Raw genomic sequence first — 144,179 nt, forward strand, 5'->3', positions numbered from 1 at the left:
ATTGTTTGTAAAAAAAAAAAAAGTTTATGAGTTTGAACATCAAATATCTTGTCTTTGTAGTGCATTCAATTGAATATGGGTTGAAAAGGATTTGCAAATCATTGTATTCCGTTTATATTTACATCAAACACAATTTCCCAACTCATATGGAAATGGGGTTTGTAAATATGATTGGATGTTGTTTCTGTACGTTAATGTTCATGTACCGGTACGTTATTTATCGTCCCAGTCAATGTGCCTTTGTTTTGATTAAATATCGTCTTATTTTCACCTGCGCCGACCTAAAAAAAAAAAGCCAAAACTCAAATAAAATGAACAGCTTCCAGCCCAGGGGGGCACGGCTGACTGCCCAAAGTCAAACTCAGGGAGACAGAAAATCAGAAGTCATCAATCATTCATGTGTTTTGTTGTTCCTATAGATCACGACTCTTGTACAGTCAAATGTCTTCTATAGAGGAGAGGCTGTCTGCTGTTTGTAGGAATCTGCTACAAAAACACATTAAAGATCAGCCTTTATATCAAGGTTCTCCAACCTTTTTTCCACCAGGGACCGGTTTAATGTATGCAATATTTTCACAGACCGGCTTTCTACATGTGGCAGATAAAAACAGCAAAAAAATGAGCATGAAAAATTTGCCTTTGGCTACAAACATTTTATATGTCCATTAATATGCATTGTCACATGTACTATAACAAATTAGTTGTAATATACATCTTCTAACAAGCCTATTGGTGTGTTTAGTAGGACAGGCAAAGTTAAGTTAGAGAAAATGCGATATTTTATAAATTAATTATTGTTTCTGTTCGGCTCGGTAGTTGGTCACCACTGCTTTAAAAGACAGGCGTGCATTGCTGTTTTTAGGAATCTACCACGAAAATACTAGTTGATGACAGCGTTTGTGTTTTTACAGTATATCCTTAAAAACGACAGTCAAAGATGCTCTATCTAGTAAGGGCCCTTTTTCTCTTTTTAAGGAGCTACTTCAAAAACTTTGGTCAAAGAGCCCATATGACAGGAGGCCTCTGCTGTTTCTAAAGACTGACCAGAACGCAAGACAAAGATCCATATACAGTACAGGCCAAAAGTTTGGACACACTTTCTCCTCATTCAATGCGTTTTCTTTATTTCCATGACTATTTACATTGCAGATTGTCACTGAAGGCATCAAAACCATGAATGAACACATGTGGAGTTATATATATACTTAACAAAAAACGGTGAAATACCTGAAAACATGTTTATATTCTAGTGTCTTCAAAATAGCCACCCTTTGCTCTGACTACTGCTTTGCACACTCTTGGCATTCTCTCAATGAGCTCCACGCACACCTGTGAAGTGAAAACCATTTCAGGTGACTACTTCTTGAAGCTCATCGAGAGAATGCCAAGAATGTTTGAAATAACTAGAATATAAAACATGTTTCAGTTATTTCACCTTTTTTTGTGAAGTACTCATATAACTCCACATGTGTTCATTCATAGTTTTGATGCCTTCAGTGACAATCTACAATGTAAACAGTCATGAAAATAAAGAAAACGCATTGGATGAGAAGGTGTCTCCAAACTTATGGCCTGTACTGTATTAAAAAAAACCTGTCCGGTGCTTTTAAGAATCTATTGCGAAAAACATTATAAAGTTCATCTTTATGAGAGAATCACGCCGCTGTTTCTAAGCACCTACTGCGGGAACACCAGTCCAAGGTATTTTATATGACAGGAGCGCTTTGCTGTTTTTCGGAATCTACCTCAAAAACATCTTAAAGATCATCTTTATGAGAGAAGCACTCTGCTGTTTTAAGCACCACTCGCAGAAACTTCCGTTACAGGTCTTTTATTCGACAGGAGCACTTGGCAGTTTTTAGGAATGGACCGCACAAACGCTAGTTAAAGATCTTCACTGACAGTAGCTGTTGTGTTTTTGTTGTGTCCTTCAAAACGACAGTCAAAGATGCTCTATATCAGGGATTCTCAAACGGTGGTACGTGGGCTCCATCAAAAAAATCCCTTGATGGAAGTAAGGTGTTTTATTTTCCTATGTTCAAACATTACTGTTCAAATTGTGTGTAATGTTACAGTGGTCAAAAACAATCTATAAACTTGTTAAATAAAACAGCTGCATTGTTTTAAATGAATACTTCGGCCTTCTGCGCTACTGTATTTTAATGTCGGTTATTATGGTGATACTCGGAGAGCCAAGTTTTTTCTGGGGTGGCACTCGGTGGAAAAAAGTTTAAGAACCACTGCGTTATATGAAAAGAGCCCTCTGCTGTTTTTAAGGACCTATTTAAAAACACAACAAAGAGCCTATAGCTAGGGTCGGCAACCCAAAATGTTGAAAGCGCCATATTGGACCAAAAGTTTTAAAAAAAAAATCTGTCTGGAGCCGCAAAAAATGTAAAAGCCTTATTATATAAGTGTTAAAATGAAGGCAACACATGATGTAAGTGTCTATATTAGCTATATTAGACTACTATCAAAATGACTATGTGTCGCAGGTTGATGCAAATATTTGTTGACAGAAATGTTGAAATGTAATATTTATTCTACACATTTTTACGTTGGAAAACATTACTAAAACGGAGGCTTTTCAGAGGGTGTGATAACTCCTGGAAATGACTGGCTTAGAACGGCCAAAGGTAAAGAAAGATGTCTGTTCAAGTTGAAGGAAACGAAAGCTACACATAAAATTACCTCAAATATACTTCAAATACGCGGCTTAATGATGCATTATGTGCATACAGCTATCATAAATAGCATGTTTAATAATTGGTGAAGTAAGTTATATTTCATATGGTGAGATAAGTAAGATTATCTTGAAAATGAATGGATGGATGAGATAAATTCAGACTGTTTATCATGGTTCTTCTTTTTTGTACTTTGTAAACACTTTAAGTTTGGAGAGTTTCTTGAAGTGGATCATATTAGTACGTTGTTTGATTTCTTTGCTTAATCAATTCCATAATTTAATTCCACATACTGATATACTGAAGGTTTTAAGTGTTGTACGTGCGTACAAATGTTTTATATTACATTTTTCTCTAAGATTATATTTCTCTTCTTTTGTTGAGAAGAATTGTTGTATATTCTTGGGTAGCAGGTTATAGTTTGCTTTGTGTAAAATTTTAGCTGTTTGCAAATTTACTATGTCATGGAATTTCAGTATTTTTGTTCTCTATATCCAACATTATGTATTATTCTAACTTATCTTTTTTGAAACACCGTTAATGAATGAAGTGTACTTTTGTAGAAAGCCTATAGGAATGGAGTCCTCTGCTGTTTTTAACGACTGACTGTTTTGCTGTAGTCCCTTGTTTCAGTGTACATACACTATATTGCCAAAAGTATTTGGCCACCCATCCAAATGATGAGAATCAGGTGTCCTAATCACTTTGCCCGGCCACATGTGTATAAAATCAAGCACTTAGGCATGGAGACTGTTTCTACAAACATTTGTGAAAGAATGGACCGCTCTCAGGAGCTCAGTGATTTCCAGCGTGGAACTGTCATAGGATGCCACCTGTGCAACAAATCCAGTCGTGAAACTTCCTCGCTCCTAAATATTCCAAAATCAACTGTCGGTTTTATTATAAGAAAATGGAAGAGTTTGGGAACAACAGCAACTCAGCCACCAAGTGGTAGGCCACGTAAACTGACAGAGTGTGGTCAGCGGATGCTGAAGCGCATAGTGCAAAGAGGTCGCTGACTTTCTGCAGTCAGTTGCTACAGAGCTCCAAACTTCATGTGACCTTCCAATTAGCCCACGTACAGTACGCAGAGAGCTTCATGGAATGGGTTTCCATGGCCGAACAGCTGTGTCTAAGCCATACATCACCAAGTCCAATGCAAAGCGTTGGATGCAGTGGTGTAAGGCAGTGGTCCCCAACCTTTTTGTAACTGCGGACTGGTCAACGCTTGAAAAATTGTCCCACGGACCGGGGGTGCTATTTTTTATTTATTTTTTGTCATAAAGAAATACAATCATGCGTGCTTACGGACTGTATCCCTGCAGACTGTATTGATTTATATTGATATATAATGTAGGAACCAGAAATATTAATAACAGAAAGAAACAACCCTTTCGTGCTGTGAATGAGTGTAAATGGGGGAGGGAGGTTTTTTGGGTTGGTGCACTAATTGTAAGTGTATCTTGTGTTTTTTATGTTGATTTGATAAAAATAAAAAATAAAAATAAAATTTTTTTTTTTTAATTTCTTGTGCGGGCTCGGTACCAATCGATCCACGGACCGATACTGGGCCGTGGCCCGGTGGTTGGGGACCACTAGTGTAAAGCACATCGTCACTGGATTCTAGAGCAGTGGAGACACCTTCTCTGGAGTGATGAGTCACGCTTTTCCATCTGGCAATCTGATGGACAAGTCTGGGTTTGGAGGTTGCCAGGAGAACGCTACATTTCGGACTGCATTGTGCCGAGTGTGAAATTTGGTGGAGGAGGAATTGTGGTGTGGGGTTGTTTTTTAGGAGTTGGGCTTGGCCCCTTAGTTCCAGTGAAAGGAACTTTAAATGCTCCAGGGTACCAAAACATTTTGGACAATTCCATGCTCCCTGCCTTGTGGGAACAGTTTGAGGATGGCCCCTTCCTCTTCCAACATGACTGTGCACCAGTGCCCAAAGCATAGTCAATAAAGACATGGATGACAGAGTCTGGTGTGGATTAACTTGACTGGCCTGCACAGAGTCCTGACCTGAACCCGATAGAACACCTTTGGGATGAATTAGAACGGAGACTGAGAGCTAGGCCTTCTCAACCCACATGAGTGTGTGACCTCACCAATGCGCTTTTGGAAGAATGGTGGAAAATTCCTATAAACACACTCCGCAACCTTGTGGACAGCCTTCCCAGAAGAGTTGAAGCTGTAATAGCTGCAAAAGGTGGAACGACATCATATTGAACCCTATGGGTTAGGAATGGAATAGCACTTCAAGTTCATATGTGAGTCAAGGCAGGTGGCCAAATACTTTTGGCAATATAGTGTATGTATGAAGTGTGTAGAGAGAGAGGGAGAAAAGAGAGCGAGGGAAAGAGAGCGAGGGCGATAGGGGGAGAGATAGGGAGAGGGAGAGCATCACCAGAACCGAAGACAAGCGAAGGAGGCACGAAGCATGTCTCCGGATTTCAGGTAAGTTTCGCCGCTTTAAAAAGCCATTAAAACGACATTTAAACACATCAAATGTACATATATGCCTTTAATAACACACCAGGCACGAGTGTATTTCGTTCTGTCGCGATACATGTCACGTTTTATTTCGTCACTCGATGTGGTTAAATGTCGCTTGTTACATGGCGGAAATGAAGCGAACACAAACATCCACGTTGTGCTCCTTCCACTTATGTCCTTTGTTGGATTCATTTGCGGGTGCGTGGGGAATAGCACTGTCCACAGTGCTGGAATCCAGGTTGCGTTACATTCAATGGGCGAGCACCCGGCGCCTTTAACATTTAAATAGGAAGCTCCGGGTTTAGTGCCTTGCTCAAAAACACCCGTATGTCACTCCTCCGAGGACTCCTAACGTCTTTACTTTTTACTGGTTGCGTCATCGATAAGTTGAAAGGACCCAAATAAAATGAATATACCATTCTGTACTACTTCAGTTATCAAACTGGATAACTTATGTTAAATGATAACATTAATGTGTTTTTGTGTTTTTTAGCAGGCATCATTTTGGAGTACAGTCTTCATATTTTGTGGACAAGCAATAAAGAATATGGATGCATTATTGTTTGATAAATATTTATGATCAAGGCGTCTTAAAACTACCAGTATATAATATAGTACAGTGTTTTTTAACCACTGTGCCACGGCACACAGATACAGTCTGGTGTGCCGTGGGAGATGATGTAGTTTCACCTATTTGGGTTAAAAATATTTTTTGCAAACCAGTAATTATAATCCGCAAATAATGTGCCGTTGTTGAGTGTCTGTGCTGTCTAGAGCTCGGCAGAGTAACCGTGTAATACTCTCCCATATCGGTAGGTGGCAGCACGTAGCTAATTGCTTTGTATTTGTCGGGAACGACAACGATGGTTTGCAGGTAAAAAGGTATCTAACGCTTAAGCAAAAAAATAAACAAAAGGCGAGTGCCGCTAAGAAAAGGCATTGAAGCTTAGGGATGGCTATGCAAAACGAAGCTCAAATTGAACTGGCAGCAAAGTAAACAAAACCAGAATGCTGGACGACAGCAAAGACTTACAGCGTGTGGAGCAGACGGCGTCCACAAAGTACATCCGTACATGACATCACAATCAACACCCAAATAGTAGCGCAAGACAAGAACTAAAACACTACACACAGGAAAACACCAAAAAACTCAAAATAAGTCACGGCGTGAAGTGACAGGTCGTGACAGTACACCTACTTTGAGACAAGAGCTATATTGATGCATGCTTGGATATGGTTTGAATTCATATCCAACAATTGCGAGAGCGACTTTTTACTGCTGAGTTTTTTCAATGAAAAAAATGTGCCTTGGCTCAGAAAAGGTTGAAAAACACTGATATAGTAAATACTAAACAAGCATAAAGAAAAAAAGGTCAAGCATTTTTAGCTTTTTCCTGGCAAACTACATTTTAAAAACTATTTCAGATAAATGTTTAATATTGACAAGAAAACATGAACTAAACCAGTGGTGTCAAAGTCAAGGGGGCCAGATCTTGAATAAAAATAAAACTTGAATATACAGTAGATCACTGCTTCTTTTTGGGGGTTACGTTTCAAGACCCCCGCTTGAATGGCAAATAAAAAAAACGGAAATAACGGACACCCATAAAAACCACTTCCAGTAGCTCGCCAAAGATTGAAAGAATATTTGCTGAAACTCTCAGTATTTTTAAATTGAGACAGGATGCCTCTATTAAATGACAAATTACCACAAAATATAATGACAATAACCGCACTGCTTCCTAAATAAACAATTTAAAGGGGAACTGCAATTTTTTAGGGTAATTTTGCCTACATACATCACAATCCTTATGAGAGACAAGAAGAAAAATGTCTTTTTAATGCAGCGGTGTCAAATTTGAGGACCGCAGGCCAAATCCGAATTAATTATCTATGGCCCCCGGGATGATATTTGATAAGTATTAGAACCAGCCCACAGGCCACAACTGGTGTTTTGCACTCACCAATACTCCATTAGTGTTGGCGCTAGCAATTTTCAAAATGGGGTCCTAGGGACCCCATCAAGTCATAAAAATGGAGTCCCACAGTAACTTTTTGGGGTCCCACTTTTTTGTAACCGTTTTGCAACCAAATGATAAATGTATGCATTATCCTGTTATATCTCACATTCTATATTGTGTTTTGGAAAAAGGTTGTCATAAACATCACTTAATTCATTAAAAAAAATAATACAAAAGAAAACACATTTTTATGCATATGTAAATGTATTCAGTTATAAACATTCATTCACTTTCTTCTTTTTGTGGACCCCAGGAAGACTAGTGGGTTGTTGTGGCAACTAGCTAATGGGGATCCTTAATAAAAATCAAATCTCAAAATCAAATCTTTCTTTCATGGATCTAAACTTTACAGCTGCCGGTAATTTTTTCTATATTTTTATTGTAATATTTTCAGAATGTGTTTGCTCTATTTTTGACCAAAGTAAGACGAAGAAAATAATTTGAAGTTGTCTTTATTTTTTTGTTTTAATGCCATGATTTTAATAGTCCGGCCCGCGTGTGTGCATATTTTCTTCCATGCGGCCCATGAGCTAAAATAAGTTTGACACCCCTGAACTAAACAAATTGGTTGGCTGAGGCCTGCCAGGTGGGATGAGCTACAATACACACTATTGTTCACTGTTTTCTTTTTGCATTTATTTATTACTGTTATGACCAGAAATGCTGCGCAGGTTAATTTGAGACCACTGTAGATCTACAGAAATTGCTGATAATATTCTAATAATAGGCGTCAGAGTCCAAATCTGGACCAGAGGCCACCTACTGAGACCCTGAGTTGCATATATCCCTGTAGCTTAAATGACATATCTAATTGGGTTGTGTTCTACTTCTTGTAGTTGCGAGTGCACGTGGCCCAGGTGTGGGGCTCACAGGTCTCTGGGATAAACGTGCACGTGACAGCAGCTGGTATGCTCGCACACTTGGCTCGTCTTGGCCGACGTGGCTCCACAACCAGGCAGGCGTAAAGATGGCTTCATTCGGCTTGCTCCTGCTCCCCGCCCTGCTTTCCAGCCTCCTGGTGCTCTCCCGCGGCATCGGCATCCACGAGCGCGCCGCCGTCCCGCGCGCTGTGTCCCGCTCCGTGGCACGGATGGACGGAGACGTGATCATCGGCGCGCTCTTCTCGGTGCACCACCAGCCGTCGGCGGAGAAAGTGGCGGAGAGGAAGTGCGGCGATGTCCGTGAGCAGTACGGCATCCAGCGAGTAGAGGCCATGTTTCATACATTGGACCGCATCAATTCAGATCAGAACCTGCTCCCCAACATCAGCCTAGGTTGTGAGATTCGGGACTCCTGCTGGCACTCCTCCGTGGCCCTGGAGCAGAGCATCGAGTTTATCCGGGACTCCCTCATCTCCATCAGAGACGACAAGGACGGCTCCAAATGGTGCGTTGACGGCACACACTCCAACCAGCCGCCGCCGACCAAGAAGCCCATCGCCGGAGTGATTGGACCCGGGTCTAGCTCTGTGGCCATCCAGGTGCAGAACCTGCTACAGCTCTTCAACATCCCGCAGATCGCTTACTCCGCCACTAGCATCGACCTGAGCGACAAGACTCTGTTCAAGTACTTCCTGAGGGTCGTGCCCTCTGACACGTTGCAGGCCCGAGCCATATTGGACATTGTCCAGCGCTACAACTGGACCTACGTGTCTGCCGTGCACACTGAAGGTAAGATTTAGAAGGCAACTAAGCAGTCTTTTTAAAAGTGTAAAACATGATTTATTATTACTATTCTATGATGGCGAAGTACACCGAACGGTCAAAAAAGGATATTGATTAACATTAAAAAAAGACAATATGAATAGTTTTTTTTTACAATTGACTTTATACAGCATTTCAATTAAAACCCTCTAAATTCAAGCCACTTTTCCCTAATAATAGGATCACATTCCTTCTAGAGACCAAACAACACTACTTGAGTAAGCGTTTTAGTTATCATGGTGATGGATAAACTTCCCCTTCCAGAAGAAAAATATGTCTTGTGGGGTTGCCCTTTGCCTCCACTGACTGAGAGAGGAGAGGGGGTGTTGGAATGAAAGAATGAGACATAAACTGATTGCATTACAAATAGTGTTCAATATGTCACAAGATTGAAGTCGTGTTTGGGGGAAAAATTAGAATATTATGAGTCGGAAAATACAAGAAAATCGTTATGCAAAAAAAGTTGGACTGTTAAGAGCAAAAACATTAAGGAAAAGTCTAAAACAGTAGGAATCCTTTTTAAGTCTTCAAAACACCGTTGTAGCGATGCTGTTGTTTTTGGTGACTGATAAAGTTTGATGTGTTGTTGCGCGGTGTTTTTTCTCCTGTTTGCAGAACATTAGGTGCGAAAAGCATGCAAAATGTCACAATGAAGAAGTCCTTAACCGTAGGGATGATGTTTGATAAGAAATGATCGAGTTCGAGCCCATTATCGAATCCTCTTATCGAACCGATTCCTTATCGATTCTCTTATCGAATCCAGATAGGTTGTTGTATATGGAAAAAACAAAAACAAAAGTTCACTTTTATTTTATAAGAAAAAAATACAATAAATAAATATTGAATGTTGTTACCCCCCTAAAAAAATAAAATAAAATAAATAAATATTGACTGTTGTTACCCAAAGTATATTAAGTGGGATTTTTCAGAAAAACAAATATATACAGTAACACAAAAACAACCTGTCTCTGTGATCACTATAGGTGTATAAATAATACTATAGTGTTGAATAAAATCAGTCCCTTGGACACAAAACTGAAAATAATACAGCTCTCCAAAAAGTGCACTTTTGCTGCTATTGGAACATCCTTCTGGGGTCTATCAGTGTGGCCTCCTCCAGGAATGACTGCACGTCCTTGTCCTGGAGGGAAAATGAGGGACAGACACAGCATAGAATTAGGGGGGAAATTATCTGAATGTGAAGACCAGGGTGTCTGTTATTAAGTCTTTAGCATTAGTATGTGGAATTAAATGATGGAATGGATTAAGTAATGAAGTTAAAAATTGTACTGATATGATCCAGTATAAGAGGTTGTTCAAATTAATAGTGCTTACAAAGTACAAAGAAGAATTATGAGAAATACTTTCAACCTTATTGGAAATAAGATATTCTTCATCTCAGTATATTAATAATGACTGAATTAATTAATTACATATTACAAAACGGTTGTATATACTAATTCACAGATGTTATTTTATTCTAAAAAGGTCAGTAAATGATGTATATATTTGTAAACGCTCTGAAGTGGGAAAGAGGTAGGATTAAATAAGCTTTACTTCTTCCTATTCCTTTTTGAACATGATGTAATGATATGAAGCTGTGATGTGTTATGCTGTAAGTGTGTTCATGTACGAAATGAACTAAAGAAAGAAAAAAAGCACTAGTTTATTAGACAGACCTGCAAACTCTGGAGTGGTGTAGGCTACAAGATAAGGTTAACGCTATCAGACACATACAAAAAGGCTAACATTAACGTTACTGTTAGCCACTGACTATGCTTAGGTAACGTTAGTCTAGCTAACATTACTGCAGTCCTGGTTGACATAAGAGGTAACCTTATTTTAGCCTAAAGGCTACAAGTGAGCAGATATGGAAGTTAACCGGCAACAGTTAACATTAGTTACTCACCAGCACTCTCACTGGAATTGGCGCTGCAGCTTGAAGTAGAGGAAGAGCGGCTTGCTTCGTCATATCTGTCGCTGCTTCTCCACGACACCCTTCTCGAACGTTCAGGTTTTGTACGTCCTGAACATGTTTCATCATGCTTGTTGTGCTTCCCCCCTTACATGAGAGCGAAGCCTGGCAATAATTGCAGATAGCCGTCTCCTTGTCGTATTTTTTTGTAAAATGAAGCCATGCCTTGAGGCGTTTTTTCCGGCTGCTTCTTATTTTTTTTAATTTTTTGTTAAACCTTTATTTATAAATTTCAATTACAAACAGACGAGAAACAAAAACAGTATAGAACAGTACAAAAACAGTACAAAACAGCGCCAGGGGGTTGTAAATTCAAAGTAACTAAAATAGAATACAAAAAAGTATATATATAATAAACCTTGTTGCTGCTTCCGTATCTGCCGCCTAATGACTGAGCTACGTCATTTTCTGGGACGTGCCACAGGATTCGTTCCCAGGGATTCGAATAAAGAACCAACTCTTTTTCTTTACTAAAGTGGCCTCAACAACGGGAACCGGTTCTCAAAAAGGGATTTGAGTCCATGAAATCGTTTCTTTTCTTATCGAACAACCGGGAGAACCGGTTTCGAACGTCATCCCTACTTAACGGTTGGCGCAATTTTTGTTTACAATGAGTTTACAAGTTTACATCACGAGTAGGAGTAAAGGAGCGCTTGATTTGCACAGTAGGCCTACAAGTGATCTCATTTATATAATAGTATGTATTTTTTTCCCAATCGGTTATCGGAGCTATTTTTTAACGTTATCGGACTTATCAGTATATGATGTAATAATTTCTCATATCAGCATGATAATTATTTGTCCAATATTATCATTCACCCCTATTAATACCACAAATTAGACATGCAGACTTGTTTTTTTTTTCCTTTTAAAAATCTATATATTGTATTGGCTTTGACCCCAGAGCAATAAAGTGTTATTCTTTGAGAAAACATGACAGAGAGATTAAGAGTGTGACATCTAAGGCACCTCACAATTCAATTTGATTACAATTCAGGGTGCTACGATGCCATGCAATTTCACAATTATCAACGCATACTTTTCCCCATCCAGGATTTCTTTTGAATACCAATTATTTGTCAGACAAAACCGATGCAACACATAAAGCTTATCTACTAAACGTGTGCAAAGTAGATTGCATCTGTTAAGTGAGCAGAAAAATCAATCAATCAATCAATCAATGTTTATTTATATAGCCCTAAATCACAAGTGTTTCAAAGGGCTGCACAAGCCACAACGACATCCGCGGTACAGAGCCCTCATAAGGGCAAGGAATAACTCACAACCCCAATGGGACGTCGATGTGAATGACTATGAGAAACCTTGGAGAGGACCGCATATGTGGGTGACCCCTCCCCTCTAGGGGAGACCGGATACAATGGACGTCGAGTGGGTCTGACATAATATCGTGAAAGTCCAGTCCATAGTAGATCTAACAAAATAGTGAGAGTCCAGTCCATAGTAGGGCCAGCAGGAGACCATCTCGAGCGGAGACGGGTCAGCAGCGCAGAGATGTCCCCAACCAATGCACACCCCGGGTCCCGACTCTGGACAGCCAGTACTTCATCCATGGCCACCGGACCTGTGTGCCCACCCTCCACAAGGGAGAGGGGGGCAGAGGAGAAAATAAAATAAACGGCAGATCAACTGGTCTGAAAAGGGGGCCTATTTAAAGGCTAGAGTATACAAATGAGTTTTAAGATGGGACTTAAATGCTTCTACTGAGGTAGCATCTCTAACTGTTACCGGGAGGGCATTCCATAGTACTGGAGCCCGAATAAAAAACGCTCTTTAACCCGCAGACTTTTTTTGGGCCCTGGGAATCACTAATAAGCCGTAGTTCTTTGAACGCAGATTTCTTGCCGGGACATATGGTACAATACAATCGGCAAGATAGGATGGAGCTAGACCGTGTAGTATTTTATACGTAAGTAGTAAAACCTTAAAGTCACATCTTAAGTGCACAGGAAGCCACTGCAGGTGAGCCAGTATAGGCCTAATATGATCAAACTTTCTTGTTCTTGTCAAAAGTCTAGCAGCCGCATTTTGTACCAACTGTAATCTCTTAATGCTAGACATAGGGAGACCCGAAAATAATACGTTACAGTAATCGAGACGAGACGTAACGAACGCATGAATAATGATCTCAGCGTCGCTAGTGGACAAAATGGAACGAATTTTAACGATATTACGGAGATGAAAGAAGGCCGTTTTAGTAACACTCTTAATGTGTGACTCAAACGAGAGAATTGGGTCAAAGATAATACCCAGATTCTTTACCGAGTCGCCTTGTGTAATTGTTTGGTTGTCAAATGTTAAGGTGGTATTATTAAATACATGTCGGTGTCTAGCAGGACCGATAATCAGCATTTCCGTTTTCTTGGCGTTGAGTTGCAAAAAGTTAGCGGACATCCATTGTTTAATTTTATTAAAACACGCCTCCAGCTGACTGCAATCCGACGTGTTGGTCAGCTTTAGGGGCATGTATAGTTGGGTGTCATCAGCATAACAGTGAAAGCTAACACCGTATTTGCGTATGATGTCGCCTAGCGGCAGCATGTATATACTAAGCAGTGCAGGGCCAAGAACCGAACCCTGGGAAACTCCACACGTTACCTTAACATAGTCCGATGTCACATTGTATTGGGAGACGCACTGCATCCTGTCAGTAAGATAAGAGTTCAACCAAGACAAGGCTAAGTCTGACATACTAATACGTGTTTTGATACGTTCTAATAAAATATTATCGAAAGCAGCGCTAAGATCAAGAAGCAGCAACATAGATGACGCATTAGAATCCATCGTTAGCAATATATCATTTGTCATTTTTGCGAGGGCTGTCTCCGTAGAGTGATTTGCTCTGAAACCAGATTGAAAAGGTTCACAGAGATTGTTAGACACTAAGTGTTCATTTAGCTGCTGTGCAACAATCTTTTCGAGGATTTTCGAAATAAACGGAAGGTAGGACACCGGCCGGTAGTTTACCATGAGGTCAGGATCGAGCTTAGGTCTTTTGAGCAGAGGATGAATAACAACTTTTTTGAATGCTAGGGGAACAGTGCCAGAGGAAAGTGATAAGTATATAATATTTAGCACTGATGGACCTAATAATACAAAAAGTTCCTTGATAAGTTTTCCAGGAAGTGGGTCTAGTAAACATGTTGTTTACACGCCTTAACAATTCCTCTAATGTTATTGTGTGTCTGTGTTATTAGAACCCAGTTGTAGCTGGCATGCGTTATCTTTAATCTCCTTTCTAATTAGTTAAATTTTCTTATTAAAGAAATTCATAAAGTCATCTGCCGAGTGGGTGGAGCTACTGGGAGGAGTCCCTTGTTGGGTTAGGGATGCTACTGTACTAAACAAAAATTTAAGATCGTTTTTGTTGAGGCGGATGAGATTTGAGTAATATTTAGCTTTAGCTAAGGTAAGCATAAATAAATGATAAATGGGTTATACTTGTATAGCGCTTTTCTACCTTCAAGGTACTCAAAGCGCTTTTGACAGTATTTCCACATTCACCCATTCACACACACATTCACACACTGATGGCGGGAGCTGCCATGCAAGGCGCTACCAGCAGCCATCAGGAGCAAGGGTGAAGTGTCTTGCCCAAGGACACAACGGACGTGACTAGGATGGTAGAAGGTGGGGATTGAACCCCAGTAACCAGCAACCCTCCGATTGCTGGCACGGCCACTCTACCAACTTCGCCACGCATGTGTTTATAAGTTATTAAACTATCATTCCATGCTTGATGGAAAACCTAAAGTTGAGTCGCGCGCCATTTGCGTTCCAGCTTTTTACATGATAATTTATGAGCTCTAGTTTCTTCTGTAAACCATGGGGTATGCCTTTTAGGGGCCCTTTTTAGCTTTAGCGGCGCTATACTATCAATGGTTTTGTGCAGGGCGTCGGTAAAGTTGTTAGTGAGGTTATCAATAGAGCCCACATAATTTGGAAATGGTGCCATTTAGGGGTGTGGGAAAAATGTATTCGAATTTGAATCGCGATTCTCACGTTGTACGATTCAGAATCAATTCTCATTTTTAAAAAATCAATATTTAAAATTTTTATTTATTTATTTATTTATTTATTTATATTTTTATTTTTTTAAATTAATCAATCCAACAAAACAATACACAACAATACCATAACAATGCAATCCAATTCCAAAACCAAACCCGCAGAGCAATTGAGAGGAGACACAAACACGACACAGAACAAACCAAAAGTAGTGAAACAAAAATGAATATTATCAACAACAGTATCAATATTAGTTACGATTTCATCATAGCAGTGATTAAAAATCCCTCATTGACATTATCATTAGACATTTATAAAAATAAAAATAAAAAGAACAATAGTGAGTGTCACAGTGGCTTACAGTTGCATCGCATCTCATAAGCTTGACAACACACTGTGTCCAATATTTTCACAAAGATAAAATAAGTCATATTTTTGGTTCATTTAATAGTTAAAACAAATTTACTTTATTGCAATCAGTTGATAAAACATTGTCCTTTACAATTATAAAAGCTTTTTACAAAAATCTACTACTCTGCTTGCATGTCACCAGACTGGGGTAGATCCTGCTGAAATCCTATGTATTGAATGAGTAAAGAATCGTTTTTAATCGGAAAATATCGTTTTTGAATCGAGAATCGCGTTGAATCGAAAAAAAAAAAATCGATTTTGAATCGAATCGTGACCCCAAGAATCAATATTGAATCGAATCGTGGGACACCGAAAGATTCACAGCCCTAGTGCCATTACCGAAGGCAGTAGGCCAGCAAGAGTCATCGTTGTGGTAGCAATAATGTTGCGGCTGATATAGAAGTTATTATTATTATTATTAGCTTGTTGACAATGAGTCAGAACTTCGAATTTTATAAGGTAATGATCGGACATTACTTTAGTATACGGGAGTATCATAACTTTGGAGGTGGTGACGCTCCTGACCAGCACTAGATCTATCGTATTATCGTTGCGATGCGTGGGTTCATTTATTATTTGTGTAAGACTACAGCTATCAATTATAGTCTGGAGCGCCACACACGGAGGGTCCGATGGGGTATTCATATGGATATTAAAGTCCCCCATTATGATTATATTGTCGGCGTGCGTCACTAGTTCAGCAACAAACTCTGAGAATTCACTGATAAAGTCCGAATAGGGCCCTGGGGGGCGGTAGATAACGGCCAGGTAGAGAGGCAGCGGTGTCATAGACCTCATAGTAAGCACCTCAAACGATTTATATTTATTATTTAGGTTAGGGGTAAGGTTAAAGTTTTTATTGTATATTAGTGCGACCCCCCCCCAACCCCTTTTAAGGGGATGGGAAATATACGCATTCGTATAGCAAGGAGAAGATGCCTCATTCAGCGCAAAAAAATCGTCTGGTTTGAGCCAGGTTTCGCTGAGACCAATGACGTTAAGATTGTTGTCTCTAATGACCTCATTAACTAATAACGTTTTGGAAGGCAATGATCTTATGTTTAAAAAGCCTGAGGAGTTTCTGTTGAAATTATCCGTAGTAGCAATATTAATAATGTTGCGTTTATTATGCGTAGTGCACTTTAAATAATTTCGACCATATCTAGGAATTGATATGACGGGAATTTTCAGATTGTTTGCTTGGTGCTGCGATAAACTTAACGCATCATCATTTGCCACCTCAGTAGAATGCATTTCTACCTCTGACAGTCACTACAGAAAAAACATTATGTGAGTTGTGTATTATTCTAAGAGAATTGCTATGTGTGCAGGGATTATGCAGCCTGGCGCTGGCTAGTTCTATCTTAACTTACTCCTCACCCGGACTAGCAGACTCTGTAATTGCCTGTGACCGGGTTTGCTCTAGTGTAGTTAGTCAAGTGTGACTCAAACAGAAATCTATGTTTCTATACAGGATGGTTAGGGTGAAGGCCGTCTCTCATTAGCAAGCCTGGTTTGCCCCAGAATGAGGGCCAATTATCAATAAACGTTAGTCCCTGTTGTCTACAGGTAGATAGACAGCCACTCGTTAAGCGAGACTAATCTGCTATATCTCTCATCATTGCCTCTCGCAGGCAGGGGGCCAGAGACAATTACTCGATGCCTGGACATCTTTTTAGCGAGATCACAAGTCCTGGCTATGTTTTTCTTTGTAATCTCTGACTGTCTCATCCTAGTGTCATTGGAGCCAACGTATACAACTATGTTCGCATAACTAGTGGTGCGATTAGCCTGTTGTACGTGTTTACTAGGCCTGTTGCAAGTTAGCTCCCTAAGATTATCTTCAATATCAGGTGCTCTGGCTCTGGGAATACACTTAATTGTGGCTGGTTTGCTAAGCTTTATGTTTCGGGTGATGGAGTCCCCTATGACTAAGGTGTGGTGCCCGGTAGACTGGGGTGTAGGACTAGCTAAAGGGCTAAATCTATTATGCGTCTCAACCGGTTCACCGTATCTTATAGACCGCTTAGGACTGCTATAAACTGGGCAAAAAAGGTGTGCAATCTAGTTTGTGTCTGCCGTTATTAATATGCGAAATATGTGCTGATCATCAAAACGCCCACAATACTGAGAGGAGAAGATGCAAATATCATTATTTAGCACATGATATGTGATTCATCAACACTCATCACCGTTGCGCGCACTATTCCACGTTTATTTAGCACATGTGGTAAGGACGTGTAAACTGACAGTTCCACACACGGCTGCAGGACCAGTGCTTGCGTTGCACAAACACACGATGAGAAGACAAAAATCCTCTGTCCTACTTGTATGTGTGTCAACATTTAGGACTTACAGAAATAAAAAAATATTAGACATATCGTCTATTCAGCAACATAATTTTATAGCTGCGCAAGGCAAGGCAATTTTATTTTTAGAGCACAATTCGTACACAAGGCAAATCAAAGAGCTTTTCAGAAAGTTAAAAGAAGGAAAAATAATTAAAATTTAAATGAAAAATACAATCATCATGAAAACAATCATAATTAATTAAAATCAATCAAATGTTATAAATAAAATACTTTCAGGTGTCATATGCACAAATAACTAAAAGGGTTTTCAGCCTGGATTTGAACATTGCCAACGTTGAGGCCTGCCTCACATCTTCAGGAAGACCACCGGGTATTCCAGATTTTAGGAGCACAACACTGAAACCAAGATTCATCTAGTTTGGTCCTGACTCTGGGCGCAGGCAGAAGACCACTCCCTGAGGTTCTCAGAGCTCAAGATGGTTCATATGGCTCTAACTTGTCAGATATGTACTTTGGCACAGGACCATGAAAAGACTTGTACACAAGGAGAACTGTTTTAAAGTCTATTCTCTGAGCAACAGGAAGCCAGTGCAATGACCTAAGCATTGGACTAATATGGTTCTAGGACTCGAGCAGCAGCATTCTGGATGTACTGCAGCTGCTTTACAGCTTGTCCAGTTAAAGGACTTAAAGTGCTGATTTAAACAAGTTCAATTGATGCATTTTTAGTAGTTTTTTTGTTCGGTTTGTTCACAGATATATATTATTCAAATATTTCTTATATGATAAAAACTTCTTTAAGTATGTATTTTTTTTGCGTCTTAAGCAATGTAAATGCAGTCTCTCTCCAATGAGCACACCCTTGGCGGTAAAAAAAAAAAAGTGGTTTCAATAGCACATGCAAAATCCTAATTTCAATAAGAATGTCTGCACCACTTTATAATTGCACAAGCAGTATTATTAAATCACACTCACCACGCCCGCTAATAGTACATGCTATTTTAAAGATTGCACACGGTGTTGAGCGCGTAGTATTTGGATCTTAGTAAATCAGGCCAAGAGTGCCTTTAAAAATAATTATTATTTTAACCAAAATTCTCTGCTGTTTTCATAGATTTTGTTATTAGCAAGTTTACTCCAAAACAAATTACTCAGAATAATAAAGACTTCCCAACCATATCATTTAAAAATAACAAATTTAACTAAAATCGTCAGGTTTTTACACATCGCAAGCGTCAGTTTTTTTTTTGTTCTGTGTAAAGAAAAACAATCCTACAGTATTACATAGAGTAAAAGGTGAGAATTTTACCAATGAATGTCACCCTGAAATTTCCACATTAGCCACTTCTGCTATTTTACTGTTATATTGTACATTATTTTAGGATTCAAAATGTTTAATATTATTGTTCATATTTAAAATATGTTAAATATTCTGAAATATCAAGACTGTCTGTACATACAGTAATTGCATTGACCCTCCTTTAAGTTCGATGCCTGTCATAGAACATTGGGCTGGCTCACTGTCTACTTTGGCAAATTGCTCATTTGTTCAGCCTAACAGCCAATAGTGTAATTACTGTGAGGTGAATTGTGTCCACAGCTTGTCATTACCGTGTGTGTGTGAAACACACATTTTGACACCAACACACACATGCAGGTGTGACATCTTTCACATCGGCAATACATCTTTGCTGCCTCTAGTTAGTCAAGTGTACCCAGTGAGATCTGTTTCTAATATTTTGGTTGCCAGTTTCAACATACATCTAGGAAAGTGTCAGTCTTACTAGATCTGTTAATTTATCTATGTTCACGCAATTAATTACATTTCGGCATTATGGGCATCAGTAAAAACAAAGTCTTCCTGAGTCTTCCACTTTTAAGAGAAATAATATAAAAGCAATCGTCGTCATGGCAACAGCCCTGGCTGTGAAACCGCATAAACCAGGCTAATGTGCCCGCCAGCAGCCTGACTCAGACCTGGGTCAAATAATTGGATGTAAATATTTGCATCTACCATTGGGGGGAATTAAATGAGACAATTAAAACACACTGCACGGGCTCTTTAGGCAAATTCTTTCATCGTTGTTCTTCACTACCTGCAGGCAGAACCACACTGTGCTACAAATGCATTTTTCTTTACGGATTTACTGATGACACGCACATAGAGGCACGTTAACGGCTGATTGGATATGTGTGTGGTGTAATCCAGCACTACAAGCTTTATGGACAATCTAGCTAGCCTTTGACACATTAGGCAAGCAGGCCATGCTGGATGTGAAAGATTTAGAGGAAAATCAGCTTTGGGGGCGCTCTTGATTGGGATAACAGACAAGGAGAACTCGTGCAGCCCTTCTTGTCTTTGATTGCAATCAGTTGCCAGGCATTATCAGGGATCAGTTAGGGCTTCAACAACTGTTGGGCGAGCTTGGGTGTGCATGTGCATTGAGCCAACACATCAATCAATCACTTTACCTTTCAGTAGATTTCCAAGTTGTTTCCACTTAAGCAGCATACACATTTGTATGCTGACATCAATTAATGTTTGTTAAGACAGTCTAAAACAGAAAGGAAATAGTTATTCATATTACATGATTGCAGTGTTTTCCACACATTCATTTATTTGTGGCGGCCCGCCACGAAAGAATTACGTCCGCCACAAACAATTTTTTAAAAAACAAAAACAAAAAATTTTTTTTTTTTTTTTTTGGTCCTGTCCAGCTTCTCAGGCAAATCATATAGTTGATGTAGATGCCCATATAGGCTGTTCAGATTTACTTTACAAAAGAGAAGTGTAGGATACTTCTCTTGTTGCCTTATTTGTATTTGACCACTACTGTTTTCTGTTTATTTGTTACTGACTGTGGCAGGACACCTCTGCCTCTGTTTCACTTCATGTTGCTGGTAAATAATATGGTTGTAGTAGTAGGCTAAAGTTAAATTATTTAGTATGCACTAATTAAAGGGGAAGAGCTTTAAGAGACATTTTAGCTTTTGTATTTTATAAGATATATTTTTTGTAAGAACCACAATTAATAAATATATTTCAGTGAATAACTTATTGTTCAAATCTGTATATAAATATGTACATAAAGTGTTGTAATTATATTGTAAAATGGATGGATGGATGGATGGATGGACGTTTAAAACAAAAATGTTATTATTAATTAGTAAGTATACATTTTTTTAGCCTTTTTAGAGAAAATCATATCATTGTAGTAAATTATGCAAATTACTCGATGATGTCATGATGACCACGCCCATAGCCACGCCCAAAGGCACGCCCCCACCGCCACAGGTATCTTGGCAGTTTATGGGAAACACTGGATTGTGATTAAGGCTGAAACGACGCGTCGACGTAGTCGACGTCATCGACGTCATCGGTTACGTAAATACGTCGATGCCGTTTTTGTGCGTCGATGCGTCGCATATTTACGTCACACTACCGTAATGGCGAAGCGCAAAGCAGACGATCAAATCAGATGATGCGAGCGGTGCGAGCGAGGGGGAAAAAGCACGCCAAAAGTCGTCAAAAGTGTGGGAGTATTTCAGTAAACGGCCTAATAATGTTGTTGTATGCACACTGTGTCGAGCGGAAATGGCCTATCATAGCAGCACAACGGCTATGAACGAACATTTGAAAAGAAAACCATCAACCATCAACTAGTCAATCGTCCGCGTGAGCATACGTTGTCATCATTACACAAAAACATGAATGTGTCATTTGTATCTGCTAGGGGTGTAACGGTACGTGTTTTGTATTGAACCGTTTCGGTACGGGGGTGTACCGAACGAGTTTCTAAGCTAAAGCTAACTTTAGCTGCTAAAGTCTTAACAAGCTGCTTTGCTCCTTCTGCCTCTGTCTCAGCACGCAGCATTGTCCCACCACACAACCATCTGATTGGTACACACAAAGCATTATCAGCCAATCAGCAGTGCGTATTCAGAGCGCATGTAGCCAGCGCTTCAGCGTCGAGCAGATAGGTGTTTAGCAGGTGAGCATCAGGCAGCGGACTCTCCCCAAATGATAATAAACAAACACCTCCCAGACAACTACTAGTAACATCACTATGAGCCCGTTGACCTTCTAGAAACTTAAACTGCAGCTCAGCTCACTCGCAGTCCTGGCTTGAGGTGAAGGCTAATTACCTCTCAGTTCCAGCCACATCGACCCCTTCTGAGCACCTATTTTCAGCTGCTGGGAATATTGTAAACAAGAAAAGAACCAGAGCATGTAGACATGCTAACCTTTCTTCATTACAACTGTTAGACACTCACTGGAATGAGTAGAATTGGTTATTGTGTACTGTGTTGGACTGGATGTTTATTTTGCACATTTTAAAAGCAATACTTAATGTTTACAGTGCTCCAGAATATTTAGATTGGCACTTTTTTGTATTGGATGTTTATCTTTATTTTTGCACATTTTAGCAAATAAACAATACTTTCACTTTTGTTGAAATGTTTACACTGTTGTTACAGAATATTTCGTTTTGCACTTTTTTGTATTGGATGTTTATCTTTATTTTTGCACATTTTAAAGCAAAATAAGCAATACTTTTACTTTTGAAATGCTTATACTATTGCAGAATATTAAGATTTGCACTGGATGCTGACTTTTATATTTGCACATTAAAAAGCAAATAAGCTACATTTAATTTTGTTAAATGTTAAAAGTTTTAAATGTTTACATTGTTACAGAATATTTAGTCATGTTGTTGTCAATGTTGACTGAGTGGCCATACTTCTTTTTTTTTGTAAATAAAAGCCATGCCTTTTGAAAAAACTGGCCTACATTTATTTTTTCATCTTCATTTTGAATAAAAAAATAATCGGTAAAAGGACAAATAATCTATAGATTAATCGAAAAAAATAATCTATAGATTAACTGATTAATCGAAAAAATAATCTATAGATTAATCGATAGAAAAATAATCGTTAGCTGCAGCCTTAATTGTGATATATCTTTCTTGTAACATTATTTCTTATAACCCTTTCCCGTCCCCCCTCTATAATATCTAACATTGTTGCAGGCCAATAAAACCTTAATTAGGGCTAAAAATGTGCCCTGGTTAGACTTTGGACACCCCTGGTCTTTAGTGATCCCTTGTTTATCGCTGTTAATTGGTTCTTAACATGACCGTTATGAATTAATTTCTGCTAAGTGAGAATCAACGATTAGAATCAAATATTTTCATAGCAAGAGCATGCAACCTTGTGAACATTATGATAGCAATCTAGAGATGAAATAACATCATTTTAATCACCTTTACACTCTGTGGAGGTATCCCCCCTCCGGGTTCTTCGGACCACCAAGTACTGACATGACAGCTCCTTTTCAGGGTTTTAGACACTGTTTTATTTTTCAATAATGTCTCTTTGTTGTGCTTTTCAGCAAGTCTTTTTCTGTTCGTCTGTCTCGCTCGTGCTCCACCTCCAACTCCCTTCTCCTCCCCGGCTGTTGCCTTTTAACAGAGCGACAGGTGATTAGGTAAGCAAGCCCAGGTGGGACATCTACGCACCTGTCGCCGATCTCAAAGCCGGTCCTGGCACACCCCGCTTCGCTGCAGGTCCACAGGCCACGGCCCCCTCCACACACTCTTTTAATCCAATATACTAATGCTGCCTGAAGCTGAGCTATTCATTGGCCACGATACTGAAAAGCGTGCTGCCTGGTTTGGTCTCATGTAGTGGCCAATATTAATGTTAATGTTATTAATTTATATTTTTAGTTTATTTAGCCATTTTTATGCTTGAAAATGCTGAATTTAGGACCAAAAAAATGCAGGAATATGCTTTAAAACTATTAATATTCTCCCAAAGAAATCCACAATGTAGCAAGGAATGGTATGGGGAAATTATTGTTTATTTTTTAAATACTCATAATTTTTATTTCATAATGTTTTTTTCACATAGACCGCTTCATTTTAAGAATTTTAAACACTTTGATTTGCAAAAACAGCCAAAAGAATCACAAAAAAACTGTTTCTGAACTCCTTGTTTCCATGCCTGTGTCGTTTTGAGCAGAGTTCTGTGACGATATAAAGTACTGTACCGCAACTTTCATACTGTAGCTGGAATCATGTTCATCCTCTTTAGACAACACAGTAATTGTGACCAAATCAACACAGCCTCTGTTAGTTGCAGCTAAGTAATGCACTCTTTTTTTCCTCAAGACTCAACTTCTTTAAACAGCACAATAATTGTGACGCGATCAACTGGTTTCAGTCAAGTAAGGGACTCCGTTTTGCCTCGAGACTCAAGAATGCTATTTTTAAAACTTTAGTTTGTTGATTGTCATCCTCGACAGCACACTCTTCTTTCAAGCCCACATAAACAACATTACCCGGTCTGCTTACTTTCCTCTACGAAACATTAATCGTCTTCGCCCATCCCTTACCCCACATATTGCTGCCATACTAGTCCATAGCCTGGTCACCTCTCGCCTGGACTACTGCAACTCTCTCCTGTTTGGTCTCCCTCACAAGTCACTTCACAAACTTCAGCTTTTCCAGAACTCTGCAGCCCGGATAATCACCAGAACCCCTTCAATCCAGCACATCACCCCTGTTCTGCAGCAACTCCACTGGCTACCCATCAAACATCGTATCCACTTTAAAATAATTCTCCTCACTTTCAAAGCCATCCATAACCTCTCTCCGTCATATCTCTCTGACCTGCTCCATGTCGCCACGCCCTCACGTTCCCTAAGATCTTCTTCATCCATCCATCTCACTGTCCCCTTATTTAAACTGTCCACCATGGGTGCCCGAGCTTTCAGCCGCTCTGCCCCACATCTTTGGAACTCTTTACCACCAGACCTTCTTAACTTAGACTCAATATCCCTCTTCAAATCAAGACTCAAAACACACCTATTCCTGACTGCTTATTCATTGTAATCATCTTATCTTCTCTATCTTTGTTGTTGTTGTTTTTATTCAATTTGATTTTATTGTTTTGATTTTGTACGGTGTCCTTGAGTGCCTAGAAAGGCGCCTTATAAGTAAAATGTATTATTATTATTATAGGCTCCCGCCCCAAAGCCAACCTTTTTTTTATCCTTTTTTTAATTTTCTGATCTCCTGTTTCGATGCTAGTATCGATTGCACAATTGCTTAAAGACGCAATCAATCAATAATCAATTCAATTAACTGCGTGTAAACTCATACTTTCCCTTGTCTCCCACAGGGAACTATGGCGAGAGTGGGATGGAGGCCTTTAAGGAGCTGGCCTCTCAGGAGGGCTTATGCATCGCCCACTCGGACAAGATCTACAGCAACGCTGGCGAGAAGCAGTTTGATCGCCTTTTGAGGAAGCTCCGCGAGCGCCTGCCCAAAGCCCGCGTGGTGGTGTGCTTCTGCGAAGGCATGACCGTCCGCGGGCTCCTCATGGCCATGCGGCGACTGGAGGTGTACGGGGAGTTCCTCCTGATCGGCAGGTACACTCAATTCCTTTTAATCCATCATTAAGGATCTACGGATGGTAGTAGATTGGATAACAAGCTGTTGAATGCCCCTGTGTTCCTGATGTGCAAGTCTCCAAGGCAACACAGATACCATAGAAATGGAAAGAAATGTTCTCCGGTGATGAATAATTACTGTTTTCATCCAGAGTACAAAAATACCTAAAGTCCATTCTCTCCTCATTTTTATTGTTAGTCCTGTTACTGCAAGAAGGAAGCATGCACACGTTTGCCTGGAAGACTTACAGTTCATTCTTGATGTAGAAGACTTTAATTGCAACATGACACTAAGTGAGACTTATTTATTTGTAGATAGAATTTAGAAAATAGAAATACAGCGGTACCTTGGTTTTTGTTAGGAACCTGTTCCAAAATGTCAGAGGAAAACTGAATCGCGCAAAAACAAAAGCAATTTTTCCTGAAAGAAATAATACATTTTTTCCAAACATGGAAACATATACATTTTGCAGGACTCTTTGTAAAGAAGACGGCAATGAGTGGAGAGGAGAGTGCTACATGGACGCTACCTTTGTACTTCGCTACATTGTCTTTCATGAATTCTCCCTGTCTTTATCATAATGCTGGCAACTTTCTTCAGCCCCAAAGTGGTTATTTTGCAGACACACACAGACTAAGTCACCAACACGTGGGATTCTTTGTTTATGCTTTTGATTCTGCTAAAGCAGGGGTGTCAAAGTCATTTTAGCTCAGGGGCTGCATGGAGGAAAATCTATTCCCAAGTGGGCCGGAATGGTAAAATCATGGCATGATAACTGAAAAATAAAGACAACTTTAGGTTGTTTTCTTTGTTTTACTTTGGCCAAAAATAGAACAAGCACATTATGAAAATGTACAAATCACAAATAATCCTCAGGACAAAACACTTCAAATTTGCTGAAAGTTCTGAGGGAATTGGTGCAGTTTCAAAAACACAATTAGCTTAGACTTCGTATCTACAAAGGATTAAACTTTAAATCACAGTCTTTCTGGGATTGAACAAAAAAACAACATGTAAACTCTTTTAGGTATCAAATACCTCCTTTGTCATGTCCACCTATCAATCCAGAACTAACTCAACAAACCGTAAGAAACGGAGTTAAAAACTATTCAAAAGGGTTAAGTTCACTTTTCTCGTGTTTGACAGAGACATTTTGGGGCAAATGACGATGTGTTCGAAGCAGAAGACATAAAACGGCAGGTTTTAAGGTTCATGTGGGTCGAGAAGGATGAGCCACAGTCACCCTTTACTGTGTACCTCTTGCTTGCTTTGACCGTTTCCTTTCCTAACAGAATTGCTATAATGACATCCAGTGGACACATTTAGAACAGCAGTTTCTTTTGTTAAAAAAAAAAGCAGCTAATTTTTATACTTGACAAACTCATCACGCAGGCCGGATAAAACCTGTTCAGGCCCGCGGGCCGTGCGTTTGACACCCCTGTGCTAAAGGATCTACTGGCAAAAGGACTAGTTTCTTATGTGCAATGTTTGGCTGGACGATAACTGAGACCCCATACGAAAACCGGGGCAATATGATGGCGAACATTTTTGTCGAAAACCAAATCATATGTAATGTGGGGCAAACAAAAACCGGGATACCACTGTACACCCAAACTGGGTTTTAATGCATTACTTTTTCTATAAGTTTTTCTTCTCGAAAATGCTCTCATTGTACCAAACAAAAAAAATGTTTCATGTTGAAATGGTTATTTTTTTGTAAACAACCTTAAATCAACCAATATTTTCAATATTGCCATGTTCATCAGGGCTGAGGCAGCAGCAATGAGCCATGGGAGGAGTGGGTATAGACTCTTCGCTAATAGGCAACTAACTGGTTGGACATGTGGTCGACTTAGGCTTGTTGCATTGTGTTTAAATATTAATTGTTCAGTATATTAAAGGAGGAGTGACACTTATCAGTGTTTCCCATAAACTGGCAAGATACCTGTGGCGGTGGGGGCGTGGCTATGGGCGTGGTCACCATGACATCATCGAGTAATTTGCATAATTTACTACTATGATATGATTTTCTCTAAAAAGGCTAAAAAAATGTATATTTACTAATTAATAATAACAGTTTTGTTTTAAACGTCCATCCATCCATCCATCCATTTTACAATATAATTACAACACTTTATGTACATATTTATATACAGATTTGAAGAATAAGTTATTCACTGAAATATATTTATTAATTGTGGTTCTTACAAAAAATATATCTTATTAAAATATAAAAGCTAAAATGTCTCTTAAAGCTCTGCCCCTTTAATTAGTGCATACTAAATAATTTAACTTTAGCCTACTACTACAACCATATTATTTACCAGCAACATAAAGTGAAACAGAGGCAGAGGTGTCCTGCCACAGTCAGTAACAAATAAACAGAAAACAGTAGTGGTGGTAGATAGACACAAAGCTTCATCAAACATCTGATCCACTGAACAAAGAGCTCCAAAAATCTTGATCCTACACTTCTCTTTTGTAAAGTAAATCTGAACAGCCGATATGGGCATCTACATCAACTATATGATTTGCCTGAGAAGCTTAACAGGACACAAAAAAAACCACAAAAAAAATAATAAAATATTTTTGTTTTTTTGTTTTTGTTGCGGCCTTAATTCTTTCGTGGCGGGCCGCCACAAATAAATGAATGTGTGGGAAACACTGCTTATACAATTTCAGTTAATACTGTACTGCTATAGTATCGACTGGCTTTTTTTTTTATCACACATTTGCTGACCTTTTTACTTGAACAGGTCCACAGTGAGGATAGAAAATAGAAGCGCCTTTATGTTGTGTGTTTTATATTTAATTCATTCCCGCATGTTCAAGTTGCTGGCGGGGGAAGGCACTCATTCTTCTCAGATGCGAAGTATAACTTTTAAATTATCCATTATGAAGACACTCTGGAGTTGTACATTCTTTCCTTTGCTCTTACATCCATAGGTGCTGGGAAAGTAGGTCTATCTGGTTTAGCTTTTTGTGGATGGAAGTCTCCACGCTTCTGGGTCATAGAGAAAGAGAGAGACAAAATGTATGGTACATTCTCTGCAGCATCCAAATAATTGTTTATTGTTGGACGGCTTGGTTATATCTCTGGAGCTTTTGTCAGCAGTAACAGTGGTAATGAAGCAGATACAGAATTATTGCTGATACGAGAAATGAAAATGATTTGGGATGAACATCCTAAAGCAGGCTGCAGGTGAAACAATGGTATGATAAGTGTTTGGAGAGCTTTTGTTTTGGCCGCTGGGCACTAGGCTGTTCTTCAGACGAGGGCCAGGTGTGCCAGGCGCTCGACCCACTTCGTCTGTGACCTGCAGACTCCACTCTGCACCAACGCTTTGCATCAACTCCGCATCAGTGAGTGTCTGTGGGATGTCACTTTAAGTTTTTGGCCATTCTGTAATCCTTCATTCAGAGACTGTCATGCAAAATACATTCCTAATAACAAAAACATCCATGTAAAAACTACTGAAACAAAAACAGTCAAGGCAGAGGTAAACATTTTCATGCTTTCCAATCAAATCAATAGACCACATCATTTCCCCCCCAAGATGAAAATTGTCTCCTATATTTTGGTTAATGAAGTATGGCTGTCATCACAGCAAACATGATATGTATCCCTGTTTTGCTGCTTTGCCTATCAAAAAAATGTCATCACAGTGATGGATTTCAAACAACACAGGGAAACAATGTGTGCATGTGAGATGTCTCTGTCTCGGGTTCCTCTTGGACCACCAGGGAAGGCACAACACTCTCGGATGTGGTTTTTACAATTGTTTTAATTCTTTTCTCACACCAGTCTCTCTTGGCTTTTCAGCTCTTCTTTCGCACAATGTCTCTCCTTTGGCTTTTCAGCCCTCTCCTCCTGTGCTCGCTCCTGCTTTCCAGCTCCGTTCCCCCCTCATGGTCTCTGACGCTGGTGATTAGATAACTCGTTCCAGCTGAGCCATCCACTCACCTGTCTGCTGCTTCATGGCCGGCCCCCGCACACCACCCCGCCCGCAGGGAACGCGCGAACCACGCCCCTCTCCACATGCCTCCACCGCCAAATTTAGGCCGGGCAGTCGTCCGGCCGCGCCCACTCCCCCCCCCACCGCGGGGCGAGAGAGGAAGTCCGCCACGGCCATCTGTGCGCCCGGCCTGTGGACCATCCGGAAGTTGTAGGGCTGTAATGCCAGATACCACCGGGTGATCCGCGCGTTGGCGTCCTTCATGCGGTGGAGCCACTGGAGCGGTTTGTGGTCCGAGCAGAGACTGAAGGCACGCCCCAACAGGTAGTAGCGGAGGGCCCCGACCGCCCACCGGATGGCAAGGCACTCCCTCTCCACCGTGCTGTACCTTGCCTCCCGGTTCGAGAGTTTCCGGCTGATGTACAGCACGGGGCGGTCGACGCCCCCCACCTGCTGAGACAGCACTGCCCCCAGTCCCCGGCCCGACGCGTCCGCCTGCAGACAGAAAGGGATGTCAAAATTAGGCATGTGCAGCACCGGCTCCTCGCAGAGTGCTGTTTTTACCTTCTCAAAACCCCGCTGGCACTGCTTCGTCCACTGGACCAGTTCTGGAGCACCCTTTCGGGTGAGGTCAGTCAGCGGGCCGGTCCAGTCCGCGAACCGGGGAATGAACCGGCGGTAATAGCCCGCCAGTCCCAAAAACTGCCTCACCTCTTTTTTTGTCTTGGGGGGTGGACAGGCCGCGATCGCCGCTGTTTTGTCCACTTGCGGCCGCACCTGTCCCCCTCCCAAGTGGTACCCCAGATACTGTACCTCCCTCCGGCCAACCGCACACTTTGCCGGGTTGGCGGTGAGCCCCGCCCGCCTCAGGGACTCGAGCACCGCCCCCACCCGCCGCATGTGTTGTTCCCAGCTGCTACTCTGGATGATGACATCATCCAGGTAGGCAGCCGCGTATGCAGCGTGGGGTCGTAGCACGCGGTCCATGAGACGCTGGAACGTGGCGGGCGCACCGAACAAGCCAAACAGAAGTGTCACAAATTGGTACAAACCGTCCGGAGTTGAAAAGGCCGTTTTTTCTCGGGACTCTGGTGACAAGGGAATCTGCCAGTAGCCCTTGGTCAAATCCAGTGTCGTGAAAAAATTAGCAGTGCCCAGCCGATCCAGGAGCTCGTCGACCCGAGGCATTGGGTACGCGTCAAACCGTGATTGTTCATTCACCCTGCGGTAATCCACACAGAACCGCACAGTCCCATCCTTCTTCCCAACCAGAACAATAGGACTGCACCACGCGCTGTGGGATTCTTCTATCACCCCCAACTCAAGCCTGGTTTTTAATTCCTCCCGAACTATTTTGCGCTTGTGTTCGGGAAGCCGATGTGGCCGAGACCGCACCGTAACCCCCGGGCTAGTCTCAATATGATGGCGGATGAGACTCGTGCGACCGGGCCGCGAGGAGAACACATCAGAGTAGCGCCGCTGTAACTCAGCAACCTCCGCTCTCTGTGCCAATGTGAGCTGGTCATCACAGGACAGCTGAGGGGCCGGGCCAGAGCGCGGGATCTCCGGCCCCAACTCCTCCTCTTCCCTCACCACTGTCACCATGGAAACAGGCTCCGCCTCTCCCCATGCCTTCAGCAGGTTCAGATGGTAGATCTGAGTGTCTCCGCGTCGGTCCGAGCGCCGAACCTCATAATCGACATCACCCACTTGCCGTGCGACCTCAAAGGACCCCTGCCACTTTGCAGGTAATTTGGAGCTTGAGGTTGGAAGCAATACAAGCACTTTTTCTCCCGGTGTGAATTTGCGTAGTTGGGTCCCCCTGTTATACGTGCGCCGCTGACGCTCTTGGGCACGGAGCAAATTCTCACGTGACAAGTGCCCCACCTTGTGGAGTTTTGCTCGCATGTCCATGACGTACTGAATTTCATTTTTGTTGGAGCTTGGACCCTCCTCCCATCTTTCTTTAATGACGTCCAGCACTCCGCGAGGCCTCCGGCCGTACAATAACTCGAAAGGTGCAAAACCAACTGAGGCCTGGGGTACCTCCCGCATCGCAAACATTAAGGGGTCCAACCATTTATCCCAATTCTGTTTGTCCTCGTGCATAAATTTACGGATCATTGTTTTCAGCGTTTTGTTTAATCTCTCCACCAGCCCATCCGTTTGTGGATGATACACGCTGGTGCGGATCGCTTTAATTCCCAGTAAACCGTAAAGTTCCTTTATCGTGCGCAACATAAAGGATGTGCCCTGGTCAGTCAGAATCTCTTTCGGGATTCCAACTCGGGAGATGACCTGAAACAGTGCTTGCGCAACACTCTTGGCATAGATAGAGCGCAAGGGCACTGCTTCGGGATAGCGCGTTGCGTAATCCACCAGGACTAACACAAAGCGGTATCCCCGTGTGCTCGGGTGAAATGGTCCGATGAGGTCCATCCCAATTCTCTCGAACGGGACCTCCATGAGCGGTAATGGGCGCAAGGGCGCCTTTGGGGTGGCCGCCGGGTTCACCAGCTGGCAGTCCGGGCAGACGTGCGCCGTTGGTGCGCGGCCTGGCCAATAGAATCGGACCATGACCCGATTGAGTGTTTTCTCATACCCTAAGTGGCCAGCCATAGGATTAAAATGCGCCGCCTGAAAAACCATTTCCCGGCGGCGTTTTGGCACCAACAACTGGGTGTGTTCCTCCCCGGTTTGCGTGTCACGGCCCACTCGGTATAATCTATCCCGAATAATTGAAAAATGGGGGAAAATGGGCGCACCAGCTGACCGTCAATATAATCCACCTGGTCCCAAGCCTCGCGCAAGGTTTCATCACGGGACTGCTCGAGGGGAAAATCCTCAGTAGGTTGCCACCGGGGGGCCGGGGGGGCCTCACGCGAAGCCTCCGCCGGTTCCCGCTCGGCCGTACCGGATGAAGCCGTGTCGCCGCTGACAACTGCGCGGATACTCCCCTCTCCTACTGTCCGTGAACGCACCCCCACGCATTGTGTCACCAAATGGTTGAATCCCGGCCAATTCGTCCCTAGAATTACGGGGTGCGTAAGGTGCCTGCTTACGGCAACCTTGACATTATGCTTTTGATTATTATATAACATTTCCACTGGCACCATAGGGTACTCGTGCACATCCCCATGAATACACCTAATTTTCCCCGTGTCGCCTGCCTTAACGCCCCGGGTCGAACCAGGTTTTGGTGGATCATGGTCTGTTTGCAGCCCGAATCCACCATCGCCCGATATGTACCCCCTTGTACCCTTACCGGGACACAGTACGTCCCCCCGATCGGGGGCGGGTGCTGGAGGCCCGACAACCCGCATCACCTGCCCCAACCCAATTATGGAGCACTCCCGGCGCACGTGCCCGGGCCGTCCGCACCTCCAGCACACCGGCCCTGGTGTTTGAGGTGCCATCTGCGAGGGAAGCCCTTTCTCCGCAGCGCCGGTACCCTGGAATTCACAAATCGGAAAGATATTATACCCCCGTGTGTCCCCCCTTGTGTGTCTCTGGGTCCGTGTGTATGGGTGTTCTTTTTGCATGCCCGCTGGGGGAACCTGTTTGCGGGCTATGGGTGGCTCCGCCGGGCGTGGTCGCCGCTCCAGAGGCGCCCCCTCCACCCCCCCCATAGCGGGGCGAGTCGCCGGCGGGGTGATGGGGTGGGCCCCTCGGCCGTCTTGGTTTCCGCCTCCCGCTGGACCGCCAGGTGTTCCTCCGCCAATTTCACCGCTGCTTTGACGTCCGGGGGGCTGTGGTACCTTACCCACGCGGAGGTCCTGGCCGGGATGGCCTCCACAAACCGCTCCAGGACGATGGCCTCCAGCATTTTTTTATCCAACCCGTTAGGCTGGAGCCAACGGGTTGCTGCGTCTCTCAGTTGGAATGCCAGCACGAATGGCCGGTCCACTGGTCCCAACTTCATGGCCCGGAACTTTCGCCGATGGTCTTCGGGGCTGCTGCCGACCCGGTCCAGTATGGCGTGGCGCAAGTTTGAATACTGCATGTGAGCGGCCGCCGGGAGACTCAACGCCGCCCGCTGCGCCTCCCCCACCAGGAGCGGCAGCAGCTTCGCGCTCCATTCCTCCTCCGGCCACTTGCATGATGTCGCCGTGGCCTCGAAGACATCGAGGAATGTCTGGGGGTCCTCCCCCTCCACCATGCGCTTCATGGAGGACATCCCTCCCGCCGCCTCTGCTCTGTCCATTAGCGCCTGCAGCACCTGTGTCTGCTGCCGGCTTGCCGTCGACACTTCAGCCAGCACTTGGCCCAGTGCCTCCAGCGGGGATGTTGTCGACATACCTTCTGTGGTCCGCCTTGTTGGGTGCCACTGTGAGATGTCTCTGTCTCGGGTTCCTCTTGGACCACCAGGGAAGGCACAACACTCTCGGATGTGGTTTTTACAATTGTTTTAATTCTTTTCTCACACCAGTCTCTCTTGGCTTTTCAGCTCTTCTTTCGCACAATGTCTCTCCTTTGGCTTTTCAGCCCTCTCCTCCTGTGCTCGCTCCTGCTTTCCAGCTCCGCTCCCCCCTCATGGTCTCTGACGCTGCTAATAAAGGAACAGGTGATTAGATAACTCGTTCCAGCTGAGCCATCCACTCACCTGTCTGCTGCTTCATGGCCGGCCCCCGCACACACCCCTCCCGCAGGGAACGCGCGAACCACGCCCCTCTCCACAGTGCAACACTGATGCTGAATGATGGCTGAATTCAGTGGCTACGGCTATTTCAAAATTGGGAGCAACACGCAAACATATATCTCCAGGGAGATAGACGCTTTTATTGGAAACGTTCCATTACAACATATCATGTCTAGGATTTTTCCCTACTGTTGCACATCTTAGAGCTAAGCATATCTACAAACTTGCTTTTTAAACCAGAATTTGCATTGTTAAAATACCTGGAAATGCTTGCATCAGATATGATACAATCACCAATAAATCTTTAAATGTGGATACAAACATATGTGTCATTGTTATTAGAATACTATCTCTATCCACAACTGCATTATAGCACATTGAAAGCTTTGCGCTCTTGAATTCCTGTAGCCAGGGAGATACAGCATGTTTATTCATCTGCACGCTAATTTGCCCAGTGCACGCCAAAGTGTGTGGGGTGTTGTTACCAATAGCTTCATAAAAAAATAACCTGACAACAATGCAAGCACGCTGAAAAGGAACCTTTTATACCTCCACAAACATCCATTTGGTTGGGTGTATAGAAGTGAAGATGATTGATGTTGTATGGGCCTATTCTGAATTAGTTTCTTTTAATGAGCTGTGGCGGGATCAGTTTTCCATATTTATCCAATAGGGTTTTGGAAGTGTGTTGGCCAAAATCTAAGTTTGACGTTGTAATTTAGACAATTAAGAAGTCATTTTAGGGCAGCACGGTGGCAGAGGGGTTAGTGCGTCTGCCTCACAATACGAAGGTCCTGAGTAGTTGTGAGTTCAATCACGGCCTTGGGATCTTTCTGTGTGGAGTTTGCATGTTCTCCCCGTGACTGCGTGGGTTCCCTCCGGGTACTCCGGCTTTCTCCCACCTCCAAAGACATGCACCTGGGGATAGGTTGATTGGCAACACTAAATTGGCCCTAGTGTGTGAATGTGAGTGTAAATGTTGTATGTCTATCTGTGTTGGCCCTGCGATGAGGTGGCGACTTGTCCAGGGTGTACCCCGCCTTCCGCCCGATTGTAGCTGAGATAGGCTCCAGCGCCCCCCGCGACCCCGAAGGGAATAAGCGGTAGAAAATGGATGGATGGAAGAAGTCATTTTATAAAGCCTGACTGGTAACACAGCATTTTGTGTGTCTGTAGCTTGAATGCTAATGAGCTGTGTTTGTCTACGCCTGTCTCCAACCGAGTGATTTGTGTCCAAGAAGTGCTATTGGGCACTTTATCCACTTTTTACATACAATATCAGCAACAGCGTCTTATGCAGTGGACTAACGTAGTTCTGACAAACTAAATAGGTCCAAGACAAAAATCCACTGCAGAGGATGCTGGTTCTCAGGATATACACTGTAACTCTGCACTAAACCAAGGAAATAGACGCCATACATCCCAGACAACACCGTAACATTGAGGAGTAGGACAGGAGGAACTAAACATGAGCAACTTTAGCATAGCTAAGTGAGCTACAGTGCTAACATTACACTCATATTTAACAACATTATGCAAGGTTAGCATTCCCTGTGGTGTAATGGTGTACCTTTCATGGCACAGAGCATGATAGAAGGGTATCTGGCATAAAAAGTAAGCCAAAACCATTCATGCCATAACTCGCTGTAGTGACATAACAGAAAAAGATAATGCCAGGTTAGTGTTGTCCCGATACCAATATTTTGGTACCGGTACCAAAATGTATTTCGGTACTTTTGTAAATAAAGGGGACCACAAAAATGTCATTATTGGCTTTATTTTAACAAAAAATCTTACTGTACATTAAACATATGTTTCTTATTGCAAGTTTGTCCTTAAATAAAATAGTGAACAAACAAGACAACTTGTCTTTTATTAGTGAGTAAGCAAACAAAGGCTCCTAATATAGCTGCTGAAATATGCAGTAACATATTGTCATTTATCATTCTATTATTTTGTCAAAATTATTAAGGACAAGTGGTAGAAAATGAATTATTAATCTACCACTAATTAACATTTACTGTTAATATCTGCTTACTTTCTCTCTTAACATGTTCTATCTACACTTCTGTTAAAATGTAATAATCACGTATTCTTCTGTTTGATACTTTATATTAGTTTTGGATGACACCACAAATTTGGGTATCAATCCGATGCCAAGTCGTTACAGGATCAGACATTGGCCATATTCAAAGTCCTCATTTGTCCAAGGACATATTTCCTGAGTTTATAAACATAATATAGAGTAAAAAAAAAACGAAATAGGATTTTGTGCACGGTGGCAGAGGGGTTAGTGCGTCTGCCTCACAATACGAAGGTCCTGAGTTGTCGTGAGTTCAATCCCGGCCTCGGGATCTTTCTGTGTGGAGTTTGCATGTCTTCCCCGTGACTGCGTGGGTTCCCTCCGGGTACTCCGGCTTCCTCCCACCTCCAAAAACATGCACCTGGGGATAGGTTGATTGGCAACACTAAATTGGCCCGAGTGTGTGAATGTGAGTGTGAATGTTGTCTGTATCTGTGTTGGCCCTGCGATGAGGTGGCGACTTGTCCAGGGTGTACCCCGCCTTCCGCCCGATTGTAGCTGAGATAGGCTCCAGCGCCCCCGCGACCCCGAAGGGAAAAAGCGTTAGAAAATGGATGGATGGATTTTGTGATGCTAAAAAATATCGATGTAATCATAGTAGTATCGACTAGATACCTCCTGTACTTGGTATCATTACAGTAGATGTTAGGTGTAGATCCACCAATGGCGTTTGTTTATATTGTAGCGTCCCGGAAGAGTTGGTGCTGCAGAGAATTCTGGGAATTTGGTTTGTAGTGATTATGTTGTGTTGCGGTGCAAATATTCTCCCAAAATGTGTTTGTCATTGTTGTTTAGTATGGTTTCACTATATGGCACATGTTTATGACAGTGTTGGCGTTGTTCATACGGCCACCCTTAGTGTGACATGTATGGCTGTTGAGTAAGTATGCGCTGTATTGACTTGTATGTAGTGTGTTCAATGGTAAGATGTTTGTGCTTGATGGTTAATTAGTTGACTAAGTTATATCTCGTCTTGACTTTGTTAGCTATAGACCGTTTTATGATACCAACGTTGTGATTATGTCCTACAGGGTTGATGCTTGACATCAATGTACTATATTTGTCACCATGGAGACTAGGATTAGTGATCTAGAAATAGTTACACTGCTGGCTGCGGACATACATTAGCTGCTAGCTAGCTAGCCATGTCTTAAAGCACCTCTTCTTGAGGGTGTTTCAGTTTTATATCTTCACCTTTGTCTTTAGTTATTAAGCTAAAATTCATCCGCTCACCCTTTTCGGTCTACGCTTGTAAGTACTCCGTGATTGTGCACTGCCGACATGCTCGTCTGCACGACACGCCGTGACGACGACAACGGGTGGGAGACCGGTACATTTTAGAAGCGGTGTAGTACCGAATATGATTCATTAGTATCGCGGTACTATACTATTATCGGTATACCGTACAACTCTATGCCAGGTATTAATTTGAGATGTGTAGTAAAGCCTGTTTTGTTTTGTTTTTGTATTTTTCCAAAGCTGCCCCTCCATGAAGTGGTGGGTGCATACACAGCGTGGGTTATTTATCTGTGTTCCAGTTTGGGTCTCCACTGTGAGTTTAGGCAACCTTGTCTTAAGGTGTCCTCATAGCTACCAGAAGGTGCATGAACAACAAAACTATCATGTGACGTAATATCTGAGCTTGGATATCTGTTTTAAAAAAAAAAAAATCCAACAAATATCCCAGTGTGCTGCTAATGTGTGATGTACTCGTCCTCCTGCATACATTGGCTATTTTAAATTTTCATTTCCACCTACTCAATTAGCTCAGGACATTGGCAAGCGATACAAGCCTTTCTCTCTCTCTCTCTCTCTCTCACTCTCTCTCTCTCTCTCTCTCTCTCTCTCTCTCTCTCTCTCTCTCTCTCTCTCTCTCTCTCTCTCTCTCTCTCTCTCTCTCCTCTAGTTGTTGCACCTCCAAGAAAATGGATAAGCATCTACTATGCCGTATTTTGTTATCATTGCTCTTTCCTGCTTTGTACCTCCAGCGCCTGCTCCTCAAGGCTTTCTCCTGAGTGGCAGTGTGGACTGAACCCATTCGCCTACCCGCTAGCCTTTCCCCCTCTGCCTCAAATGCTGCTTGAAGGCTGTTATTACTAAACATAATTTGCATAAGCTGCTTTTCCGCATGTAACACTAATTTCTCTCCCTGTCTTGTGAGCAAACGTGCAACCTGTATCGCATTTCTAGCGGTTCCTCTTCTTGTTGTTGACAAAAGAATGTGGATTCTGTACCTTTTGTAGAGGTTTGACACTGCACACCATTGGCAGGGCATAAGTGCCATTTTAGACTACACTCTGGGGTGCGACAGAAGCTGTGAACCCATATTGTGTGCTGCATGTATTTGGCTGTCCTATTTCATTTCCTCTAAAGGAGGAGCACTCGCGTTTTACTCCTGAGCTTGAATAAATGAAAGGTTGAGGGACGTTGTAGCATGACTCATTTAGCTGCCTCTTTCGCTGCCATCTCCTAGGCTTTCATCTCCTCGCCCATCTCAGGAAGCAGCGCGCATAGGATGTGGAATTGTGCCCATTGACTTTGTGGAAGCAATTTGGCAAATAGCAGAGCATGTGCAAATACAGACTTTATCTCCTTGCAATTACACCAAAATAGATCCTTCCCAGGCCTTGGTGCTTGCCATGAACATGCTGCTTTAAAACATCTACAAATTGATGGTACCTGTTTAGATAGCAACATGAAATCAATCTGAGATCATAAATACAAAATGTTCGGCCTTTACTGAGCTAGTATATCAGAACTGGCTCTCTCAACTGCTCTCAGCCGAAATACATTTTTAGTGAAGTCTAGTTTTAGACATTTCACTTATATATCTGCTAGGCCAGGGGTCGGCAACCCGCGGCTCCGGAGCCGCATGCGGCTCTTTGACCACTCTGATGCGGCTCAGCTGCATACTTGCCGACCCTCCAGGTTTTCCAACGACCCCCCGATTTTCCCAGGAGACATCCTCTCCTAGAAATCTCCCAGGGTAAATATTATCCTATTTTCACTCTAATTACTTAATCAAGGGCGTGCCCTAATGGCACTGCATTAATTGTCCTCTATAGCATTTACAAACAGCGTGCCAGCCCGGCCACATGTTATATGTTGCTTTTACTTGCACACGTAGGCGACAGCAAGGCGTACTTGTTCAACAGCCACACAGCGTGCACTAACGGTGACCGTGTAAGTTAAAGTTAAAACGTTATCTTTAACACTGTTACGTTACAAATATGCGCCACACTGTGAACCCACGCCAAAAAAGAATGACAAAAACATTTCTGGAGAACATCCGCACCGTAACACAACACAACAAATACCCAGAATCCCATGCAGCCCTAACTCTTCCGGTCTACATTATACACCCCCGCTACCACCAAACCCCCCCACACATCAACCCCCCCCCCCCCCCCCCCTCTCCGTGCGTCGGCTGAGCGGAACAGTTAGTGCTGCATGGGATTCTGGGTATTTGTTGTGTTGTGTTTATGTTGTGTTACAGTGCAGATGTTCTCCAGAAATGTGTTTGTCATTCTTTTTTGGTGTGGGTTCAAAGTGTGGTGCATATTTGTAACGTAACAGTGTTAAAGTTGTTTTTGTACGACTACCGTCAGTGTAAGCTGTGTGGCTGTTGAACAAGTATGCCTTGCTGGCACTTACGTGTTTAAGCAAAAGCTACATTCAACATGTGGCCAAGCAGGTACGCTGTTTGGGCAGGCTGTAGAGGGCGCTAAAAGCAGTGCCAACACGTCCTGAAATTTGTGAGTCTCTCGGAAAATTGAGAGGATTGGCAAGAAAGACGCTATCAAGCGCCATTCAATTAAAAGCCGCGGGCCGCACTAACATTAAATTTCCTTATTAAGATGCGTGCCGGTGCGTGTGTCAGAGACCCCTGGTTAACATAGCGCAAAGCAATTTAAGCTTTGTATGCGGTGTTTTTCATTTTAAATTTTAAAAATTTTTTTGTGGCTCCCATTGTTTTCTTTCATTTGTGAAACTTTCCAAAATGGCTCTTTGAGTGGTAAAGGTTGCCGACCCCTGTGCTAGGCGAAGCATGATGTAGTCTTTAGTGCAGAAATACATGGACTTTTTCTTACTTTTGTTTTGTTGACTTACATGGATGCAGTTTTTACATGCCTTCTCAGTGATTTAAAGGGGAAATGCACTTTGGGGGAATTTTGAACATCATTGATAATCCCTATGAAGGATAAGAACACATGTTAAAACATTTTTTTAATGCACTTTAAAGGCCTACTGAAATGATTTTTTTTTATTTAAACGGGGGTAGCAGATCCATTCTATGTGTCATACTTGATCATTTCGCGATATTGCCATATTTTTGATGAAAGGATTTAGTAGAGAACAACGACGATAAAGGTCGCAACTTTTGGTCGCTGATAAAAAAAAGCCTTGCCTGTACCGGAAGTAGTGTGACGTCACCAGAGGAAGGACTCCTCATATTCTACCATTGTTTTCAATGGAGCGAGAGAGATTCGGACCGAGAAAGCGACGGTTACCCCATTAATTTGAGCGAGGATGAAAGATTTGTGGATGAGGAAAGTGAGAGTGAAGGACTAGAGAGGCAGTGCAGGACGTATCTTTTTTTGCTCTGACAGTAACTTAGGTACAAGGGTTCATTGGATTCCACACTTTCTCCTTTTTCTATTGTGGATCACGGATTTGTATTTTAAACCACCTCGGATACTATATCCTCTTGAAAATGAGAGTCGAGAACGCGAAATAGACATTCACAGTGACTTTTATCTCCACGACAATACATCGGCGGAGCTCTTTAGCTACGAGCTAACGTGATAGCATCGGGCTCTAATGCAGATAGAAACAAAATAAATAAATCCCTGACTGGAAGGATAGACAGAAGATCAACAATACTATTAAACCATGGACATGCAACTACACGGTTAATAATTCTCAGCCTGACAAAGCTTAACAATGCTGTTGCTAATGACGCCATTGAAGCTAACTTCACAACCGGACCTCACAGAGCTATGATAAAAACATTTGCGCTCCACCTACGCCAGCCAGCCCTCATCTGCTCATCAACACCCGTGCTCACCTGCGTTCCAGTGATCGACGGCGCGACGAAGGACTTCACCCGATCATCCGTGCGGTTGGCGGCCAGCGTCGGCTAGCGCGTCTGCTATCCAAGTAAGTCCTCCTGGTTGTGTTGCTACAGCCAGCCGCTAATACACCGATCCCACCTACAACTTTCTTCTTTGCAGTCTCCATTGTTCATTAAACAAATTGCAAAAGATTTACCAACGCAGATGTCCAGAATACTGTGGAATTTTGAAATGAAAACAGAGATTTTTTGTATTGGATTCAATGGGGTACCAATACTTCCGTTTATCTATTGACGTCACGCGCATACGTCATCATATATAGACGTTTTCAACCGGAAGTTTAGCGGGAAATTTAAAATTGCACTTTATAAGTTAACCCGGCCGTATTGGCATGTGTTGCAATTTTAAGATTTCATCATTGATATATAAACTATCAGACTGCGTGGTCGGTAGTAGTGGGTTTCAGTAGGCCTTTAATTAGTTAATTACGACCCCGAAAGGGATAAGCGGTAGAAAATGGATGAATGGACAGCATATACAGTACACGGTGGCTAAATATGCAGATAATGGGAGCCCTACTGCTCAACAATACTTCATATACATCTTGCGACCTGAATATTACCAAGTGTATTATAAGCGCTAACACAGACAAACCATTTTTAGCAGCGTCGTGATCACAGAGGGCTAACTCGCCTTTGCTGCTATATTGACATATTTTGCCCGTGATCTGCTGCATCGCCCGTGAGTTGGTAAAAGTAAATTCTCCATTCAAAATCATGCCTCTCACTCTGATATTTTTGATCGCTTTGATTTTATCGAGTGGTGTTGGTTGTCTGGGGGCATTGCAGCCGCTGTTTCTGCTGCTGTTTGTTTGTAGTGTGGGCGCCCGTGGCTGCTGGGTCCGGTGCGGGGGGTGGCTGATGTTGTGACTTGTGGCAGCGCGTGCACATGGTGGTTGTCGGGGCTGGCGAACGTTTATTGTCGTGTTGGTTGGCTTGTCGGGTGTCGGCCCGGGCCTGCCCTTGCGCTCTGCCGCGCCGTCCTTCACGGCCAGTGTCGTGCCGTCGTCTGGGGTCGAGCTTGTTGGGGGTTGTCCCTGGGGCTGGACCTGTGGGTGGGGGTATGAGGTGATGGGCTGGTTCCCGTTGGACGGTGGGTGCCGTGGCTAGATTGCTGCCCCGCTGGCCTGTGTATGGATTTGTTGGTTTGTATATATATGTGTGTGTGTACGTGTATGTAAGTAGGTATGTAAACATGTAATTGTCATGTTTGGCCTTAGTTTGGGCTTGCAATATTTGTGAAATGTCTATTTTAGTGGCTTTGTTTTTCTTGTGCAGTCTCTATATCCTGATATTTCATTGTATTTCAGTAGTTGAACTGCCCTTATTTTGTGCATTTTTGGTCCTCCTGAGAACCAGCGTCCTTTGAAGTGGACAATGTTTTTTTTTAGTCTTTTTCTTTTGTCAGGGTAATACATTTTGTAAAAACAATAGCCCTGTTATGCAGAACACAAATGTCTGAATACTGTACTGCTTTTCACAAAGCAGTACAGTTCAGTTCAGGTCGCAGCACTGTTTATAGACAAGCTAAACCACAGCGTGTGACCACGGTGATCAAATAAAAACGATTTTGGTATTAAAATATGCAAATAAATATGTATCGTACCAAACTGATTGGGAGAAGCGGGGCTTTTGAGTTATGTGCTCTGCCTCGCTCCACTCTCCTGACACATTACCCCGTCGTTCAGCTTTCATTTTTATCACTCTGCCGACTGCTACATTAGTCATGACCATGAAGAACCGACAAGACTGCGAGAAAAAAGAAAGAGGGTGTGTGTCGGATACTAAAGATAAGATGGAAACTGCCATTTTCTTCACGTCGTCCTTCCTCTTCAAGCAATAAACATGTAAGTGTTGTGAAACACATCCTATCAGGCTTTATTTCCTCTTCATAAGGAGGAGGACATTCACTACACTGTTTGTCGCCATGGAGATTTTGTTTGGGCTCATGGCAGAGTTGGTTCTTGACGGCGGATATGTCACTCAATCTGTCAGTATGGCCACAAAAATATGGAAGACGTGTGGGAAAACAACAACAAAGACTGTAATTATAAGATAAGGACATGCTGTTTGCCTTGGCAGTCTCTTGGAAGGGCAGAATTTACATGATCCAAATTGGGGGAAATGTGTGCTTGGGGTGTACAATAGGCTGGATGTGAATATGTATGACACATTTCTTATGTTAATTGATAATGGCAAGGAGATCTCTTTCTCTGTGCAATTGATGCCTAGTATTAAAATAGTACAGTACTGTAGTACTGTATTCCTGTATTCTGCTGGTATAAATATACGGTATTTATGGAAATATACTTTTATGACACTGGATCATTTAGTGTGTAATCAAATCCACCCAATTAGTTTTTAGTTACTAGCACTCGTCATTATTGACATCATACGCAAATACGGTGTTAGCTTTCACTGTTATGCTGATGACACCCAACTCTACATTCCCCTAAAGCTGACCAACACGTCGGATTGTCGTCAGCTAGAGGCGTGTCTTAATGAAATTAAACAATGGATGTCCGCTAACGTTTTGCAACTCAACGCTAAGAAAACGGAAATGCTGATTATCGGTCCTGCTAGACACAGACAGCTATTTATTAATACCACCTTAACATTTGACAACCAAACAATTACACAAGGCGACTCGGTAAAGAATCTGGGTATTATCTTCGACCCAACTCTCTCGTTTGAGTCACACATCAAGAGTGTTACTAAAACGGCCTTCATTCATCTCCGTAATATCGCTAAAATTCACTAAAATTGAGGTGGGGGGCGGGGTTGAGGTGGGCGGGGTTTGGTGGTAGCGGGGGTGTATATTGTAGCGTCCCGGCAGAGTTAGTGCTGCAAGGGATTCTGGGTATTTGTTCTGTTGTGTTCATGTTGTGTTACGGTGCGGATGTTCTCCCGAAATGTGTTTGTCATTCTTGTTTGGTGTGGGTTCACAGTGTGGCACACATTTGTAACAGTATTAAAGTTGTTCAGGTTCGGTGGCCACGGATGAAGCGCTGGCTGTCCAAAGTCGGGACCCCGGGTGGACCGCTCGTCTGTGCATCGGTTGGGGACGTCTCTGCGCTGCTGACCTGTCTCCGCTCGGGATGGTCTCCTGCTGGCCCCACTATGGACTGGACTCTCACTATTATGTTAGATCCACTATGGACTGGACTCTCACAATATTATGCTAGATCCACTCGACGTCCATTGCACCGGTGGCCCTGGGGGGGGGTTCCACATCTGCGGTCCTCTCCAAGGTTTCTCAGTGTCCCATTGGGTTGAGTTTTTCCTTGCCCTGATGTGGGATTTGAACCGAGGATGTCGTTGTGGCTTGTGCAGCCCTTTGAGACACTTGTGATTTAGGGCTATATAAATAAACATTGATTGATTGATTGATTAGTGTGTCCTGTTTGTTTTTCACCTGTCTATTCACATACACATACAGTAATGATTGTGCTGACAACTTCTTGTAACTCCATAAAACTGGTGGCCTTCAAAAAATCAGACCAGTTGAGAATTTGGTTCAAAACTTGGCAGACACTGTTTTTGCAGCATATTCCTAAAAACTGCAGAAAACTCATAGGAAAACATTAACTCATGTTTTTACCATAGGTTCTTTCAGACTGCTCTTTGGCGAGTGCTTCTGCAGTAGGTTCGGAAAAAAAGGCAGAGAGCTCTTGTCATATAAAGTGATGGTTTTCAAACTTTTGTTTTTACCAAGTACCACCTCAGAAAACACCTGGCTCTCCAAGTACCACCATAATGACAAGCATTAAAATACAGTAGCGTAGCAGGCATAAGTATTTATTAAAAACAAGAGAGAGATTTTATTCAACAAGTAGATGTACTATTTTGGGCCACTGTAACATTACACAGTTTGAACAGTAACACTGTGTTTGAATATGGGAAAATACAACACTGTAGATTACTCCTGTCATGTGGAGAATCTTTGACTAGCATTTCTCTAGTAGGTTCTTAAAAAACAGCAGCACATTTAGGTTATAGAATAGAATAGAATAGAAAGTACTTTATTGATCCCTGGGGGAAATTCAGCACCACAGTTCGCTCACAATAGACAAGAATAATAATAAATAATATAATATATATAACATATTATATATATAATATATAAATAATATAAATATATTCAACATATCCTCTACATTTAAGTGCAGTCAAGGAACATATGCATTATACAGTCTGATGGCTGTCGGTATGAAGGACCTCCTGTGTCGTTCTGTGTTGCATTTTGGGAGTCTGAGCCTTCCACTGAACGTGCTCATTCTCTCCAAAAGGTCCGAGTGTAGTGGGTGGGAGGTGTTGTCCATAATGGCTAGGAGCTTTGCTAGACTTCTCCTCTCTGACACCACCGCCAGAGAGTCTAGCTCCACTCCCACCACGTTACTGGCCTTCTCTTCCAGCTTGTCCAGTCTGTTTGCGTCCCTCCCGCTGCCCCAGCAGGCCACGGCGTACAAGAAGGCGCCCGCCACCACCGACTCGTAGAACATCTTCAACATCTTTGTACAGACGTTGAAGGATCCTAGTCTCCTGAAGAAGTAGAGGCGGCTCTGTCCCTTCTTGTAGAGTGCCTCAGCGTGTTTTGACCCGTTCAGCTTGTTGTCAATGTGTGCTCCCAGGTATTTATAATCCTCAACCATGTCCACATCGACCCCCCTGATGGAAACAGGGGTCGCCGGAGTACTCCTCCTCCTTCCCAGGTCCACAACCAGCTCTTTGGTCTTCATCACATTAAGCTGGAGGTGGTTCTTTCCACACCATGTGACAAAGTCCTCCACCAGTGCCCTGTACTCCTCATCATCACCATCTTCAATACACCCCACTATCGTAGAGTTATCAGAAAACTTCTGAAGGTGGCAGGACTCTGAGTGATAGTGGAAATCGGTGGTGTAGATGGTGAAGAGGAAGGGGGAGAGGACTGTGCCCTGCGGGGCCCCGGTGTTGCTGACCAGTCTGTCAGACACACAGTCCTGCAGTCGCACGTACTGTGGTCCGTCAGTCAGGTAATCAACAACCCAGTACACCAAGGGGGCCTCCACCTGCATCGTCTATATTATATTACGTATAATATAGACGTTATATTGTTGTATTATAACAATATATTATATTGTTATATTGAGGATATTAAACTCATGTTTTTGCCGTAGATTTCTAAAAACAGCGGAGCGCTCCTGTCATACAGAGGATCTTTGCCTAGTGTTTTTGTGGTTGATTCTTGAAAACAGCACAGCGCTCCTGTCATATAGAGGATCTTTGCCTAGTTTTTTTCAGGAAGTTCTGAAAAACAGCAGGCGCTTGTGGATATTCAACTCGTGTTTTTGTAGTAGATTACCTAAACAAACAGCACAGCGCTCTTGCTTAGGGCTGGCCGAGTATATGATATAGTATCATTGTTCGCAATTAATTTCAGTTTGATCATAGTGATCAGCTGTTAGCATATTTCCTCAATCAAACATGGCGGAAATGTTTGTTAGGAGTTAGCACAGTAGTAAACAGTAGGGAAGCAACAACGCTTGGTACATTCCTGCACGGAACAATCCACCTTTATTGACCATGATCCTGTGGTGTGTGTGTGTGTGTCTGTATGTGTGTGCTAGTCACGAGGTAATTAATGTTCAACCAGCATTGTGCCTCTTCCCTTCACACAGCTGGAAGTGCAGCCCAGAAGAACAAAATAAAGGAATATGGCTAACACTGCCATAGACATTGAAACACAACATATAAAAGGAGCAGCAACTTCAGTGTTAGTCTCCTGGACTGCTTGAGTTCACCTTTGTGGTGTGTAGTAATCCTGCCCTGAGTGCGGACTCGCAGGCAGGCTCACACAGACTGGGAGAATAAACACACCTATTTTAATCAGGATTATCTGAATATTTTTTAATCAGACCTTTTTGTGAATGTGTTTGCAAAGATTCAACTCCTCGGATATGACATGTACTAAATAACTTTTTGTTCAAATAATTTTTGAATTTGTGGATATAAACATTTTAGTTCCTGAAATATTCATTAAACTTGTTTTAATGTGTTGATACATATTATTTTACAGTACCTCAAATCCAAACTGCACTTCAATGTATCTTCATTCAATATAACTTACAGTATTTGAGTTAAAAAAAACCTCCATAAGCTGGGTCGCCGTTTACCATTTGCCAAACAAGTAATTTAAGAATACAAATAACAATTTATTAGGGCTGTTTATTAAATGTTAACTTGAAATAAAAGTATTGTAGTACATAGTACACCCCTGATACTTTGTTTACTGCAGAATGTTTGTTTGTGATAACAAGCAAAATAACAAAATAACTTTAAGAGGAAAAAAAGTTGTTATCCCCCAAAACGTACTGTAAAAGAAGCAAACCTGTGGCCCTAAAACTAAGGTATAGACTGTAGTGTGGGTTACCTGTAAGGTTGCACCTCTAGTAAACACAATCATAGATATGAACAAAGTTATTACACATTACATTACATTATTAATTGTATCCACTTGACATCCCCTGCACCGGTCACCCAGGTTTCTCGTTGTTACCGTTGGGTTGATTTTTTTTCTTGCCCTGATGTGGGATCTGAGCCGAGGATGTTGTTGTGGCTTGTGCAGCCCTTTGAGACATTTGTGATAAAGGGCTATATAAGTAAACATTGATTGATTAATTGGGCAAAATGACATTTGTCAGCTGTTAGCATATATTACCTTGCTCAAACATGGCGGGAATGTCTGTTACAAAATACTGCACTTATAAACAGCAGGGATGCAACAGGACTCTGTATAATCCTGCATGGGTAAACTGACTTTGACAAAAAAAAAAGTGATATTAATCGTGATCGAATGATTTGAAACAAATAATTTTGATAATTTTTTTTGCTATATATAAGATATTTGACTATTGTTTAGTTAAATAATGTTGGCTTCCAGTTATTGATTTAAATCCATTTTGGATGTATTGTATATTACTATTTTCCTTGAGCACTCACACTATCCTGACATGACTTTCTGGTGGTCTGCAAAAGAAAATAAATCTCCAAAAAGTTTTTCCATTAGCGAACCTGAACTTTTATCTTAACTCTCACATACAGCAATTAGTGATTCTGCTCCCTCCACTCTTCCCTTTCCTCTTTTTAAAGTCACTCTTCCCATTTGTCCTTCAGGGGAAAGAGTGCATATGATTAAATATCTGCCTTTCCAATTAATTCATGGCCTTATAAATATACAAATGATGGGCAATCCAACTGAAAGGAGATGGCCCGCAAAGGCGACTCTTACCGTTGTCAGGCTATCTGCTGTCACGATCACATCCATGCTCTTCTCTAAATGAGGAAATCATGTCAATATTAAAACCTAGCTTTTTAAGAATAACATGTATGTCTGCTGACTGGCTTTAATAAATCATACTGTATCACAGTGCTCCCTTGATTATTGTGGGGGTTACGTTCGGGACCTCCAACTCCTCTTGGGGACGCTATTTATTTCATAATGTATAGAATTATTGTATGCATTTAAAGGCCTACTGAAACCTACTACTACCGACCACGCAGTGTGATAGTTTATATATCAATGATGAAATCTTAACATTGCAACACATGCCAATACGGCCGGGTTAACTTATAAAGTGCAATTTTAAATTTCCCGCAAAACTTCCGGTTGAAAACGTCTATGTATGATGACGTATGAGCGTGACGTCAATTGTTGAAACGGAAGTATTCGGACACCATTGTATCCAATACAAAAAGCTCTGTTTTCATCGCAAAATTCCACAGTATTCTGGACATCTGTGTTGGTGAATCTTTTGCAATTTGTTTAATGAACAATGAAGACTGCAAAGAAGAAAGCTGTAGGTGGGATCGGTGTATTAGCGGCTGGCTGCAGCAACACAACCAGGAGGACTTTGACTTGGATAGCACACGCGCTATCCGACGCTAGCCGCCGACCGCATCGATGATCGGGTGAAGTCCTTCGTCGCTCCGTCGATCGCTGGAACGCAGGTGAGCACGGGTGTTGATGAGCAGATGAGGGCTGGCGTAGGTAGACAGCTAATGTTTTTAGCATAGCTCTGTGAGGTCCCGTAGCTAAGTTAGCTTCAATGGCGTCGTTAGCAACAGCATTGTTAAGCTTCGCCAGGCTGGAAAGCATTAACCGTGTAGTTACAGGTCCATGGTTTAATAGTATTGTTGATTTTCTGTCTATCCTTCCAGTCAGGGGTTTATTTCTTTTGTTTCTATCTGCAGTTAAGCCCGATGCTATCACGTTAGCTCCGTAGCTAAAGTGCTTCGCCGATGTATTGTCGTGGAGATAAAAGTCACTGTGAATGTCCATTTCGCGTTCTCGACTCTCATTTTCAAGAGGATGTAGTATCCGAGGTGGTTTAAAATACAAATCCGTGATCCACAATAGAAAAAGGAGAAAGTGTGGAATCCAATGAGCCCTTGTACCTAAGTTACGGTCAGAGCGAAAAAAGATACGTCCTGCACTGCACTCTAGTCTTTCACTCTTACGTACCTCATCCACAAATCTTTGATCCTCGCTCAAATTAATGGGGTAATCGTCGCTTTCTCGGTCCGAATCGCTCTCGCTGCTGGTGTAAACAATGGGGAAATGTGAGGAGCCTTTCAACCTGCGACGTCACGCTACTTCCGGTACAGGCAAAACAAAATTCATTTCAGTAGGCCTTTAATGTCTTTGTAAGCCATCCACATACACTTATAAACACTTGCAATGCTCTTAAAACAATTCATACACTTGATAACTGACATGAAACTTTAACAGGTATGTAAGTATGTTTTGCGCCGTATTTTTGGGACTTTAAGCAAACTATTTTTATCCATGCTTTGAACCCTGTACTTTATATAGTCCATCCATCTTCCTCCGCTTATCCGAGGTCGGGTCGCGGGGGCAGCAGCCTAAGCAGGGAAGCCCAGACTTCCCTCTCCCCAGCCACTTCGTCCAGCTCTTCCCGGGGGATCCAGAGGCGTTCCCAGGCCAGCCGGGAGACATAGTCTTCCCAACGTGTCCTGGGTCTTCCTCGTGGCCTCTTACCGGTCGCACGTGCCCTAAACACCTCCCTAGGGAGGCGTTCGGGTGGCATCCTGACCAGATGCCCGAACCACCTCATCTGGCTCCTCTCGATGTGGAGAAGCAGTGGCTTTACTTTGAGCTCCTCTCGGATGACAGAGCTTCTCACCCTATCTCTAAGGGAGAGACCCGCCACCCGGCGGAGGAAACTCATTTCGGCCGCTTGTACCCGTGATCTTGTCCTTTCGGTCATAACCCAAAGCTCATGACCATAGGTGAGGATGGGAACGTAGATCGACCGGTAGATTGAGAGCTTTGCCTCAGCTCAGCTCCTTCTTCACCACAACAGACCGATACAGCGTCCGCATTACTGAAGATGCCACACCGATCCACCTGTCGATCTCACGATCCACTCTTCCCTCACTCGTGAACATACTTGAACTCCTCCACTTGGGGCAAGATCTCCTCCCCAACCCGGAGATGGCACTCCACCCTTTTCCGGGCGAGAACCATGGACTCGGACTTGGAGGTGCTGATTCTCATCCCAGTCGCTTCACACTCAGCTGCGAACCGATCCAGTGAGAGCTGAAGATCCTGGCCAGATGAAGCCATCAGGACCACATCATCTGCAAAAAGCAGAGACCTAATCCTGCAGCCACCAAACCGGATCCCCTCAACGCCTTGACTGCGCCTAGAAATTCTGTCCATAAAAGTTATGAACAGAATCGGTGACAAAGGGCAGCCTTGGCGGAGTCCAACCCTCACTGGAAACGTGTCCGACTTACTGCCGGCAATGCGGACCAAGCTCTGACACTGATCATACAGGGAGCGGACCGCCACAATCAGACAGTCCGACACCCCATACTCTCTGAGCACTCCCCACAGGACTTCCCGAGGGACACGGTCGAATGCCTTCTCCAAGTCCACAAAACACATGTAGACTGGTTGGGCAAACTCCCATGCACCCTCAAGGACCCTGCCGAGAGTATAGAGCTGGTCCACAGTTCCACGACCAGGACGAAAACCACACTGTTCCTCCTGAATCCGAGGTTCGACTAACCGGCGTAGCCTCCTCTCCAGCACACCTGAATAGACCTTACCGGGAAGGCTGAGGAGTGTGAGCCCACGATAGTTAGAACACACCCTCCGGTTCCCCTTCTTAAAGAGAAGAACCACCACCCCGGTCTGCCAATCCAGAGGTACCGCCCCCGATGTCCACGCGATGCTGCAGAGTCTTGTCAACCAAGACAGCCCCACAGCATCCAGAGCCTTAAGGAACTCCGGGCGGGTCTCATCCACCCCCGGGGCCTTGCCACCGAGGAGATTTTTAACTACCTCAGCAACTTCAGCCCCAGAAATAGGAGAGCCCACCACAGATTCCCCAGGCACTGCTTCCTCATAGGAAGACATGTTGGTGGGATTGAGGAGGTCTTCGAAGTATTCCCTCCACCGATCCACAACATCCGCAGTCGAGGTCAGCAGAACACCATCCTCACCAAGAACACCATCCTCACCATACACGGTGTTGATAGTCCGACACCCCATACTCTCTGAGCACTCCCCACAGGACTTCCCGAGGGACACGGTCGAATGCCTTCTCCAAGTCCACAAAACACATGTAGACTGGTTGGGCAAACTCCCATGCACCCTCAAGGACCCTGCCGAGAGTATAGAGCTGGTCCACAGTTCCACGACCAGGACGAAAACCACACTGTTCCTCCTGAATCCGAGGTTCGACTAACCGGCGTAGCCTCCTCTCCAGCGCACCTGAATAGACCTTACCGGGAAGGCTGAGGAGTGTGAGCCCACGATAGTTAGAACACACCCTCCGGTTCCCCTTCTTAAAGAGAAGAACCACCACCCCGGTCTGCCAATCCAGAGGTACCGCCCCCGATGTCCACGCGATGCTGCAGAGTCTTGTCAACCAAGACAGCCCCACAGCATCCAGAGCCTTAAGGAACTCCGGGCGGATCTCATCCACCCCCGGGGCCTTGCCACCGAGGAGATTTTTAACTAGCTCAGCAACTTCAGCCCCAGAAATAGGAGAGCCCACCACAGATTCCCCAGGCACTGCTTCCTCATAGGAAGACATGTTGGTGGGATTGAGGAGGTCTTCGAAGTATTCCCTCCACCGATCCACAACATCCGCTGTCGAGGTCAGCAGAACACCATCCTCACCAAGAACACCATCCTCACCATACACGGTGTTGATAGTGCACTGCTTCCCCTTCCTGAGGCGGCGGATGGTGGTCCAGAATCGCTTCGAAGCCGTCCGGAAGTCGTTTTCCATGGCTTCCCCGAACTCCTCCCATGTCCAAGTTTTTGCCTCCGCGACCGCTGAAGCCGCACACCGCTTGGCCTGTCGGTACCTGTCCGCTGCCTCAGGAGTCCTATGAGCCAAAAGAACCCGATAGGACTCCTTCTTCAGCTTGACGGCATCCCTCACCGCCGGTGTCCACCAACGGGTTCTAGGATTTCCGCCACGACAGGCACCAACTACCTTGCGGCCACAGCTCCAATCAGCCGCCTCGACAATAGAGGTGCGGAACATGGTCCACTCGGACCATGGACTATGGAAATACAAGAACCGAGACTCAGATTTCCCTCGCCTGGACGCGGGTCACTGGGGCCCCCCTCTGGAGCCAGGCCCGGAGTTGGGGCACGACGGCGAGCGCCTGGTGGCCGGGCCTGTCCCCATGGGGCCCGGCCGGGCACAGCCCGAAGAGGCAACGTGGGTTCCCCCTCCAATAGGCTCACCACCCATAGCAGGGGCCATAGAGGTCGGGTGCAATGTGAGCTGGGCGGCAGCCGAAGGCAGGGCACTTGGTGGTCCGATCCTCGGCTACAGAAGCTAGCTGTTGGGACGTGGAACGTCACCTCGCTGGGGGGGAAGGAGCCTGAGCTAGTGCGCGAGGTGGAGAAGTTCCGGCTAGATACAGTCGGACTCACTTCGACGCACAGCAAGGGCTCCGGAACCAGTTCTCTCGAGAGGGGATGGACTCTCTTGCACTCTGGCGTTGCCGGCAGTGAGAGGCGACGGGCTGGGGTGGCAATTCTTGTTGCCCCCCGGCTCAGAACCTGCATGTTGGAGTTCAACCCGGTGGACGAGAGGGTAGCTTCCCTCCGCCTTCGGGTGGGGGGACGGGTCCTGACTGTTGTTTGCGCTTACGCGCCAAACAGCAGCTCAGAGTACCCACCCTTTTTGGATTCACTCGAGGGAGTACTTGAGGGTGCTCCCCCGGGTGATTCCCTCGTTCTACTGGGGGACTTCAACGCTCATATTGGCAACGACAGTGAAACCTGGAGAGGCGTGATTGGTAAGAATGGCCGCCCGGATCTGAACCCGAGTGGTGTTTTGTTATTTGACTTTTGTGCCCGTCACGGATTGTCCATAACGAACACCATGTTCAAGCATAAGGGTGTCCATATGTGCACTTGGCACCAGGACACCCTGGGCCGCAGTTCCATGATCGACTTTGTAGTTGTGTCATCGGATTTGCGGCCTCATGTTTTGGACACTCGGGTAAAGAGAGGGGCGGAGCTTTCTACCGATCACCACCTGGTGGTGAGTTGGCTGCGATGGTGGGGGAGGATGCCGGACAGACCTGGCAGGCCCAAACGCATTGTGAGGGTTTGCTGGGAACGTCTGGCAGAGTCTCCTGTCAGAGAGAGTTTCAATTCCCACCTCCGGAAGAACTTTGAACATGTCACGGGGGAGGTGCTGGACATTGAGTACTTTATATAGTGCTGCAGCTAATTTGTAAATGTTTCCGGATTCACAAGCTTCACACATCGGCATTAAATTTAGCCTTGTCACATCAGACCAATTAAATTGGACCAATGAAACAGTCCACTTAAATCAAACACAATCATTTAGTCAGCCATTTGGCCCGTTACAGACTCACCCTCGTCATGACGAAGACACGACGAAATGAACACAAAGAAGCCTCGTATCCGAAGCTGATTGACTCGGCAATGAAAAGAAGAAACAGCTGCCGCACAGAACGGAAAACCACTACCACCAACGGGCCCCAAAAAGCCGGATTGCCAGGCGCCACAAAAAGACGGCACAGGCCTAGAGGCAACCTGCCTCAAGACAAAAGTGAAAGTGAAAATGAGGCAGAGAAAACACAGAACGTAGTAGCCCCGAGTCACCTCAACCCTGACACCGAAAAAATTGCCGGATCAGGCCTGCGAAGAGATTTTACCCGGCCCGCAAGATGAGTTTTTGCTTAGTGTAAATGTGAACTGACATTTTTGAATGAAAGAAACTGCTGTTCGTCCAGTGGACGTTGCAATACCAATTCTTTGTAACCCCTACAGCGAGAGCGTGCATGACTTCAGAGGGGGCGGAGCTATGTGCCGTGTTAAGCTCGAGTCAAAACTTCTGTGTTTGGACACCACGTATTTACGCTGGTTCATTAGTGAGAGTATACAATATGTGGATTGTTACGTTCATGCCTTGATTTTTAAATATGTTTTTGGTAATGTAATTTGTGACATTTATGCCCCAAATGTTTTTCCGATAATCTGTACATTTCGTGTTGTACTTATGACTGCTTGGGGACACATTTTCTCGGTGCACAAAAATATGCTGAAATGTATCCCCTTCTAACTTCATCTGTGAAATAATGAAATTAGTCCAAGTTCAAAAGTTTTGTTGAAGATGATGCTACATATGTACAGAGTAAACCACATGATCAGTTGAGGGAAATGTGTCAATTACAATAATAACATCCTGTAATTTCATTTTGATATTATTCATTTAATATTCTGATAGATTAAAACAAATACCACCAATGGGAGCATTTTAAAACTCTGCCAGACTCTATTCCACCTATTTTGCTGATTATTACATCATTTATTCAGAAAGTACAAATAACGTACCATGAATAACGGTATTTGTAAATTTTTTTGAATGTGCTCGGCCTATTTTTGTACAAAGAAAAAATCTGAAGATGTCTTTATTTTTAAGTTATCATGCCATGATTTTACCAGTCCAGCTCATTTGGGAATAGATTTTCCTACATGTGGCCCCTGAGCTAAAATGAGTTTGACACCCCTGGTGTATTCACTCTTTGGAAAGAAATAAGACAATTCGAATTTTGGTAGCACTGGGCCGGCATAATCGAGGAAACGCTATCTTGAAATTTGCCACAAAAACCTTTTAGAAGCTTTTCGTGACATTTACACTTGTAAAAATGCTTCTATACATATCATTAAACAAAATCTCCAGTTTCATTGCACAATAGATCCGATTTTGCATTTTTCAGAGCTATGTTGTACTCGCACTTAGTTAGCCATACGTTTACTGGAATCCTACAGCATAAAAAGTTCACACAAGCTTCAATTACCCGTACATTACTGTGACTTATTCTGAATCAGCGTTAATGTATCGTGGTCCAGAGGGAGCGTTTTCGCTGAGAATAGATGATCTTTGGGCTCCTAAGAGGCAGGAATGACCTGACATTCCATTAATGGCCGACATGCATCATGTACTCCAGAGCTTTTTACTTGACCCCTTTACCGATCCTTGATGGAATACATGGTCGTATTTTGTCAAGCACTCTTTTCTCATGTCACATACAAGACTTTGTTGGACTCAACCACCACATTCTAATAAATAACCAAGGAAGAATATCCGTTTTTTACTACGGATCAATTGATCTTCTCCAGGGCTTCTTGGGAAAGAGTGATAAGGACCATTAAAGTGTCACTGTAATGGTACTCGGGTCTCTATAGCATATGTAGCTCCATATCTATCATTGTAGTGCATCCCATACCACCCATTTCTGTATTTTGGGCCAAAGAAGAATGTAAACAGAATATTTGGTACTGTGGAGATTTTTCTCTAATCTAGTTAAACAGTGCTCCACAGGTGTTATTATCGGGCCCCCTGATAAGGTACTGTGACGCTGTAGAGCTGTTGAGGTATCAGGAAATTAGATTTCATCCCACAATAGGCCCATCCGCTCCCTTCGGTGGACCAAAAGATATGATGAGCTGAGTCGGGAGTTTTTGTGATCCTGAGAGAGAAGACAGGATGTCATTTTGCCTCGGAACATTCGCATGTCTCCAGTGCGTTGTGAATTATTTGTGCAAGCTTAGACTTATTTTCTTCCACTTACTCTCATGTGCCTTTAAAGTACCAATAGAGTAGAAAAACAAGGTGCCTGTATATTAAAGCTACTACAATATCAGATTTATGATCCAAAAGACTTCCAAAGTTTGGGAATAAATAGACATGATCAAAATAGTATCAATCTCCCGGAAATTTTGTGTGTTAATGAGGAAGCCAGTCACGTGATCCGTGACGTAGCGTTAGGAACCACAGATTCCTTCCCCATCAACAACAATGTGAATTAAGCAGAGTTTGCGAGAGCTAGTGTAACAACAATTACTTTGGGAAAATTTATGATCCAGAAACTTAAATTTATGAGCCCGAACACAAAGAGGATTAGCAATAAGTTTCGGAAGCTAAACGGATGCAGCTTTATTGAAACACTATAGCATCAGCATCATTGCTAGGTGCTAAACATTCAAACTAACCATAATAAACTTACTGTAAATTTACCACTCTCGCTGGGATGCCGACCAACAGGACGCTCACATAATCCGGTTCGGATGAAGAATCAATCACAGTCCTCACGGAGGGTTAAAAAAAAGTTGCCGCAACTATATATTTTTTTGCCATCTCGGGGGATGTCAAAGTCGACCAGCCTGTCGGTCCATTGTCACTTGTGTCTAATACCAGATGATAGATGCATTAATTATAATCTAGAATTAACTTTTACCAAGTTTGAGAAAAGGAAAAGCAGCCGTCGTTAGTTTGTCTGCAATAGCAGCATAAGATAGCATTAGCTCACTGCTATCAATGCGCCGCTAAATTAGTCTGTCTGCGTAAGCGCTTATAATACCAATATCACTCATATTTGGTTAATTTTCAGGTCACGACATATAAATGGAATATTTTTGGCGGTTACTAGATGTTTTTAGAGGGTATAACGAGCGTGATAGATGACCTTCCATCTGTTGAATCAATTGTTGGCTATTTATTTACAATTTGAAATACATAAAAACAGCCCAGCACGTGTTCTTTTCTTACATGAGAATTGTGAATGATAAACAGCACATCTCCTTCCAATTTTTACTACTACGGAAATTGGCAAAGATATTCAGAAGCGGAATATTCAAAATGGCCAACGTAATTTGTGGCATTTTGTGATGTTTACAAGGTATCACATACTTTATGAAGCATGAATTATAATCTAACACATATAGATTGACTTTGTTTTTACTCATCCTTCCCCAGCATCAATATTTCCCCACCTTTCATGGGGCGCCTGTTCTGTAACGCTGTAAAATGTTTGTTTGTCTCATCTTGAACGCGTTTGTGCTGAAAACAAAATTTCATTGTACTTGTGCAATGACAATAAAGATCCATCTATACTTTCCATCCATCCATTTTCTACCGCTTATTCCCTTCGGGATTGCGGGGGGCGCTAGAGCCTATCTCAGCTACAAGTTTGGGATCTGCTGTCTCCTCTCTGAGCTGCCACTTTACCGTGGTAGAGGAGTTTGCCCCCCTCTGGAGCCAGGCCCGGAGTTGGGGCACGATGGCGAGCGCTTGGTGGCCGGGCCTGTCCCCATGCGGGCACAGCCCGAAGAGGCAACGTGGGTCCCCCTTCCAATGGGCTCACCACTCATGGGAGGGGCCATAGAGGTCGGGTGCATTGTGAGCTGGGCGGAAGCCGAAGGCAGGGCACTGGGCGGTCTGATCCTCGGCTACATAAGCTAGCTCTTGGGACGTGGAACGTCACCTCGCTGGGGGGGAAGGAGCCTGAGCTAGTGCGCGAGGTAGAGAAGTTCCGGCTGGATATAGTCGGACTCACCTCGACGCAAAGCAAGGGCTCTGGAACCAGTTGTCTCGAGAGGGGCTGGACTCTCTTCCACACTGGCGTTGCACGCAGTGAGGGGCGACGAGTTGGGGTAGCAATTCTTGTTGTCCCCCCAGCTCAAAGCCTGCATGTTGGAGTTCAACCCAGTGGACGAGAGTAGCCTCCCTCCGCCTTCGGGTGGGGGCACGGGTCCTGACTGTTGTTTGTGCTTACGCACCAAACAGCAGTTCAGAGTACCCTCCCTTTTTGGATACACTCGAGGGAGTACTGGAAAGTGCTCCCCCGGGTGATTCCCTTGTCCTACTGGGGGACTTCAACGCTCATGTTGGCAACGACAGTGAAACCTGGAGAGGCGTGATTGGGAAGAATGGCCGCCCAGATCTGAACCCGAGTGGTGTTTTGTTATTGGACTTTTGTGCTCGTCACATATTGTCCATAACAAACACCATGTTCAAACATAAGGGTGTCCATATGTGCACTTGGCACCAGGATACCCTAGGCCGCAGTTCCATGATCGACTTTGTAGTTGTGCCGTCGGATTTGCAGCCTCATGTTTTGGACTCTCGGGTGAAGAGAGGGGCGGAGCTTTCTACCGATCACCACCTGGTGGTGAGTTGGCTGCGATGGTGGGGGAGGATGCTGGACAGACCTGGCAGGCCCAAACGCATTGTAAGGGTCTGCTGGGAACGTCTGGCAGAGTCTCCTGTCAGAGAGAGTTTCAATTCCCACCTCCGGAAGAACTTTGAACATGTCACGAGGGAGGTGCTGGACATTGAGTCCGAGTGGACCATGTTCTGCACCTCTATTGTCGAGGCGGCTGATTGGAGCTGTGGCCGCAAGGTAGTTGGTGCTTGTCGTGGCGGTAATCCTAGAACCCGTTGGTGGACACCGGCGGTGAGGGATGCCGTCAAGCTGAAGAAGGAGTCCTATCGGGTTCTTTTGGCTCATAGGACTACGGAGGCAGCGAACAGGTACCGACAGGCCAAGCGGTGTGCAGCTTCAGCGGTCGCAGAGGCGAAAACTCGGACATGGGAGGAGTTCAGGGAAGCCATGGAAAACGACTTCCGGACGGCTTCGAAACGATTCTGGACCACCATCCGCTGCCTCAGGAAGGGGAAGCAGTGCACTATCAACACCGTGTATGGTGCGGATGGTGTTCTGCTGTCCTCGACTGCGGATGTTGTGGATCGGTGGAAGGAATACTTCAAAGACCTTCTCAATCCCACCAACCCGTCTTCCTATGAGGAAGCTGTGCCTGGGGAATCTGTGGTGGGCTCTCCTATTTCTGGGGCTGAGGTTGCTGAGGTAGTTAAAAAGCTCCTCGGTGGCAAGGCCCCGGGGGTGGATGAGATCCGCCCGGAGTTCCTTAAGGCTCTGGGTGCTGTGGGGCTGTCTTGGTTAACAAGACCCTGCAGCATCGCGTGGACATTGGGGGCGGTACCTCTGGATTGGCAGATTGGGGTGGTGGTTCCTCTCTTTAAGAAGGGGAACCGGAGGGTGTGTTCCAACTATCGTGGGATCACACTCCTCAGCCTTCCCGGTAAGGTTTATTCAGGTGTACTGGAGAGGAGGCTGTCCATTTAAGTAATAATGTACAGCATTGCATTTAGGATTGTATAATTAATTGTGTTGAATCCTATTCAATTCTCGTGAAATCTGTCTTCTACTAAAGTGAAATATTTTGGCATAATAAGGTGTCAGGTAAATGTTGTACACAGTGTTTCTTTTAAATAAGTCATTTAAAAGAAAAAAAGAAAAAATAATTTTTCCAGTGGCCCCCAAAATATGAAAGTTTCTACTGGTTATTTAACTTGTTTTGCACGTTCGAAAATAAACTATACCATTACACTGCGTTACATTTTGTATCTTACACCCCAATCTTGATTAGCACTTGTAACACACTTGTCATTGACATTAATTCGACTTGTTTATACATTACCCCAGCTTACAGTTTTATGTGTATTCGTGCAGGGGTCGGCAACCCAAAAAGTTGAAAGAGCCATATTGGACCAAAAACACAAAAAACAAATCTGTCTGGAGCCGCAAAAAATTAAAAGCCATATATAAGTCTTAAAATGAAGGCAACACATGAGTTAAGCGTCTATATTAGCTATAATAGCCTACTATCAAAATGGCTGTGTCGCAGGCTAAAGAAAATCTTCGTTGACAGAAATGTTGAAATTTTAAATTTATTTTACACATTTTTACAACATTAGAAACCATTAGTAAATCAGAGGCTACTTAGAAGGTGAGATAAGTCCTGGAAATTACTGGCTTTTAATGGCCAAAGGTTGTGTGTCCAAGTTAAAGTAAACAGCTTCTTTTAATACATTTATCACAATCTTTGGCAAGCTAGGTAACGTTTGCTGTGGTCTGGAACAACACACATACAACTATCTGAAACGTAGCTAATATTACATACAGATAATGTGTCATGAGACATGCAAAACTAAACTATATACAAAGAGGATAAAAGTAAAGGAAATTAAATGAGCTCAAATATACCTACAAATGAGGCATAATGATGCAATCTGTACATACAGCTAGCCTAAATAGCATGTTAGCATTGATTAGCTTGCAGTCATGCACTGACCAAATATGCCTGATTAGCTCTCAAACAAGTCAATAACATCAACAGAGCGCACCTTTGTGCATTCACGCACAGCATGAAACGTGGTGGACAAAATGAGACAAAGAAGGAGTGGAAGATTTTACATGTAAACAAACAGTTGAGTCACAGTCCACACTACGGTGAGTTCAAGAACCGCTGAAATTAGCAGGACAAACGATGTTCACCAAATACTCATATTAAACAGTGGGTTTTCTAACAATTGGGAAGGTTTGTGTCATGTTTGTCCTCAAACAAAAACCATACTAAAACAAAAAAAATATTTTCCCCCATCTTTTTCCATTTTCAATCCTTTTTTAAAAATGCTCCAGGGAGCCACTAGGACAGCGCTAAAGAGCCGCATGCGTCTCGAGAGCCGCGGGTTGCTGACCCCCGTATTAGTGTAACGGATACCACTTAGTGTAGCTGTGCGATAGTACGTTACGTTAACCTTACTCCCCAATGCCTTAAAAGCCGCACTGGACAGTGGGTTGACAGCTTGGGTTTTTAGCCTACTGGCTAGCGTTGCTTAACTGTCATTGTGGCCGGGGGATCGAGCCTGGGCAGGGTACAGGGCTGGATCGCGGGTTACATACATTTGTATTATTATATTATTAAAGTATTGAAGCATATTTAGTAGAATGTGTCTTGCAGCATGAGGACATTTGATGTTTTTATCCCCCAATGGAGTTTGTTTTTGTGCTGACCGCTCCTTTTTTGCCAGATAAAATGACTGTGTTGGTGACATCAGGTCCCATTCTTTTGCTAATTGTGGTTAAGTCCGTAGACTCTTTCCAAGTGGGCGTTTGAGCATGTACGGCACTTTCAGATGTGTGGTTACTTTGAAGGAGATAACAGGAAAGGAACAGCATCAGGGAGAAGCAGTGCAAGGTGTAATCCATCACACACAAGTTATATATTGTCTTCCCCACACACTTGCTCCTTTCTCTTTGACTGACACTAATTGTAGCCAGAAAGGTCAGAGACTCTGACCTCCACATGTCCTTATCCATCACGCTGAACATCTCCTATGTGTGTGAGGTAATTGCTTCCTCAGTGAGTCATGCCTAATTGGTGTGTCTCTGTCAATGGTGCAGGTATTAAGTTATGAGCCAAAAGCCTAATTTGAGGAGTGAGCAACAATCCCCAAAAGGGCTCAGAGCGGTTCTGTGTATCTCTGAATTTATTTGCCCGTGTCCTGTTTGCTGGTGTTTTCAATTTATCTTGTGGCCGCCAGCAGACTGTATGTCCAAATGAGCTTGTTAGCCTGCAAAGACAAGCTGGATTGATTGTGCGAAGCCTACGGTTGTTGAGATAATCCGCCAAGAGGACAATTTACACAAAATAACGGCTATATGTATGTGATAGAACCATCCCACTTGTATCCATTGAATTATATTGCTTTTACTTAATGCATTGTCTTTATTTTAAGATCATCCATCCATCCACCCATCATTCTTTCATGCATCCAGCACGGTCAAGGAGAGTTGGAGCTGTTGTCTATCCCAGGTACCACTCCCTTGGTAGAAGATCTTTGGTTCAGGTTAAAAAAAATGACCCTCCCTCTCGATCTGATGTCAACATTTTGACCCCTCTAATAGCTCAATGTCTCCGTCTGTTTTCCCGGCACTGCAGTGATGGATGGGCCGACCGTTACGAAGTGGTGGAGGGCTACGAGCAGGAAGCCAAGGGAGGAATCACCATGAAGCTGCAGTCCGAAGTGGTCAAGTCCTTCGACGATTACTACCTGAAGCTGCGTCTGGACACCAACCTTAGGAATCCTTGGTTCTCAGAGTTCTGGCAGTACCGCTTCCAGTGCCGTCTGCCTGGTCATCCTCAGGAGAACAAAAACTACAAGAAAGTCTGCGCCGGTGAGTGAAGACTGAGAACCTATCAAGCTCCTTTTAGGGGAACTAGACTGTTTCAGAAAAGTAAGCCTCCTCCTTTCATAGACTATACAGAATACCCAAGTTCATTTTCTCGAGTATTGTCGAGTATTGGTTAGTATTACCGTTTTAAATTAAAATGATCGAAAAACAGAGATTGATAACTGCACTTTGATAAACTCACGGACTGACTGCCGCCAGGTGGCTGGCTTAAATACTAACATGAAAACAAGAGACGATAATGTATTTTCCGATTGCCCTATTAAGTAACGACATACCCCAATCCAAACTTATATAAACACATTGCTGTCTGAACAACTAAGATATTAAATTGTGCATATTGATCCTACAGGCTGTGTGTGAGGATTAGGAGACAGAGGTGTTTTTACAGTGTGTTTAAAAACCGCTGAACGGAGTAGGATACAAAGCCCGTCAGAAATAATAAAGAAGAATAACAGATTTAAATAAATCTTAAAGGAATAAATAAATCTTAAAGTGCTACGGTACTAACCAACATTTAAAACAATACAAACAAAGACTAAAACACTATCAATGAAGCATAAGAAACACAAAACATGCAAATGAGTGTTTTTGTTTAATAGTGTGTCTATTAATTTTTTATTTTTTTTTTAAATAACTTGGTCAAAACATTTCAGTGTGTGTATAAGTACTTTTTGAGCACATTCAGCAGTTCAGCGATAAAGTTAACCGTAAAAATGTTGGTCATAATAACCGTGATATGACATTTTTATATTGTTAAACCCCTAGTCCTTGTGAAGATAAACTTTAATACAAATGTGTGTTGAAATGTGAGGGGTGTACTCACTTTTGTGAGATAGGTAGTAAGTATTGTTTTCCAGAGAACTTGATCTCACGAATACCTTATTTTTGTTTTCCTTCCTTCTCTTGCTCCCAAAAGGTGACCATGGTAAATTTAATTCCATCATACAATAATCAAGTTTGGTACAGTAGTACCCTTATTAACCTAGTCTTGCTTATCATTTCATTCTTTCTTTTAATTCCCAATTAGACCTTCAAGGTGGTAAGTGATTTTTTTCCAAGCCAGCTGTCTTCACACTTGTTCTCAAAAATGCACCAAGCAGGAGTTTGACTGATGCTTTGGTACAAACATATTTTTTTAATTGTTAAATCTGACTTGGTTTGTTTATAAATATTAAGACTGCATCAGTTAGACACTGTGAGATTAAGAATTGCACTAAAGCTTTTCTCACCTTACACTGTTTGAGCACACGCACCACTGAAAAACTTCACTAAGATTGCACCTTTTGTTTTCTGCAGCGAATGTGCATGCAGGTTTCTAAAACCTCTAAGGTCGAACACAATCCCTTCTGTGATGCTGGTCCACATCCAAACCATTGCCAGCCTAAACTTTAAACAATGTTTTAATTAACATTTTAACAGCAATGCAAGCTAACCATTTAAAATATAATCTGCTAAATTAGAAACTTGCTTAAAGTTTAAATTTTTTAAACCAATATATATCAAGAACCCCATGCTAGCTTACCATTACCATTTGTGGTTTACCAGAACAAAAACATTTTTCAAATGTATATATTTTTCACAATTACTAATCATATTACATACAAATTGTTTGTTGGCCTGAGTTAAAAGGGCTGGTTTAGACTGTCACTCGTGGTTTTTTCATACACAAGTGTATGCCCAGAGCACGTGTACATACATGAAAGCAGTCCCAGAGAAGCAATTAACATTTTGCCGTCATGTCGTTGTTACGATAGGCCCGCTATAAAGTCAATCCCAGCCGAGTCATACCAAAGACTATAAAAATGGGACTCATAACCTCCCTGCTTGGCACTCAGCAACAAAGGGTTGGAGTTGGGGGTTAAATCACCAAAATGATTCCCGGGCGCGGCGCCGCTGCTGCCCACTGCTCCCCAAGGGGATGGGACAAATGCAGAGGACAAAATTGGTACTTTAATCTTTAATCTAATAATAGCTGGCGTTAGTAGCTAAACTTTGCAAAATTGCTATCATTAGCTGACAACAAGCATGTTACATAACTAATACGTGTGTGTATGTTACAATTTGGAGGAGATATTAAGAAGTTACAATGCAAAATAAAATGTGTAACATTTTTAAATGTCACAACAACAAGTGCAACATGTTATTCACGGCATTTGTGGTTCCCTCGTAGTCGTTTGTAAGCAAAAGCTAAAAAATCTTAGCATACGAGGGCCATTTTGATATTTTCTAAAAATGTGAATTCAGCATAAATATACTAAGATGCTGTATGTTAAACAGCCTGCATATCAACTTTGTATCAATGGAGGCAAAACCTGTTATTATTATTTAATATTAATAGTGTTATCATCAAAGTCCTGGCACTCACAGCTTTCTTTGACCCCATGGTGGCTTATTTCAATTATAAAAATAACAGATCCCGACTCACCGACGGATGGAATTCTTTGTTTGGGCATCTGGTTCTGCGGAATAATACGCAGCCCGTTGGACTAATTTGTTATACACCATAACCAAGACAATATACAAAAACTGGCAAGATACTGGCAATAAATGTCATCAATATGAATGATAAAAAAGTGAGGCATACAAAAAACAAGGTACTGCTGTTTTATTTTTTTAGAATATAATTACCAACAATTGTTATGTTTTAATAATGTAATGTAAAATATGTAAATAGTGGCTAATATTATGTATGTTCTCCTTATTTTTGTGCTCTACTAGTAACACCCCCTTTTGAGACAGTTTGTTATTTTGGAGTGGTTGTAAACTACACCAGGGGTTCTTAAACTTTTTGACCTCAGGCCCAACTATTCTACTACAGAGGGGCCGGGGCCCACTCAAATATTTACACTGAATTAGTAATCTTACTCATGATTTTAATCATATTCAATAGTTATCTTTAACCTACTTACAACCTTGTCAAATGATTAATGTGTTAATCACAAATATTATTTGTTTAACACAAAAACCTTAGGGTTAGGTCAGGCTGATTAGAAAAATAAGTACTAACCAAATATACTGCAAAAGAAGATACTCATAAATAACTCCTGAAAAATGAATTTACATACAGTTATATTGTGCTAAAAATAAATGAACTAAATTATAAAAGGAATATGTTTCTTAAATAAACTGTCAGTAAAAGTAAAGTGCAAATGAAAATACATCTTCACCACTTTAGTCATAATTTTTGCACTTAAGAAACTTCTCTATGACTTTAATTCCAGACTTATTTTGTTTGTTTGAGATTGTCATCATTGCTACAGGTGGTGGAATAGTGTATTACAACCACAGCTGAGAAACAGATATTTTTGGCAGCCCTCTACAGGGCACTCACAGGGCCCTGTGGTTAAGAAACACTGAACTAGACCACTAAAAAACGTCAAAAAGCAAAGAAATAAGTAAATCCTTTGACGCTAAACTTTTGGTTGATTGAGTTATTCGACTTTAGAGGTTCCGGTGTTTTTGTTGGTAATAAAATAAACCAATCCGAAATGTTACCGCACAAATGATTCTCTTTGCCTATACTTTCGTCCCCAATCAGGAAATGAGAGTCTGCACGAAAACTACATACAGGACAGCAAGATGGGCTTTGTCATCAACGCCATCTACGCCATGGCCCACGGCCTCCATGACATGCACAGTGAGCTTTGTCCCAGCCAGACGGGACTCTGCGAGGCCATGGACCCAATCGACGGCAGCAAGCTTCTCGACTACCTGCTTAAGACGTCCTTCAGAGGCGTCTCGGGGGAGGATATCTACTTTGACAAAAACGGAGACACCCCTGGAAGGTAGGAAGGAAGGTTTTACATCAATTGTGACTTTACGCTCCTCTCCTGTCCGCACACGTGTGCAGCGGTCGTGAGCCTGGAAGGCTGTAATTAGTTTGGACTGGAACAGATTCAGCGGATTGTCCACAGAGGGAGACGGCTTTCATCTCTCCTCAGTCCGACAGACAGCGTTTGACAGTCAAAATGCTCCGGCGTGTCATTCCTCTTGTCAGCTTCAGCATTTTAGCTGAAATGAGCCCACGTCATGCTACTGGCATGCCTCCGTGGCACAATGCTCACGGGAGCTGCAGGGGTCTCTTTAAGTGGCTCTAGATAAGAAAGGTGTATTGCTATGGTGTGGAATTTGTTATCAATAAATTACCTGTCTTTCATGGCTGCCTCTAACATACTCTCCTTCCTCCCGACTTCTAGGTATGACATCATGAATCTACAGAATGTGGATGACGCCCGCTATGACTACATCAATGTAGGCTCCTGGCATGAGGGCATCCTAAACATGGATGACAGCAAGCTGTGGATGAACAGCAGCGACATGGTGCGATCCGTCTGCAGCGACCCCTGTTCCAAAGGACAAATAAAGGTATACATTATTTCACTTAACTCTCCCAGCAAAGGCTGAATAAAGCCCACAATCTGAAAAATCAATAGCCATTAATGCTGCTGGATTTGCAGTGCCACCCTGGGAATTGTCTTGAAAATGCCACTTTTAACCACCAATGTACACCCCGTGTCCTAGCTGATATTATTTCCACTGCTTGAACGTGATGTGCCACTTTCGTTCTTTTTGGTATTTATCCAAAGCATCCTTGGCTGGTACTTTGACTCTTATACTTTATCTTGGAATAATGCTACACAAATGTATGATAAATAGTACAAGAATGCACTTTTGGTTGGTCCCAGAATCTGATTTACTGTACAGTATTCCCTCAAATATTACTCACAGAGACACTAATTCATCACGGAATGTGTCATTGAACCTCAATAATAGAGCTAATCGATTCCGGAATCACCTAGGTTATGAGCCGAATCTTCAAACTAAATCAGAAAGCATCAGTTTATGATTGGTTCATTGACTCGAGTCAGCACCGTAAATGCAGGCGGTGCCACGAGATGGTGGTATTTATTTTTACTATGAGTAATACTCAAGATGGATGTTAATAGGTTAATTAAACCATATACAGTGGTACTGGTACCTCGTGATATGATGTAACTTTGTAACGATTCTATTTTCAATGACCTTTTTGCCAATCCTTTGCACCGTTTTTTGTACGCCATCTGGGTTATCGTACGGGCAAACATCGCGCGTAACTACTTGGTCTTGCATCATTCCACAGAATCAAGTGCCCAAACAAAGAATCCCAGGCTTTGGAAACTCAGTCTCAGTCTCTGTTTTTTTATTTATTTAATACCACTGCAAAATGAGCCACCAAGGGGCCCAAGAAAGTGGCATTAGCCAGTACTTTGATAAAAAGGTTGAGAAACGCTATTTAAAGGAGCCATATTTATTTTATTTTTTTTATTATTATTTTACTTTTGTGGCTGTGTGTAGAAGTGGCTTGTGGCTTGTTGCATCAGGTCTGCTCTTTTAATGTCTTTAATGTCCTTTGTGTTCTTTGAAGGTTATGTGTGCTGTGGCTATGGGGCCCAGGCTTAGACAGAATTTTTTTTTCACAACCCCCCCAGCGTTTACCTGTTTCTCACCTTTTTTGTAAGGGGCGCCGGAAGTTGGCAGACCCGCACACGCACCACTGAAAAACTTCACTAAGATTGCACCTTTTGTTTTCTGCAGCGAATGTGCATGCAGGTTTCTAAAACCTCTAAGGTCGAACACAATCCCTTCTGTGATGCTGGTCCACATCCAAACCATTGCCAGCCTAAACTTTAAACAATGTTTTAATTAACATTTTAACAGCAATGCTAGCTAACCATTTAAAATATAATCTGCTAAATTAGAAACTTGCTTAAAGTTTACATTTTTTAAACCAATATACATCAAGAACCCCATGCTAGCTTACCATTACCATTTGTGGTTTACCAGAACAAAAACATTTTTCAAATGTATATATTTTTCACAATTACTAATCATATTACATACAAATTGTTTGTTGGCCTGAGTTAAAAGGGCTGGTTTAGACTGTCACTCGTGGTTTTTTCATACACAAGTGTATGCCCGGAGCACGTGTACATACATGAAAGCAGTCCCAGAGAAGCAATTAACATTTTGCCGTCATGTCGTTGTTACGATAGGCCCGCTATAAAGTCAATCCCAGCCGAGTCATACCAAAGACTATAAAAATGGGACCCATAACCTCCCTGCTTGGCACTCAGCAACAAAGGGTTGGAGTTGGGGGTTAAATCACCAAAATGATTCCCGGGCGCGCCGCCGCTGCTGCCCACTGCTCCCCAAGGGGATGGGACAAATGCAGAGGACAAAATTGGTACTTTAATCTTTAATCTTTAATCTAATAATAGCTGGCGTTAGTAGCTAAACTTTGCAAAATTGCTATCATTAGCTGACAACAAGCATGTTACATAACTAATACGTGTGTGTATGTTACAATTTGGAGGAGATATTAAGAAGTTACAATGCAAAATAACTGTCAGCGATCCTGTTCTGTCTCCCTGTAATGTTTGTCAGCTCTTGAATGCTGAAAATCTTAATTTCCCCTCGGGGATTATTAAAGTATTTTTGATTCTGATTCTGATTCTGATATGTAATAATTTCATGTCAAGTTATCATTAAATGGCCCTGATGTGGGCATTATAAATGCAAAAGGTATTAATAAATCATGTTCTTTTCGAATACTTCTATAACTGATAACAGTAGTTCAGCCGGGAAATGCTAATTTCGAAATTTGATTTACTGCCCCGAAATGTTATGGTTTTAATTTCGATGTCCCGCCCTCTACCGTTTGACCAATTAGAAAGTCAGTGAGTGTGTTACATCCAGGTTGCCAGTTACGCACCGTCATCTTCGTCTAGCTACTGACACTGGTAAAGCTACTAAACATCAGGCATGTGATTTTTCCATCTAAAGTCGGAATTCCGTCTTTTTTAATCTCGGGGGAAAAAAAAAAATTATCTCCCGTTTTTCCGTTTTTTTTCCGACCCTAAATCAAGATTCGAGACGTAGTTTATATTACGCCGTAGTTGATTGGTCGATATGTTCCTTGTGACCAATCAGGACATCTGTTTTGAATGATGACGTTAATAACGGCATCATTCATAATGGTTACTACGGCCATTTTCCATATGCGAACAATGTCGGTTCTCGAGAGAAAGGACGCTTTACGAGTAAAAGAAATTGATAAACATGTCAAAAATAAGTTTCGATGGGACTGGATGGAAAGGGAAATCACTGATACTGTTGGGAAGAAGGAAGTTACGACTTTGTTCGGTGATTTTATTCGGAAAATCGATCGTCCCGGAAAGGTTTTGTACACGTGGTGTCATGATAATATTGACTATGGATCACGAAGTTTCAAGGCTTTGGAAGTACATGCGAAACGCCAAAAACATATGAAACAACTTGAAGCAAGGAAAACTAACTTTTCACTAGCTGGTACTTTTGGATGTCAACCGAAAGTGAGCAAACCTTACGGACTTCATCTTTTGTTTACATCGAGAGGAAAGATCCACCCACTTCAGTTGCAGACAGGGTTGTTAATAATGAGGTAAGCTAAAAAATACTTGCTTGCGAAATATGCATGTTTGTTTTAAATATTAACCAATTATTGCTTAGCGAAATATAAATGTTTTTTTTCTAAAAATAAAAAGCCACGTGAAAATATATTATGAAATTACCAAAATTCAAAGAGTCGCATTATTGATTCCAGTTAACAATTTATTTGAAATAAATTTGCATATAATACTATTTTGTAATATTAAGTTCTTATGTAGTCTGTTGAAACTATTGTCAGTGGTGTAACAATCTTGAAGGTAAATATTTTCACACTTGTTTCATGCAATATGTCAGTGTCCTCACATTATTATTATTTCCTATTTTCAAATATGAGCAAACAATACTAAACATGTTTAATTATTTTCATAAATGTATATCCTATTTTGGCGAAAAGAATGAAATGTTAACATTACATGAACTGAAGTAATGTGGTAATACTGTAAATAAACTGTAGATAATAACACTGATCAATGTGACACCTGTGGATGTGAAATGAACACAAGATGTAAATATTAGTGACTAAATACTGTTGGGACTGAACCATATACAGTGATTCATTAGGATAATTGGGTTATGTATGTTCTATTAATGATGTTTTCATGTCTTTAAACACTAAAATATTTTCTTCAAATGGTGCTGTCTTTGTTAATTTTAGCATGTTAAATTGGTGAAAAACCAGGAGCTTCGGGGGGCGTTGCCCCCCTTGTCCCCCCACCTGGACCTGGCTGGGGGCATTCGTCCCCCAGACCCCCGGAAATGTTTTCAGTCTTTTTCATTGTGGTCAAATCACATGCCTGAAACATGTCAGACATTGTTCAATCTACAAGGCGTCGTTACGATTGTCAACTTATTCATGACAAAGCCAGTAACAAAACCAGGATTTGTATGGGGGATGCCTTTGAAAGATGGAAATGATTGAAGGCGGAAAATATTTTTTCATCTGACGCCAAACTTACAAATTTCTTCCTTGAAAGGTAAGTAAGGCATTTACGTTTTCTTATTACTTCTAATAAATGGAAATGGACATTTCGTATGTAAACTATATTGTTCAATACAGTCTATGATCTTGTCTAACGAAGCTAGTATGTTTGTGCAATAAATGCTTAGCATGCTAGCCTGATCAATGACACATCGACATTTCGGCTAATGGGGGAAATATATGCCCGTTAGCTTGTATGTCGATGTGTAATTGAACTGACAGGGCAAAATATGTTTTCGACAAATAAAACCAATGTGGATATGGGTAGTGTCAGTGCCTATTTCCTTCTCAGTACGCTGATGAAATGGGTTCCAACATTAGCACGGCTATCATGGCAATGTGAATTTGGAGAGAGCCAAATCACATGATAAAATAATTCCTCATTAGTATTTGTATATTGTGGAATACATGTACCAAGTTAAATGGCAATCTGAAACGTTTGAAACCGTAGCCTGTAGGCATACCTTGGTAAAATATCTCCTCTTTAGTTTTGGGCTTGCATTAGGCTGCTAAGCATGCTCTACTTACTTTTTACCAGTATAACCATTGCTAGTGTTGGTTGTAGTTCGTTTTAGTCTTTGTTTTCTGATAGAGCTGACAGTAACCATATGATTGCCATTTGTTGTGATATTGTATGCAGGCATGAAGTAATTCTTCTTAAAAAATAGCCTAATTTCTGTGTAAAATGTGTTGGTTAGAGATGTGTTATTGACAAAACGCTTGTCTTTTTAGCTGTTATAGTCCCAGCACCTCAACCCCTAGTAAGAGGCAGTGGAAGTTTGAAGTACCCTGGAGTAGCCCAGTCGATCGAGCTGGATTCGGCTGCGTATCTGGCTACCTCAGTCAGGGAGGGGGCAGGGGGACTACATAATTTTGACTGTCATTGCAGTTCCATTTCTGGCCACATTTTTACATATGCTGGGAAATAACTCGTAGCAAAGTACTAAGGAGGCATCTGCGGGGCTCTTCCTTCTCTCCTTCTCCCTCTCTACTCATCTTTAAAATAGCAGTAAAAGCGATGTTAAATGTACACTTATCCGTTTCATTTGTCATTTATATACATTTCAACATTTCAACTATAATTTTTCTCTATAAAAGGATATTAGTGTTTATATTTTTGGTTGTCTGGAACGGATTAATTGGGTTTGCGTTGTTTATCAGAAAAAATGTTTTCGTTTTATTTTGTCTGATCTTGTGGAACGATTACATAAGAAAACAGAGTCATGGTACTGCAACCTATATTCTATTGTAATGTACTGTACAAATTTGTCGTGGATAAATTCTACAAAATATATCATTTATCACGAAAATGCATTAGTGCAATTTACAGTCTCACGTTGCTACTCTCTGCAGTTGAGTAAATATATGTGTGGCGGAGTGCAGCGAAAATAATTTTTGGAGGAAATGCCCAGATTTTCTTCACCTAATGCTGATTGTTTGCAGTCAAGCTTTACGCTAAGTTGCCCTGAGGGAGGATGCATCCTTTCCTCCGGCTGCCCCACCCTTCCTCACTTTCTTTCCTGACCCACTTATCACCCAGCTTTACATGTCACAGCGCCGCTAACAGCCTCTGCGGGTGCAGAATGTAAAAAGCTGCCGCTCTTGTTCTATAAACATGCTGTATGGGGACGGAGGGGGTTTGGCGAAACCTCGTCAACTTGATGAATTAGCCTGCATGACCCGACTGTTTTGTGTCGCAGGTGATCAGGAAAGGCGAGGTGAGCTGCTGCTGGATCTGCACCACTTGCAAAGAGAATGAGATTGTCCAGGATGAATTCACCTGCAAGGCCTGCGACTTGGGATGGTGGCCTGATGATGACTTGGCAGGTAGGAAGGACTAAAGTTAGCGCTTTGTCCTCTTTCTTTAAAACACATCACCTTCAGAACAGAGTTATCTCTGTCCTTCCTGCTCTTTGCCTTAATGTGACCATCACTTGTTTTGACAGCGATGTATTGAGCTGAGCTCTCAATTCCCAAGTGTAAAATGCTATTTTTATGTGTCACTAGTCTATCACTCACATTACATTTTGCTGTCAGCCTTCTGCAGTTGGTGTGTGCATTCCAATGAAGTCAGAAGTTCACACAATGTTAATGTGCATCAAAGCTTTTTTTCTTCCTAATCATTCACTTACGACTCACTATATTGTCTGTCACAAAATATTAGACTTTTTCCCCTTTTAGAAGATAAAATGTGACAGACAAGCTGATAATATTGTGGCATTGATTGCCTGAAGCTCACAGCTCTTACTAATCAATCAGATTGCTCTAATGTTATTCACACACGTTTTACAGCCCATAGGGGCCACATATGCATGGTACACACATATTTTCAAGGATTCAAGGAACTTTTTTATACCATCACATATGATACTGCACAAGATTTAGTCCCTGATGTCCAGATTTAGCCCAATGTGTATCACAGTGAATAGAGTAGGATAGAAATAGAGTCAGTTCTAGTTAGCACATGTTAAATAGAAAATAATAAATAAAACAACTAAAAATATCATGGACCTGTTGTGCAAATATAATTTAAAAATAATGTAAAAGTAGCAAACCAAAAGACCAGTTCAGTGCGGGGTCATGGCCAGTTATGCAAATGAGACAATGACTTTGACTTCCCTGGAGAATTTAACAGAAGAAACTTCATAATTTCATAGCTTTTTATTGTTTAGCAGAGAGAGACTACAGTACATGTATATTGACTTCAATGCATTTTAGAACAGTAATAAACTGTCCTTTTCATTTCCTTTCCATGGTCTGCATTAAACACAAGATTAAGATTAAAGTACCAATGATTGTCACACACACAGTAGATGTGGTGAAATTTGTCCTCTGCATTTGACCCATCCCCTTGGGGAGCAGGATGGCATTGGTTCTTGGATATGTGTTTGCTCAAAGGGATCTTGCAAGCGTTGCTCCTCACAGTGCTTCCTTTGTGTATCCTAATCTATCTTTGGTGTCTTATCTCCTGCCTACTCACACCTTCTCTTCTTGTGCAAACAGGCTGCCAGCCTCTGCCTCTCAAGTATCTCGACTGGGCAGATGTGGAATCCATTGTCGCCGTGGTGTTCTCCTGCGTGGGCATCCTCATCACCTCCTTTGTCACCTTCGTCTTCATCCAGTACCGCGACACTCCTGTGGTGAAGTCGTCCAGCCGGGAGCTCTGCTACATCATCCTGGCGGGCATATTCTTGGGCTACATCTGTCCGTTCACCTTGATCGCCCGGCCCACCGTGGCGTCCTGTTACATGCAGCGCCTCCTGGTGGGTTTGTCATCATCAATGTGCTACTCTGCGCTGGTGACCAAGACCAATCGCATAGCTCGCATCCTGGCAGGCAGCAAGAAGAAGATCTGCACCCGGAAGCCCCGCTTCATGAGCGCCTGGGCACAGGTGATCATCGCCTCCATGCTGATCAGTGTCCAGCTAACTCTGGAGATCACGCTCATCATTCTGGAGACGCCTGAACCCATCAAGTCATACCCCAGCATACGTGAGGTCTACCTCATCTGCAATACCAGCAACATTGGCATGGTGGCACCCCTGGGCTACAACAGCCTACTCATCATGAGCTGCACCTATTACGCCTTCAAGACGCGGAACGTCCCGGCCAATTTTAACGAAGCTAAATACATTGCCTTCACTATGTACACAACCTGCATCATCTGGCTAGCCTTTGTGCCCATCTACTTTGGCTCCAACTACAAAATCATCACCACCTCCTTCTCCGTCAGCCTCAGCGTCACCGTGGCACTGGGCTGCATGTTCACTCCCAAGATGTACATTATTATTGCCAAGCCGGAGAGGAACGTCCGAAGCGCCTTCACCACCTCCGACGTGGTTCGAATGCACGTCGGTGACGGGAAGTCTGCGGCAGCCTGCGGCACCAACAGCTTCCTCAATATGTTCCGCAAGAAGAAGCCTGGATCTGGCAACGCAAAGTGAGTCTATCTTTACGTTGTTTAACTACATGTTGCTACCGAAAACTCAAATGATGCAGGAGAAGACCTTTAAACCTTTAAATAATCCATTGATCTAAATTCAACACTAACGTTCCTATTGGTAGCATATGCTAGCCCACGCCTGGGCAATTATTTTGACTCGGGGGGCCAAATTTAGAGAAAAACATGTGTCTGGGGGCCGGTATATCTATTTTTAGGAACGCTAACACAAAACCTCACAATAATGTCTGATTGAATGCTAAAAACTTTATGACAAAACGGAATGGAATTAAAATTGTTTTTACTGAATGAGACACCCAGAATGTACATGAAAATAAAGAATGTGTGATTTACAATATTAACTATTAATGATAAAACACTGAATATTGACAACATATGAACTTCACATCCCCCCCCCCCCCCCCCCCCCCCCCGATCGACATATTTTACAATCAAGCGAAACGCAACAAAACACCCTTCACGCAGCCTCCGCTCCTCCGGCGCCAACCTCCTCTCCCCACCACTCAGAACCAAGCTACAGACCTTGGGTGATAGAGCCTTGTCCATCGCTGCTCCCACCCTCTGAAACTCTCTCCCCAAACCCATCCGTGACTGCTCAGACCTTCCTACCTTCAAAAGCCTTCTCAAAACACACCTCTTCAGATCTGCTTTTAACCTGTGATTAGTGTTCTGTGTCTTGTAATGTCCCGTCTTGTAATGTCCAGTGTTATTATGTATTTTACACACTACTGCTTTTATATTTCCTGTATTATGTATTATTACTTTGAACTGTTTTATATTTAAATTTTTATCCTGTAAACGTCGTGGAGTACCCTGAAAAGCGCTATACCAAAATAAAATGTATTATTATTATTATTATTGTAAAAATGCAACAAACACAGCGAAATATGAACGCGAAGAGTAAAAAATAAACCAACCTATAATCTGATGTATCTGATACATCACTAAGCTTTAGAAATTTGTTGTAAAAATCTCCTTCCGCGTCTGTCCCTGACACCCGCATTTCAGGCTGGCCGCTCTGGAAACACTCTGTGGAAACGCTCCCCACCCACACTGCTTGGTGCCTCATCTGAGCTGCTGTGACTTAGATTACCATACTAACTAGTACATCATGCAAAAGCGCAGATTCCAACCATTTAAATACTTTGTATCGTTCAAGACTTACGGTCATTTGAAAACATCACTGCACATTATAATGGCAGCTACAGTTTCGATCTTAAAGATCTAAAAAAATGATTTGGGAATGTCCGACGGGCCAGATTGAGAATCTTAACGGGCCGCATGCGGCCCCCGGGCCTTAATTTGCCCAGGTCTGCCATAAAGCCTAAGACACTAATGTATAATAAGTACTTATATAGACATAATTGATGTAATGTGCATATGACTGCTTTAAAAGGTCTGATTAGTGCATCATTTGAGTGTTCATGCATGGTTTGGATTGTATACTGTATGTATGCATGCACTTTTCAGTGTATACCACTTTGCACATTGAAACACAGTACCTATTAGATGCAGTAAGTAAACACTGATTTATTTACATCACACCCCATTACCAATTACACACACCTATTACGGCGACGCCATGTTGAGCTCTAAATGACACCCTGCATAGTTCACAATGTAAGATACTTAAAGTAAGACTAACTCTTTTGAGATTTACAGCAAATGAGGAGAGGTTGGGTAAAGTAAGGAGTTTGGCAGAGTATGACCTTGATATGTTTTACGTGTTACATGTCTCTCACCCCTTTTTGCTATATTGTCCCCTTAAATAAGCAGCACATTGGCAAATGTTCATGTATCTGTTTTTCTCTGAATGCCGCATTGTCAACAGAGACACTTTCCATGTTCTTGTACTGCAAAAACATGAGATAGCAGCTACGGGCTTGTTAGCGTCTTAGCGAGTGGAGCCTTTAATGGACGAACTTATCTGAATGCATGCAATTCAGAAGTCAACTCAAGTTTTGAAGGATTGTAGAGTAGTAGAAATCGTTTTCTGTTTCTTTGTTGTGTGTTTTCAGCTTATTTTTATACTTTCAAGGATGTTGAAAAATGAGTATGTGAACTGCCTTTGTTTTACGCAAATTCCTGTTGAAGTTAAAGGGGAACTGCACTAGTTTTGGAATTTTGCCTATCGTTCACTATCCTTATGAGAGACAAGAGGACACACGTTTTAGTTTTTTTTGCATTCTTATTTTTTCACATACAATGTATATTATTAACATATGTCGTATATGAAAAAACGTCCTGAGCACAGTAAGTGGACGGTAGCTTATCTCGCATGCACTTTCATCGATGAGAAAAAAAGTGGGTTTCAATGCAGATGCACTGCACGACTTTCTAAAAAGCTAATAAAAAGTGAAAACATAAGACAATCCCACAGATCTAATAACGTGAATGTGCAATAATAGAGTGTCTCTGTTGTGATGCCCTGTATAGTACACGCAAAATCGTCATTTAAAGAGAAACTGCACTGCAAAGTCCTTAAAAAACATCCAAACAATAAGGTTGTATATATATATATGATATAAGTATACATGTGATGTAGTAACAGGCACATTTATAATAACATTTAATATTTATGTATTTTAATCATTTTAAGCGTATGCGGCGCATTAATTTAAAAAACGCATCACGATGTTCGCTTTTTTTTCCCACTGATTTCTGCTCACTGCAGACTTCATGAGAGCCAACAAACATATTAAAACATCACTTACTGTACAATGTCTGCTGTCATTGGGATGCTGACTGCTAGGACTTATAGAATCTTGCTATATTCCCGTTTTAGATAAAGAATGACTCATAATCATCGCAAAGAAAAGGGTGTTGGAACAAGCGTCTTTTCGTGTTGTTCTCGCCATTTCCGGGTCTAAATTGGCTGTCAAAGTGTACCAACTTGTCGTAATATGTCCTCCTCCTTCTACTGTACAGGTGAGAGGCATGATTTATGATCTACAACAGGGGTCCCCAAACTTTTTGACTCGGGGGCCGCATTGGGTTAAAAGATTTGGCCGGGGGCCAGGCTGTATATATATACAGTATATATATCTACATATTCCGAGCTCGATGATGTCACGTTATCAATGGGAAAATGCATTTTTAGACTATATGATTTGCCTGAGCGGCTAGGAGACACCGAGAGTAACAAGCGGTAGAAAATGGATTAGAAAGGACAGATTTTAAAAAATAATAATTAAAAAAATAAAATAAAATTTTATTTTTAAAATTTTCCATCCATCCATTTTCTACCGCTTGTCTCTTTCGAAGTCACGGGGGGTGCTGGAGCCTATCTCAGCTGCACACGGGCGGAAGGCGGGGTACACCCTGGACAAGTTTCCCCCTCATCACAGGACCAACACAGATATGTATGGGATTTATTTATTTTTTAACTTGGGACTTCCTGCGGGCCGGATTTTGGACGCTGCCGAGCCGGATCCGTAGTTTGGGGACCCTGATCTACAATAAATTTTAGCGAGCTAGGAAGCGAGGAAGCAGCTGATCAGTCAACACTGGCACTTAAAGGCCTACTGAAATGAGATTTTCTTATTTAAGCGGGGATAGCAGATCCATTCTATGTGTCATACTTGATCATTTCGCGATATTGCCATATTTTTGCTGAAAGGATTTAGTAGAGAACATCGACGATAAAGTTCGCAACTTTTGGTCCCTGATAAAAAAGCCTTGCCTGTACCGGAAGTAGCGTGACGTCACAGGTTGTGGAGCTCCTCACATCTGCACATTGTTTTCAATCATGGACGCCAGTAGCATGAGCGATTCGGACCGAGAAAGCGACGATTACCCCATTAATTTGAGCGAGGATGAAAGATTTGTGGATGAGGAAAGTGAAAGTGAAGGATTAGAGGGCAGTGGAAGCGATTCAGATAGGGAAGCTGCTGTGAGAGGCGGGTGGGACCTGATATTCAGCTGGGAATGACTAAAACAGTAAATAAACACAAGACATATATATACTCTATTAGCCACAACACAACCAGGCTTATATTTAATATGCCACAAATTAATCCGCATAACAAACACCTCCCCCCTCCCGTCCATATAACCCACCAAAACAACTCAAACACCCGCACAACACACTCAATCCCACAGCCCAAAGTACCGTTCACTCCCGCAAAGTTCATACAGCACATATATTTCCCCAAAGTTACGTACGTGACATGCACATAACGGCATGCACGGACGGGCAAGCGATCAAATGTTTGGAAGAAAGCTGCATACTCACGGTAGCGCTTCTGCTATCCAACTCAAAGTCCTCCTGGTTGTGTTGCTGTAGCCAGCCGCTAATACACCGATCCCACCTACAGCTTTCTTCTTTGCTGTCTTCATTGTCCATTAAACAAATTGCAAAAGATTCACCAACACAGATGTCCAGAATACTGTGGAATTTTGCGATGAAAACAGAGCTGTTTGTATTGGGACACAACATTGTCCCAATACTTCTGCAAACTCCGTGACGTCACGCACAAACGTCATCATACCGAGACGTTTTTAGCCGGATATTTCCCGGGAAATTTAAAATTGCACTTTATAAGTTAACCCGTTCATATTGGCATGTGTTGCAATGTTAAGATTTCATCATTGATATATAAACTATCAGACTGCGTGGTCGGTAGTAGTGGGTTTCAGTAGGCCTTTAAGCTTGTGATCAACACGCTGCTATAAATAGTTTGTCTGCGTCAGCGCTTATAATAACAATATCACTAATACTTGGATAATAGTCAAGTCCATCCATCCATCCAATTTCTACCGCTTGTCACTTTTGGGGTCGCGGAGCTTATCTCAGCTGCATTCGGGCGGAAGGCGGTTTACACCCTGGACAAGTCGCCACCTCATCACAGGGCCAACACAGATAGACAGACAACATTCACACTCACATTCACACAATAGTCAAGTCACGAAATGCAAATGGATTATTGTCGTCGTTTTTTTTATTTTATGGGGTTTTATGGGCGGAATATAGGACCTCTCATTGGCTACGCTGTAATTTACGTTTATTTACAAGTTAGAATGCATTGGGAACAAATCCGTCCGTCGTCATGTCTCTCATAATGATTGTGAACGATAGGCAAAATTCCGAAAACAAGTGTGGTTCCCCGTTAAATAAGGCGGTCTGCACCACTTAGTAGATCACATGAAACACGCCCACTAATAGCACATGCTATTTTATTGTTTGCACAAGCTGTTTAGGTATTTAGATCTTAGTAAATCAGGCCCTGAGTGTTTTGGTGTTTTCACATTGTATCAGTATCAGAGGTTATTTTACCCATTTTACACTTGATTAATGAATGTTCGTAGATTGATGCCTTGAAGAGACCATTTCTAACAAAACAGATGTCAGTCAGTCTGGCAGATTGTGTTCGACCTAAGAGGTTCCACTCTGCTAGTGGTTAGCTTTGTTAAATACTTTATTTACATCAGTAATTGTAATCAGTAAAAGTGTTACTTTGGGTTTTGCTGCTGGCTAAATGTTGTCTCCAAGAAGGAGATGGAGCCCCCCCCCTCCCTGCCGCTTTTGATTTAACCTGAATTAACCTCATATTTAACTTTTCTCAGCATGAACGCCCTCTGCCTTCCCCCAACTAATCACATTAGCGCCACTCCAAGAACATTCCACACAAAAAACCCTGTGGTGTTTTCTGGCCGCTCCCGCCGCCACCGGAGGCGCCAGTTAGTTCATGTAGCAAAGTGCATGCGTCCTCTTAATTGTAACGGGCCGGCACAAACGAGCTGGTGTTTTCGGAGGCAATGGGAAGATCATAATGTTGTAACGCAGCACATTATGAATCATCACGTGTTTGGCGGTCAAAGCTGCTGAATGTCAAGTCATGTGTGTGGGTCATGTCGCCATGCTGCTGCTTTTTCTGCTTTTGGACCTGCGCCCGCCTTTCCCCAGATGGTAACTTGAGTCTTTGTCTCGTTCGTAGTTCTAATGGCAAGTCTGTGTCATGGTCTGAATCAGGTGCAAGACACCCTCCTCCGAAGGGGGGGAATGTGTGGCACAGACTGTCTGTGCATGTGAGGAAACAGGAAGCTGGCTTGAATCAGACGGCGGTCATCAGGCCCCTAACTAACACCCCCGACCCCCACAGTTGCGAGCCCTCCGCCCGCGACCTTGGCACAGACCCTCGCCCCCCTCAAGAAACGCCACACGCAAGGCCCACGCCCGACCCCCTGGAGGAAGACGACAAGGGGCGCCCCTTTTACGCTGACCCCGGAGAAGGGGCGCAAGGACCAGCTTCTTATTTGCTCCCGCGCACTCAGGGGCCCCTGGTGGAAACACACTGCTCCCACGTCCCTGCACGCATTGACGCCCCCCCGAGGGAGCCTGCCAGTGAGCCTTTGAGCTCAACGCAGCCTCCTTTGGCCCCAAAAGGGCGACCATTTGAGGAGTCCAACTACGAGGAGCTGAACCTTTTGCACGAATACATTTACGACGCCAAGGAGGAACGGGTCAGGGGCGTACCTCGCAACATGGAGGACACCCTTGCTCTGTCCCCACCCTCCCCCTTCAGAGACTCCGTGTGTTCAGAGGAGTCCGGCCCCGAGTCCCCCACCCTGGAGTCCTTGCTCGGGGGTCCCGACACTGCTAACATCCTCCGAGACTTTGCACACAGCTCCTCAACACTGTGAGAAGCACAAAAAAAAAAACAGTGAGAGCACACTTTCTGTTTTACTTTTATTTCTTCTATTTCTTTCATGCTTTGCTTGCTCGTGTTTTTAGTTACGGCTCCGTTAAAAGTCAGCACACAGCCTAACAACAACGACAGTGCCAAAAGTCAGCAGCTCTCATGCCAAGTTCTCTTGCAGGGTCATGCAAAAGTATATGGACAACACAAGGTCTGATCTTGATCGCATACTGTAGTAAAACTAGTAATTAGGACGCATACAACAAACTCGACATGTTATAAAGGTTGCCGCACAGGCCAGGGAAATGACAAAACCCAAATCCAGTGAAGTTGGCACGTTGTGTAAATCAATAATAAAAACAGAATACAATGATTTCCAAATCCTTTTCAACTTATATTCAATTGAATAGACTGCAAAGACAAGATATTTAATGTTCGAACTGAAAAACCTCTTTTTTTAATTTTTTTTAAATAATCATTAACTTAGAATTTAATGGCAGCAACACATTGCAAAAAAAGTTGGTAGAAGGGCTTTTTTACCACTGTGTTACATGGCCTTCCTTTTTAACAACACTCAGTAAACATTTGGGAACTGAGGAGACCAATTTTTGAAGCTTTTCAGGTGGAATTATTTTCCATTCTTGCTTGATGTACAGCTTAAGTTGTTCAACAGTCCGGGGGTCTCCGTTGTGGTATTTTACGCTTCATATTGCGCCACACATTTACAATGGGAGACAGGTCTGGACTAAAGGCAGGCCAGTCTAGTACCCGCATTCTTTTACTATGAAGCTACATTGTTGTGACACGTGGCTTGGCATTGTCTTGCTGAAATAAGCAGGGGCGTCCTTGATAACGTTGCTTGGATGGTAACATATGTTGCTCCAAAACGTGTATGTACCTTTCAGCATTAATGGTGCCTTCACAGATGTGGAAGTTACCCATGCCTTGTGCCAGCTTTTTTGAAACATGTTGCAGGCATCAAATTCCAAATGAGCTAATATTTGCAAAAAATAACGTTTTCCAGTTTGAACGTTAAGTATCTTGTCTTTGAAGTCTATTCAATTGAATATAGGTTGAAAAAGATTTGCAAATCATTGTATTCTGTTTTTTTTCACAATTTACACAATGTGCCAACTTCACTGGTTTTGGGTTTTGTACAATTTTGGTAAAGATCTGGATAAAAGTACAGGTTTGTGTGTAATCCACAAAACACAGAGTAACCTGCTTTGCAGCAGACGCATAACTCAATGATTTGTCACTATTTTACAGTTGAGTTATCATATTTGCTTATATTTTTTAGTTACTCAATTGCAGAGAGTGCCAGGCATCTATTAAGGGTAGAGCATTTGTTATCCAGAGGAAAACGCTTGTTTCCCCCCCAATATTTCAGTCCAGTGTATGTATTTATTTGTGGGAAGAATATAAAATTAAAATAAAATAAGATGAAACAATCAATAAATGGTGCAGTAATCCAATAAAAAATATATAAATTGTTATAAGGCATTTTCCAGCGATTAATTGAGGCGCGGCTTCTATTAGTGATGAGGCCAGTATTTGAGGAAATGTGGTCATCGTAGCATTGCTAAAAATGACACATCTAATTGTGGCCTAGGACTTTTGCACTTTTCTGTTAAAGAAGAAAATCACTGAGGAAAAAATAGATGTAGAATGAAAACCAAAACCTTCTAAAACGTTGTTGACATTTTAAATACAACATATATAAAGCTTAAGAAGTTTGTCCCAGTTTTGTATTGCTTGACAAACAACACAAAACAATCTGGGGGACATTTTGTTCCTTTTTTGCCTTTTTATATTTATTTAATTGCAAACGCCGCACTAGCTGCCCCTCATTGCAATTAAACACCAGGCGATGATTTCAGCTTCAACAAAAGAAAAAGTTAGCAGGTTGAATGCTAGTTCTGCTGTGTTTCTCTGCGCTGTATGTAGACATGACGTGCCAAATTCCAGTTGTTTGTGCGTCCTCAAGAATACGAGCATGGGAGGACAAACGCTACAATACTCTGGGGTATTTTTCCTCATCTTTTCTGCTGTGTCACTGTAACGCAAAAAAAGACCAACAAAAAAAACAAAAAAAAACACAGTACTTGTACTTTGTAATACTGTTAAATCATATCTTGTTTTTTCACACAGGTGGTATGTTTGTAATACGGATACATGTTTCTATATTTAGAATGTCGACATTCAAAGAAAAACAAAAAACGTTTTTACAATTTGTCTTGTTTGCTTTTCTGGAGGGGCTAACTTTTAAGCTGACTTGTTAAAGTAACCAATGACTAGTTGCTTCTTGTTATGACATATATGTACTTCTACTTTTCTCAGTTAGAATGCACATTATTTCCAAGTATGAGACTATATACAGTACATAGTGCCAGTGTATTGAATTTCCAAATGTTTACCATGGTAGATTTTGTTCAATGATTTATAGCTGATGTAAAAAAGTAACAGGGTGCCATGTAGAACAAGCATAAAACGAAACAGGCCTTTATGTTTAAGTTGAACGGGGCTGTCCAATAAAACAACCTTTATACTGAAAAGTCATGCAGGTTCCATTGGCTTGTCATTGGACACTAGAATAGGTACACATACTGTATGCATTCATCCAACAGGAAACGGTTTTCTTTGATAACGAATCATACTCAATGCTGTCAACGATGTGTTTATCATTGTGATGTACAATTGCAGTACATCATACTCATAGCTCCTTATAATATTTCACTTACATTTTATAACTAATTAGCCACTCTCCAACCTTAAAATTTAACTACATGATTATCTAACTAGTCTTCCACTTTGACATTAAATTACATTACTACGTAATTAGTCTTTAAACTTTGACATTAAATTACATTACTAAGTAATTAGTCTTCAAACATTGACATTAAACTACATGACTAACTAGTCTTACTTTGACATTGAACTACATTACTAAGTACTCTTCAACTTTGATAACACATGACTAACATATTATTTAACCCTAATGTTAAGCTACATGACTAACTAACCTAGTTTTCAACACCAATGTTGTATGAAATGACCAACTACCTTAATGTCAACTTTGACATGACTAACTAGTCTCCGACATTGAAATTAAACTGTGTCTAAATAGTCTAGTATTCAACCCCAACTACATGACCAGCTAACTAGTCTTCAACTTTGACATTAAACTACATGACTAACTAGTCTTTTACTTTGACATTAAATTACATCATTAAATACTCTAACTTTAATAACACATGACTAGAGTGTCCGGCCTGAGATCGGTAGGTTGTGAGTTCAAATCCCGGCCGGGTCATACCAAAGACTATAAAAATGGGACCCATTACCTCCCTGCTTGGCACTCAGCATCAAGGGTTGGAATTGGGGGTTAAATCACCAAAAATGATTCCCGGGCGCGGCTACGCTGCTGCCCACTGCTCCCCTCACCTCCCAGGGGGTGATCAAGGGGATGGGTAAATGCAGAGGACAAATTTCAACACACCTAGTGTGTGTGTGACAATCATTGGTACTTTAACTTTAACTTTAACCTATTATTTAACCCTAATGTTAAGCTACATGACTAACTAACCTAGTTTTCAACACGAATATTAATCTAAATGATCTAGTATTTAACCCCAACTACCACACCAGCTCACTAGTCTACAAACCTTGACATTGAACCGCATGACTACCTAATCTACTCTTCAACTTTTTTGGTAAACTACATGAGTAACTAACTACTCTTCAACTTTGGCATTGAACTACATAGCCAACTAACAAGTCTTAAACTTTGAGATTAAATTACATTACTACCGTAATTTCCGGACTATAAGCCGCTACTTTTTCCCCTCGTTCTGGTCCCTGCGGCTTATACAAGGGTGCGGCTTATTTACGGCCTGTTCTTCTCCGACACCGACGAAGAGGATTTCGGTGGTTTTAGTACGCAGGAGGAAGACGATGACACAATGATTAAAGACTGACTTTTCATATACCGGTAGGCTGGTTATTTTGATAACGTACAGGTGAGCACTTTGTATTACTTTGCACCGTTGTATTATTTGTACTCTGCACGAATGCTGTTCGCCATGTCAAAGATGTGAAAGTTTGATTGAATGATTGAAAGATTTATTGTTAATAAATGGGACGCTTTGCGTTCCCAAACAGTCATCTCTGTCCCGACAATCCCCTCCGTGGTAGCAGGAACCCCTATATACTACGCTAATTACACATCAAAACCCTGCGGCTTATAGTCGGGTGCGGCTTATATATGGAGCAATCTGTATTTTCCCCTAAATTTAGCTGGTGCGGCTTATAGTCAGGTGCGGCTTATAGTCCGGAAATTACGGTAAGTAATTAGTCTTCAAACATCTACATTAAACTACATTACTAACTAGTATTTGACTTTGACATTGAATTACATCACTAAATACTCTTCAACTTTGATACCACATGACTAACCTATTCTTTAACCCTAATGTTCAGCTACATGACTAACTAACCTAGTTTTCAACACCAATGTTTAACAAAATGACCAACTAACTTAATGTCAACTTTGACATTAAACTGCTTGACTAACTAGTCTCCAACATTGAAATTAAACAGTGTCTAAACAGTCTACTATTTAACCCCAAATACATGATCAGCTAACTAGTCTTCAACTTTGTCATTATACTACATGACTTACTAGTCTTTTACTTTGACATTAAATTACATCATTAAATACTCTTTACCTTTAATAACACAGACTATCCTATTCTTTAACCCTAATGTTGAGCCACATGACTAACTAACATAGTTTTCAACATGAATGTTGAACTAAATGACCAACAAAATCTAGTATTTAACCCTAACTACCACACCAGCTCACTAGTCTTCAACATTGTCATTAAACTACATTACTAACTAGTCTTTGACTTTGACATTGAATGACATTACTAAATACTCTTCAGCTTTGATAACACATGACTAACCTATTCGTTAAACCTAATGTTGAGCAACATGACTAACTAACCTAGTTTTCAACACCAATGTTAAACTAAATGACCAACTAACTTAATGTCAACTTTGACATTAAAATACATGACTAACTAGTCTCCAACATTGAAACTAAACTGTGTCTAAATAATCTAGTATTCAACCTCTACTACATGGCCAGCTAACTAGTCTTCAAATTTGTCATTAAACTAAATGACTAACTAGTACTTCACTTTGACATTGAATTACATTACTAAATACTCTTCAACTTTGATAACACATGACTAACCTATTCTTTAACCCTAACGTTAAGCTACATGACTAACTAAACTAGTTTTCAACACCAATGTTAAACGAAATGACCAACTAACTCAATGTCAACTTTGATATTAAACGACATGACTAACTAGTCTTCAACATTGAAATTAAACTGTCTAAATAATCTAGTATTTAACCCCAACTACGTGACCAGCTAACTAGTCTTCAACTTTTTCATTAAACTACATGACTAACTAGTCGTTTACTTTGACATTAAATTACATCACTGAATACTATTTAACTTTGATAACACATGATTAGCCTTTTATTTAACCCTAATGTTGAGCTACATGACTAACTAACCTAGTTTTTAACACAAATGTTAAACTAAATGACCAACAAAATAATTTAGTATTTCACCCCAACTACCACACCAGCTCACTAGTCTTCAACTTTGTCATTAAACTACATGACTAACAAACTAGTCTACAAACCTTGACATTGAACTGCATAACTACCTAATCTAGTCTTCAACTGTATTGGTAAACTACATGACTAACTGACTATACTCTTCAACTTTGACATTGAACTACATAGCCAACTAACAAGTCTTAAACTTTGGCATTACACTACGTGACTAGTCTCAAAAGCGTCACTAAGCTTGATCAGCTAACCTTATATTCAACCCTAATTTTGAACTACATGACCAACCTGTCTTTAACTTTGTCATTTAACAACATAACAAAATAGTTTCCAAACCTTGAAATTTGACTATGTGACTAACTAAACTAATATTTAACCCAAATATTAAACTACATGACCAACTATTTTTTTACTTTATAATTTAACTAGATAATTAAGTAGTCCCCAAACCATTATATTAAACTATGTGACTAACTAAGCTAGTATTAGACCCTAATGTTAAACTCAATGATGAACCATCAAAGTATTGTTTAACTTTGTCATGCAACTATGTGACTAAATAACCTATAGTCTTGACCCCTAATGTTAAACCACACGACCTAACTAACAAGTCATTAACTTTAGCATTAAACACATGTACATGACTAACTCACTTGTCTCTAAACCTTGACATTAAACTACACAACTAACCCAGTATTAAACTTAAATGTTAAACTACATGACTAACCTACTACACTGGTACTTTAACTTTAAACTCTGCTACATGACTGTTCAACTAGTCTTCAACCTTGACATTTATCTCCTGACTACATGATTTAGTCTTCAACTCTATTATTAAACATGTTTAACTACTTTAATGTGATCAACCCATTAGTCTCCATCATTAAAGGAGAACTGAACTTTTTTACCTATCATCCACAATCCCTATGTGAGACCAAGAACGTTTCCTCTTTTTTGCATTCTAAATCGTGAAAAAATGCTAGCAAGAGGTGACTAACAACGTAGCTCATGGGTATCATCAATTCAACTTAATCCATCCGGAGAGAACTCATGCAGTCACGGGGAGAACATGCAAACTCCACACAGAAAGACCCAGGGGTTCGGCCACCCAAAATGTTGAAAGAGCCATATTGGACCAAATAAGCACTGATAGGCACTCCAGCATATCAATTAAATCAACAAAGCTCACCTCTGTGCATTCACGCACAGCGTTAAATGTTTGGTGGTCAAAATGAGACAAAGAAGGAGTGGCATAAAACACGTCTTTCTGTGGCAGCGTCGGAGAAAGTTGTACATGTAAACAAACTACGATGAGTTCAAGGATCGCTGAAATTAGTAGGACAAAACGGTGCTTGCCAAATACTCTCATCAGTGATGCATGTACAACATAAACAGTGGGATTTCTAACAATTAGGAAGGGTTGTGCCATGCTAGTTATCCTACAGAAAATATATTTAAAAAATATATATATTTTCTTCTTCATCTTTTGATATTTTCACACATCTTTGAAAGAGGTCCAGGGGGCCACTAGGGCGGTGCTAAAGAGACGCATGGGGCTCGAGAGCCACGGGTTGCACTAACCCCTGTGCCATCGTGCTACTTTAAAAAAACAACTGCTAACAATACTCCAGTTACATGTTGTGACCTGAATATTAACCAAGTATTAGCGGTATTGTTATTATAAGTACTAACGCCTGGGAACTACTTTTAGTAACACGCCGCATTGATCACCAAGAGGTAACTTATTAACATACTGAGCTGCTGCATAGCCCCTGAGTTGGTAAAAGTTTGTACTATATATTTTTAGAGCGCGGGATGGATCAAATCCAAATAACCTCACCTATTTCTATTTTTAATGATTTACAGTTCATTAAAAAACATGTGTTCTTTTCTCACATAAGGGTTGTGAATGATAGGCAAAAAAAACAAAACAAAAGGGAAGTTCCTCTTGAAGTCACATGACTACAGTAACAAACCTAATGGTAAACTACAGTGCAGGACCAACTAACTAATCTCTCACATCTAACTATTTATTCATGAACATGGACATGACAGTGCATACAGTCATGGTCAAAAAGTTTACATACACTTGTAAAGAACATAATGTCATGGCTGTCCTGAGTTTCCAATCATTTCTAAAACTCTTATTTTTTTGTGATAGAGGGATTGGAGCACATTCTTGTTGGTCACAAAAAACATTCATGAAGTTTGGTTCTTTTATGAATTTATTACGGGTCTACTGAACATGTGACCAAATCTGCTGGGTCAAAAGTATACATACAGCACTGTTAATATTTGGTTACATGTCCCTTGGCAAGTTTCACTGCAATAAGGCGCTTTTGGTAGCCATCCACAAGCTTCTGGTTTAATTTTTGACCACTCCTCTTGACAAAATTGGTGCAGTTCATCTAAATTTGTTGGCTTTCTGGCATGGACTTGTTTCTTCAGCATTGTCCACACGTTTAAGTCAGGACTTTGGGAAGGCCATTCTAACACCTTAATTCTAGCCTGATTTAGCCATTCCTTTACCACTTTTGACGTGTGTTTGGGGTCATTGTCCTGTTGAAACACTCAACTGCGCCCAAGACCCAACTTTCGGGCTGATGATTTTAGGTTGTCTTGAAGAATTTGGAGGTAATCCTCCTTTTTAATTGTCCCATTTACTCTCTGTAAAGCACCAGTTCCATTGGCAGCAAAACAGGCCCAAAGCATAATACGACCATTACCATGCTTGACGGTAGGAATGGTGTTCCTGTGATTAAAGGCCTCACCTTTTTTCCTCCAAACATATTGCTGGATATTGTGGCCAAACAGCTCAATTTGTGTTTCATCTGACCACAGAATTTTCCTCCAGAAAGTCTTATCTTTGTCCATGTGATGTCATGTCATCCATCAATCCATCCATTTTCTACCGCTTATTCCCTTTGGGGTCGCGGGGGGCGCTGGAGCCTATCTCAGCTACAATCGGGCGGAAGGCGGGGTACACCCTGGACAAGTCGCCACCTCATCGCAGGGCCAACACAGATAGACAGACAACGTTCACACTCACATTCACATAACGTTGTTATTATCCACTCAACCAGCTTCCACCCACTGCTCTGTTCTCAACTTCTTCATAGGCAGACACTTGTTTCCATTGCAAATAGCTCATAGTCTGTTCCAGCGTCCAAATGTGGACTAACCATAGTTAAAGTTACATTTTGAAGTAGTGTTGTCCCGAAACCAATATTTTGGTACCGGTACCAAAATTATTTTGATACTTTTCGGTACTTTTCCAAATGAAGGGGACCACAAAAATGGCATTATTGGCTTTATTTTAACAAAAAATCTTAGGGTACATTAAACGTACGTTTCTTATTGCAAGTTTTCCTTAAATATAATAGTGAACATCCAAGACAGGCCCAGAGCAACATACTACCACCATGCTTGACGGTAGGATTGGTGTTCCTGGGATTAAGGGCCTCACCTTTTTTCCTCCAAACATATTGCTGGGTATTGTGGCCAAACAGCTCAATTTTTGTTTCATCTGACCACAGAATTTTCCTCCAGAAAGTCTTATCTTTGTCCATGTGATGTCAAATGAAACACAAATTGAACTGTTTGGCCACAATACCCAGCAATATGTTTGGAGGAGAAAATGTGAAGCCTTTAATCCCTGGAACACCATACCTACCGTCAGGCATGGTGATGGTCGTATTATGCTTTGGGCCTGTTTTGCTGCCAATGGAACTGGTGCTTTACAGAGAGTAAATGGGACAATGAAAAAGGAGGATTGCCTCCAAATTCTTCAGGACAACCTAAAATCATCAGCCCGGAGGTTGGGTCTTGGGCGCAGTTGGGTGTTTCAACAGGACAATGACCCCAAACACACGTCAAAAGTGGTAAAGGAATGGCTAAATCAGGCTAGAATTCAGGTTTTAGAATGGCCTTCCCAAAGTCTTCTCCAGTGAGCTGAACGACTACAGACCAGTGGCGCTCACCTCTCATATAATGAAGACAATGGAGCGGCTCTTTTTCAGCCTCCTCAGACCACAGGTGCAACATGCCCAGGACAGCCTGCAGTTTGCGTACCAGGCAGGCGTTGGTGTGGAGGATGCTATCCTTTACCTGCTGCACCGAGCCCACTCACACCTGGATAAGGGAAATGGCGCTGTGCGGATCCTGTTCCTGGACTTCTCAAGTGCCTTTAATACTATCCAGCCCCGCCTTCTCCAGGACAAGCTGGACAGAATGCGAGTGGACCCCTGCCTGGTTGCCTGGATTTCAGACTACCTCACCGATAGGCCACAGTACGTCAGACTGAAGGACATCACATCTGACACTGTGATCAGCAGCACCGGAGCACCGCAGGGAACGGTGCTGGCCCCTCTTCTCTACACCCAGTACACCGCTGACTTCTGCTACAACTCAGAGCTGTGTCACATCCAAAAGTACGCGGATGACACAGCCATCATCGGGTGCATCAGGGACGGCAGAGAGGAGGAGTTTCGGAGGCTGGTGAGGGACTTTGTTGTCTGGTGCCACAGGAACCTCTTGCAGCTCAATCCGTCAAAGACCAAGGAGCTGGTCATTGACTTTGGGAGGTCGAGTCCAGGGTCACAACCTATTGTGATCGAGGGAGTCGAGGTACAGACCGTGGACTAATTCAAGTACCTCGGGGTGTGGGTGGACAATAAGCTGGACTGGACTGTTAACACAGACCACTTATACAGGAAAGGACAGAGCAGGCTGTACTTCCTGAGGAGGCTGCACTCCTTCAACATCTGTAAAAAACTCTTGTGGATGTACTACCAGTCTGTGGTTGCCAGTATTCTGTACTACATCGTAGTGTGCTGGGGGGGCAGCATATCTAAGAAGGACAGCTCCAGACTGGAGAAACTGATCAGGCGGGCCGGTTCTACGATCGGAATAAAACTGGACTCACCGGTGACGGTGGCAGAGAAGAGGACTGTGGAAAAACTAGTGAGCATCCTGGATGATTCCAGTCACCCTCTGCATACCGTTGTCAGTAGCCAGAGGAGCCTGTTCAGTGCTAGACTGCTTCATCCCAAGTGCAGGACTAATAGACTCAAAAACTCCTCTGTCCCACACGCCATTAGACTGTACAACTCCTCTCTGGGGGGGAAGAGGGGGGTGTACTAGGATGACAGGGGACGCAAAACAATAACAGTGAAATACTTTTTCATAACATGTTCACTACTGCCTAGTTTCTGTTGTTATATTCTTATTTTACTGTTATATTTGTATTCTCATTGTTGCTTTTTATTTTTATTCTATTGTAATATTTTTCTATTTTGTTTCCATTTATACACCCATTATTTACTTTTTACTTTTTACAATTTTGTACACTGCTGCTGGAATTTAAATTTTCCTGAGGGAACTCTCCTGAAGGAATCAATAAAGTACTATCTATCTATCTATCCATCTATCTATCTATCTATCTATCTATCTATCTATCTATCTATCTATCTATCTATCTATCTATCTATCTATCTATCTATCTATCTATCTATCTATCTATCTATCTATCTATCTATCTATCTATCTATCTATCTATCTATCTAAACGTGTGGACAATGCTGAAGAAACAAGTCCATGTCAGAAAACCAACACATTTAGCTGAACTGCACCAATTTTGTCAAGAGGAGTGGTCAAAAATTCAACCAGAAGCTTGTTGATGGCTACCAAAAGCGCCTTATTGCAGTGAAACTTGCCAAGGGACATGTAACCAAATATTAACATTGCTGTATGTATACTTTTGACCCAGCAGATTTGGTCACATTTTCAGTAGACCCATAATAAATTCATAAAAGAACCAAACTTCATGAATGTTTTTTGTGAACAACAAGAATGTGCTCCAATCACGCTGACACAAAAAAAAAAAGTTGTAGAAATTATTGGAAACTCAAGACAGCCATGACATTATGTTCTTTACAAGTGTATGTAAACTTTTGACCACGACTGTATATAGACATGCTATGTGGATGTTGGTGTAGAACAGTGGTTCTCAACCTTTTTTCAGTGATGTACCCCCTGTGAACATTTTTTTAATTCAAGTACCCCCTAATCAGAGCAAAGCATTTTTGGTTAAAAAAAAGAGATAAAGAAGTAAAATACAGCACTATGTCATCAGTTTCTGATTTATTAAATTGTATAACAGTGCAAAATATTGCTCATTTGTTGTGGTCTTTCTTGAACTATTTGGAAAAAAAGATATAAAAATTAGAGATGTCCGATAATGGCTTTTTGCCGATATCCGATATGCCGATATTGTCCAACTCTTTAATTACCGATACCGATATCAACCGATACCGATATCAACCGATATATACAGTCGTGGAATTAACACATTATTATGCCTAATTTGGACAACCAGGCATGGTGAAGATAAGGTACTTTTTAAAAAAATGAATCAAATAAAATAAGATAAATAAATTAAAAACATTTTCTTGAATAAAAAAGAAAGTAAAACAATATAAAAACAGTTACATACAAACTAGTAATGAATGAAAATGAGTAAAATGAACTGTTAAAGGTTAGTACTATTAGTGGACCAGCAGCACGCACAATCATGTGTGCTTACGGACTGTATCCCTTGCAGACTGTATTGATATATATTGATATATAATGTAGGAACCAGAATATTAATAACAGAAAGAAACAACCCTTTTGTGTGAATGAGTGTGAATGAGTGTAAATGGGGGAGGGAGGTTTTTTGGGTTGGTGCACTAATTGTAAGTGTATCTTGTGTTTTTTATGTGGATTTAATAATAAAAAAAACAAAAAAAACCTGATACTGATAATTAAAAAAAACGATACCGATAATTTCCGATATTACATTTTAACGCATTTATCGGCCGATAATATCGGCAGACCGATATTATCGGACATCTCTAATAAAAATAACTAAAAACTTGTTAAAAAATAAACAAGTGATTCAATTATAAATACAGATTTCTACACATAGAAGTAATCATCAACTTAAAGTGCCCTCTTTGGGGATTGTAATAGAGATCCATCTGGATTCATGAACTTAATTCTAAACATTTCTTCACAAAAAAAGAAATCTTTAACATCAATATTTATGGAACATGTCCACAAAAAATCTAGCTGTCAACACTGAATATTGCATTGTTGCATTTCTTTTCACAGTTCTTTCTGACAGACATTTATAAAAAAAAATCTCACGTACCCCTTGGCATACCTTCAAGTACCCCCAGGGGTACGCGTACCCCCATTTGAGAACCACTGGTGTAGAATATAGTTTTATGAGATGTAAACATGTCATGTCAGGGACGGCGTGGCGAAGTTGGTAGAGTGGCTGTGCCAGCAATTGGAGTGTTGCTGGTTACTGGGGTTCAATTCCCACCTTCTATCTTCCTAGTCACGTCCGTTGTGTCCTTGGGCAAGACACTTCACCCCTTGCCTCTGATGGCTGCTGGTTAGCGCCTTGCATGGCAGCTCCCGCCATCAGTGTGTGAATGTGTGTGTGAATGTGTGTGTGAATGGGTAAATGTGGAAATACTGTCAAAGCGCTTTGAGTACCTTGAAGGTAGAAAAGCGCTATACAAGTACAACCCATTTATCATTTATTTATTTATGTCAGCAGAGTGCAGTTTACCAACATTTCCGGGTCATGTGATCGAGGAGGAGGAGGAGGAACCAGTAATGAATGTTGCATGTGGACCAGATCAGTAGAGTCGGTCCGTCCCAGCCCACATTTCCTTCCTTCTTGTTTCTTTCCATCTCTCTCTCTTTCTTTCGTTCCTTAGTTATTTTGTTTGGAAAAGCCTCTTCTGTCCTCATGCTCCATGTTAGTCGGCTAGTCTAAACAAGTCAGCAAACGCAGCGCCAAAAGTTTGTTTTTAGGTCGCCGTCATGGCCGGAGGTTCGGTGTCGGAGTGCAAGGAGTTCCTGTTCAAGGTGCTGGTGATCGGCGAGCTGGGCGTGGGGAAGACCAGCATCATCAAGCGCTACGTGCACCAGCTCTTCTCCCAGCACTACCGCGCCACCATCGGCGTCGACTTCGCCCTCAAAGTCATCAACTGGGACAGCAAGACGCTGGTCCGCCTGCAGCTGTGGGACATCGCAGGTAGGAGAACACTCACTTCGACTTGGGAAGAAACGTTTTTAAAGGAAAAACATGTTTACTGTCGCCAATCCTCCGGTTTGAGTCTCTACTTTTCCACTTTTATGATCAGGGCAGCTCATAATTGTCAGTGGAATGCAGGTCACGTTGTTATTATCCACTCAACCAGCTTCCACCCACTGCTCTGTTCTCAACTTCTTCATAGGCAGACACTTGTTTCCATTGCAAATAGCTCATAGTCTGTTCCAGTGTCAAAATGTGGACTAACCATAGTTACCATGAATTGATTAACGTGGACCCCGACTTAAACAAGTTGAAAAACTTATTCGGGTGTTACCATTTATTGGTCAATTGTACGGAATGTGTACTGTACTGTGCAATCTACTTTCTTTCTTTCTTTTAGTTTATTTCGAACATGAACACATTTACATCATAATACATCACACAATTTCATATCATTTCATTTACATCATGCCCGAAAAAGAGTAGGAAGAAGCAAAGCTTATTTAATCCTACCCCTTTCCCACTTCAAAGCATTTACAATTATATAAAATCATTTACTGACCTTTTTATATAATAAAATAACATCTATGAATTAGTATATACAACAGTTTGTAATATGTAATTAATTAATTCAGTCATTATTAACATACTGAGATGAAGAATATTTTCAATAAGGTTGGAAGTTTTTCTCATAATTCTTCTTCTTTGTACTTTGTAAGCACTATTAATTTAAACAACCTCTTAAACTGGATCATGTCAGTACAATTTTTAACTTCTTTACTTAATCCATTCCATAATGTAATTCCACATACTGTTATGCTAAAAGTTTTAAGTGTTGTACATGCATATAAATGTTTTAAATTATTTTTTCCTCTAAGGTTATATTTCTCCTCTTTAGTTGAGAAGAAATGTTGTACATTCTTTGGTAGTAGGTTATAGATTGCTTTGTACATCATTTTAGCTGTTTGCAATTTTACCAAATCACCAAACTTTAATATTTTTGACTTAATAAATAAAGGGTTTGTATGTTCTCTATATCCAACATTATGTATTATTCTAACTGATCTTTTTTGTAACATGGTTAACGAATGTAGCGCACATTTGTAGTTATTTCCCCATATTTCTGCACAATAAGTCATATATGGTAACACTAGTGAGCAGTAGAGAATATGAAGTGATTTTTGGCCCAGGATGTGTTTTGTTTTATTCATTATTGAAATGTTTTTTGCTACCTTATGTTGTATGTTTTGTATATGAGATTTCCAGTTCATTTTATCATCTATTAATACTCCCAAAAATCTGGTTTCTTTTACCCTTTCGATGTCTACTCCGTCTATTTGTATTTGCGTATGATGCTCTTTCCTACTATTACCAAATAGTAGGAAAGAGCATCATACGCAAATACAAATACTTATAAAAGTTTCAATCAATCAATCAATCAGAGTTACATTTTGAAGTAGTGTTGTCTTGGTACCGGTACCAATATTATTTTGATACTTTTCTCAATGAAGGGTACCACAAAAAATGAGTAGGCAAACAAAGGCTCCTAATTTAGCTGCTGACATATGCAGTAACATATTGTGTAATTTTCCATTCTACTATTCTGTCAAAATTATTAAGGACAAGTGGTAGAAAATGAATTATTAATCTACTCGTTCATTTACTGTTAATATCTGATTACTTTCTCTCTTAACATATTCTATCTACACTTCTGCTAAAAATTTATTAATCACTTATTATTCTGTTGTTTGATACTTTACATTAGTTTACGAATGTCTGTAGTTTATTGAATATGCTATTGGTGGTTTTCCATGTTTCTGATCCGTACAGCAGGATGGATTTGACATTTGAGTTAAATATTTTCAGTTTGGTTTTGAGAGAAATGTTTTTTGCTCTCCATATTTGTATAGTATGTTGAATGATGTTCTTGCTTTCCCTATTCTGGATTTGACATTTTCATCTGCCCCTCCATCTACACAGATTATGCTCCCCAAGTATGTAAAACTGACTACCTCCTCTAATTGATTATGGTCCATTGTTATTGGTGTATCGTTCTTGTTATTGATACGCATGACCTGTGTTCTATCTACACTTCTGTTAAAATGTAATAATCACGTATTCTTCTGTTGTTTGATACTTTACATTAGTTTTGGATGATACCACAAATTTGGGTATCAATCCGATGCCAAGTCGTTACAGGATCATACATTGGTCATATTCAAAGTCCTCATGTGTCCAGGGACATATTTCGGGAGTTCATAAACATAATTTAAATTTTGAAAAAACGAAAGAAGATCATAGTATCGACTATATACGCTACTGTACTTGGTATCATTACAGTGGATGTCAGGTGTAGATCCACCAATGGCGTTTGTTTACATTTTGAGCATGTTTAGATATTCCTCGTCCTGCAGGGATGATACTTGTAAGAAACTGACTTTATTTGTCGCCATGGAGACCAGGATTAGTGATTTAGAAGTAGCTAAAACACTGCCGACTGCGGCTGGACTTTAGCCGCTAGCAAGCTAGCCATGTCTTAAAGCACCTCTTCCTGAGGGCGTTTCAGTGTTATAACTTCCCCTTTATCTTTAGTTTTTAAGCCAAAATGTGTCCGTTCTCCCTTTTCTGTCTACACACTGTGTCTGCTTGTAAGTACTCTGTGATTGTGCGCTGCCGAACATGCTCGTCTGCTCGTAAACCAGCAATGACACGACGTGACGACGACGGAGGCACGGGGGGGTGGAGGACCGGTACTTTTCAGAGGCGATATAGTACCGAATATGATTCATTGGTATCCCGATACTATACTAATACCGGTATACCGTACAACCCTACAAGGAAGTTATACAGGTGTTATCACAGGGGTGTCAAACTCATTTTCATTGAGGGCCACATCGCAGTTATGGTTGCCCTCAGAGGACCGCTTTTAACAATGAGTAATATATGAATATACATATACAGTACAGGCCAAAAGTTTGCACACACCTCATTCAATGTGTTGTCTTTATTTTCATGACTATTTACATTGTAGATTGTCACTGAAGGCATCAAAACTATGAATGAACACATGTGGAGTTATGTACTTAACAAAAAAAGGTGAAATAACTGAAAACATGTTTTATATTCTAGTTTCTTCAAAATAGCCACCCTTTGCTCTGATTACTGCTTTGCACACTCTTGGCATTCTCTCGATGAGCTTCAAGAGGTAGTCACCTGAAATGGTTTTCACTTCACAGGTGTGCTTGTAGCTCATCGAGAGAATGCCATGACTGTGCAAAGCAGTAATCAGAGCAAGAGTGGCTATTTTAAAAAAAAACTTGTATATAAAACATGTTTTCAGTTATTTCCCCTTTTTTTGTTAAGTACATAACTCCACATGTGTTCATTCATAGTTTTGATGCATTCAGTGACAATCTACAATCTAAATAGTCATGAAAATAAAGAAAACACATTGAATGAGGAGAAGGTGTGTCTAAACTTTTGGCCAGTACTGTATATATATAATACATTAACAATATATTTCTTTACATAAGCTGCAAAAAAAATATTTAAATTTTACTTAAAAAACTGGCAGCTCAGTCACCAGAATTTTACAGTAAAAGCAGTGTTGTTGTTTTTTTACAGCATATAAACAAATTGAATAAATGCAATGGAATAGAAAAACAAAACCACTGTTTTTAGCGGTTAAATTCAAGCAGCAGAGCTGCAGTAAAATGTTTTTTTTGTTTGTTTTTTAATGTTTTAGTGTCTGACTGTATATGGAAAAAGAAAAAAAACGTACCAAAGTTGAATTTAACTGTAAAATCTATTGTCAATTTTACAGTCTACAATTTGATTATTAATTTGTTTTGTAATCATAAGTCAAGCAGATATTTAAGTACAGTATTTATCTTTATTTTAACAAAAAACATTTTTGGAATACATGATAATATAATATTTTGATTTTGATAATGTTGAATTTGAAAAGAAATGCAATTGCATGGAGTATTTTTTTATTTTTAATGTCAAAAGGGAAAGAACAAATATATTTAGTAAGAAAAGATTAAGCATTTTAGTAACGCATATTATTTCCAGGCTTTTGTGGGCCACATAAAATAATGTGGCGGGCCAGCTTTGGCCCCCGGGTCTTGAATTTGACAATTGTGTGTTATCATGAATGATGAAAGCGTAACATGCTGTTAATGCGCCTCTGATGTCTTATTTTTTTGTGTAAAACATGTAAAAAGAATTGAACCACTATAAAAACTGTAAAGCACTTAAATCTTAACTTTTGGGGCTAAGTTGTGTCGCAAAAGTCTGTTACATCACAGAGACGAACCTCCCACAAACATGGCCGTAACTAACATTGAGGACACCGAGGTCATGTCCTCTGTATTTTTTTAGGTGACAAAAGGGATGATGATATGACTGACTGTAAATGTACTTCCATCATGTGCGCTGTACATCACCATGCGGTAGATCATCTTCTCCCGAAATATATGATCTTTGGTCATGCACAGCCCGCTACAACTCCAGCAATGTAATGCAAAGAAGTCCACTTTTACTTTAAACATTATCCGATCTGAAATGTAATTTTGCGTGAAGAAGCACATTGAAATGTAAATTATAGAATGAAAATGCGCTTTATATAATATTTTACCTTCAAAGTGTTCCTGGCCACGTCATGCTCTGTCACTGATTAAAACATAAAGGACAACATTTCCACCGATACATCCGTTGGCTCCATGGCGGACGTCATTAATACTCGGAACGTTAAGACAAAGATGACGGGAAACTGGTCATGATTGAAAATTTGATATTTTTTTAAATTTTATGTTTCAATTATGTTAAAATTGTTTAACATGCTGAACTTTAGGATTTCAATAAAAAGTGCACTATTAAAAAATCATGCTGATTGTCAAATATGTTAGATGAGTGATAGTAATAGCTCAATTAAAGCTTTTGTTATTCTGAAAATTCATTGTGTTGTTCAAGGTAATATGATTTATATCAGCATGGAGGAAAATCTGTGCACACGCTGACCGGACTATTAAAATCATGGCATTAAAACAAAAAAATTAAGACAAATTCTGATTGTTTTCTTTGTCTTACTTTGGCCAAAAATAGAACACACATATTATGAAAAAATAAAATAAAAATATAGAAAAAATACCGGCAGCAGTAAAGTTTAGATTTATGAAGGAAAGAAGAAAGTGAATACATGTTTATAACTGAATACATTTCCATATGCATAAAAATGTGTTTTCTTTTGTATTATTTTTTTTTAGGAATTAAGTAATGTTTATGACAACCTTTTTCCAAAACACAATATAGAATGTGAGATATAACAGGATAATTCATACATTTGTCATTTCTTTTCAAAACGGTTACAAAAAACTGGTACCCCAAAAATTTACAGTGGGACCCCTTTTTTATGACTTGACGGGGTCCCTGGGACCCCATTTTGAAAATTCCTAGCACCAACACTGATGGAGTCCGTAAATTTGTGCGTGCAAAACAGCAGCAGGCGACTGTGACCCGCGGGCCGGTTCCAATACTAATCAAATATCCCAGGGGCCATAGACAATTCATTCAGGCCTTGACTTTGACAACCTTGATTTAAATGGTGCTGGGATACTCATGATTTCAGCCTTCTAAAGTTCCTCTTGGACAACCAATTTTTGACCTCTGTATTTGTCAAATCCAAGTTCCGACCCTGAATGCCCACAGAGACTACATGACTAACACAACCTAAAATTTCATACATGACCAGATAATTGGTTTTCAACCTTATTATAAACAACACAACTAACTAATTGCTCTCAAAACTTGATATTATACTACATTAATAACACATTTTCAACATTGCTATTAGATATGTTAATCTACTACCAACTACTAACTATAAATTACATGACTAACTACTTTTAATACCTTGAAATTAAACTACATGACTAACTTTATACTTTGACGTTAAACTACATGACTAACTACGTTTATACCTTGATGTTAAACTAAATAACTAACTCTTTTATACCTTAAAATTAAACTACATAACTAACTCATTTTTGCCTTGATGTTAAACTACATGACTAACTACTTTTATACCTTGAAATTAAACTACATGACTAACTACTTTTATATCTTGATGTTAAACCACATCCCTAATTTTATATCTTGATGTTAAACTACATGACTAACTACTTTAATACCTTGAAATTAAAGTACATCAGAATCAGACTCAGAATCAGAATAGTTATTGCCATTGTTTGAGAACGGGTTCACAAACTAGGAATTTTTCTTGGTGCAAACGTGCGACATAAAACACATATAACACATATTTGGTAATAAAAAGAGCTGTAACTGAGCTATCAGATATACTTAGAAGGAATTCAAGGAATTCAAGGAGCTGCTGTTAGGAGTTATTGTTCATTTGCCTGATGGCCGAGGGGAAAAAACTGTTCAGGTGGCATGACTAACTTTATACCTTGATGTTAAACTACATGACTAACTATGTTTTTACCTTCACGTTAAACTAAATGACTAACTCTTTTATACCTTAAAATTAAACTTCATAACTAACAAATGTTTGCCTTGATGTAAAACTACAATACAAACTACTTTAATAACTTGAAATTAAACTACATGACTAACTATTTGTCTAAGTTGATGTTAAACTACATGACTAACTACTTTTGTATCTTGATGTTAAACTACATGACTAACTACTTTTAAACCTTGATGTTAAACTACATGAATAACTACTCTTATACCTTGATGTTAAACTACATGACTAACTACTTTTGTATCTTGATGTTAAACTACATGACTAACTACTTTTGTACCTTGATGTTAAACTACATGAATAACTACTTTTATACCTTGATGTTAAACTACATGAATAATTAATTTTATACCTTGATGTGAAACTACATTACTAACTACTTTTCCTTGATTTGAGACTACACAACAAACTACTTTTATATTTTGAAATTAAACTACATGACTGACTACTTTTATACCTTAAAGTTAAACTATGTGAATACCTACTTTTATACATTGATGTTAAATTACATTATTAACTAATGTTCTGCCTTTATATTAAACTACATGACTAACTACATTACTTTTATAAATTAATATTAAACTACATGAATATCTACTTTCAGCTGTGACATTAAACGACTTGACTAACTACTCTTCAATATGGATATCAAACTACATGACTAACTAATTTCAAATCCTGAAATGAAACTACATGTCTGATTACTTTTATACCTTGATATTAAACTACATGATAGGGATGTAACAATATAAAAATGTCATACCACGGTTATCGTGACCAAAATTATCACGGACAAATCTTTTGACCAAGTTATTATTTTTTTAGTAACTAAAATAAATAGACACATTGTTAAAAAACACTATTTTGCATGTTTTGTGTTTCTTATGCTTCCGTGATAGTGTTTTAGGCTTAGTTTGTTATCTGTTTTAATGGCTAGGATTTTATTGTTTTAAAGATTGGTTTGTCTCGTAGCACTTTAGGATTTTTTAAATGAAAAGTATGAATAATATATATTATCATTATTATTATTATTGTTATCATGTGATGTCCTACTCTGTTCAAAGGTTTTTGAATGCATCGTCTCCTCTGAGTATAGAACAGGGGTCGGCAACCCGTGGCTCCGGAGCCGCATGCGGCTCTTTGACCACTCTGATGCGGCTCAGCTGCATACTTGCCGACCCCCCGATTTTCCCAGGAGACTTATGGATCTCAGTGTCTCTCCTAGATAACTCCCAGGGCAAATACAACCCTATTTTTACTCTAATTACTAAATTAAGGGTGTGCCCTAATTGCACTGCAGTAGTTGTCATCTATAGCATTTACAAACAGCGTGCCAGCCTGGCCACATGTTGTATGTAGCTTTTACTTGCACACGTAGGAGACAGCAAGGCATACTTAGTCATCAGCCACACAGCTTACACTGACGGTAGCCGTATAAAAACAACTTTAACACTGTTACGTTACAAATATGCGCCACACTGTGAACCCACACCAAACAAGAATGAAAAACACATTTCTGGAGAACATCCCACCGTAACACAACATAAACACAACACAACCAATACCCAGAATCCCATGCAGCCCTAACTCTTCCGGTCTAGATTATACACCCCCGCTACCACCAAACCCCCCCCACACATCACCCCCCCCCTCCTCCTCCTCCGTGCGTCGGTTGAGCGGAAGAGTTAGTGCTGCATGGGATTCTGGGTATTTGTTGTGTTGTGTTTATGTTGTGTTACAGTGCAGATGTTCTCCAGAAATGTGTTTGTCATTCTTTTTTGGTGTGGGTTCAAAGTGTGGCGCATATTTGTAACGTAACAGTGTTAAAGTTGTTTTATACGGCTATACCGTCAGTGTAAGCTGTGTGGTTGCTGAGCTAGTACGCCTTGCTGTCACTTACGTGAGCAAGCTGAAGCTGCATTCTACATGTGGACGAGCAGGTACACTGTATGGGCAGGCTGTAGAGGGCGCTAAAAGCAGTGCCATCACGCCCTGATATTCGGGAGTCTCCCGGAAATAGTGAGAGGGTTGGCAAGTATGACGCTATCTAGCGCCATTCATTCAAAACTCGCGGGCCGCACTAACATCAAATTTCCATATTAAAGTGTGTGTGTCCTAGACCCCTGGTTAACATAGCACAAAGCAATTTAAGCTTTGTATGCGGTGTTTTTCATTTTAAATTTAAAAATTTTTTTTGTGGCTCCCATTATTTTCTTTAATTTGTGAAACTTGCCAAAATGGCTCTTTGAGTGGTAAAGGTTGCCGACCCCTGGTATAGAACGATCACTCTGTGCTAAAAAAAAACACAGCTTGTTGGTACAATGTGCACAATTGAACAGCTAAATTGCTCCGACAGTAATGTGTTTATATAAGTTTAGTTTGGGGAATGTTGTTTCTTAAAGGCCTACTGAAACCCACTACTACCGACCACGCAGTCTGATAGTTTATATATCAATGATGAAATCTTAATATTGCAACACATGCCAATACGGCCGGGTTAACTTATAAAGTGCAATTTTAAATTTCCCGCCACACTTCCGGTTGAAAACGTCTAGATCTGATGACGTATGCGCGTGACTTCAATGGTTGATACGGAAGTATTCGGACCCATTGAATCCAATACAAAAAAGCTCTGTTTTCATCCCAAAATTCCACAGTATTCTGGACAACTGTGTTGGTGAATCTTTTGCAATTTGTTTAATGAACAATGGAGACTGCAAAGAAGAAAGCTGTAGGTGCGATCGGTGTATTAGCGGCGGACTACAGCAACACAACCAGGAGGACTTTGAGGTGGATAGCAGACGCGCTACCGTGAGTACAGCTTTGGCTTCCAAACAATTGATCGCTTGCCCGTACGTGCGTGTCGCTATGTGCATGTCACGTACGTAACTGTGGGGAAATATATGTTTCTTGACGACTCTGATGGCGGCCGGGGTGTCGTCGAAAGCTACAACGCCCACCGCCGTCCCGTAGCTAAGTTAGCTTCAATGGCGTCGTTAGCAAGAGCATTGTTAAGCTTCGCCAAGCTGGAAATTATTAACCGTGTATTTACATGTCCATGGTTTATTAGTATTGTTGATCTTCTGTCTATCCTTCCAGTCAGGGGTTTATTTATTTTGTTTCTATCTGCATTTGAGCCCGATGCTATCACGTTAGCTCAGTAGCTAAAGAGCTTCGCCGATGTATTGTCGTGGAGATAAAAGTCACTGTGAATCTCCATTTCGCGTTCTCGACTCTCATTTTCAAGAGGATATAGTATCCGAGGTGGTTTAAAATACAAATCCGTGATCCACAATAGAAAAAGGAGAAAGTGTGGAATCCAATGAACCCTTGTACATAAGTTACGGTCAGAGCGAAAAAAGATACGTCCTGCACTGCCTCTCTAGTCTTTCACTCTCACTTTCCTCATCCACGAATCTTTCATCCTCGCTCAACTTAATGGGGTAATCGTCGCTTTCTCGGTCCGAATCTCTCTCGCTGCATTGTAAACAATAGGAAAATGTGAGGAGTCCTTCCTCCTGTGACGTCACGCTACTTCCGGTATAAGCAAGGCTTTTTTTTACTCTACTAAATCCCTTCAGCAAAAATATGGCAATATCGCGAAATGATCAAGTATGACACATAGAATGGATCTGCTATCCCCGTTTAAATAAAAAAAAATTCATTTCAGTAGGCCTTTAATAGGGAAATATTGTCATGCCTCTTGTTTTCATGTTAACATTTAAAATAGTAAGCTAGCGCCAGTCACTCCATGAGTTTATCAAGGTTTATCAAGTTTTTTTGAACATTTTAGTTTTAAACAATAATACTAACTATTGGAAGTTTTATTGCGGTTATCATTAGTACCATTTATACATTCCTACTACGTGACCAAATACTTTTATACCTTTGTATTAAACTACATGACTAACTACTTTTTTTTACCTTGGTATTATACTACATACTGTAACTCTTTACTTTCATACCTTAATATTAAACTACTCTTCAACCTTGATATTAAACCTCATGACTAAATACTTTTATACTTCGGTATTAAACTACATGACTAACTACTTTTATACCTTGATATTATACTACATGAATCTCTACTTTTAAACCTTAATATTAAACTACTCTTCAACCTTGATATTAAACTCCATGACTTACTACTTTTAAACCCTGATCTTAAACCACATGACTAACTACTCGGTGTGTTATTTAACGTATTTATTTTTTGGCACACTTACCCGTGTGTACATTCCACCAGCTTGAGTAAGCAAGGCTGTAGTGTACCGTGTAAATACAAAGTTATCCTGCTCAAACAGCTATTGTTTGTCACATGCACGCACGCACACACACACATTCTCACACAATCTGTAAACACTTGAGGGGGATTGTGGCAGACTAAGTTGTACGGTTTTAGTGTACAACTTATGAAGTGAACTTACTATTAGAGTATGGAGTAGTGTGTCATGAGATAGACCATGGGTGTCAAACTCTGGCCCGCGGGCCTAATTTGGCCCGCCGTGTAATTCCACTTGGCCCTTGAGGCGATATCAAATTAACACTAGAGCTGGCCCGCCGATTATATACAGCGGCGGTGCCGCGGTAACAACGCATTCACAGCTAATTCTCATACTTGCCAACCCTCCCGGGAGACTCCCAAATTTCAGTGCCCCTCCCGATAATCGTCACGTCCGCTTTTCCCCCAGTCCGGTTTTCACCCAGTCCAACGAATGCTGGCCCAGTCACATAATAAGTGCGGCTTCTGCACGCACACACACGTGAATGCAACGCATACTTGACCAACAGCGATACAGGTTATTGATTGATTGATTGATTGAGACTTTTATTAGTAGGTTGCACAGTGAAGTACATATTCCGTACAATTGACCACTAAATGGTAACACCCGAATAAGTTTTTCAACTTGTTTAAGTCGGGGTCCACTTAAATTGATTCATGATACAGATATATACTATCATATATACTATCATCATAATACAGTCATCACACGAGATAATCACAATGAATTATTTACAATATTTACAATCAGGGATGTGGAGGGGGGGGTGGTTACACTGAGGGTACCCGTATAAATAACTTTAACACTGTTAGATATATGCGCCACACTGTGAATCCACACCAAACAAGAATGATAAACACATTTCGGGAGAACATCCGCACCGTAACACAACATAAACGGGCTACCACCAAACCCCGCCCCCCCCAACCCCGTAGCGGGGGTGTATATTGCAGCCCAGAAGAGTTAGGGCTGCATGGGATTCTGGGTATTTGTTTTGTTGTGTTTATGTTGTGTTACTGTGCATATGTTCTCCCGAAATTGGTTTGTCATTCTTGTTTGGTGTGGGTTCACACAGTGTGGTGCATATTTGTAACAGTGTTAAAATTATTTATAGGGGCACCCTCAGTGTAACCTGTATCGCTGTTGGTCAAGTATGCATTGCATTCACGTGTGTGTGCGTACAGAAGCCGCACATATCTTGTGACTGGGCCGGCACGTTGTTAGAATGGATGAAAAGCAGACGTGACGACAGCTCATAGAGGACGTTAAACGCAGTGCCTTTAAGGCACGCCCCCGAGACTGTGGTCCGGGTGGACTAGGAGATATAATGACTGATGAACAACTTCGTTCGATAATGAAGGTTGCCTCAGCTCAAAGCCTGAGCCCTAACATTAATGAACTAGCATCCAAGAAAAGATGGCAGGTATCTGGCTTGGGCACATCAGATTAGATTAGTGTGTTGCAAACTGAGCAGTTTAAAGTCCTGAATGGTTGGTTTATTCATTGTTAATTTATTTTCTAATTTATTAGCCTGTGGAAAAAGTTAATGTTGATATTTACCTTAGAAGGCTGCAAATAGAAAAGAGGTATTCAATTTTTATTTAAATTGTATTTGATATGCCATTGATATTTTTTAATTATTATTATCATTATTATTTGAAACTCGATTTTGCATGTCACTATAAAGTTATATAAGCCTTGCTTGTTCAATATTCAATGCAAAACTTGTTTGGGTCCCTATTAAAAGGTTAATTGTTCAACCTTGGCCCGCGGCTTTGTTCAGTTTAAAATTTTGGCCCACTCTGTATTTGAGTTTGACACCCCTGCGATAAGACCATCAATGCACCATTATGTCACAATCGTTTGTCTTTGTAAAAAATGTAAAACCTAATTATTTTTAAAATATTTTCAACATCTTTGTCTTGGACATTATATTCAGCTTTTGTTTCACCAAATATGATCATATATTTTACTATTTCGTTATAATTTTGTTTTGCTAAAATCATGTGATTAAAGCACGTGAACTGCAAATACTACAGAATCGGCTTCTCTTTTTTTTTTTTTTATCTCCCATGTACTGTAACCCAACTTTCTTCTTGATTGGACATACTTGATGCTAATGGTTAATTAATGCATGACACATTAATTAACCATTAGGACACATTTAGCACAGAATTTAGCACATCATTTGTGTAAAAAGATAATATACTATTGATTTTGCAAGCTATTCAGAGAGATAGTGGTTGTGTGTTTGTTAAAGTCACAAACTTGGTTCTAACCGCAGCATAACATATCACCATGGCAACTAGCGCTACTTGCTCGAGGGCATGTTAAACAGAAGGTACAAAAGAAGCCTCAAGTATGTTGTGCGTAACAATTGGAATATATCACCACATTAACGTGTTTGTACAGTGAAATTTTATAAACATTTCTCGGAAAGAATATGTCACGCTAACACATCATTGATCCAATGAAGGGAAGTCGTGTTATGGTTGGTGTAATCTCGTGATGAAACGCAATCAGAAGTTTCTATAAATCTGGAATTTGTTATACGCTTCTTTTAAAAAAAGAAAAAAGAAAAAGACACTTACTTAAGGCTTTTAGAAGAAGAGGAGATGCGAATAGCGCTAACTTATTTCTAGAAATGCATGGCAAAGAGGGATTTAGTCGCACCCTTCCTCAGATTCAGTCTCCATAATGCGTAATTCCTCCCCAAAGCAATTTGTTAGCAGTGAGAAAAATCTGTCACTAGTAACGAAAAACTACTAATAATTACAAACATGTGGAAGTATAAAGATGGTTTGATACTATCCGCAAAGTGTGAAAAGATAGGAGGTATGGTTTTGATTTATCGTTTTGTTTATTGATGAGTTAGCAAGGTTACACAGAAACTACCCAACTGAATCTGTTTTGGTAAATAGGTTATACTTGTATAGTGCTTTTCTACCTTCAAGGTACTCGAAGCACTTTGACACTATTTCCACAAGCACCCATTTATACACACATTCACCTACAATGCTCATAGCAGAGTTCAGTCCATTTAACATTTTACGTATCGTATTTTCCGGACTATAAGGCACACTTATAATCTTTTTTTTCCCCTCAATCACTGGACAGTGCGCCTTATAACCCGGTGCGCCTAATGTACGGAATAATTCTGGTTTTGCTTACCGCCCTCGAAGCTATTTTATTTGGTACATGGTGAAATGATAATTGTGACCAGTAGATGGCAGTCACACATAAGAGATACATGTAGACTGCAAAATAATGGCAGTCACACACAAGATATATGTGTAGACTGCAATATGACTCAAGTAAACAACACCAACATAAAACATTACACACGGCGCTCAAAAATCTAGCAAAATGTTTTAGTGCGATTTTGGTAAGCTATGAAGCCACACCGCTTGATGGATTGTACTGTGCTTCAACATACAAGTATTATTATGGTGGGTGTATAAAGTAAGAGATATTATCTGGCGTTTTGTTTCGCAACATCATGCAAAAGCAACTTTTCTTACCTTCTGGTACCTGCTGATCTGTATTTGGGATCTGCATAAGTCCTGAAAAATTGCGTGCGTCCGCCTTTGTAGTTTGTGCCGATGCCGTAGTTGATAAGCTTCTTCTTTTTCTCTATCTTCTTGTTATGGGACATTCATCCTCCGCTGTTGCCATTTCTAATATAAAGTAGTGTAAAGTTCTTACTTATATCTGTCATGAAAGCGCTAAAACATACCGGTGTAGTGAGTTTACATTATTCAGCCAAGGAACTTCAGTTATGAGGGAGTTCCGGTTGGATGGTTTTTCACGGGACACATTTCCGGTGGATGAGGAGATGCTGCTACGTTATTGATTGAAGTAAAGTCTGAATGTCATTAAAACAGTTAGGTACATCTTTTAGAGTAGAATAGAAAGTACCACAGTTCGCTCACAATAGACAATAGTAATAATAAATAATATAATATATATAATTTATTATATATATAATATATTATATATATAATATATGAATAATATAAATATATTCTACATTTAAGTGCAGTCAAGGAACATATGTGTTATACAGTCTGATGGCTGTCGGTATGAAGGACCTCCTGTGTCGTTCCGTGTTGCATTTTGGGAGTCTGAGCCTTCCACTGAACATGCTCATTCTCCCCGCAAGGTCCGCGTGTAGTGGGTGGGAGGTGTTGTCCATAATGGCTAGGAGTTTTGCTAGACTTCTTCTCCTCTCTGACACCACCGCCAGAGAGTCTAGCTCCACTCCCACCACGTCACTGGCCTTCTTTACCAGCTTGTCCAGTCTGTTTGCGTCCCTCGCTCTCAGCCCGCTGCCCCAGCAGGCCACGGCGTACAAGAAGGCGCCCGCCACCACCGACTTGTAGAACATCTTCAACATCTTTGTACAGACGTTGAAGGATCCTAGTCTCCTGAGGAAGTAGAGGCGGCTCTGTCCCTTCTTGTAGAGTGCCTCAGCGTGTTTTGACCCATTCAGCTTGTTGTTGATGTGTACTCTGAGGTATTTATAATCCTCAACCATGTCCACATCGACCCCCCTGATGGAAACAGGGGTCGCCGGAGTACTCCTCCTCCTTCCCAGGTCCACAACCAGCTCCTTGGTCTTCGTCACATTGAGCTGGAGGTGGTTCCTACTGGCTAACCAATGGACGCGCACAAATTTGTCTGTTTACAATTTTTGCGCCATTTTTGCTTGTTTTAGTCACAATACAAATATTCTATTTCGCCGTACGAAGCAAGTTCTTGATGCAACATAACATCTTACGTATTTCTGGAAACAGGAAGTAGCGAAAATACTGTACTTCATCCATCCATCCATTTTCTACCGCTTATTCCCTTTGGGGTCGCGGGGGGCGCTGGAGCCTATCTTAGCTACAATCGGGCGGAAGGCGGGGTACACCCTGGACAAGTCGCCACCTCATTTCAATCGCTTTTTCCATTCAATACAAATTTAAAATATTTTAAGTTACAACCTCAGAATGCAACTGGCAGACTCCTTGCCATCTTTTCTGAATTTATTTTTAAATCATTCTCCATAAACCAGGAAGTAGCTGCTCACTGACAAAGAAGCGTACAACAAGAAAAAATACGGCAATTTCTTTCATCCATCCATTTTCTATTCCAATCCTGTTTGCTGTTTGAGTTACAACTTCCTTACGATTCTTGCCCATCTTTTCCAAGCTTTGTACGTCATTGTCCATCAACCAGGAAGTAGCTGCAAACTAACAAAGTAGCTTGCAACAAGCGATAATATGGCGCTTTTTATCAATTAATTGTTTTACGTACTAATACAAATCATTTTCAAGCGGAATGTATCTTTATGTTTGACTCACCAACGATCCCTCCAGCCCTAGAATGCTAATGTTAGATTCCTGTCCATTTAACATTTTACTTTTTCCCTTCTTAACCATGAAGTAACCTGTTAGCTACCTGACAGACATACACAAATATGTTTCTTTATGATTTTTGCAATATTTTTGCTTGTTTATGTCATGATATAAATATTCCCTTCAGCCTTAGAAAGCAACTAGTATTGTACTTTACGCAATATAACATCAATCAATCAATGTTTATTTATATAGCCCTAAATCACAAGTGTCTCAAAGGGCTGCACAAGCCACAACGACATCCTCGGTTCAGATCCCACATAAGGGCAAGGAAAAACTCAACCCAGTGGGATGTCAATGAGAATGACAATGAGAAACCTTGGAGAGGACCGCAGATGTGGGGGACCCCCCCGCCTCCCTCTAAGGGGAGACCGGATGCAATGGACGTCGAGTGGGTCTAGCATAATATTGTGAAAGTCCAGTCCATAGTGGATCCAACATAATAGTGAGAGTCCAGTCCATAGTGGGGCCAGCAGGAGACCATCCTGAGCAGAGATGGGTCAGCAGCGCAGAGATGTCCCCAACCGATGTACGGGCGAGCGGTCCACCGCGGGTCCCGACTCTGGACAGCCAGCACTTCATCCATGGCCACCGGACCTGTGCCCGCCCTTCAACAAGGGAGAGGGGGGCAGAGCAGAAAATAAAATAAACGGCAGATCAACTGGTCTAAAAAGGGAGTCTATTTAAAGGCTAGAGTATACAAATGAGTTTTAAGATGGGACTTAAATGCTTCTACTGAGGTAGCATCTCTAACTGTTACCGGGAGGACATTCCATAGTACTGGAGCCCGAATAGAAAACACTCTATAGCCCGCAGACTTTTTTTGGGCTCTGGGAATCACTAATAAGCCGTAGTTCTTTGAACGCAGATTTCTTGCCGGGACATATGGTACAATACAATCGGCAAGATAGGATGGAACTAGACGGTGTAGTATTTTATATGTAAGTAGTAAAACCTTAAAGTCACATCTTAAGTGCACAGGAAGCCAGTGCAGGTGAGCCAGTATAGGCGTAATATGATCAAACTTTCTTGTTCTTGTCAAAAGTCTAGCAGCCGCATTTTGTACCAACTGTAATCTTTTAATGCTAGACATAGGGAGACCTGAACATAATACGTTACAGTAATCGAGACGAGACGTAACGAACACATGAATAATGATCTCAGCGTCACTAGTGGACAAAATGGAACGTAATTTTAGCTATATTACGGAGATGAAAGAAGGCCGTTTTAGTATCACTCTTGATGTGTGACTCAAACGAGAGAGTTGGGTCGAAGATAATACCCAGATTCTTTACCGAGTCGCCTTGTGTAATTGTTTGGTTGTCAAATCTTAAGGTGGTATTATTAAATAGGTGTCGGTGTCTAACAGGACCATCTGACGTTATTCTGGAACCAGGAAGTAGTGTACAAACAAGCGGAAATTTGTCACTTTATTCCAATCCATCTTTTTTTTTACTTATTAATGATCACAATTCTCAGTTTATCTCTGATTAAGTTACAACTTTTTTACGAGTTTGGTCCATCTTTCCCGAACTTCTTATACCATTGTCCATGAACGGGGAAGTAACTGCTAACTACCAAAGTCCAAGTGGAAATATGGCACTGTATTTCAATATTATTTTTAACTTATTAATAAAATAAAAAAATGTTGAGGTTATACTGTTACAAATTCCTTACAAGTTCTGTCCACCTTTTTTCCTTTTTTTTTTTCTTTCCTTTTTTTTTTTTTTTACATTATTCTGCATAAACCAGTAATAGAATGCTAGCTAATATGAACATATATCAGACGAAACTCTCATGGATTTTTCTTTGGTGACTTTTTAAATGTTTTAAACATTTTAAAAAACACTATTAAAACAAAAAAATGGTGCAGTCCCAGTATGTCATGCACCGTGAACCAGGACATGACCTGCTAACTAATAAGCAAAACTAAAGCGATCCAATTTGGATTTTTCCATATTTTCCATGCTAACATTTTTGTACAGTTGTGTGCGAGCATTAATTTCACAACTAATATTCGTAATATTTTTTTAGAGTAGCTCTAATATCTGCAATAACAATACTTTGTGCAACCTTTGCCATTAGCTAAAATAGTCTATTTCCTCTCTATCACGTTAGTAAAGACTCTGTCCGAGGACTGGAGCTAATCCAGGCGAGAGTAGCGGTTATGTGTGTGGAAAAAGGAGGCGTGAGATTTGGAGGCTGATTACTATCATTCTTCCTTAAATGGAAGGAAGATTAATGCTCGCTGGTAAAAGACAATTTATGATAATACTCTTCTTTCTTTTTCTACACCTTTAAATAGTCTGATGTTTAATGACTTGGCTATCTTACCACTATTTACCTCCACTTTGCACTCTTTCTTTTTTATCCTCACTGTCTTCAGATCGCACCAATAATGAGCTGCAGTATTCTCGCCTCCAAACATTTTACTGTCTACTGCAATCAGCTGCTGGCCCCAGGGCCAAATACAGTATCCGACCAACTGACATTTTTGCTGTCATTCCTTTGAACAGCAAAGTGCTCCTGTAACGTCAAGGGTCAGTAAAAAAAAAAAAACAGAATGCTTCCGTCAAATAGAGGATCTTTAGGTTGTGTTTTTTCTGTACATTGTCAAGACCAACATCATGTTTTTGTCATTTATTTAGTATATTCATAAGAAAGCACATCGGTCCCATCTTTTAGAGCAGAACTGGGCAAAAATTAAGGCCCGGGGGCCGCACGCGGCTCGTTAAGCTTTTCAATCTGGCCCGCCGGACATTCCAAAATCATTTTTTTAGATCTTTAAGATCGAAACTGTAGCCGCCATTATGATGTGCCGTGATGTTTTCAAATGACCGTAAGTCTTGAACTATACAAAGTATTTCATTGGTTGAAATATGTGCTTTTGCATTATATACTAGTTACTATGGTAATCTAATTAGTTACTATGGTAATCTAAGTCACAAGAGCTTAGACGAGGCACCAAGCAGTGTGGGTGGGGAGCGTTTCCATAGAGTGTTTCCAGAGCCGTCAGCCTGAAATGCGGGTGTCAGGGACAGACGCGGAAGGAGATTTTTACAACAAAGTTCTAAAGTTTAGTGATATATCAGATTGTAAGTGGGTTAATTTTTTATCCTTTGCGTTCATATTTCACTGTTTGTTGAATTTTTGTTGCGTTTCGCTTGATTGTAACATGTCGATCGAGAGGGGGTGTGGCGTTCATATGTTGTCAATATTCAGTATTTTATCGTTCATAGTTAATATTGTAAATCCCACATTCTTTAATTTCATGTACATTCTGGGTGTCTGTCACTAATTCCATTCCGTTTAAGGTGGTCTGTCATAGCGTTTTTAGCATTCAGACATTATCGTAAGGTTTTGTATTAATGTTCCTAAAAATAATTGCCCAGGTCTGTTTTAGAGGATCTTTGACAATTATTATAGCACCTGGTTCTCAAAAACAGCAGAGTGCTCTTGTGACATAAAATATATTTGAGCAGGGGTTTTGCAGTGGATTCTCAAGAACAACAGTGTTTTTGTCATTTAAAGGATCTTTGATTAGTATTATTGCAATTGTTTCTTAAAAACTGAATAACGCTCTTGTCTTACAGAGGATCTTCGACAATCATTATTTCAGCCACGCTTTAAAAAACAAGAGTAGTGTTCCTTGCAGTCGATTATTAAGAACAGCAGCGCGCTCTCACATGAAGATCTTTGACCAGCATTATCGCAATAGGTTCCTAAAAACAGCAGTGCTCTTCTCACACAAAGGATCTTTGCATAATGTTCTTTTGCAGTAGGTTCTTGAAGCTGTGCCAAGTAACTTTTCAACTTCCATAAAATATTTTCAGAACTTTTGGGATGATACATGAACAAGTTGAATGACACCTCTGTCATGGCTTGAGGCGTCTGTATCGCTTTGACTGGCACTAAGCAACTTTGAGGTGGGTGGCAGGAACCCTGGCACACAAAAAAACACAATTGTGCAGACTGCTTTACGGCATAAGTCACTTCCCCTTTTCCCATTCGTTACGAAGACGGAATTCGTGCAATTACTGCTATGATAGCCGAAGCTGCAAAACAACCAAAAGAAACGTAACGAAAAAAGTGAGACTACCCGGATAAAAAGATAATCAAGGATCAACATTGGCTTTCACTCGCTGTTGTGAGCTCAAAGACAACGAGGGTTTTAGACGGATGCTGCCTTGGCTCTATTCCTGCTTTACGAGGAAGTACCTTTCGATGCTCAAATCAAAATGATAATGATAATGTTAGCTATCGAAAATTTGCATCGTAGCAATAAATAGCCTCCAGCTTGATAGTTTGCAGTTCCACAATGACACGACCAGCCACGTCACAAACTCAAAAGTACTGTATAAAGAAAAAACAATACAATGACTGCAAACCGCAAATACAAAGTTTGAGTAAAATATATAGGTCCCTACTGTGGAAGATCAGTCGTACTGACTGACTAAACCTATGTGCTGGTCCACCATGGGAAATGTGGTCTTCCTTCAGGCAAAACACTACCGCTTTGGTCCACCGGCACGCCAATATTAGCCAAAACTGAAAGTGCATAAGTGGGGCTTTAAGAACAATAGAGCCCACCCGTCATTAGCGTCTCGTTGACTGCTGGCCCGAGGGCCAGATACTAATTCATTAACAGATATGTTTGTCACATTAGATCTTTTAAGTACCGTATTTTTCGGACTATAAGGCACACTTAAAATCCTTTCATTTTCTCAAAACTCGACAGTGCGCCGGTGCGCCTAATGTACGGAATCATTTTGGTTGTTCTTACCGACCTCGAAGCTATTTTATTTGGTACATGGTGAATTGATAAGTGTGACCAGTAGATGGCAGTCACACATAAGAGATAGGTGTAGACTACAATATGACTCAAGTAAACAACACCAAAATTGTATATGTTCCATTGAAAATATAGAACATTACACACAACGCTCAAAAATCTATCAGGATGTTTTGGTACGACTTGGGTAAGCTATGAAGCCGCACCGCTTGATGGATTGTACTGTGCTTCAACATACGAGTATTATTATGGTGAGTGTATAAGGTAAGACATATTATCTGGAGTTTTGTTTCTCAATATTATGCAAAAGCAACTTTTCTTACTTTTTGGTACCTGCTGATCTGTAGTTGGGATCTGCATAAGTCCTGAAAATTTGTAGTCCGCCTTTGTAGTCCGTCCCGACACCGTAGTCGATCTGTCAGTAAACTCGCCATGAAAACGCTAAAACATACTGGTGTAGTGAGTTTACATTATTTACCCAAGGAACTTTAGTTATTAGAGCGTTGTGGTCAGACTGGTTTTCGCGGTTTTGTTTTTTTTATTTTTTATTTCTTTTGTCATAAAGAAATACAATCATGTGTGCTTGCGGCAGTGGTTCTTAACCTGGCTTTGATCGAACCCTATGGGGTTCGGTGAGTCGGCCTCAAGGGTTGGGCAGAGCCTCCGCCGCAGCGGTCAAGACACACCAGACTCATGAATTGATTAACGTGGACCCCGACTTAATTAAACAAGTTGAAAAACGTGTTCGGGTGTTACCATTTAGTGGTCAATTGTACGGAATATGTACTGTACTGTGCAATCAATCAATCATCAATCAATGTTTATTTATATAGCCCTAAATCACAAGTGTCTCAAAGGGCTGTCTACTAATAAAAGTTTATTTCAATAAATCAATCAATCGTGTAAATAAAAACTTCTCCCTATCGGCGTATCTGTACTGTAAAGTTAACATTTGAATGACATTAAAAAGGAAGTCTAAGTCTAAATATTATGGATATCCCTAAACAATGTTCCCTCTGATTTTCTGATTTGCAAGCGTGTAATTGTGAGTTCATACACTGGTTGGTTTTGTTCTTTGAACAAGGTAATGTTCATGCACGGTTCATTTTGTGCACTAGTAAAAAAAACATATAACTTTGTCTTGAATTTAAAAAAAAAACATAACATTTTTCACTAAAGAAGGGTTCGGTGAATGTGCATATGAAACTGGCGGGGTTTGGTACCTCCAACAAGGTTAAGAACCACTGGCTTACGGACTGTATTTTGGGTTAGTGCACTCACTAATTGTAAGTGTATCTTGTGTTTTTTATGATGATTTAATAAAAAAAAATTTTTAATTTGTTTTTTTTATTTTTATTTTTTAGTTCTTGTGCGGCCCGGTACCAATCGATCCACGGACCGGTACCGTGCCGCGGCCCGTTGGTTAGGGACCACTGCTTTAAACCATCACCAAGTATGCATCAATATAACTCTTGTCTCAAAGTAGGTGTGCTGTCACGACCTGTCACATCACGCCGTGACTTATTTTGAGTTTTTTGCTGTTTTCCTGTGTGTAGCGTTTTAGTTCTTGTCTTGCACTCCTATTTTGGTGTCTTTTTCTCTTTATTTGGTATTTTCCTGTAGAAGTTTCATGTCTTTCTTGACCGCTATTCCCCACACCTGCTTTGTTTTAGCAATCAAGAATATTTCAGATGTTTTTATCCTTCTTTGTGGGGACATTGTTGATTGTCATGTCATTATCGGATGTACTTTGTGGACGCCGTCTTTGCTCCACAGTAAGTATTTGCTGTCGTCCAGCATACTGTTTTTGTTTACTTTGTAGCCAGTTCAGTTTTAGTTTCGTTCTGCATAGCCTTCCCTAAGCTTCAATGCCTTTTCTTAGGGACACTCACCTTTTGTTTATTTTTGGTTTAAGCATTAGATAGCTTTTTAACTGCACACTGCCTCCCTCTGTTTCCGACATCTACAAAGCAATTAGCTACCTGCCGCCACCTACTGATATGGAAGAGTATAACGTGGTAAGTCTGCCGATCTCCAGACAGTACAGACACTCAACAACGGCACACTATTTGCGGATTATAATTACTGGTTTGCATTCCGTCAGTCTACCCCAGGGCAGCTGTGGCTATGAAAGTAGCTTACCACCACCGGGTGTGAATGAATGATGGCTTCTCACTTCTCTGTGAAGCGCTTTGAGTGTCTAGAAAAGTGCTATATAAATCTAATCCATTAATTAATTAATAACAGCAGAATGCTCCTGTCACATATAGGATCTTTGACACTTTTACAATTATCTGTCCTATTGTGCATCTTTGTCTTGTGTAATCATATTGCTGGTTTTATAAGAAAATTCAAAATACTTGTTATGAAATTTTGTACTGTTGCTTTAAATCCATACGCTTCCATTGAGTGAACATTATTATTTGGCGTTAAATTCTTAGGGTGGTCCCGCTGAATGTAAGCGTGGAATACAGTAGGAGCTAATCTGCAGTAAGATCATGTGGTTGCGGTCATGTGTTGAGAACTACCTCCATGACTTGAATATTATTTATTTTCATGTCGGAGTCCTCGCAGGCTCCCAACAACAGACAGAGCGCTGCGGTTGCTATACTGCCGTGTCTGGCTTGGACAGTTTCCATGGCAACACACCCACAGAATTGCAAAATGGCCTAGCATAGAGGGAAGTAGACTTGTTGCCAGCATTATGGATAGTTTCTCCCCCACATGTACTAAAAGAACACCTATGTAAACATATATTTTTTTACACAACATGAACTGTTTGGGGTGTATAATGTATGTTGAGCGCTACAACACGCAGACACTGTTACCAATAATGCTGCTTGAGTTGAGTCCATTCTTACTTTATTGAGTTAGCGAGCATATGACAGCCATTAGTGCTTTAAATGGTAAATAGGTTGTACTTGTATAGCGCTTTTCTACCTTTTTTTTTAAGGAACTCAAAGCGCTTTGACACTATTTCCACATTCACCCATTCACACACACACTGATGGCAGGAGCTGCCATGCACGGCGCTAACCAGGCCCATCAGGAGCAAGGGTGAAATGTCTTGCTCAAAGGACACAACGGACGTGACTAGGATGGTAGAAGGTGGGGATTGAACCAGTAACCCTCAGATTGCTGGCACGGCCACTCTCCCAACTTCCCCACGCCGTCCCCCAAACGGAACCTCATTTTTTTTCTCATTACGGCAGTGAACAAGGCGTCAACAGTGTTGACGTTGAAAACGAGATAACAGACACCAGCCAAGGCTCAACTGTTAACAAAAGTAATCCAACGAAATTATAGAGTATTTGTGCCGTATTTTCCGGACTATAGGGCGCACCGAATTATAAGGCACACTGCCGATGAATGGTCTATTTTTGACCTTTTTTATATAAAAGGTGCACCCGATTTAAAGGGCGCATTAAAGGAGTCATATTATTTGTTTTTAAATGTAAAACACTTCCTTGTGGTCTACATAACATGTAATGGTGGTTCTTTGGTCAAAATGTTGCATAGATTATGTTTTACAGATCATCTTCAAGCCGCTTTCTGACAGTTGCTTCCGGATGCGCCGTTTTGTGGGCGGTCTTATTACGTGGCTCACCTTCAGCAGCGTCTTCTCTCTGACATCTTTGTTGTAGCGGTGTAGCGTGCAAGGACGGGAGTGGAAGAAGTGTCAAAAGATGGAGCTAACTGTTTTAATGACATTCAGACTTTACTTCAATCAATAACGGAGCAGCATCTCCTCATCCCGAAACAACACTGGAAATCGGTCCCGTGAAAAACCATCCGACTGGAACTCTCTAATAACTAAAGTTCCTTGGATGAATAATGTAAACTCACTAATGTTTTAGCGCTTTCATGGCGTGTTTACTGACAGATATAAGTAAGAACTTTACACTACTTTATTATAGAAATGGCAACAGCGGAGGATGAATGTTCCATAACAAGAAGATAGAGAAAAAGAAGAAGCTTATCGACTACGGTGTCGGCACGGACTACAAAGGCAATTTTTCAGGATTTATGCAGATCCCAAATACAGATCAGTAGGTACCAGAAGGTAAGAAAAGTTTCTTTTGCATAATATTGCAAAACACAACGCCAGATAATATGTCTTACCTGATACACACACCATAATAATACTCGTATGTTGAAGCACATTAAGCGGTGCGGCTTCATAGCTTACCAAAGTCGTACTAAAACATCTTGATAGATTTTTGAGTGCCGTGTCTAATGTTGTATATTTTCAATGAAACATATAAAATGTTGGTGTTGTTTAATTGAGTCATATTGCCATCATACTGCAGTCTACACGTATCTCTTATGTTTGACTGCCATCTAATGGTCAGACTTATCATTACACCATGTACCAAATAAAATTACTTCAAGGTCGGTAAGTAAAACCAGAATTATTCCGTACATTATGCGCACCGGGTTATAAGGCGCACTTAAAATCTTTTTTTGTTTCTCAAAAAAGTGTGCCTTATAACCCAGTGCAGCTAATGTACGGTATAATTCTGGTTTCGCTTATAGTCCGTAAAATACGATATATTGTTTGTTAGCCAGCAGGCTTCTTCCTGTTTAATAGTTCATTATGGAGCTAGGACCACCATTGTTACGCAAGCTAACCTACCTAATGTATTGTTTACTTACAGGAACCCCTACTGTAGAATGAAGTAAAAATGTTGCAATAAGGCAGACAGGACCCTAACATTGCAACGATTAAGCACTGAGCAAAACTCTTTCGCTAGATGAATAACTAACTCACCGAGTAGTTGGCTAACTTGCATGCTAATCTGCTAACAGTACCTCTCCCCAATACCAATTATACGTTAAAACAGGGGGGGTTGTGTGACCTGCTTTATCAGTATCCTGCTTCCAACGTGCCTGCTGTAGCTATTAATCCTGACTTCCTCATTTTGATTTAAAAATAATCAGCACAAATTGTTTCATTCCATTTGGTTTTGTTGGTTGAAATGTTTTATATTTTGTGCTCCTGAATTAATGTTGCTGATCAATTTGAACGTATTATTATTTATTGAGTTTATTTTGTTTTGGTTTATTGTGACAGCTGCAGTGATGCGGACCCAGTATTGATCCGTCGTGGTGAAGAAGGAACTGAGCCGGAAGGCAAAGCCCTCAATTTACCGGTCGATCTACGTTCCCATCCTCACCTTTGGTCGTGAGCTTTGGGTTATGACTGAAAGGACAAGATCACGAGTAAAGCGTCCAAAATGAGTTCCCTCCATCAGGTGGGGCTCTGAGTAAAGCCGCTGCTCCTCCACATAGAGAGCCAGATGAGGTGGTTCGGGCATCTGGTCAGGATGCCACCCGAACGCCTCCCTAGGGAGGTGTTTAGGGCTTGTCCGGCCGGTAGGAGGCCACGGGAAAGGCCCAGGACAGGTCCTGGGAACCCCCGGGAGGAGCTAGATGAAGTGGCTGTGGAGAGGAAAGTCTGGGCTTCCCTGCTTAGGCTGCTGCCCCTGCGACCCGACCATTTCCTAATTTTATCTTCTAAATCACATGTGTCAAACTCAAGGCCCAGCGGCCAGATCCGGCCCGACACGTCGTTTAATGTGGCCCGCAAAGCCTGGGAATAATGTGCATACTTCATCTTTCTTACTAAATGTTTTCATTGTTTTTATGTATGTAATACAGGAAATTTCATATGTTTTCAACTTTCATATTATCTGTTCATGCAACAAATATTCAATTGGTGTGAATCCTTGGGCACCTCGTCATTCAATTCCGATTGTTGGGGTGAGGATTTGATTCCTAATCGATTCTCGAGTCAACACGATTCTAGATTCGAACAGATTTTTGCAGTGTATTATTTGATATAACAATAACAACACATTAACAAAACAGCTTACAGGCTACAAAAGCTCCTTTTGATTGCTGACGTATGACATTTACGTGCACCAAGTAAGCACAGAGATGGCCTAAAACATTTTTTTTTTTTTTTATTTGTCTAAAAAATAATAATTTGATATTTGAAAATGATTTATCAATTTACTATCGAGATAAATAAACATTGGGGATTCTGATGTGATGAAAAACATTTTTAGCACCCCTGATTATTATATACCGTATTATAGTTTGTAAAAATAACAATCCATCCATTCATCTTCTTCCGCTTATCCGAGGTTGGGTCGCGGGGGCAGCAGCCTAAGCAGGGAAGCCCAGACTTCCCTCTCCCCAGCCACTTGGTCCAGTTCCTCCCGGGGGATCCCAAGGCGTTCCCAGGCCAGCCGGGAGACATAGTCTTTCTAACGTGTCCTGGGTCTTCCCCGTGGCCACTACCGGTCGGACGTGCCCGAAACACCTCCCTAGGGAGGGGTTCGGGTGGCATCCTGACCAGATGCCCTAACCACCTCATCTGGCTCCTCTCGATGTGGAGGAGCAGCGGCTTTACTTTGAGCTCCTCCCGGATGACAGAGCTTCTCACCCTATCTCTAAGCGAGAGCCCCGCCACCCGGCAGAGGAAACTCATTTCGGCCGCTTGTACCCGTGATCTTGTCCTTTCAGTCATAACCCAAAGCTCATGACCATAGGTGAGGATGGGAACGTAGATCGACCGGCTCAGCTCCTTCTTCACCACAACGGATCGATACAGAATAACAATAAATACTTAATTATCTGCTTGTCACCTTGACTTACGATTTTAAAGCAAGTTATCCATCAATTTGTACGTACAAAAATCAAATAATCAAATGCATAGGCAATTGTGCAGTAATATAATGAGGCGATTATACTTACATTCTTACATTCACTGTTACAAGGGCAGCCATGACTGCGATGTGGCCCTCCATGAAAACAAGTTTGACAACCCTGATCTAAATGAAAAACTATTGCGCAAATCGCAGAGGATTTAGTCGTGGTCACTTTATAAATGCTAACTAGCATGCTTACGTGAGAGGTCACGCATCACGGTATCGCGGGCTTAGTTGTGATTTATTGTTAGTGACTTATTCGCCGTATCGATACCTCACATAAGTCGTTGTGTGCCTCTATTGCTAGCTAGCACTCGATAGAACCACTCAATATGAGATCTTCTCTGGAGGATGGCCGCTGGCGGAATATTGATCTGCCGTTAACCAGTCACAAAATCAAAGAGTCTTAACTGTAGGTTCTTGTCCCCTTTTTTTTATTTTATTTTATTTTATTTTATTTTATTTTTTTTTATAATGTCCTGTCCAGCTTCTCGGGCAAATCATATAGCAGATGTAGATGCCCATATCGGCTGTTCAGATTTACTTTACAAAAGAGAAGTGTAGGATACTTCTCTTGTTGCCTTACTTGTATTTTGACTTTATTAAATGTATTTATATTATCATTTGGTGCAGCCGGGCCGGAGCAGGAGGGGATAGAAAGAGAGAAAAAGGAAGACAGAGGGGGGAATTGTGGGGACAAGAGGGGGATTAGACAGAGAGACAAAAACAACAACAGCAAACACAACAACAACAACAACAACAGAGCAACATCAGCAAATACGACATGTACAAATGTGATGGTAAAAGTAATAGCAAATAAGCAGTTAGCGAAAATAAAAAAATAATACAGAGATGACAATGAGCATTATTACACTAAAAATGGAGCAATATGAATACCAATAGAAATAGTGCTATTGATAATAAACAATACCAATACTTTACCTTTATTATCAACAATACAATTGTTCAAATGCAACAATACATATACGTAATGATAACTTGAGATACAAAAGAATGCAGAAAAATGGAGGGGAAGAAAGAGAAGCAACCTACATTAACCTTGTAGATTGTTATAGTAACAATAGGTTAAGCTTTGTCAGTGTGCCATGTGTTATACCCAGTTTACCCTAGGGCAACAACGTTAATATATGTTTGATGAAACGTGATTATGTGCATGAGTGTATGTGTGCATATGTACTTGTATATGTACAGTATGTGTATGTGTGCTTGTACAGTGAATGTATATGTACAGTATGTGTATATGTGTGTTTGTACAGTGAATGTATATGTACAGTATATGTATGTGTGTGTTTGTACAGTGAATGTATATGTGTAGTATGTGTATGTGTGTGTTTGTACAATGAGTGTATATGTACAGTATGTGTATATGTATGTTTTTACAGTGAATGTATATGTACAGTATGTGTATACAGTATGTTTGTATAATGAATGTGCGTGTGGATGTACGAACTTTGAGTGTGTAAATATGTACTGTATTTATTTGTATATGTATGTGGGAGCGTAGGTACCTATGTATGTGTGTGAGTATATGTGAATTTGCATGTACAATACATTTGACTCCCAGTGTGTGCGGGAGCCAGAGTACGGCCCCAGCCTCCCCGAGAGCCCATCCCACAAACAGTAGGTGTGGTGCCCAGGGAACCAGGGGCCACCGCCCCCACGCAGCCAAGCCGGACAGCGACAGGAACCCCAGAGCCTGGCCCACCGCGCCGCCCACAAGGGCCAGCAGCAGGCCGCAGACAGACGCACCCGGCAGAGGACAAGGCACGAGAAAAGCAGGGGGCAGCCAGACCCCAAGCCAGCGAGAGACCACACCCCACACGGACAGAAAGGCGGGACGCCCCGCCCGAGGGGCCCGGAGACCCCCCGCAACCGGACGGGAAGACCGCCCCCGCCCCACCGGCAACCGGGCCCCCACGAGCCCCCCCCCCCACCCCCGGAGAGCGCGGCGAGGCCAGCCCACGGCCACCCCACCCAAGCCGGCCGCCACAGGACCACCCAGCACGGGGCCACGGGAACCACCCACCCCACCCGCAGGGACCCCAACGATGGAGATGGAACAACCAGCAACCGCCCCGCCCAGGGCCCCCCCCCTGAGGTAGGGGAAATAAATAAATAAAATAAATGAAAACATAATAATAATAATAATAATAATATTAATAAAATATATTAAAAAATAAGAATAAATAAATAATTACATCTATTTATAAAAAAAAAAAGAATTAAAAGAAGATCACAGACATGCTGACACACAAGGTCGCTACCCCAACAACTGGCCGACTCGCAACACCTCGGAATACCCTGCAGCACCAAGCTACCACAGTAGACGCAGGGACCAGACCCAGCAGGCCCCAACCAAGACGGGCACCCGGAAGGGATGGACGGTGAGACCCAGGAGCTCCAGACACGCAGTCCGGATGCAGTAGCCTGAGGCGCCGACCCCCACCCGACAGGCAGGCCCAGAACGTACCCCCAGAAATATACATACATATATATATATACATACACATAAACATACACATGTACACATACACATACACATGCATACACATACACATATATATACATACATACATACATACATTCTTGTCCCCTTTAAACACTGCTGGTGCATAACATGCGTATGAATTTTTCAGTATTATTTAAAGCTGCAGTGCAACATTTTTATCCTATTAATATGTGGAATAGTCATAGTTATTTCATTAGTTTAAGTAACTTCTGCCGTATTTCTGTCTTGTCTTTGCTGGATGAGGGAGACCAGCCTCATGTTGTTTTTGAAGTTGCTGCAACAGAATTTGTTGTCTTGAATTCAGCGCTATCCTGTTGACCTTCGGAATAATTTTTTCACAGAACACCAGGTTATATTTCTTAATTGGTGTTGTTTAAAATGTGTCAATAATACAGTTACTTGTAAATAAAACAAATAATACATTCTTAAGAAAAGTATCCTGCGCAATGATCTGATTCCATATTAATTAAACATAATGTAAAATATTGAGCTTCCCTTGAACACCGGAACAATAACATTTGTTGTCTGTCCCTATTAACCATTAAATATAATATTTTCCAAAGCTCTAAGTCAGTCGGGATAGGCTCCAGCTTACATGTGGCGTGCGGTATAGAAAATGGATGAATTAATTAATATTCCAAGTATACTTTTAATTATTTAAATGATAAATGATAAATGGGTTATACTTGTATAGCGTTTTTCTACCTTCAAGGTACTCAAAGCGCTTTGACAGTATTTTCACATTCATCCATTCACACACACATTCACACACTGATGGAGGGAGCTGCCATGCAAGGCGCTACCAGCAGCCATCAGGAGCAAGGGTGAAGTGTCTTGCCCAAGGACACAACGGACGTGACTAGGATGGTAGAAGGTGGGGATCGAACCCCAGTAACCAGCAACCCTCCGATTGCTGGCACGGCCACTCTACCAACTTCGCCACGCCGTTTAAAAACAACACACATTTGAAATTCACACTTTTTAGTTTTGACTTGGTTTTCACTCAGTCATGTTACCCAAACACATTGCAAATCTATTTATCTCTCAGCACAGTCCTGTTTTGGATTGTACATGTTTATTTAAAAGAATCACTGTAAAGTGTCAGAATGCTATTAGCATTAATACGTTTTGGCTATATTTAATGTGTTTGCTTATTCTATGCTAAAAATGTATTCCTGTTACTCAAAGTCATATTTGGCCTAGAAACCTTGTACAAAAATACAATAAAGTTGCCGTGTATGGGCCAATACACATTTTGAATTGTTCAGTATGTGTATTATTCGAATTTAAAATAAAAAATATAAAATAAAGGCAGAAATTTAGGGTAATTTTGAGGGAGTTAACACAACCAAATGACACCTATTCTGTTGAAAGGCCCTTAAAAGGAACAACACTTTTTTTGGAATTTTGCCTTTTGTTCACAATCATTATGAAAGACATGACGACGGATGGATTTTTTTTTTAATGCAATCTAACTCGTAAATAAAAGTCAGCTTACAGCAGAGCCAATGGGATGTCCTCTATTTCGCCCATGAAACCCAATAAAAAAACATCCAAAAAGCACCAACAATACTCCATTTACATTTCGTGACTTGAATATTAACCAAGTATTAGTTATATTGTTATTATAAGCGCTCACGCAGACAAACTATTTATAGTGACGCTGTGATCACTACAGTGTGTGCCTTTTTTTACATCATCTAGTGGTAAGCTGCTTCGTTGCTTGTGGAAGTTTATTGTCGATCATAAATCATGCCTCTCACGTGTATAGTAGAAGGACGAATATGTATTCCGACAAGTTGGTACACTTTGACAGCCAATTTAGACCTGGAAATGGCGAGAAGAACACAAAAAGACGCTTGATTCCCTCCTTTTCTTTGAGGATTATGAGTCATTCTTCATCCAAACAGGACAATAGCAAGATTCTACCAATTGGCATCCTAATGACAGCAGACCTTATACAGTTAGTAATGTTTTACTATGTTTGTTGGCTCTCATGAAGTCTGCTGTGAGTAATAATCAGTGATGTTATAATAAAAAAGCGAACGTTGTGATGCGTTTTTTTATTATTATTGCGCCACATATGCTTAAAACGAGCACAATAAGTAAATATTAATTGTTTTCATAAATGTGCCTGTTACTACATTACATCTATACTTCAATCATGTGTATAACACTTTAATGGAGGTATTTGGATGTTTTTTAAGGGCTTTATTGGCAGAATAAAGCCTATAGGCTCCATTGATCAAATGTATTTAATATTCAGAATGCATTATGTGTTCTTATCTTACATAAGGATTGTGAATGATAGGTAAAATGCAGTTCTCCTTTAAATCAAATTATATTGCAAATAATATTGTTGAAGTCTAAATAATAATAATAATACCTGGGATTTATATAGCGCTTTTCTAAGTACCCAAAGTCGCTTTACATGTAGAACCCATCATTCATTCACACCTGGTGGTGGTAAGCTACTTTCATAGCCACAGCTGCCCTGGGGTACACTGACGGAAATAAAATAAAATTGTTAAAATACAAATGTATTAACCATGCTCCATGAATATCATGTGTAACGGTGGTATTCTAAGGTCCAATCATTCTGAATTTCTGCTTTAAGCGTCAACGGAAACAAATATTCTGTTTTCATTTAATGCCGACACACTGAAGTGTCTATTTGTCTGCTATACCGGACGTACTGTATGTGCAAGCACTGGTAATGAAATATTCTCATCACTTTAGCCACTAAGTCGTGTCTCTGGTGACTTCACCTGCGGTTACATTGGCTAAAATTAGACTCCCAATTATGAGCAATTATTGTCAGGCCTGTAGGCCCCACAGTGGACCGTTCACTGGAACAGCAGCTCTGCGTCACTGCAACGCTCCGCCACGAACTAGCTCGCTCACCTGCTCGTGTGTTTGGTAAGTCCCTGCACCAAAGTGAAACTCGTACGCTTGGTTAGGTTTCCCTTTTACTTCCCGCACGGTTGATTTGTTATTCTCGACGTTGTTGCCTGCTGCCGTATGTGCTGAAGGAATCCCATTATATCAGTCTTTTCTAGTTTAAGTTAGAATACTACCTTCGAATTCACAGAATATGACGTAAAATGGTGAAAGTTTTATTTTTTCTAGCTTAATTAGCACTGAAACAGCAATACATTTATTTCATTTTTATATTAGGTTCCCAGTCATTCGTGTAACAGGACTTAAATTAACAGTAGTGAGTTTTTAAGCATAGGATAAGCAAATATAACCACATAGCTTTTATGCATGCCAACAGCAATTACAGTGATAATCATTATTTTTTAATGTTCAACCCTTCCCATCAATCCTTGAGTATACAGAAAAATAAATGAGAGCAATATTCAAAATTTGCTAGAAACTGCTCGGACATTTTCAAATTATTTTTTTTAAACCTTTAGCAACTAAACTGTGACTGCAAATATGATCTGCAGGGTTATTTTTATGTTACTGAAAGTATTTCTACGGTTGGAATGTGCCCTTTTGATTAATATACGGGTTATTACGGTAATCCATGTTACAGCAGCTCCAGGCAGACAAGGCACAAAGCAGAGTGGGCAGGGTTTGTTTCCAGAGCAGCCAGCCTGAACGCGGGTGTCAGGGACAGACGTGGAAGCAGATGTGTGTGTCTTTATATATATATATATATATATATATATATATATATATATATATATATATATATATATATATATATATATATATATATATATATATATATATATATATATACACAGTATATATATGTATGTATATATATATATATATATATTAGGGGTGTGGGAAAAAATCCATTCGACTTCAAATCGCCATTTTCACGTTGTACGATTCAGTATCGATTCTCTTTTTTTTTTCTTTTTTTAAAAAAATCAATCCAACAAAACAATACACAGCAATACCATAACAATGCATTCCAATTCCAAAACCAAGCCTGACCCAGCAAGACTCAGAACAGCAATAAACAGAGCAATTGAGAGGAGACACAAGCACGACGCAGAACAATCCAAAAGTAGTGAAACAAAATTGAATATTATCAACAACAGTATCAATATTAGTTACAATTTCAACATAGCAGTGATTAAAAATCCCTCATTGACATTATTATTAGACATTTATAAAAAATAAAAAAAATGAACAATAGTGTCACAGTGGCTTACACTTGCATTGCATCTCATAAGCTTGCCAACACACTGTGTCCAATATTTTCACAGAGTTAAAATAAGTCATATTTTTGGTTCATTTAATAGTTAAAACAAATTTACATTATTGCAATCAGTTGATAAAACATTGTCCTTTACAATTATAAAAGCTTGTTACAAAAATCTACTACTCTGATTGCATGTCAGCAGACTGGGGTAGATCCTGCTGAAATCCTCTATATTGAATGAATAGAGAATCGTTTTGAATCGGAAAAATATCGTTTTAGAATCGAAAACCATTTCAGGTGACTACCTCTTGAAGCTCATCGAGAGAATGCCAATAGTATGCAAAACAGTAATCAGAGCAAAGGGTGGCTATTTTGAAGAAACTAGAATATAAAACATGTTTTCAGTTATTTCACTTTTTTTTGTTAAGTACATAACTCCACATGGCCAAGCGTGGTATTTGGATCTTAGTAGACCAGGCCCAAAGTGCTTTGTTTTACATAGAATTGTTAAATCTGACAAAAGAAACAGAGCAAAACAAATGACATACTTGTAACTAAGTAATATCAAACAATTGCAGGATGCCTACAGGAATACATTGTGGTTGCCTGCTGCACACATAGTACTGTAGGAGTAAAATAGTGGAGGTATGAAGGTCTAAGCAGGTCATTTGCAATGGCGTAAAGCAAGATGAGTTGTTGGAACTGTTCATAAAAAGAAGTTGGAGTTGAACGTGACCTCATATGCTTGTGCTAATTCCGTTTGCGTAGCCATTGTGATATCTCACCTCAGATGTTCTCAGAGACAGCCTATAGAAAAAAGGCTTATGATGACGCTGGATTACTTCTGCCATTCTCTGGCTGGATTAAGCCCTTGGCATATTAAGGAAAGTGGGTCAATTGAGAACTATCATTTTTGGGGGCTGAAGAGGAAAAATGGTTGAAAGCCTATTAGTCAAGATGTAAATATGCTTCTATGTGCTCCTCCAGGTCAGGAGCGCTTCGGAAACATGACCAGGGTCTACTACAAAGAGGCCGTGGGGGCGTTCGTGGTGTTCGACGTGACAAGGGGCTCCACGTTCGAGGCCGTGTCCAAGTGGAAGCAGGACCTGGACAGCAAGGTGAAGCTGGCCAACGGCGGCCCCATCCCCTCGGTGCTGCTGGCCAACAAGTGTGACCAGAAGAAGGAAGGCTCCAACAACATGGCCCTCATGGACAATTTCTGCAAAGAGGCCGGCTTCTTGGGGTGGTTTGAAACCTCGGCCAAGGTGAGCGCCTCGCATTACAATCATCTAATCAGTCTTTGTACTGATACATTTGTTTGTGTTTTATTTCTATTGTCACAGTTACACATTTAGGAGTAAAAATATCCCTGTTCTGCAAAATCCAAATGTCCACTGCAGAGTACGCCGACTCTCAGGAGATACAATCAAATGAGGAGTCTCAAAACTTTTGTAATGCGCACCATATGCATTGACGAAGTTTATGCTGAATCTTTTTTTTTGTCATGTTAACTTATTTTTGCACTTGCATGACACTAAAAAATGTTTAGTACTGAGATGTCTGCAATGCAAATTATCTTTGCATTACTTCGTAATTCATTGTGAAAGTTAGGAATGCACTTTTCCATTGTTTGTCACACTTTGCTTATAAAGAGTGGTGTCCCGATACAGCGTATTCACTTTTTATACGATATATACGATATTGCGACCTTGACTATTGGCCCATATCAATATTAATCCAATACGACACCAACATAAATCATACAAACATACTTTTATTACTTGTCGTGTGGAATGTTAGTGCCAAGTGAAAGTAGTCAAACAGAGAACAATGCTAGGTATGAAAAACAATAACCTAATAATTATTAACCGTACAGTATGGATTTATGCTGTCTTTAAGTTGAAGTGTAGTGGTAATTGTGTGTTTTTTGCGACACCTAGTTGCCAAAATAATTCATTAAGTTAGCTTGAATGATCCAGACATGTTTGTTACTGGATAATGTCTAATAAGCTTCTGGGTTGGAGATTTTGTATCGAAGTAAAATGCAACTATGATTATTTAATACTTATTTATATTGATAAATGTCGTCTTTTAGACTGCAAAATTGTTCAAATAAGGACACCTTATAAGTACTGTATGTCTAGCTTGTATGCTATTGTGTGCTAAGCTGTTAGCTGCACTTAGCCTTGAAGTATACATTCGTAATTATGTGTAACATTTTTAGCTCTTATAGTTGTTGTTGTTTTTTTTACAGTGGTTAACTTCCTTTTACATGTGTATGACTTTTGAAAATATTAACTTAAAACGTTGCCTGTACAGTTAAAAACATTTTACGATGGATTCTGTTTGACTGTACTCTACCTTTTGTTTTTAACTCAACTTTATCACTACATTATTGTGCAATCACCCTTGGGTTGATTCTTATTTTATGCTTCCAACTTTGTGGGAACAGTTTGCAGACATCCTTTCTCATGTGATTTGCATGAAGACATGGTTGGATGAGTCTAACATTTGAGACTAACTAGAACAGCCAGCTGATCCTCGCATAGTCTATTGGAATTCTATTGGAATTCTTCATGTCTTGCTTGTGAAGACTTTTTCTGTTGTTAGAATGAGCGTGACGTCTCCACTTCCCCTCGTGTAAGACTGAAATCCTCCTTCTGGGGGGAAGCTTCTCCTTTCCTGGCGACAATGTGGCCGGCAGTTGTGAAACAGTTACATGTCGATGTGTGACTTGGTTAAACAATCCCAGACGCAATGTCTTCAGGACAGCTTTTTAACCACCCAGCTTCAAGATTATTTGGGGGCGTGTCTGCTAGGATATATTATCACATGACATTGATTGATGCTGCAGCCCAAACCTAATAGGGTTAGAGGTCATCTGAGAGATAATTGTGTTTTGGTCATGGTGTTGGGTGTGTTTGGGGGTTAGCAAGTTGAACACTTGTCTGTATGTGGACAGAATTGGCAAAGTAAACTGAATCACAATGTAAACTTCATACTTTATTTAATATTCATGTAGGTTACTTCTGTTTCTTTCTAGTTATATCAAAGAATCAAATATGAAGGGCTAAAAGGCCATGTTTTATAGTACTTAAAGAACACATATGCAAAACCCTTATAACACAAGTGTGTGTGGTGTTACCTATAATCATCAGGTGTGCTTCTTGAAATAACACTTGCTCATGTTGTCTCAACGTTTGTAAGGCAAAACTGAATGAAAAAGTTTTTAAAAAAACGGAACCATAGGGCGCACCAGATTATAAGGCGCACTGCCGATGAATGGTCTATTTTTGATCTTTTTTCATACATAAAGTGCACTGGATTGTAGGGCACATTAAAGGAGTCATATTATTTAATTTTTTTTCTAAATGTAAAACACTTCCTTGTGGTCTATATAACATGTAATGGTGGTTCTTTGGTCAAAATGTTGCATAGATTATGTTTTACAGATCATCTTCAAGCCGCTTTTTGACAATCGCTTCCGGATGCGCCGTTTTGTGGCCGGTCTTATTTACGTGGCTCACCTTCGACAGCGTCTTCTCCCCGTCATGTTTGTTGTAGCGTGCAAGGACGGGAGTGGAAGAAGTGTCAAAAGATGGAGCTAACTGTTTTAATGACATTCAGACTTTACTTCAATCAATAACGGAGCAGCATCTCCTCATCCATGGCTCACTAGTGCAACAACAATGTGTCTCGTGAAAAACCGTCTGACCAGAACTCTCTAATAACTAAAGTTCCTTGGGTGAATAATGTAAACTCACTATACCGGTATGTTTTAGAGCTTTCATGGCGAGTTTACTGACAGATATAAGTAGGGATGATGCTCGAAACCGGTTTTCCCGGTTGTTCGATAAGAAAAGAACCGAGTCCTCGGACTCCAATCCCTTTTTGAGAACCGGTACCCGTTATCGAGACCACCATAGTAAAGAAAAAGAGTTGCTTCTTTATTCGAATCCCTGGGAACGACTCCCGTCCCGACAAGAAATGCCCCGTGTGACATCACAAGAAATGACGTCACGTAGCTCAGTCATTTGTCACGGTGGGGTGCGGCGTGCTGCGGTTCGTTCCCGGGACGCAAAACTGACGGCTCCGGACGAAAGCGTGCAGGTAGGAGATGATTTATTTCTCATAAATCATACACATTACAACAGACAGGAACGAAACAAAAGGAAAGCGTGCCGTTCGCACGAGAAGCTAAAGCAAAAACTTACTTGGCACAGGAATACTAGAAGCTAAGGTAACTTTAGCACAGGAATCATGCGCTTGAAAACCAGAATGCCAACGTAACTGTTGCAAATGCAAACAATGAATCCACGACGAGTGACCGGAAAAGGCAGGCTTAAATAGAGTTTCTGATGAGCAACAGGTGCGCGTACAAGACAGGTGAAAATAATAAGTAACCATGGTGACTAAAACAAACCCAGAAGTGCACAAAACAACTAAAGATGCCCAAAACTAACAGAACATAACTAAACAAAACATGATCAGACCACATCATAATACATCACAGTTTCATATCATTTCACTTTACAGGAGTAGGAAGAAGTAAAGCTTGTTTAATCCTACCCCTTTCCCACTTCAGAGTGTTTACAAATATATACATCATTTACTGACCTTTTTATAATAAAATATCTGTGAATTAGTATATAAAACAGTTTTATAATATGTAATTAATTAATTCAGTCATTATTAATATACTGAGATGAAGAATATCTTATTTTCAATAAGGTTGAAAGTATTTCTCATAATTCTTCTTTGTACTTTGTAAGCACTATTCATTTGAACAACCTCTTAAAGTGGATCATATCAGTACAATGTTTAACTTGTTTACTTCATCCATTCCATCATTTAATTCCACATCATTTTAGCTGTTTGCAAATTTACCAAATCATCGAACTTTAATATTTTTGACTCAATAAATAAAGTGTTTGTATGTTCTCTATATCCAACATTATGTATCAGTCTAATTCATTTTTTTGTAACACGGTTAACGAATGTAGCGCACATTTGTAGTTATTTCCCCACATTTCTGCACAATAACTCAGATATGGTAATACTATAGTAGCGAGCAGTAGGGAATGTGAAGTGATTTGTTAAACCAAATATTGTGTTTTTTTCCATATACAACAACCTATCTGGACTCGATAAGAGAATCGATAAGGAATCGGTTCGATAAGAGGATTCGATAATAGGCTCGAACTCGATAATTTCTTATCAAACATCATCCCTAGATATAAGTAAGAACTTTAGACTACTTTATATTAGAAATGGCAAAAGCGGAGGATGAATGTCCCATAACAAGAAGATAGAGAAAAAGAAGAAGCTTATCGACTACGGTGTCGTCACGGATTACAAAGGCGGAAGCGCGCAATTTTTCAGGATTTATGCAGATCCCAAATACAGATCAGTAGGTATCAGAAGGTAAGAAAAGTTGCTTTTGCGTAATATTGCAAAACAAAAACGCCAAATAATATGTCTTACACCATAATAACACTCGTATGTTTAATGCGGCAACAATCCATCAAGCGGTGCGGCTTCATAGCTTACCAAAGTCGTGCTAAAACATTTTGATCGATTTTTGAGCGCCGTGTGTAATGTTGTATATTTTCAATGGAACATATACAATGTTGGTGCTGATTACTTGAGTCATATTGCCATCATATTGCAGTCTACACTTATCTCTAATGTTTGACTGCCATCTACTGGTCACACTTATCATTGCACCATGCACCGAATAAAATTGCTTCGAAGTCGGTAAGTAAAACCAAAATTATTCCGTACATTATGCGCACCAGGTGTTAAGGCGCACGTTGAGTTTTGAGGGGAAAAAAAGGATTTTAAGTGCGCCTTATAGTTCGTAAAATACGGTATGTAAGCAAAGTGCAAAAACAACTGAAATTGCGGAATTAAGAAGAAGCAAAAAAGTGTAACAAGATGAGAAAATGGAATACATTTTCTTTAAAAAAAGATGAGAAAGTAAAAAGGAAGTGTAATGGCAAGATGAGGAAGTGTCTAAAACTGCTTAAAAAAGATACTGAAAATTCAGACAGGAACTGCTAGCATACTTGTGAGTACGTTAGCATGCTAACTTTTTTTTGCTAGCGTCTGTCATATTAGCATGCTAATGTTTTGTGCTAGATTTTTTGCTACTTTCTATTTTTATACCAACAAATAGTTCATGTTGGTATTTCTTCCTACCCAGTCACGTGCTAGCTTCTTAACGTTAGCATGCTAGTATGCTAACATTAGCATTACAACGTTTCCAGCTAATATTACACTTTTTTGTGTAATTCCGCAGCCATACACCTTAGAGTCATACAACTTGGAATGTGACACATGTTAACTGTTAGCGTGCTATCATTAGCATTTTGCACGCTAACATCAAAGTGCTTACTTTTTTTTTTTGCTAATGTTTACGTTTTTTTTGTATAATTTTCACAGCCAGACACCTCTACAGTTATATTTTTTTTAATTCATGTATGACATTCTGACAATAAATTTGCCTTTATGTCTAAACATTGAGGTCTTTTTAAGTTAATTTAAATTGTGAATGCTAATAATATTCTGTGATTAATCGTGAATAATCCAAATACTGAAATTAGATTAGTCTTATTTAAAAAATTATTGTTTGCCTGCACTAAAAAAAAAAGACAATAGAAACAGCCAACAACATAAGGGAAAAAAATTAAAACTGCATTTAAAAAAATGCAAGAAAGCAAAACAAGTGGACAAAGTGCAGCAATTTGATACTTTTGCAAAAAAGACAAGAAAAGCAAAAAGCAATGAAAAGGGGGAAAAACAAGTTGTGGAAGCAGGCAAAAAATGTAAATAAAAACAAACAAAAATTAAGCGACAGTGTGAAAAAGTGACCTAAATTTAGCGGGAAATGAGGAAACAAATACAAAAGGGCAACAAGAAGACACAAAAGAAACTTAAATTCCAACAAAAAACTGACAAGAAAGCTAAACATGTGGATAAGATGAAAATTTAATGAGATTGCAAGAAGAGATGAGACAGAAACAAAGCAAAAACAAAGCGAAAAAATTACTTAAAACACAAAGAAATAACAATTGTAAAACGAGTCAGAAATGTGTGCCTACCAAGATGAGAAAGCGCCAAAATAGGAATATTAACAACAGTACTTTTAGAATATAATTTTATATGCTGCCCGGGTGCAGCTGAGATAGGCTCCAGCACCCCCTGCGACCTCGAAAGGGACAAGTGGTAGAAAATGGATGGATGCTGCATTCATATACATGAACAGTATTTGAACCACAATACTGTTGCATGTAAGAGATGTTCAGTATCGTAGATTGATAGTCTACGTCTTTAGAAAGCCAACTAGTTAGAATCAACAGTGCCTCTGCTGGTGGCAGCCAAGTAGTGCACTACAATTTGCTCCAGTTTCTCAAATCAATCATTTTGCATCAATTCGTAAACATCAATTAATAGATGATCCCCCCTCAGAAGAACTGTTGTATTATTGTTGGAACAAAAGTGACGCAACAGTGTATTATTAAGTCTTACTTTCTTTGTTCCTGCAGCTTCCTCGTCTTGTGCTCACACACACTTTGGGGCGTGCGTCATGTGAGCATGTGGGCGTGACGTGCCGCTGCGTAGGAAGTACAGTCGCCGCTTCAAACCGATGCAATCCCTCGAAATTCAGTCACGGTCATTCATGTGCTTCCTGTCATGAGGAGAGCTTCCGTCAGTCAGGAGGTTGCACGCTGCAAAAACGTTGATCATATGACTCCATTGCTGACGACCCGCTGTAGCTTCCGTGGATCAACTGTGAATGACTTGAGACGGGGCTGCTGGGAAAAGATCATTAGGATTCATTAGCGCGTCAACACACAGAATGACAGCTGCTGGCCGCAATGTGAAGGACAAAAAAAAGTGTTTTCACTTTGTGTCAGCGGACCTCAGGCTCAGTTCCCAGCTGTTGTCCAAACATAGCACTTCATTTAAAGATGGAAGCATGTGAGATTTGACAGGTGATAAACTTGAGAGGCTTACAAGTAACCTGGCAGATGGAGAACACTGGATTGGTACCTATGTGAACCACTACACTAGTGTTGTCCCGATACCAATATTTTGGTACCGGTAGGGTACCAAAATGTATTGCGGTACTTTTCTAAATATAGGGGACCACAAAAAATGTCATTATTGGCTTTATTTTAACAAAAAATCTTAGGGTACATTAAACATGTTTCTTATTGCAAGTTTGTCCTTAAATAAAATAGTGAACATACAAGACAACTTGTCTTTTATTAGTAAGTAAACAAACAAAGACTCCTAATTAGTCTGCTGGCGTATGCAGTAACATATTGTGTCATTTATCATTCTATTATTAAGGACAAGTGGTAGAAAATTAATTATTAATCTACTTGTTCATTTACTGCAGGGGTGTCCAAACTTTTTCCACTGAGGGCCGCACACGGAAAAATTAGAGCATGTGGGGGCCATTTTGATATTTTTCCTTTTCAAACAATAACAAAATATATGCATTTTTTAAATTTATTTCACCTTTAGGGGTCCCGGGGACCATAAAGGGTCTCAGTCATTAAAATGTTAAAAAATAAGTCAGATTATTATTTTAAATAAAAAATCACTAAATATATTCGGGATCCAAAAGGTGATCAACTCATAAAGTGATACATTTTTATTAGGTTTTTCTTTTACTTTCAACACTTAAGTTACGAGATCAACTTCAGATATATGTGTCGATTTTATGCTGGAACTATTATTTTGTTTGTTTTATGCGCTTTTGTCAAAAAAAACTTTGATGTTTTTATATGGCTACTACACAATATATGCAATATTTACCACATAAGACATTTTAAAGTGAAATATTTGAAGTAATTGGAGCCCTGAAAATAATTCATTATAACATGGATTTTTTGTCATTATTTTTTTTTTTTGAGCAATGGCAAAAAAAAAAAAAATGAAGAAAGACAAAAGAAAAAAAAAACAGCCTGCATGGCAGCTTTTGTGTCAACATTGCAACTTTTTCTCGTTAGATTTCACCTCATTCCACTGTTCTTTTTTATTTTTACAATAGAATGTGTGGCGGGCCGGTAAACAATTAGCTGCGGGCCGCAAATGGCCCCCGGGCCGCACTTTGGACACCCCTGATTTACTGTTAATATCTGGTTATTTTTTTATTTTAACATGTTCTATCTACACTTTTGTTAAAATGTAATAATCACTTATTCTTCTGTTGTTTGATACTTTACATTAGTTTTGGATGATACCACAAATTTGGGTATCGATCCGATACCAAGTAGTTACAGGATCATACATTGCTTATATTTAAAGTCCTCATGTGTCCAGGTATGTATTTCCTGAGTTTATAATCATAATATAAATTTTTAAAAAAGGAAAAAAGATTTTGTGACGATAAAAAAATATCGATGTATCATAGTAGTATCGACCAGATACGAGATTGCACTTGGTATCATGACAGTGGTTTTTAGGTGTAGATCCACCAATGGTGTTTATTTATATTGTCACGTCCCGGAAGAGTTGGTGCTGCAGGGAATTCTGGGAATTAGTTATGTAGTGTTTATGTTGTGTTGCGGTGCAAATATTCTCCCAAAACATTGTTGGTTAGTATGGTTTCTCTATATAAAATTATCGTCTTGATGGTCAAAGAATGTATATGGTGAAGTCTTGTTTTTGCCAATCTTAGGGCATTTTTAACACGCTGCAAATATGACACCACTCCACTGTGCTGTGGTGTGTCGTGTAGCAGGACCAATTATCACTCGTCCTACAGGGATGATGCTTGAAATTATTCTATTATGTTTGTCGACATGGAGACAAGAATTAGTGATTTAGAAGTAATTGCAACACCTCGCCGACGGGTGAAGGACCGGTACTTTTTAGAGGCGGTATAGTACCGAATATGATTCATTAGTATCGCGGTACTATACTATTACCGTTATACTGTACAACCCTACACTACACTATAGAGTCTGTTTGTCTTTCTTTGGTCTGGACTCACTTATACTAACTTTTTCACTGGTCTTCAATGCACAAATGATTGTACTACATCAATTCTGCCTAGCAACAAGAAACTGGAGTCCCAGGTGAGTGGATTTGCTGCAATTCACGGCTGATAGTGTAGTGTGAAACTTAAGCGACAGTTACCTCCCTAAAGAAAATAACACAAATGCTGGTGTTTGCGTTTGTGTTTTTTACACGCTTTACTTTATGCACATTTCTCATATTCGTATTAGATGTTAACAAGTAAACACGCTGCAGGACTGCATGTAACAGAGCTGTTAATTTATACAAATATATAAACAATATTATTGTTTGAATTATTTTGAGACCAAAAATAAACAATAATATAACCGTAATATAATAATAGCAATAATAATAATGCAAGTATCCCTTTCAAATGCAATAAGCCTTTATTTAAAAGCAGTTAAAAAAGTTAAGGGTTAAGTGTTAAAAATTAATAGTGGTAAAAAAGTGAGCTGCGCTATCCATAATAATTGTAATTTGTCGGGAAACTTGATGTTTATCGTTTTTACGTTTCAAGTACAATCCATCCATCTATCCATTTTCTACCGCTACCAAAAGCGCCTTATTGCAGTGAAACTTGCCAAGGGACATGTAACCAAATATTAACATTGCTGTATGTATACTTTTGACCCAGCAGATTTGGACAGTAGACCCATAATAAATTCATAAAAGAACCAAACTTCATGAATGTTTTTTGTGACCAACAAGTATGTGCTCCAATCACTCTATATCACAAAAAAATAAGAGTTGTAGAAATTATTGGAAACTCAAGACAGCCATGACATTATGTTCTTTTTTACAAGTGTATGTAAACTTTTAAACACGATTGTATGTATATATATATATATATATATATATATATATATATATATATATATATATATATATATATATATATATATATATATATATTTTTTTTTTTATATATATATATATATATACATATGTACATATATAATGTGTATATATACACACATATATACATATACAATATTATTGTCCGCATTATTTTGAGACCAAATTAAGCACTAATATAACCATAATATAATAATAGCAATAACAATAATAATAATGGAAGTATCCCTTTCAAATGCAATAAACCTTTATTTTTCATTAGTATTTTTTAGTAAAAAGACACTCATTATGCTAAAAAATGTTCTATGCTAAAAACAAGACAACATTCAAATGTATACAAACCATAAAACAACACTTCTGACAGGCATTTAAGTTTGTTGTGGACATTTTACACTACCTGTTAGCTATAATTCATTGTATCCCTACTGTTTAAAACCTTTAACGTCACTCTCATTACCCTGAGTGAGACCTCCTGTTCACCAAGTTATATTATCTTTGTGCCGCAGACTGCAGTGTGTGCTGGTGTTGTAGCTGCTAACGCCTTTAGCAGGCTATTTTTACATCTGTAAGGTGGACAAATGAATCAAACAGAAATTGCCCCATATTTCTATCGAGGAAAATGTTTTAATCGTCATCGAATCGACATTAAGGTTTTAATTAGTGCAATAACTTAACTACAAGAGGCGCAGGGTTTTGTTTTCTCCGCCGTCATCGCCATTTGAGTGACAGACATGTTGGCCAATCAGAATTGTTGAGCTTCACGTTTTTTCCTCCTCTCGCTTCAAACAGTAAGGAGGAGGTCTTACTCGGTGCATCGTTCTCAGCACTTGAGCGCATTTTTTTAACAGTAGAATTAATTTTTCAATCATCCACGATCTTTGTCTCGGTGGGCGGTGAGCGAGACCGCCAGCGTTTCAAATACAGGAAGCACGGACAGAGAGCCTCCCTATTCGCAATTTGACAGTGAGAAGTGCCGCAAAGTAACAAAAATGAAGAGGAAGCAATATTATTACAAAGCCAAGTGCCCCATAGTGGGAATATTTCAGCTTCAAATCGGGTGGGCAATATACGCCCATCAACATGAATGAACAAGCGAGAATGCCGCGATGGCAAAAAAACAACCTAGTTTTTTCTAACAGGGAAAAAAACTGCACTTTAAAATGTTCAATATTTGTTTACGTTGAATTTTTGCTCAGACAAATGAGAGTACATTTAATATTTTGTTTATTTATTTAGTATAACAAAGTTATTTACCTTGCAATTACAGTACAACGATAAACGATTCTACAGTAATGAGAAATAAAAGTTGATATACTTTTAAATGATTACTTGCATTATTATTATATATTGACTATATGTGATTACATTACATTATAAACACTGTATTTTTTTGGTTATTTCTTCAGTTTAAGATCATGATGTAGACCAGAAGTGTCAAACTTAAGGTTTTGTCAGGTTTTAACAGGTTTTATCCGGCCCAAGGGATGAGTTTGCTAAGTATAAAAATGAGCAGAAATTTTTGACTGAAAGAAACTGCTGTTATAAATGTGTCCACTAGATGTCACAATAGCAATTATTTGTATCTTTGTAGATGACGCTACATATGTAAAAAAAATAGTACATACAGATGTTAGTACATCAGTCGAGAAAAATTAGCAAACTACATACCGGTAAATAACATCCTTTAATTTGATTTTGATATTATTTTTTTATCTTGATAGATTGAAAATCTATTGACTGATGAACATTATCACATTTATTCAGAAAGTATAATTAACGACAAATAAAGGCAGAATACTATTAACCGCAACATGTAAGTGTAAACCAACAACATTATGATTTGTACATTTTCAGAATGTGCTTGTTCTATTTTCAAACAAAGAAAACAATCTGAAGTTGTCTTTATTTTTAAGTTATCGTGCCGTGATTTTACCCACTTGGGAGTAGATTTTTCTCCATGTGGCCCCCGATCTAAAATGAGTTTGACACCCCGATTTAGACAAAAGCTGCGAGTCTGTCTGCATGAAGCCATATATTTTTGAAAGTCAATTATTGCATTATGTTCTAATGTGTAAAAATCGAATCGCAATTTGAGAGAAAAAACATTGTTTTATTGCACAGCCCTAACTACAATACATGTTAACATAAACATATTTTTCATAGATATGATCCCTTTGGTTCTCAAATATTATGTCTACAAAGTCGATTGAGCATGTATGTCGACGCCGACATACAGTAAGCACGTTCAGCTGTAATTTTCATTGAAATAGTTGTTAATAGGCTTTACTGTGTTCTTCCCGCAGGACAACATCAATGTGGATGAAGCGGCACGATTCCTGGTGGAGAGCATCTTGGCAAACGGCAAGGGTTTGCCCTACGAGGAGAGCAACGGAGACCGCGTCAAACTAGACCAGGAGACCGTGGCGGCTGAGAGCAAACCGGGCTGCTGCTAACACTCACTCCTTTAACCGTAAAGACGACACACAGGTCCACAGCCCTTTAAGCGCGAGCCACGGTGGAAATATGGCAAACGCTAACTGTACAGAAGGACCCATTCTTGTTTAATTTTTTTTTTTAATTCTAGCCTTTCCTACAGCAGAATATATGCTTTTCAAAAATACTGCAATAGCCTCTATCATACTGCTGAACCGTTCTGTTTAATCCACCATTAACACAAAACCTTAAATACCGTACTTGAAATTGCCTTGTTAGCCCCTGGACTTTACCTGGCAACAAGGTTTAGGGCTCAGCATTGTGCCTTTTTATCCAGAAAACACCACTCGCTGCCTTTTATTTGTATTGACGTAGAATGTATTGATTACACACTTCACTTTTAGGTGTTTTTGCAATTAATGCCTCTTAAAAAATAAAGTGCACTCATGTCTTTCTTTGATTTTGCTACTGTCTAACATGAGACAACAGTTAAGTATTAACAATGTGTTTTTGTGTGTCATGGTACTGCAACTCCTCCAATAGTGGCCTCTTTTTGCTGCTCTCTGCAGTTAAGTCAATAGCGATGATTTTTTTTAATGCATCAGACCTCATGGATCATTTAGGTCTTAGAATAAGGAAAAAAAAAGTATACTGTCGTGTTTTTTTCTTAGGTTTACATGCAAAAAATATGGTAAAAGAGAGATGCTGTCTTGATTAAATGTATTTATCTTCCTCACTGTGCTTTGGTCTGTTTGGATGTTTGACTGACTAATTAGCTTCACAGTTTGGCAACATTTAATACAAAATAATAGTGACCAACGAATTTAGCATGTTGGAATGCAGCAAATATATAAATACAGTACAGGTGTGTCCAAAAGTTTGGAGACACCTTCTCATTCAATGCGTTTTCTTTATTTTTATGATTATTTATATTGTAGGTTGTCACTGAAGGCATCAAAACCGAATGAACACATGTGGAGTTATGTACTTGACAAAAAAAGGTGAAATAACTGAAAACATGTTGTATATTCTAGTTTCTTCAAAATAGCCACCCTTTGCTCTGATTACTGCTCTGCACACTTGGCATTCTCCCGATGAGCTTCACGAGGTCGTCACCTAAACAGTTATTTCACCTTTTTTTGTTAAGTACATAACTCCACATGTGTTCATTCATAGTTTTGATGCCTTCAGTGACAATCTACAATGTAAATAGTCATGAAAATAAAGAAAACACATTGAATGAGGAGGTTTGTCCAAACTTTTGGCCTGTACTATATATATATATATATATATATATATATATATATATATATATATATATATATATATA

At 40.7% G+C, this 144,179-nt stretch overlaps 2 protein-coding genes across 3 annotated transcripts; both read left to right on the forward strand.

Moving 5' to 3' along the window:
• The first annotated feature begins 5,031 nt into the window (after positions 1-5,031).
• grm1a (glutamate receptor, metabotropic 1a) lies at positions 5,032-84,420 on the forward strand. 2 transcript variants are annotated; one of them, XM_062044589.1, is made up of 9 exons: positions 5,032-5,138; positions 8,035-8,868; positions 24,811-25,060; positions 62,052-62,287; positions 65,844-66,090; positions 66,502-66,670; positions 72,452-72,578; positions 73,755-74,691; positions 80,649-84,420. In XM_062044589.1, exons 2-9 carry the CDS (start codon positions 8,166-8,168, stop codon positions 81,352-81,354), a joined length of 3,375 nt encoding a protein of 1,124 aa, XP_061900573.1. In that variant the 5' UTR covers positions 5,032-5,138; positions 8,035-8,165; the 3' UTR covers positions 81,355-84,420. The 2 variants fall into 2 exon arrangements, with proteins under 2 accessions (XP_061900573.1, XP_061900574.1); XM_062044590.1 differs by having other exon boundaries at positions 80,684-80,917.
• Positions 84,421-94,620: 10,200 nt separating this feature from the next.
• rab32a (RAB32a, member RAS oncogene family) lies at positions 94,621-143,586 on the forward strand. The gene is made up of 3 exons (XM_062044592.1): positions 94,621-95,094; positions 130,514-130,791; positions 142,720-143,586. Exons 1-3 carry the CDS (start codon positions 94,881-94,883, stop codon positions 142,867-142,869), a joined length of 642 nt encoding a protein of 213 aa, XP_061900576.1. The 5' UTR covers positions 94,621-94,880; the 3' UTR covers positions 142,870-143,586.
• The last annotated feature ends 593 nt before the right edge of the window (positions 143,587-144,179 follow it).

Source organism: Entelurus aequoreus, linkage group LG04, assembly GCF_033978785.1.
Source record: "Entelurus aequoreus isolate RoL-2023_Sb linkage group LG04, RoL_Eaeq_v1.1, whole genome shotgun sequence".
Classification (NCBI taxonomy): domain Eukaryota; kingdom Metazoa; phylum Chordata; class Actinopteri; order Syngnathiformes; family Syngnathidae; genus Entelurus; species Entelurus aequoreus.

What these genes read in the sequence shown, in the direction of transcription:
- grm1a (XM_062044589.1), top strand. Translation starts at nt 8,166, where the DNA reads ATGGCTTCATTCGGCTTGCTCCTGCTCCCCGCCCTGCTTTCCAGCCTC. An exon ending in GTTCCAAAGGACAAATAAAG is followed by an intron (nt 66,671 to 72,451) that starts GTATACATTATT and finishes TTTGTGTCGCAG; the next exon opens with GTGATCAGGAAAGGCGAGGT. An exon ending in GCCTGATGATGACTTGGCAG is followed by an intron (nt 72,579 to 73,754) that starts GTAGGAAGGACT and finishes TTGTGCAAACAG; the next exon opens with GCTGCCAGCCTCTGCCTCTC.
- rab32a (XM_062044592.1), top strand. Translation starts at nt 94,881, where the DNA reads ATGGCCGGAGGTTCGGTGTCGGAGTGCAAGGAGTTCCTGTTCAAGGTG. An exon ending in GCAGCTGTGGGACATCGCAG is followed by an intron (nt 95,095 to 130,513) that starts GTAGGAGAACAC and finishes GTGCTCCTCCAG; the next exon opens with GTCAGGAGCGCTTCGGAAAC. An exon ending in GGTTTGAAACCTCGGCCAAG is followed by an intron (nt 130,792 to 142,719) that starts GTGAGCGCCTCG and finishes TTCTTCCCGCAG; the next exon opens with GACAACATCAATGTGGATGA.